This window comes from Solea solea, chromosome 18, assembly GCF_958295425.1.
Source record: "Solea solea chromosome 18, fSolSol10.1, whole genome shotgun sequence".
Lineage (NCBI taxonomy): Eukaryota > Metazoa > Chordata > Actinopteri > Pleuronectiformes > Soleidae > Solea > Solea solea.
In genome coordinates this window covers 13,367,321-13,511,499 of record NC_081151.1, presented here as the reverse complement: position 1 = coordinate 13,511,499, position 144,179 = coordinate 13,367,321, and the positions used below count along the sequence as shown (strand labels likewise).

General features: G+C 40.4%; 2 protein-coding genes across 3 annotated transcripts; one reads left to right on the top strand and one right to left on the bottom strand.

Moving 5' to 3' along the window:
• Positions 1-46,006: 46,006 nt before the first annotated feature.
• vrk1 (VRK serine/threonine kinase 1) lies at positions 46,007-59,627 on the bottom strand. 2 transcript variants are annotated; one of them, XM_058614477.1, is made up of 13 exons: positions 59,403-59,627; positions 57,573-57,732; positions 57,119-57,174; positions 56,945-57,014; positions 56,254-56,341; positions 55,371-55,479; positions 54,372-54,464; positions 53,950-54,082; positions 53,234-53,354; positions 52,927-52,985; positions 49,661-49,830; positions 46,810-46,900; positions 46,007-46,506 (listed from the first exon to the last, which is right to left on the bottom strand). In XM_058614477.1, the coding sequence occupies exons 2-13, from the start codon at positions 57,730-57,732 to the stop codon at positions 46,343-46,345; spliced, it is 1,314 nt and encodes a 437-aa protein (XP_058470460.1). In that variant the 5' UTR covers positions 59,403-59,627; the 3' UTR covers positions 46,007-46,342. The 2 variants fall into 2 exon arrangements, with proteins under 2 accessions (XP_058470460.1, XP_058470459.1); XM_058614476.1 differs by lacking the exon at positions 59,403-59,627 and adding an exon at positions 58,999-59,133.
• A 2,605-nt stretch (positions 59,628-62,232) lies between these two features.
• On the top strand, positions 62,233-131,875 carry si:dkey-288a3.2 (protein phosphatase 1 regulatory subunit 37). Its single transcript, XM_058615576.1, has 11 exons — positions 62,233-62,479; positions 64,237-64,337; positions 82,180-82,222; positions 87,824-87,924; positions 88,127-88,246; positions 88,965-89,112; positions 91,713-91,868; positions 92,251-92,363; positions 95,242-95,383; positions 95,970-96,136; positions 131,147-131,875. The coding sequence occupies exons 1-11, from the start codon at positions 62,314-62,316 to the stop codon at positions 131,297-131,299; spliced, it is 1,410 nt and encodes a 469-aa protein (XP_058471559.1). The 5' UTR covers positions 62,233-62,313; the 3' UTR covers positions 131,300-131,875.
• Positions 131,876-144,179: the final 12,304 nt, after the last annotated feature.

The following is a 144,179-nucleotide window of genomic DNA, read 5'->3' as shown; positions in this document are numbered from 1 at the left end:
CGGTGGATCTGTTAGCCCTGTACGCAAACTGGTGCCGGTCAAGGCTGGGGGGGAGAGAGGCTTTGATGTTTTTTAGCAACAGTCTTTCAAAACACTTCATCACAGTGGAAGTGAGCGCCACAGGTCTGTAGTCATTTAGGCTGCTCATAACTGTTTTCTTGGGGACCGGGACTATGGTGGCAGATTTCAGGCATTTTGGGACAGTGCAGGTGGAAAGGGAGAGGTTAAAGATGGGGGTAAGAGCGTCTGCCAGCTGGTAAGCGCAGTCTCTCAGTACTCTCCCTGGAATCCTGTCCGGGCCAGCTGCTTTCCTGGGATTTACCCTGCAGAACACCTGCCTTACCTCCTCTGTGCTAACAGAGAGTGTTGGGGTGTTTGTGCATGGGGGTGGTGTGGGGTCAGTCTCATTCCCGCTCACCTCATAGCGTGTGAAGAAGTGGTTGAGCTCCTCAGCCAGGTTGCTGCTGGTGCTGATGTCATGATCCCTTGTTCCCCTGTAGTTTGTTATTTGTTGAATGCCCTGCCAGACACGCCGGGGGTCCCCCTCGTTGAAGTGTTCCTCGATCTTCCTCCTGTATGCTGCTTTTGCCTCTTTGATTCCCTTCTTTAGGTTGGATCTGGCAACATTGTATAGCTCCCTGTTGCCAGAGCGGAAGGCAGTATCTCGATCCCTCAGCAGCAGCTTGACATCTCTGTTCATCCACACTTTGTTGTTTTGATAATGCCTGGTCTGCTTCTCAACAGTAACATTATCAATACAGAATGATATATAATGCAGTACAGTGGATGTATAGCCTTCAAGATCCTGCTGTGAGAACAGTGTCCAGTCAGTGAGCTCAAAGCAGTCCTGCAGTTGTAAGATGGCATCAGTAGGCCAGGACTTTATGGTTCTCACTGTAGGCACAGATGTTTTGATGACAGGTCTGTAAGCCGGGGTAAGCAGGAGAGAGAGGTGGTCAGACTGGCCGAGGTGGGGCAGGGCAGAGACTTTATATGCTCCTTTAACATTGCTGTACACATGGTCCAGTGTTTTGCCCTCCCTAGTTGGACATGTAACGTGCTGATGGAAATTGGGGAGGACGGACCGCATGTTTACATGATTAAAGTCTCCTGCCACAATAAAAATCACATCCGGGTGTACAGACTGAAGATCTCCAATAGTTTTTAGCAGAATGCTCAAAGCTGCGCTGGCATTTGCGCTTGGTGGAATATAGACTGCCAAAACAAAAACAACAGTAAACTCACGTGGCAAGTAAAATGGTCGGCATCTCAGGGTAACAAACTCCAGATCTGGTGAGCAGTGTCTTTCAGTCACTGTGGCGTTTGTGCACCATCTGTTGTTAGAGTAGATGCAGACTCCTCCACCCCTGCTTTTACCGGAGTTACGGTTCCTGTCAGCCCGGTGCGCTGTGCGTCCTGCCAGAATAATGGCCTCGTCTGGGATCCCCGCATGTAGCCAGGTCTCTGTGATCACCACCAGCGAACAGTCTGTAGTTGTTCTCCGAGCGTCGATGGTCAGCGCCAACTCGTCCAACTTGTTGCCGAGCGATCTGGCGTTGGTCAGGAAGAGGCTTGGGAGCCCTGGTCTGTGTGGGGCTCTCCGAAGTCGGACCTTAATGCCCCCCCTGCTGCCTCGCTTCTGGCGCCGTTCCCTGCGCCGTCTCCTGCGTCTCCGCCCCGGTAAGGTAATCCACGGGTTCCCCGCTGGTAGAGTGATCTCGTGCGGGAGATCAAAACGATGAGATTTAGCAGCGTCTAGCTCACCGTAGAATGTCCCAATCCGTATAAGGTCAAACCGGTCGTAAATCAAAGTGTTCGTTGTCACAAAAGACACGGAAGGGAAGACGAACAAGACAAACACGAACCACCACGGAGAGAGCAAAGCCGCTGCATGCGTCTGCGCCGCCATCTTGAACGTACGTAGTTGCTCCCCTGAACGGTTTGTGTCACCACAGAAGGATAAGTGCTGTTCGATAACAGTAGCTGTTTGTACATGGTAGCGTTTCTTTGCTGTTTCCATCTGGCATAATAACTGCATCTTGGACTGAGTGGAGGAATGTGGTGGTTTCTTCATCAGTCCACACATTCCTCCTTTCACTTACCATTTCCACAATTTTGCAATTGGAGTAAAGTGTCAGTCACATGACTTCTAAATGTCATCCTTTATTTGCTTCATCTTTTTGCATTGTAATTTGCCTTTTTTCCACCTCCCTCAAGCATAAAACTTGTATGTGATATTTTTAGACTTTTTTTAATCTTCTGTCTATCCATTCAGGGGTTTTTTTATACACACATCGAAAATGTGCAGAAAAACAGACTAATGCAAATCCACCTAGTGTCCACTTTAGCCGTTTGCTTCAATTATTCAATTTTCACACTTTATCCGCATTCCTTTTCTTCGTCTTTGAGAATTGTGATATGCAAACGAGTTGGCAAGCGTAGCTTGTTGAACGTGTACTTCTATCAAGGGGCCCAGAACAAATGCATTTCATTTTACTGAACCACCCTTGTTGTGTTTTTGGCCATGACTCAATCTGTTCTGATTAGGCTAGAGACAGGGACAACACACATATTCAAATGTGCTAGACCTCAAAGGGTCACTGAACAATTTCCTCTGTTCATGGAAAAAGGATATTGCTCAGCCATTGGTATTCCCTTGTGGCTCCCCTTATTTTTCTCCAAGGGTCTTAGAATAAATTCCTAGATGCATTAACATATAAGAAAGTACAAATGACAGAGTACAGCCAGTGTTTTTTTTTCCTCGTTTTTTTTCACCAAATAGCCCTTAGTTAGGGACACCCTTAAGTCGAGGTCAAGCTCACAGCCAGGGACATTATGCATTCTCGCCTGGTCTGTAGTAAGCTGTGAGTTTTCCATGTATTAAAATTAACTGTTTTACAAGTTTTATCCTGCAGAAATGGGACACTGCTGAGATCCAGTGAGCCAATTTCAGTGGAGCTGTCATGGCATGTGAAAAGAGCAGAGCATACATTTCAATATCTCTCTAACAGTACTTTCGAGGAAGGAGGTGAAAGTGGTGTGCTATTGTAACTGTCTCTGCATGATGTTTGGCTAAGGTTTAATGATCTCTTACATATTTTTGCCTGGCTTAAGAACAGTATATAGTAATCTTGGCCAATATTGCAAAAATTGTTCCATTGCATGAAGACTTTACATTCAAATTAAATAAAAACAGATGAATAAATGCAAGTTTTGCATCACTGATACCAGGTCATTTGAATCATGACATGGAATTCTCTTCACTCACTTGAGTTCAAATCTCACGACTCAACTGAAAAGCATGGTGCATTTTAATTTGTAGGCAGAACTCGGATTTTCAACCACCAACATGTGATTCTAAGATGACTGCTACCACACAAACACTGTGACTTTTACTGTTAATAGCACTACTGTCATATTTGTTTCACAGTAAATCAGTTATTTTTCATTTTTAACCATAGACATGTTGCTACACTACAACATTACTATAAACTACCATTGTTATCGACTAGTATTGCTAATATTGTCTGACCTGAGATGTTATTTTTCCAACTTCTGAACTGGAATGCTAAGAACTTGGCCCTAGGGTTAGGGTTAGTAAAATTGGTTAGGGTTAAAATTAGTGATGCATTACCTGATACAAGCTGTTGGTCACATTTTACTCTGGATGCTCTAGCTTTTAGTTTGACAGCAGTCATTTCTGCATGCAGAACACCACAATTCATAAATCTGATTTGACAACATTCTAAGTAATTTTGTGCAATGCCTCAACGTGTGTGTGGACAATGTATAAACAATATAGCTATATACTGAGTTTGTTAAATTGCCATTGAAGAAATTTATGTTGAGATTTTTGGTTTTGAATTATTGCCGATGAAGCTCTAGGTTTTCATGATGCACAAACAAGGCCGTTGCAGAAATTCCTTCTTGACTGCTTAGTTCAGCCCAAACTCCTCCGCGACAGAATTACACTCGTGCCTCATTGTGTAATAATAGGCTACTTCATTGTTTAAGTTGAAATCCTCAACTCACTGAATTTACAAGTGTGTAGTTTGTATAGTGAATTAAATTACTGCATAACGTCTGACAAAAACCCAAAGACAAAATGGTTGACATTTTCAGAACAAATATTTGGAATTTGATGTATAATTGTTTTGCCAGATGAAGAATAAACTGCACAACCAATCTGGTCATTATTTAGATGAGAGGGCACCGCAGATATGTCTGAATGGAAATAGGTGGTCATGATGATAGCTGGAGAGGTGGTAGAGATGGAGGTAGCCTTCCAAGTAGAGAGGAGATGGATGAAGAAGATAGAAGAGATGCAGGGAGGTATAGAGTAGGCAGGTAGATGGGCAGGGATGGAGGGAGGGTGTCAGGTGGAGGGTTTTTAATTCACATTTCATGTGGGCTCACTCAGCAGTCACTGGAGTCTAAAGTGACTCTGGGGAGCCTCACAGTTCTATATGCAAATAGAGCAACGCACCTGGCCAGTGGAGCAGGCCTGCTGAGAGGTTACTTATGCAAATCTGATTGAGTGAGAGCATATTGCCAGAGCACAAGCAGGCAAGCATGTATGCACACACACACACACGCGCGCGCACACACTGGCAGTTATTTTTCACAGAGTCTCTGGTTCCCCTACAATAGTGGTGGCAGACAGAGAGAGGAAGGACAAAGATGAGGACGACCAAAAGGAAGAGGGTAAGGAAGACAGACAGAGGAATATGGAGGGAGTGAACTACAATGACAAGGCAGATAAAGGCTAGAGGTGGGAAGGGGTTGGAAACAGAGAGAGAGAAAATGTCAGTAGAGAGAGATCAAGTGTAGGAACAGGGAACAGCGAGAGAAGCATAACTCTTCTGGACATAATAGCATCTCTCACTCCTACACTTCCCCCAAGAGTATGCCCTGATATCATTAAAGGGCACATGGAGGGCATGGGATGGAACGACCAACACCTGGGCAACAGGAAATGTAATATGTGCACAATTTGTGAATGAGCTGAAACAGCCTGTACCTCTCACTCAGAGGCTGAGCATTTTAACCTGCTGATTAAGTGCTAGAGGTTTGCTGGAGCTCAATGTGATGCACAGTCCCATGATGTTGACAAATGACAGGCTCCCCCATCCCCGCCCCACCACCACCAGCTCAGACCCCTCAGAAAACAACACATTAATAAAGAGGATGATTATTAATAACATTCTGCATAATAGAAAATACCATAATTGATAAAACAGAACCTGTGTGATGTTGTACAGATAGTTTTTGTTTTTTGTTTTTGTAAAAGCAGAGAAGATAAAGGATAACAGAATATAACATTGTTGAAGAGGCTTGATATGCATTTGTAGATATTTGATATGATTTTTTGTCTGGATACAAGAATCTCAATCTTGTTTGAGCACTAAGATAAGATGCCTCTCTTTCTCCCTGGACTATTCAATAAAACAGCCCGATCACCACACAAGAATGCTAATATCTGATGATTCATCAAATACCCTGATTAGATTATTAGATTATATTTCTTTTTTTTTTTTTTTTTTTTTCACTTTCAATGAATGGTTTAAGGAAGTCCACTGCAGCTGGGGTGTTCAGGCCTCTTATACGGATTCATTCTGTGCAGGACCAATCAGCTCCCAGGATCCACCTAGGCTCACTCGCCACATGTCATTCAGTCAAACATGCACACCTGCAACACAAGTATGAATAAGTATAAATCTGGCTTAACGTTCTGGTCCCTGATTGGATAACGTGTTGTGGGATATTGATAAGTTTCTCCTATATTTACTGCCGGACCTTAAGACTGAGAGCAGAGAGATGCACCACCGGAGATGAGGACCAGTCTGAGACACAGATGCTCACTCTTACTGAAAACATGGGTGCCAGTGGGGACACAAAGAAAAAACTGATTGTGTCACTAAAAAAAGGCTCACCTAAAAGATACACTCAGATTACAAGTTCAAATCCTCGCCAGGTCAACGGCTGGGTTAGGGTTAGAAGAAAGGGCCTACCCATTGCTCATTGTTAATTGGACACTCTAAATTGACATCCCTGGTGGCAACCCCTACAGAGGGAGAATACATTTAAAAATATATTATTTTTACTGCTTTTACCACTGTTAGACAACTGGAAATGACCCATGGCATACAACTTTCTACAATGGTGCTACATGTTGGGACTGGCATAAATCACATGTAAATGAATCATCCAAAAGGGATACTTGGTTGACTACTGAACCATTGGGTATTTATAGTGAGGGAAGGTTTTTAATTGTAAAACGTCATTCTGCAATGCTCTTCAACCATAATTTGTGCTCATACAGAGCCATTTTCCATCCATTTAAAAACCCACTGCCATGTCCACTATGTGCAAACCTGTAAGGGAACATGTACAATTCCAGTTCCCTTCTGATTGATGGCCTGGTCTATAAGCATAGAGGACATACCATTTACTTTTACTGCTTTGCCTCAGGTGTTTACTGCACTTTCCTCAATGGCTGTTTATCATTCAGGTTATATTACATGTAACACACAGAGGAATAGCTGGCGTCTGTGTTTGCAAGAAGAATCTAGAAAATCTTCACTGACAGTCGTGAAGATAATGTGAAGTTTATGTGCTATTCACTCTCAGATAGCACATACAATGTAAAACACAGTGGCTAAATGGCATAAATCTTTTCATATGGCTATGAACAGAAATTCAGACGATACAATTTGCTGCTCGGTTATGATGTATTTAGGACGAAAGTACATCCTCTAAACCACAATATACCTCAGATTAATGTGTAATTGTGACACATATTACACACTGATCTAATGAATCTTCATGGCTGAAATTCCTACTATTAATCGTATTTCATTGAATCCTAATGATGAAAAATGGTTTTGTGTTAGTGGTAATAGGATGTTTAACATACTTAACTGAACTGAACCGTTTTACAACTGTAAACATGCTTGGGGAAAATTACCTTTGTGTTCTTAAGTAAAGGCCAAATCAAAATGTGGCTGAAACCTCAACTACAAGAGTGTAGTAGCATACACACTTTAAGTGGCAGCTTAATAAATTGGAGAAGCATAACGTGGAGTGAAATATCTGGCCAGCTCAAACGTCTCTCTCATTGTCACATGCTGCTTTGCTTTCAGTTTTGCTTGAGTTAATTTTTTTTCTGCTGTGTGAACCATCACACCTGGCATCAGACACTCCTTCTGTCATCAGTTGTCTTTTAATTAGTTGGAGGAGATACCTGTCCACGCAGTGTGTGCTAACATATCAATCTGGTCTTTAGCTTGTCTCGCAGAGTGATGAATTGTCCCTGACAAATTTATACGATAAATCATACCATAGATTCAACATGAGGCTGGTGGTGAGGGTGTGATTGAGAGAAGGTGCATTCTATTGATACAAACACGCACTGACTCTTACAAATAAAGCAGCAATGATGTTTGAACCTGCCTCCAATACGTAACAAGAGGACATAATCTGTTATATATGAAGATATAAGATCAGCGAATCACATGAATGGTTGAATCCCTAATGGATACAGTACAGTACTTCAACTAAACTTGTCCACCTAAAATCTGCTTGCTCCTTAGTAACTGAGGGGTGGAAAACCAGCCAATGTAGTCAGTGGAGGGAAAAATAATGTAGCGTCTAGCTTATAATAACACAGCCCCTTTCTCGTTAGTCACTGCCTCTTGCTCCAGTAATGGCCCAATTAAGGGAAACCAACCCTGGTCCTCTTTAGGTGTGCCACAAATTGATTATTTCACCATGAGCAGTCAGCCCAGTGCTCCCAGATCACAGCTAACAAAGATGGTGTTTGGGCACATGGAGTAGGAAGTCTGCCTGGGCCCAAACTGGGCTAATAAGTGATTGGTTTCACACTTGTTTAGGCTTTAGAGTGCTCATGCAAAAGAGAGTATGTGAAAAAAGAGAAGTGATGAGGGGATCAGTGTGAAAGAGTTGAGCATCATGGCTCAGGGACATGGGGCAAAAGGTGGAGTACACCCTGGACAGGTCCACCACGGCCACATTTAGAGACCAACAACCATCCACTAGTAAATACTGAATCCTGTATATAAATATGTTGCACTTAAACATTTGTGAAGACTCCTCATCATAGTCATGGCCTGTTTACTAGCATGTCAATTTGCCATTTCAGGATGTTTGTTGAAAACATGTGTGTCATGATCAAAAATTCCAAATGCAACAATAGACACAAGATGCAAATAACATGCTACTTGGTATTGGTAGGAAGTAGTTCAAAGTGTGGCTATCTGGAATTACTTCCTAAGAAAATCTCTTTCTTTAGCTAAAACAGGCTTTACATTTTTTGAGACACAACAGGGCTCAACAATAAGATAGCTCAAGTATGCTCGAGTATTGCATAATGGAGCTATAATTGTGAACATTGGGTCACATGGTGGATCAGTGGCTAGCATTGTTGCCTTGTTGCCTCACAGCAAGAAGGTCACCAGTGCAGATCCCAATTCAATCAATGGCCTTTCTGTGTGGAGTTTGCTTTTTGTCCTTGTGTTTCTGGGTTCCGTCCGGGTTCTCTGGTTTCTCCTACAGTCCAAAAACATGCAGATTAGGTTAACAGGACACTCTAAATTGACTGTGGGTGTGAATGAGAGAATAAATGGTTGTTGGTGTAAGTTTGCCTGTGATGGACTGGTGTTCTGTCCAGGCCGTACCCCGTCTTTTGCCCTATGTCAGCCGGGATTGGATCCAGCCCCCCATGACCCTCATAAAGAGGATTGCCTCTTGTGAAAATGAAATCTCTGAACATCTAGACCATTTCAAAACTGTTGGGGGTTGGGTACCAAACTTCAATACGTTTATGGGCACATACCAATAATGACTCATTATTCAATACCACAGAAAATCAAAGCACCTAAATGATTACCAAGAAGTATGCCTGAAATTAACATTATGCAAACATATGTTGATGTGAGAAGGAACAATTTTTGAGCCCTTGTTACGTTTGAGCAGGGGCGTTTCAAGGGACTTTGGGAGCTCCAGGCAAGTGGGACCAAGAGGGGCTGTTCTCTTCTGTCGTTTTTGCCTTTCTTTTACATGCTAATGCATGCTTAATGATTCATAAGTAAGTGTGGAGGACCACAGATGTCACAGAAATAGTAATAAAGCTTTTCATTGTAATTAATTGTACAACAAAAATATCCATTAGCACAATTATTTACAAATTGGCAAATTAATCAGTATAAATTGCATTACATAGTAATTTATTATTTTACATTTTAATGGGCAATTAAGCTTGAATAGACAAACCAGTCAAACCAAGCAGAAGCGTACTACACCAACAAAGAAGAACAACTACACCAACATAAACCATATGTACAAAACATCAGTGGGGAAGGAGGGAACAGAACAGAGAGTGGAAGACAGAAGTGTGAAAAAGTATTTACATCCACTAGAAATCCCTGAAATGCTTTGGAAAGTGAGATGGATGAGCCACTCTCACATAGTGGACCTTTTAAAGCTATAGCACATCATTTTTCTTGTAGTTGATATTATTATTCTGCACCTGGTTGGTCTTTTTGAAAAGATACGATGCAACAATATTTGTATGCCGTGTCCTTCATCTGAAAACAGACTCTGTCAAGCAATACTATCAGACCTGTGTATACAGCGGCAGCTCAGGGGCAGGTGGGGATATCAAGTTGTTATCCCCACAAACTGCTGAATGACCATTTTTGATCTGTATATTCACTCCTGAAACTTTTGTGGGCACATTGTGGAAGCTGGTAGGCTCAATTTGTTTGACATTTGAAATTGGTTTATATTTAAAATTGCATGACAAAGATGAATTATAAAAGTAAATTACAACTAAAATGTTAATTCTTAAAAAAAATAGCTTGAATGACAAAGAATTACGGAAAGAACATAGAGCAGTCTCAAGCAGCTGCTCTCAGTAATATAATATAATATCTACACAAACTGTGTTGTTGCTATTTCTTCTTCTTCTTGTGCCTGTGCTTGTTTCTTTTAAGATAAGATAATCCTTTGTTCGTCCCACAACAGGGGACATTTACACTTTTACAGCAGCAAAGACAGTCAAGATAAAGGTAATAAATAATCATTTTCACATCTATGAATGTACAATATCGAACATTATGAAAAAATTCAACAACATATAAAGTATAGACATTTGACATGATATGACATTTCACTCGTCTTAATCTTGCCATCCCTAGCATGTTTTTCTTCTAGCATCTTCTACCAATTTCGTTTTTCACGTCTTCAGTTGACATCAGATTTTTTATCATTATTCATCAAGCCTCAAACCCATCTCTCATACACACTTGGGCGCATCTCCATGCAAAACACCACTGCCTTTGCAAATACCCGATGGAAAGAAACATTTATGCGTTGAGGAGCTGCTCGGTCGGTCAGACCAACAGTCAACCTCTCACTTACCCTTCCGTTATCACCAGTGGCCTCTCCTGCTCTCACCACACCTTCCTCAGTCTCGTCTCTGAACAACAGGGTCCCTGCCTCAGTGACTGACAGCCTCCCTAATTGTATCCACTCACTCATGACAATTTGATTAAAATATTACGCCAAAGTCTCACCCCCTGTTTGTTCCTCCCCTCCAAATTTAATTTTGATTTAAAAGAAGAGAGATTACCTACACGAGCATGACTGAGGATGCCATTAATGTCTACTTAATCTTTATTACTGCTGTGATTTTAACAAATGTATGGCTTTAGTTTTGCTCCCTTTCCCCCCTCCATGTTGTCTGCTTTTTAATCTCTATTATCGTGTTAAAAGTTCAGGACTGGAATACAGAACAGGTGCAACTGTGGTGTCCAGAGGTTTGTGGAGAAGAAAACATCAAAGTATAGATAACTCTCCTTAAGCGTGCTAACATTTTAGTCGCATTATCAGAGACCTGGAACAGAGCAAGGTCACCATGAAGATATTCAGTGGGACAAAAAATATTTTTATGGCCCATCTGTAGTTCAAAGAATGTTTCAAATTAAAGCTGTAGTGCATAATGAACATATTATAAACATACAAACATGCCAAATGCATCACACAAACATCACACAATGCTGATTAACCCTATCAACTTAAACACAGTGCTCAAAAAAGTTTTCAGGAGTGAATTTATTGTTTAAAGAAACCCAGCCTTTCAGCAGTTTGTGGCCACCTCTGAACCTCTGTATACACACAAATGCTCCCTCAGTACAGTCTGACAGTATTGCTGTACATTTACTGTAAATTTATTTTACATTTAATAGAATAGAACACAGAGGGTTCTATTCTATGAGAGGGTTTCCATACACATACGGTATAAAAAATTACTTTAAGTTAATTCAAAGGGTATAAGAATGTGCAACATAGAGTGTCTTATATCCTATTTTTCAGCACAACCTAAGCAAATTGATGAAAACAAAAAATCACCAATTATATAAACACACCTGAGCAAAACGTACAAAAAATACATGTATAAATTGTATTGAATTTGTGAAATTTGGAAATACATCACAGTTCAAAGTTTGCTTGGCTTGTTTTTCTGAAAAAAAGGGAAGAAAAAATGTGTGATTTTGGCACAACTTTGGCTCAACGAGACAAAGAAAACACATTTTTTAAAGCCTGAATATGTGACCTATAAACACAAACCCCAGGATGTCCATATAAGGAGTTGTGTATTATTCCCACGGCAAATTACCATGGGTGCACCTGCGGCAGATCTGTGCCGCGTGTGCACTAAGGGTTAAACATCAATTATTACAAATTTAACAGCCCTGTGTGTGTGTGTTTACATACAGGCATGACTGAATACACACAGAGAACTCCATATACATGTGTACTTTTTTTCTAACCTATAGTTGGCCCCTCCCCTGCTTGCTCTGCCTTTGAAAGAAAAATAAATCCTGTGTAATATGATAGTTGAAAGCATAAGGGAGGGGAGATATGTGTGTGTATGTGTGTGGGGGGGGGGGGGGGGGGGGGGGGGGGGGGGGGGTTCAGTTCAATCACTCACTGAAAAAAATGCCATGTATCATTTACCTGATTTGAATTGTAGCTCCTCTTTTTTCTCTCTTTCTATCTTTTTTTGAACCCCTGCCAATTCATTTTGTACATTAAAAATTGGTCAGGGTTGATAAGATTCCATTTTCATGGTTGGCAATGCAGAACTGGCGAAAGAATACAATTACAGACCCCAGAGTAAACTCTCCGAATGTCAACTTGATGTAAATGATGAGAAGGCAGCGCACCCCACAAAAGAACAGGCTTCAACTTTAACACAGCCCCCACCCTCTACCTCTGCATGTGTCAGTGTCTCTCTACCTCCAGCTGCCTGTCCGTCTGCACTCGACAGCCTCTCACCCTGTCAGTGGCAGCACACAGCAGTGCTGCTCAAGTGCTGTTTGTCCCACTGCAGCAGCACAGACACCACGTTTGATAGCTCACTGACACTCACTGCTACTGTTTGACTGTGTTTGCTACGGTGGCCCACACGCTACACACACACACACACACAGCACCTCACAAGACACATGAAGGGAGAAGACAAGCAAATGACCAAACTGTCTTCATCAGACACAAACACACACTGCAGATACACACAACCACATACACACTGAGAATACACACAACTCCACCACATACACACGACACACTGCAATTACACACAACAGATGAACACAACATAACCATATACATACACACAGACTGAAGATATACACAACACGCTGCAAAAATACACAACAGAAACCCACACACACACTGCAGATACACACAACCACATACACACATACACACTGCGAATACACACAACTCCACCACATACACACGACACACTGCAATTACACACAACAGATGAACTCAACACAACCATATACATACACACAGACTGAAGATATACACAACACGCTGCAAAAATACACAACAGAAACACACACACACACACACACTGCAGATACACACAACCACATACACACATACACACTGAGAATACACACAACTCCACCACATACACCGTCACACTGCAATTACACACAACAGATCAACACAACACAACCATATACATACACACAGACTGAAGATATACACAACAGAAACACAAACACACACACACTGCAGATACACACAACACATACAGTCAGGTACATACAACAGAACCATACATTCATAACACAAATGTTACATACAACTCTACCACATACAGTGTACACATCACACAAACAGAAACACACACAACACAAACTGTGGATACACAACACAGTGTAAACACGACACATAACATACAATCAGGTACACACAACAGAACCACATGTAACACACTGTAATCGCACACAATTCAAGCACATACACACACACACAGAAATGTACCTTATAAACTGAGTCACATGTTTAATGTTCTCCCTTAACATGCTGCTTGTGCAGGAATAATCATGGCTCCTCCTCTTGGTGTGTGTGTGTGTGTGTGTGTGTGTGTGTGTACATGTGTAAGTGTGTGTAAATTCTACCCTGCTGGCCCCGTGTTTGATTCAGTCACTTCCTTTGACTCGGAGGTGTCGGCCTGTTTGACCTGAACCTCTACCCCCTCACACCCGTGTTGTCGCCCAGTGTCGCCCACATTTGGATGCAGCTCTTTGTGATGGCACCAGGATTCTGTGACACCTCACAATTACAAGGGTCGTGTCCCTGCCATCCAATCACACATTGCCAGATGCCAGTGTGGCCGATTCCTCCCCTTCTTCTCCCTTCTCACTGCATCTCTCCGTCTCCTCGCTCCCCTCCATGATTATTCAGAGCTTTACACATTAGTCATTGGCTGTGAATGACAAGGTTATGCATAAATTGTTTGCGATGGCTGAACTTTGACTCTCTGCAAATAGATGGAGAACATGCACAAGCCAAGACATCTAATGAAAGAACCAGGCCGGTATTCACAGAGGTCACTTTGCTTAATAGGAGTGCCACTGTGCCTGCTTGTATACAGCAGAAAGGCAGTGTTTCTACTCCTCTGCATCTGATCCAACAATATGCTGCAGTTTAATCTGTGACATTTCCATGGGCTTTGAGAGCACACGGAGCATGTTGGTAGCAGCAGGGAGGAAGAGAATCTCAGCAGAGATTCAGTGTCTGTGCTTTGAATGGAAACTAATATATCAGAAATAACTAATATGAGGGTGTTGTTTTTTCAATAGTCCCCCGTGTGGTCTACTTCTTACGTCGGTGTTGCAGCACTTGGATGCCCTTGGTAACGAAGCTCTAATCCTTATAGTCAAAAAAGTCCTCAACAGCAGATATTCCCACTGCATGGAATATCTTTTTGTGTCCGGCTCAAAGCGGTGGACCCACATTCAAGAAAAGCAGCTGGATCTGCTTCAAAATCTGTCAAGTTCTCCTGGGACATGATTGGCCTGGTGTGCTTTTGATCAGGGGTCAAAAGCTGTGGCCCCCACTGAGCGGAAACCTTCAACATGCCAAATTTGTTGTGCAGAATGTTCTCTACTCATTTATGGGAGAGTCTTAGCTTAGCTGATTAGCAGTCAAACATCATCAATCACTGTGTGGTGACACGATCAATCTTTTCTTGGGTGGAGGCTGTGTCAGGAAGTCCAGACCTGAAGGAAGTCATCTTTAAGTCTCTCCCTGCCCCTCTTGAATTCACCTGCCCACTACTGCACAGTTGATGGATCTCAAGCGTCATCTCCTACTGTAACAACCATGTCAGCATGAATAACCTTGGGGGCTAACTCCTTTTCCTGCAGCTGTTTGGTGCTATGCTAAGCTAAGACAAACAGAGCACAATACAAGAGCGAGCCAAAGCAAGACAGTGAATAACTTTTTAAACCTGTTTCACACGAGAGGGTCTTCAAAACTGACTTGATTTTAAAAATGGAGACCACACGACACAACAAACTTTGTAACTGATTCTCAATGTTTTAATCCTGAGAAAGCACAGACTACACAACCCAGTCCAGGACCACACACTTGAATGATCTCCCTAGTCTTTGGGAATCACTAGTATAATGTATTTACTCAGCAATGACTTTGCCAAAGAACACACTCTCACTGAAAACATGGCTTCATGAGAAGCTTAGTTACTAAGTTATTTAGTTAAGCTTTACTTCGATTTTTCCTGGTTAAATTGACACGTAGGATGAAACAAAAATAGATTTTTATTAATTAATATGAAAAGAATTTGGCCAAAATTTAATACAGTGATCAGTCATGTGAGCCCTTTGCTCCATGGCTTCCTTTCCAAGTTTCAAAGGTTTGCACTGAACTGGAGGGAAAAGGCCTTTTCTGATCATGGAAATAATGTGGCCTCTCTGGAAAACATCAAATCTGCACCAGCAACAGAAATTAAATTTAAAATAATGTTATTATTACTAGAACTGGTTGTGGTCTCTTTTATGTTTGCTCGTCTGTTATTTTTTATATATTTTGGATTATAAGTGGTGTGCAGTCTCAAACAGGTCTCCTTCATTAAAGATATATGTACTTCCTGGTTAACTAAAGGTAAGAACAAATTAAAAAAATATGTGGTGGAATTAGTGGCATTGTTTCAGTTTGTTTAGTCAGTATTTAAATGCTGTTTAAAGGCCACTCTCTGTTTGAAAATGGTGGCTTATAGAGTCAGACTGTGTGTTTGTGTCAGTGTAGACAGAATTGCTGCAGGGGCCTTTTTTTTTTAAGCGCGTTACCCAGCATGCATCAGGGGCCTCCAGATCATCAATATTCATATTGTCATGACAGTGGCAGTCAGCGTTGTGTGACGCTTAGCACTTAACAAATGCTGCTCTCCCACCACTTAAACATATGTCAGCGCACTGCAAAGATGTTTTCATCAAGGACGAGGACTCTGTGCTCATCATCACAGCATACACACACACACACACACAGGAAGTGAAAGGCAGGTGAGAGGAAGAGTAAAAACATGAAAAGACTAAAGTTGTGCTCGCACCAAGGAAATGCACATTTTTAATTAGAAACTAAAGGTCAAAGGCTAAAGACAAAATTGTAGGTGTAGACCTAAAATGTGTGCTATTCCTACCCCTTCCTGGCTACCTGGTTACTAAATGGGTACAAAGTGGGCATGGGCTTGAAATGGGCAAAATAAGCAGGTGCCATATCATTTCAGTAACACGGGCCCCATGAGAAGCCTGTGTTGGAAAACCACCATGGAAACCACAGACAGACTTGCTTGGGACCCATATCAGCCTGAATATAACCCTTATGGGGCCCACATGGACATGCTGGCTGAGTTCTTAGCTAAGTGTGTTACTCTATCCTCGCTTTTGGTTGGCTTCGACATTAGACACAGGTGAGCACTCAAATGCGAGTAAACACCAATTATCTTGCGTATCTTGTCGTGCACAGAGTGAAATATCACATTTATTTTTTTACACATGAGAGAGGTGGAAAAGTTGTATGTAAAGGAAGTAAATGTGTATCAGTACAATGGAAACAGAGTCAACGAATAACAGGATAATATTAGATTAGCATGTCATATGACTGCACTGGAAAAAAATGTTCAAATGTTGTAAAAGGGGAAGAACATAGTGCAATAAAAGATGGAGGCAACACAAAGTCACCGTGTAGCAACAGCTACTCCTGCTCTGTATTTATGCTGTAAAGCTGTGCCTTCTTATCCCTTCTCTGTGGTGGGAAAGGGAAGGGGGAATTACACGGAAAGGAAAGAGGAGGTGTTGTGCCAGGGCACAGAGAGTCAGTCAGAGCATGAGCACTTGGACATGATGCCATGTTGGTCGATGACTGCTGATCTGCCCTCCCTCGCCCACCACACAGCCTTTAACACCAATGAAACGTGGCTTCTCTGTCCCTAATGACCACATGGCTGAAGGTGGTGGATGTGGAGGGGAGTGGTGGAGGTGACGGTGGAGGGCATGTGATGAGGCCTGAGAGGAAGGATCAGTGACACAGAGAGGAAGGATGGGAAGGAGTTACTTCATTATGCATTAAATAAAAAAAAAAAATCATAATTTATCATTACACCCAGCCCAAAATGCCACCCAACTGAGTCTCACCCATGTGAAAAAAAGACAAGCGAGGAGAGGGGGAGGAAAAAAGGAAAGGGTAAAAAAAAGTGTCAAAGCCCCAGCAGCAGCCGATGGGCAAAATTAACATGCAAATATATGCAAGAAATTAAAAAGCAGAATTACACAGGCAAATGAGGTAGCTACACTTGAATTGTTAGGATTATGAATAATTACTGCGAATTTCCTGCTCCTAATATAACTTGTTTTTTGATAAACAAAGACTTAATTATCGGAGATGCGCTGGAGAATTTCCGCGGCACTCATTAATCTTGCAGAAAAAACAAGTCCCCGGTGGCCGCCGGTAATGAAGAGAGCGTGCCCTGAATCGGTGCGAGGATCAGAGCCACGGGGCGCCAGGCGAGCCAGCAGCAGACGCCGCCCTGCCACTGTCCCTCGCCATACCCAGGAGGGTCATAACTTCTTCCGCTAAGTATCAAAGGGACTTATTTATGCTGGCAACACAGCCATAAGTCCAATTTTATGAGGCCCGAGGCTGGGGAGGGAGGGAGGGAGGGAGGCGACTGGGTGATGCAGAGAGGATGAGGGAGTTAGAGGATAGACGAGGGTATCTGTTGATGCGCTCTGGAAATGCCACTTCTCTTGCTGCAACTTCTCCCCACATCCCAACACACACACACACATCCCTCCCCCCCCCTCCCTTGTTCTCTCGTTTGCTCACTGTTTGCTCTCCTCTGATACAGACACGGAGCCTGAGGTGTTTTGGCAAACTGCTGCCCTCTACAGGGGGCAGGGGGCCACTCAGGGGCAGTGTGTGTGTGTGTGTGTGGGGGGGGAAGTTGCATAAATCTGTTTACACAGTCACATGATGGGGACAGAAATTAATCTATCAAACAAATCAATTTAATAAAAAAAAGTCCACATAATGGAAATGATTACATGTACATGTTGTATGGTAAGGGTTAGGCAAACAGTAGTCATGGCAAATGTTAGAGGAAGTCTCCATAATTAATGGAAATCAATGCAACGTCCTCTGAAGACAATGAAACCATGTGTGTTTGTGTTTGTTACCACTTTAAGGCCTTTTCTGGCATAAACACTGACCTTGTCAGGACCAGTAGTCCTCATGGAGACCAAAACCTGGTCCTAATGAGGCACAACCTAATTTCTGAGAAACTGGGTACATTTGGGGCTAAGATTTGAATTGTGGTTAGGTTAAGATTAGGGTTAATCATTAACTGGTTATGGTTAAGGTTGGGCATAATGCGTTGTTAGGCTGTCCAAATGAATGGAAGTCAATGGGTTAGGGTTAGGGTGCATAAAGCTTTGTGTTGTGCATGTGTGTTCCTGTAACTGTAATCTTCTTTTTACAGTTCCAGTTTACATTTCCGTTTACAGTTCCAGTTCCTTTAACATTTGCAGGCAGAAATTACACATGTATATAAATGTATTTATAGGAGTATAATCACTTTAAAATGAAGTCCAAGAGAGATGTGAGGGGAGGAGACCTTAGTGTGTCACAATCTGCAGGCTCATCATTAGACCATAAATTGGACTTTTAAGAGTTTTTCACAAATGCTTGTCATGTAATAATTTCACGTTTGAAGGTTAAACTGTTAAGTTTCTATCAATAAATCTGGATCTTAAATGTTACACGCTGCACCTTCAAAGACATGTTGAGGCCTAAATGGTAGTTACATACTGCTCGCATATCATTTTTCTGTAAAGAGATAGATTAGGTTTTTGAAGTTGTGGTGTGGAAGGTACTTTGTCAGTGTGTTACATTGTTGCCTCACAGCAAGAAGGTCACCCGTTCAAATTCCAGTTCGACCGAGGGCCTTTCTGTGTGGAGTTTGTATCTTCTCCCCCATGTGTGCGTGTGCTCTCTCTGGGTTCTCCACTTTCCTCCCAAAGTCCAAAAACATGCAGATTAGGTTCATGTGGACACGAAATTGAATGTGAGAGGGAATGGTTTGTTGATCTCCGTGTGTCAGCTGTGTGAATAGGTATGAATGGTTAAATGGCAAAACTGTACTGTATAGTTTTTTTATAAATTATAAATAATAAACCATTTAACATTGCCCTTATTTTTCTCCTTTGTCAGTGTTTATCCAATTTGATTTGTGGCTCATTTTCTTTTCTGGCTCTTTATTACAATTTTTTTTTTCTCCCTCATTCATGATATAATTGATGTTTAATCGCCACTTATGATACAACTTATCTCAACGACACAACTGCGTTCTTTACATTCTGATTCGTAGACAGGTGTCAAATTCATTGATATATTCCTTTACACACTAATTGTGTGAGTGGTAACTTCTAAGTGTGCTGAAAACAAGTTTGTCTTTCATTCAAATGGCCGAATTGCCAAAGATGCTAAATGTTTGTGTTTGTGATGTTCAAATGCAACACAGTCAGTGGGTATATTTAGTGTCAGGGGAAGGAGAGAAGTGAGAGGAGAAGATATACAGTGAAGCTCCAAGGGTCTGAGGTCCAGATGGTAGCAAGTCAAGCCTGGAAGAAGCTCTTACTCTGCAGGGAAATCAGTCATTACACACACACACACACACACACACACACACACACACAATCTGGTTTCAATGATTTCAGAGGACATCATTATCGAGTTACATTCATTTCTTACTCTAACCTTAACCATAACTACCACTGGCCTAACCATAGACCTAACCTCACCCTTACCTTACAACATGTTTTCATTTTAAAATGTATCCATTTGCATTGTGGGGACTTGTTTTGTCCCCATAAGGTAGACCAGTATAAATCTGTGTAAACGGATTTAGGTCCCCACAACATGAGTAATACCTGGAACACACACAACAAACAAACAAACGGACACACACACACACACACAGAAAGTTACACAGAGAGAAAGAAACAAACAAATGCAGTGAATGAGAGAGACAGACAGACAGTTACAGTCAGACTCTTCCACCTAAAACCAGACCTTCAGCATGGACACAATTTTAAACTAGGAGCTATTTTCTGGTAATACAATACAATACAATACAATACAATACAATACAATAAAACAATGATTAGTTATTTTCATCCAGGTCAATATTTTTATTCGATTTAGGTCTAAACACTTGCAGAACTAACTGTATTGATGACAATTTCAATATGTCAAATGTGTGTGTGTGTGTGTGTGTGTGTGTGTGTGTGTGTGTACAGTCAAACACCAGCATTTGCCATTTTCCTGACCCAGACCCTGAAATCGATTGCAAAGCTGAAATAAAAACAGAGCATTATGAGCTGTTGACTCTGCGGCTCAATAAGATCCACGCAATGTAAACCATGAAGTGTCCACACTCCACACAGCAAGTCAACCAGCCGCTTATTACATCACACCACAGCGAGCCTCTGTGATATTCTCCTCATTTATAGAGTTAGGAGCAGTACAAGTGGAGCCGATGCACTGGATCATGTCAATATTTCATGTTGAGAGCAATTTAATATATTACATTCGCTCTGTGTGTTCTTGGAGCCACTGCAGTCGTCAGACTCACCTCGGATTTTCCTCAAACCGTGTTTGAGTGGAATATTTTTGCTTTGTAAGCTCCCACCATGTTGCAGAGCTGCCGTCTCCTCCCTGCTGGCCCTGTTCACCCACACCCGTCAGATGGGGCAGCAGCAAAACACAGTGCATGTCACAACAGTAAAGTGACGTGAGTTCAAGTCAACTGTTTTTGTGGTGATTTATTATAGATGGGCTGACAAAACTGAAGCAACAGAAGTGGAGAGATCTTGATATTCAGTCTCCAGTATCAGTCTGGTCTCTCAGAAAACACCGTACTATTTTACTTTTCTGCACTTTTTCTCCACATGATTGAATGTACATTTTGGCTAAAAATGTCTCCATCTTACTTCTTAATCAAAATGAGTTATTTATAAAGGACTGATCGGGCAATTGAGGAAGTTTAATGTATTTAATGTGTAATTAAAGGTATATTAATGTATTTTATGGCTGCATTGTCCTGCGTCTGATTTTGTCATAAGTCTGTTTAGTGTCACTATCTTAGTTGACAAGTATTTGCATTTTATCACCATGGATTTATCTGGAAGTTTAAAAAATAACTTTACTGTGAAACAAAAATGACGGCCGTGCTATAAAGGGTTAGAGTAGCAGTATTTGTATTTGTGAGGTTGCTCCATGTTAGAAATCCAAATTCAAGGGACATTCCTTTTTTTTGGCATTTTACGATCAAAAATATGCCAAAAGTACAAGAAATAGCATTTTTCAATACAAATAGTATATTTTTCAACTTAAAATGCATTGAAGTTTCAGATGTGTGTGTAGTGATTAACCTGTGGTTAGGTTTTTGGCACAAAAAGCGTCAGAAAAGATCATGGTTAGCATTGAAACAAACCAAAATGTCCCCCTCGCAGGGAACGACGCAGTTCATCCCGTACATGCATTCAGTAGACAGCATCAGGCAATATGTCTCTTTGAAGATGGTTGATAGATGTCGTGCCACGAGATGCCAAAACACTCAGAGACAGGCTAACGGGCTAAACTGAGAATGAGAAACCCTTCGCCCCTTTTTCAGCTAGGATTGGCACCAGCGCCCCCTGTGGCCCTCATGTGGAGGATAAAGTAGTAGAAGATGATTGACTTATCAGACAGATCAAGCATGAAAGGAGTAGAGGACAAACTACAGAAGGCCACAGCCTCAAGGGTCTCAGTTCTACCAGGTGAGCCATCCGGAGCCATTTATAGAGGCATTTAACTCATATTTTAGCTAAAGTAAAGCTTCATAAATAAAGTAAGTAACAAGTCGACATATAATCCACTTTTTTCTTTACAAAATTCTAAGTAGGTAATGTCTTTGTTTATGTTACTAAACAATAACATAATTGAATGTTTGCTTTAGCCTAATGTGATGCTGTTGTTCCACACTGTGCAGTCACTGTGCTTAGGCCCAGTTCCAGTGTCCTACAATCTTGTCATTGTTGTCAGTGGGGAACAAAGACGAGAAAACCTGAGATCCTCAGTGAGTGACGAATAACTTTTTTAGGACACATGCACGCACACGCACGCACACAATTAATTAGACAACATCCTGCCATGGGCTCAAGACGTGTGTTTGAAAAACAAAGAAAGGCTAGAAGAAAGGAACAGGAAGACGGTATGTCTCCTGATGAAGCTCATACCTACAAGCTGACAGACCTGCTTTGATGACCACATCCCTCGCTCTCCCTTCCTTCTCTCTCTCTCTCTCCCTCTCTCTCTCCCTCTCTCTCTCTCTCTGTCCCTCTTATGCCACATTTGCTGACATATCTTGAAAGAGAGACAGAGAGAGGGAGGGAATGAGGAAGGTCTTTGCAACATGAAATGGAAGCATTAAGTGGGTAAAGTCATTCAGTCTACATGACTGACTGAGTTTACAAGTCAGAAAAACTACCTATTTGTCTGATTCTGGGATTCATGTTGAAGTTCTGGGAGTTTACAGAAGTGAGCAAGGCTCTTCAAAATGTGATCACTTCTGTTGCTGTGCTCATAGAGTAATGGCAGAGCAATTAAACTTAGTGTGCATTAAATTCAACCTATTGTGGTACTAACTGCATTGATTCTCCCCAGATAAACTCCCATTTTATAGTGAGTCGAGGACTTTGAAAATGAGTGCTAAAGACATTTTGTGGACAAATTCTGGGTCTGTGGTGTTACTAAACTTCTGCAGAGAAATGACTTCGCCCACAAGGACATTCATGCTGACACGGTCGCTACATTAGGGGATGATGCTCCAGCTTTACCAACTGCACACAAGTGGGCAGGTTAAATTCAAGAGAGGGAAGAAGAGCCTTGAAGATGACCCATGTTCCAGACGTCCTGCCACAGCTACCACGCAAGAAAACATTGACCCCCTTATTTACCACATGGTGATGGATGACATATTTGACCAGTGGCGACAGGTGAAATTCTTTTTTGGGGGGTGCAATCGGCAAGTCAGTTATCCACATGGGCTGTGGTCTGAGCACGCTTCAGTGTGTATGACGCAGTCATGTTGGGACAAGAACCTCCCCGAGCCCATACAAATTAATTCAAAGAAGAATCTCAACATGTAAGTCTATGAGATTGCCTGGGGCGATTTTCAATCTGACTGAAACTGCACCAAGGGGGTGGGGCTACTGAATGTCACAGCGATATTCAGGCTGCTGATTGGACAATAATATTAAGACTTAGACCAGCAAAATAAACTCTTTTTTTCTCTCTTTTTTCGTGTGGCTTAAGGAGGGCGGTGCACTCTCGCCCACTCTGGGTCAGCTGCCCCTGTGTTTGACTGTTCAGCCAACGCTGTAAACATCTCCCATGATAGAGTAGAGAACATTCTGCACAACAAACCTGGGCTGCCCAAGGTTTCTGTTCGCTGGGTGCCACAGCTTTTGACCCCTGATCAAAAGCCCACCAAGGTGGTCATGTTGCAGAAGAACTTCTTTTGAAGCAGATCCTGCTGGTTTTCTTGAATGTTTCCTGACTCCGGAGTGTTGGATCCACCACTTCAAGCCTGAGACAAAAAGGCAGTCCATGCAGTGGAAATACTCTTTCTGCTGTTCAGTACAGGAAGAAAGTATGTGGATTGCAGGGGAGACTATGTTGAAAAGTATACCACATTTGGTCAAACTGGACCTTTGCATCATTTAACTGATCTACAGTTTGGCATTGTTTGGCTTGATTCTTGTGTCAGACGTCTCTTCCTGTGACCACTGGTGTTGAAAGGAAAACTCAGCGTTTCATCAACTGGTTGCTCACCTGCCAGCAAGAACATGAATATGCAATGTGAGCATTTTTAAACATGACACAACAAGCAGCGATGATGACTGAGGCCATGTACGGCAAAGTACTTGGTGACTTTTTTGGTCACGAAGCTTGCAAAGGGAAGGGGAACGCAACCTTTTATACAATAGACAAACAATAAATTACATATTTAAGTACCTTCAGAACCTTCACACCAACAAACATATATACAAAAAAAAAGCTCAGCTCATTTAAGTATTAATCATATATTGAGGTAGTACTGGACAATATCAATACATTTAAACTCTGAAAAACACTACATGGATAAAACTGTAATTCAGGTGCAGTCCAAATCTTTTTCTTTTTTTTCAATTATTACATTACAGTATTAAAAAAGCAAAGATAGGGAAACACCACTGCCTTAACAGCCAGCATGTCCATGTGGGTTATTTTATAAAGGTTATATTTGGGCTGACAACATGGGTCGCACGCAGGTTTGTCTGCAGTTTCCATGGAGTCCCTGTGTGGGCAAACCTGGATGGGCCACCATGGTAATGGACAAATCTGCTTGGGACCCATATTGTTTGCCAAAATATAACCCTTATGGGGCCCACATGGACATGCTGGCTGGAAAGAAAGGATCATCTAAAATCTATATTACACTCATTAGTCTCATTTTACAATGTTGGATAAAGCGGTAGAAGATGGATGGATATATGGTTCAAGTGAAATATGGTCCTTTCCTATGAAAAACAACAGGAAACAGGGTTCACGTTCATAAAACACCTTGTAGAATATTGGAGGAGTCCTGTCCAATGTAAGTTAAGTATGGCTAGCCAACGCCGATATTCATATAACTGGCAAAACGTCTATACTGCTACATTTTTATTGGAAGTGAATGCAGATTTTAACTCAATCCCACTGGTCAAACATACTTTCAAACCAGTTTTTCACCCATTGAGAATGTGGAACTGTATATCTGTCGGTCTGTCAGCAGCAGAGACAGACAGCGTCAGACTAATTCAGACAGCCTGTTGTTCCCCATTGGCAAACACGTCCACATAAAGACAGTCCCGCAGCCATGCCTGGAGGAAGCACCGGCTCAGCCGTACTCTGACTCTCTGACCACAATCCAGGGACCAGTGCCATAATGTGTGTTTAGCTGGGGACTGGGAAGCATGGTGCGAGGCCAGGTTTCACAACACATGTTCCAGGGTTAGTTCTTAATGTGTAATAAATGGGATTTATGGTGCGTTGCTCAAACAGGTCCCCCTGGCAGTTGCAGAGGGAGTGATTTAGGGTGATGCACAGATGTGTGGATGTCTTATTTAGCTGTGAAATTCATAGTGGGGCCACATGATATTTACTGTTCCTTGTTGGGCTCTCTCTCTCTCTCTCTCTCTCTCTCTCTCTCTCTCTCTCTCTCTCCCTCTTTCCCATGGCATTTAGTTGTTTTACAGTTGGAGGGAAAAAAGAGAGATGGTTGAGCTGAAGGTGACAAAGTGGAATCCATGGTGTTGCATGAACATGATAAGTTCTTCCACTTCCATGTACATGCACCTCATGAAGAAAGATAACAATGGCTTGGCTGTACGGAACATGAACATATGGCTGAGAATCAAGTTGTTCTTCATGTCTTCTGCGTTAGTAAAGCAAGAGGCAGAGGCAGAATAGTAACATCGACGTTAACAGCAATACAAATGTACCATTAAGTTGCACACTGCTTTTGCAAGTTGTTTTTATGGAGAGCAAAATGTCTGTTAGACCACTGCAGGACATCTGCCACTAGACCACTGCCCTAACCAGGTGCTTTTATGAACAATCTTGTAATTTAACCCTTACATACACTTTTATTATTTTTTGCCTGATCTAATGTAACATTTTACAACTATAACTCACTAACACAAAATCAGCTCTGCTCAATTATATTTCCTTTCTCCAAGGACAGAAGATAAAACCACCCTTTTGTTTATCATTACATTATAATGAAGTCTTGTTAATTGTCACACTCTTCAGCAGACTGCCCTGCATTCTGTATGACAGTTTGTCCTCTTTGTAAAGATTAAACTCAGAGACTGAACTAAAACTAAAAGAGACAATTTGCTTCTAAAGACTTTGTTTCACAGCAGTGCCTAAACCTAAGCAAATTCATAACCAGGAAACTGTCATCATTTCTCCCAGAGGCACCACAATCGGTGAAAGCAGCAGCACATTGCAGCACATTGATATATCTGTAGACACTGGAGTCTGCAACAACCTGTTTTAGCTTTCATTTGAAGATGTGATTCAAATTGAGTTAGTTAGTCTGATGGTTGGTCTTGGAGGACGTTTAGTTATCAACCCAAGCTGATTATATGACCACAGACATTACTGAAGGAAGGACGGAGGGATATCAGAGATGAGGTAGGCGACTGAAGAGAAGCATGAGAAATGAATGTTTGAATTGTTTCTTTTTTCTATTAAAGCAAGCAGAAAAAGTTACTGGGTTACAGAGTCGGATTATCCAGAGTCATTGAAAAGTGACCATTTCTATAGTTACTAGTAACCAGTTAACAGAACAGATAACACAATAGAGTAAAAGATGTGCCATGTAAATTATGGCAAAACATGGAAATCACAATCGTCGATCTACCTCTGTGGTCAGCGGTCAGCACATCACAGTGCTTCTTCATGAGGATTAGACTCCTGCTGTTTAACCCCCTGACACACAGTCAGCCTGTCATATTCACACGCTCATACAGAGGCTTTAAGAGCATTCATGCTAAATTCATAACCCGCCATTAAAAGTTAATGAGGGAACAAACACTCAACTGTGAAACTGTTGCATGACCAGATAACAACAACCCAGCAGCCAGTGTGTGTGTGTGTGTGTTGTCTTCATTTTTTTTTCTGTTTACCCATCAAAGTCTTTTGTTCATTTCCACTGAGTCACAACAGCAGCAGAGTGAGAGCTCCTCTGTCCCTGAGGACCATCCCTCTTAAGACACGCAATGCTCCTGCAGACACTCGACCTTTTTAAATATTGACATATCCTCTCTTTTCTCATCTTCATCCAGCGGGCTCGTGTCACATTTGCTGAAGTGAATAGATAAATAAATAAATACATAAAAATAAGTGAGGTGCTAGCAGGCAGAGACATCACTGTGCAGCCTGGGTGTGCTGCAAAGTCACAAAGTCAATTCCATCTTAAGATTATGGTCTTTTCCTTCAACATCCTATAATAATCAATATAGTCATCCACAGTGGAAAATCACTACATAAACTTTAGAAACATAACAGCATGGCTCAGCTGACTCATTTATTACATTTAAACATGTACATACAATAACAGTTCCATACAGTAACAAAGATAACTGTTTCACTGGCACGTACAGCGGAGAAGGCACATTGTGATGTACTGTAAACACGTGAACGTGTATTTGCTCTACCATCAGTGATAGTTCAGGTCTTGTAACAGCATTTTCTGACTGAAAGAAAGTTAGTACAGCTTTATAAAACCACTCACTCTCAGCATCCAAACCATAGGAACACATCTGAGATTTAACATACTGGCACACAGGAGTTGTTTCACTACTGCCTTCATTAGTAATTTGAAATGTGTTATTTTGTGACTTCAGTGTTTGAAATTCTTCATTAACATTAATGACACAAAGTATCCAACAGATGCTTCATTCCCACTGGTCAAAAGCATGTTTATACTCACGTCTGACTCAAATGACTGCAAATTAACACGATAAATGTATCATTTCATCATCATTTTTGGGCAGCAGTGAACGATACTGTGTCATTTCTGGTGCAACTTTGTGATGTCTTTTAGCTGTTTGCATAGCTGTTAGCCATGAAGGTGGAATTGTTTACAACTTGGGAAAGCACTCCATTTCATCATCCGCATTAAGTGAAAGTTCGATTGAAAGAGGGACCAAAGTAAAAGATACAAACATTGAGCTGATGGTGGTAGTTCATGCATGGATACAAAGAGCCACAGGTTTGACCAACTATGGCAATGGGAATGGTGTTAATCGCCTTTTTCCTGTAGTGCCTGTCAGAGGGCAGGAGGGTTTATGTACATCCTGGGTGTGTATTGTCTTCCTTTTTTGCAGTTTCATAAATTCCAGGTATATCTACCAAGTTCAGTGTGAACGTGGCTTCATTGAACACCAAAGCAAAACTTATTTCCACCAAATGATGCACTCACCATCCACCCTCATGTAACTTGTGTTTCAACTGTGCGGTGTGTGGTCTGGACATGTGAATCTCCAGACCACAGACCATAGTATGCAGCAGCTATGTTCAAAGCTTAACTTCATACCAGCTCGACACCGTGTTGGTTGACAATAAACTGCACAAATAATAAGAAGGTGACACAGTAAACAAAGAGCAACAGTGGAGGACATTCAGCATTCCTTGTTCTTATCACAACAAGCTTTGTTTGAGAGAATACAAGGAAAATGCAGTTGATTCCAACTGTTGCATGGAAGTGATAATTCTCTGTCAGCAAAATAACAGCCTGCAGTGTGACGAGTTCCTCCCTGTAGTATTAGACAGACCTGTCTAATGTTCAAGAGTTTGATGAGTGTCTTGCATTTTTAAGGAGCTGTGTCTGTGTGTCCTCACAGCGGTTTGTGCAGACCAAACCACTGGCTGTTACATTGAGACATATGCATGTTTATGTATGTGTGTTTATGTGGACTGTATGTGAGCGTATGAGTCCATGTCCCCCGTCCCTTAGGAGGCCCTTCTCCATGCACTTAATGAAGTCCCACAGAAAGCATGGAGGGGGGAGGAAAAACGTGTGTGTGTGTTTATGCTGTTTGTGCATAAGTGTGTGTGTGTGTGTTACCCTTGTTTTCCTCTCCGGGTTGCCTTTTGAGCCATGGCCTTAATTGGGGGCCCGAGTGTCCAATTAACGACAAGCCAGCATGGCTGTTTGGTATGGTGAACATGCGGTGGCCAAATATGATGTTTTTGTCCCAATCCAGATCCTGCTCTCCCTCCACTGACGTCCCCAACCCCCGACCCAGGGGAACACCTCTTAGCTCACGAGACCGCCCCAGTTAACAGCTTTCTGCCTGGCACCTACAGTCCACTCCACTTCACACTTCGCACCTTGAGAGAGGTGAGGTTCTCCTCTAACCTGTGTCAAACGTCCTGCATCTAGGTCACAAACAGAGGCAGGTGGAGGGGAGGGTGGTGGAGGAAAAAGAAAGAGAGGCTGAGAGTAGGGGATGCAAGGGAGTCCCTCAGTCCCTACTTCATTAAATCCAAATAAAAACGGGAGGTCATTTATCTCCTTCCCTGCGAAGCCATAAACACAAATAGGTTCACCATGCTGCTGCCCTCCTCCCCCCTCTCAGCCTGGGAGTATACATCACAACAGATAAAGCCGACCTGTGATGATAGGCTGTATTCAATTGTAATGTAAGTGAAATTTTAGATCACTGATATGACTGGAAGGGCTGTGGAGCCGCTGTGTGTTTGCTGGTTTTGTGTGCGTGAGAGAGAGGGAGAGAGAGAGAGTGAGATTAACCTGCATCTTCCTTTCTTATTTCCTTGTCAGAGACAACATTAAATTACTGCTCCCAGTGTGAATGATGGCTGCTGCTGCTTTTTGTTCTGCATCTAGGTGTACGTGTGGGGGGGTGGGCACTGAGGTGGAAGCCATTAAGATGAGTACTGGAGTTCAGTGTTGTGGATCAATCAATGCTGGGAAGAACTGGGATGTGGACACTTATATTTTCACATCGAGCTTCATTACACAGTCGGAAACCAAGTTACTGCTTTAATAGACTTAAAATATAGTGAGTAAATAAACATAACAAATAAAACATGTGCACCATCTTCCGATGGTAGTGATCACTGTTGTACACTTGATGGGTGTGCTACTAGATGGTGATGATTGAACCCCACATACAGGCCGACAGCCACCCTCAAAGATGCTGGCTGGAGATAGAAACCTATTGCCTCAGATTCATCTGTGTGGTTTACAAAATGAATGGAATACTTTGAGGGCCTTTTCTACATTAATGAATCCATGGAAGAAACTTCAGACCTACATCTACTCCTGTCCTTGAGAAGGTGCTGGTTGTACCCACTCCCACCACAGAGACCGTTCAGACTCACGTTCATTCATTGGACAAGCCCACGTGCAAACAGAGAGAACATGCAAACTACACACAGGAAGGCCTTTGAACCAATTACCTCCTTGCTGTGAGTCAACAGTGCTGACCACTTCACCACCGTGGGGACAATTGTGAACGACCGTTTATGTGTCTATTTTTTTATATTCATTTTGTATGATATGAAGAATAAAGGTGCATGCACCAGTGCTCGATTGTGCAAATGATACATCAGACAGTTCTGCAATGCAAAGCGCATATAAAAGTGCCCACTTCAATTTAAAATAGTTTTAATGATACAATAGCAATAATTAAAACTACTACTAGACCACTTGGAGTCTGTTGAAGTTTCAAAATCAAACAATCTGATCTGAGGAGAGCAGAATTGATACTTTGTGTTTGTCTGTTTGTTTCTGCCCCATATTTCAAGGCACTGGCTCTGCACCAAGACGTACCAGAACACATCCAATCGCAAACACTATTAAATTACAATTTAATAGTGAAATAACATGAAGATGCGACATGTTTCTACTAAATGGAATACATTTAATCTGATTTAACTGTTATCAATGAGAGAGTGGGTTCGCCACCCACTCCCCTGAACCCTCACCTCCACCGCACTCTCCACAGCTCCACCAGCACGTGGACTGAGTGGGAACCAGGAAGGAGGTGACAGTGAAAAATCATCGCTTAACACAGAAGCAGAGAGTGGAAGTACAGAGGGAGTCAAGATCACAAGGAGGAAACAAATGGCATTTGTGCTTCCATCAGCCTCTGGGGAATGCTGCCGTTGATATCCAGGAAAGCTGTTCCACTGCAGAAATGCGCTGGTAATGTGTTGGCACCAAGTCCAGAGAAAGTGTCCAATAAACTTGAAAAAGATCGTACCAGTGTCAATTCTTTGTTTCAGCGCATATCAGAGCTGTATTGGTACAGTGTTGGAGCAGCTCCTGGTGTATTCTCCTCACATGCACTTTCAAAAGTACAAACTTAAACACTATTGTATAACTTAGACGAGATGTGTTTCTGTGACAGTGAAAATGGCAGATGATTTATGTCACATTGTCCTGTCCTTTCTTTCTTCTGTTGTGACCAGACCACAGTCCAGACAACATGTCCATGTGGACCCCATAAGGGTTACATCAATATGGGTCCCAAGTGGGTTTGTTCATGGTTTACATGGTTTGCCCACTTAAAGCCCATGCCCACTTAGTACCCTTTCCAGACTGCCTGGGTACTAATGGGTACTAAGTGGGCATGTGCTGCACATTATGCAAGTCCCATATGGTTTCAGTAACATGTGAAGCCCATGTGGATGAACACAGGTGGGGCAAACATGGAAACCACAGACAAATCTGCTTGGGACCCATATCAGCCCGAACATAACCCGTATCACAGGGCCCATTGCTTATCTTGATGAACTCTGTCCCAAGATTCCATGAGCAGACAGAAAAACACATGAATTCACATTTTCTGTCACTGAGTTATGAACCGTGTTATACATTTTAATGTGAAACAAGGATTATGTCTCAATATGTCAGGGCTCTCAAACTCAAATGACCTGGGGGCCAATGTGTGCCTCGTCTGGTCAAGAGGGAGAAAACTACCGTTCAGTAGCGAGTGGGCAATGTGAGATAAAGATTATATTACAATATTCCATCATGATATCTCAATAGAGCTATTCTTTATTTTCAAAGTGATAGTGTTTGTTTGGATAAGGAATTCACAATAAAAACATATACAGTATATGATGCAAATGTAATCTTTTAATATCAAAAACTGAAAAATAAGTCTAAAATTAAGTGAATAATAATGTTTTTTTTTTTTTTTTATCTGAGTTGGTTTACAGTTATCAATTGCGTTCCTCTCTTGAATTTTCAGTTTTGTACAGGGCTCATTTAAATATTACATGTGTCTGTGTGTGTACATTTGGAGAGAGAGATATTTTGTTTGCTTGTTGAAGCCACATTTATGTTAACATCAAATGAATCTTACCTGCCTTCACCATGGGCACACCTGTGATAATTACACTTTATGTCAATTTAGTTCTGTTATTATATTTGTCAAGTTGTGTGTGCTGTGGTCCTGTTCTTTTCTCCTTTTCTCCAAGCAAAACACCAGACAGACACCTTTAGACACCACACATTATATAAATACTACAGTTCTGTGTGTGTGTGTGTGTTCTTTTGTATTCCCAATGCACTAGCATTAGGTTAACAACAGAGGGGGTTTTAACGCGTCACAGTGTGAAAACAGTACTTACCAGTGGCCATGCTTGGCACTAAATTTACATTTGGACGAGTAGTTGGAGTGTAATTACAGTGTGGAGGGCTGACTTTCCTCTGCTGTGGCTACACGCTGTGATTTTGGCTGATGGGACCGTCTAGATTTTTTACATGCGCCATTATTCCAATCCATCTTTGTCCTTATCTGCTGTCCGGAGCAGGCCTGCCGCTTCCTGTCCTCTGAGAGCTGGGCTTGTACGAGAGTACAGGCTGAACATGAGCACTTGTGAAATGGACTGATGAGTGATAAAGCAGAGACGAAAGAGCAACTTGTGGCTGGTTTTATTGCACGTCCCATACATCACCGTCGGCGCGCCAAATGACAGAGCTGCATTTTATCCAGACAGATTTCAGGGCTCTTCAGTTGCTGTGAAACATTTTACACACGCGCTGTAACTTCGCTTGTAAAGTCTGTGGCGTCGTTTTTGTGTTAAGCGCTCCACATCACTCAGTGGAAGCAGAAGTTATGATGTTTAAAAAGGGATCATGCTCTACCATAACCTCTATTCATCCATTCCATCAAAAGGGTGGAAAGAGACTTGGTACAGATGACATACCTGTGCAGGTATGGAGACGTTTAGGAGAGAGAGCAGATTGTTTAACACCATCTTGGAGTGTGAGGAAATGCCTGACGAATGGACAAGTGCAGTGGAACTGATCTTCAAGAACAAGGCTGATGTGCAGAACTGTAGTAATTACAGAGGTTTAAAGTTGATCAGCAGCAGCGAGCAGCAGTATGGCTTCATGCCAAGACAGAGTACCACAGATGTGATGTTTGCTTTGAGTGCTGATGGAGGAGTATAGAGAAGGACAGAAGGAATTACACTGTGTCTTTGTGGATATATTCTAGAGAAAGCTTATGATCGCGTGCCAAGAGAGGAACTGTGTGCTACTGTATGAGGAAGTCTGGAGTGACTGAGAAGTCTCTGAGGGTGTTGCGGGACATGAATGAGGACAGTGAGACAGTTGCTGTGGATTAAAATGACAGGTTTCAGTCCTTTACAACACCCACAAGGTAATGTGCTTGCATGAAATTATAAAACACAATAAAATAGCACAAATAAAACAATGAATCAATAGAAACATCTGAAAATATACATTAAGAGCAAAAAGAATGTATCACTGCGCTACTGGGTATTAAAAGACAATGTAAATAAATCAATACATTTATTTAAGTTCAAGCAAATCAGGGGTAACCTGTTCCAAAAGAGCAGTCAGTCACCCCACTGTTCTTGATCTTGGGACATCTAATAGATTTTTACCATATCAGCTTTTTATCTACACAGAAGTGGCATTTTGTACGGTGGCCTGGAAGTGCAAACCATTAGTATACGCATCCCAAAAACAAATTTACAACTTACAGAAAGGGAGTGTACCAAATGCTGCAAGTGCCCCGGAAGTGATGAGGAAGTGGTCAATTCTTTTTTCTTTTTTTCTGAGTCCAACAGTCTGACGACGTAGTATCAGCTCATCTCACTTCTCACCTCGCCAGAGCAGGTACTAAAAAGTCCCAGGGATCAAGTACTGTCGCTAATGGAAACGCAAAATAGCCGTACCGTGCTGAGGCGAGGCGTGCTGCGCCAGTTTGTTTGTCGCCACATCAGTTTACTCACATGTAACGTGTCCACACTTCCATCTTAATGTGACTCTCCCTCTGTCCTGTGTTATCTCAGTGCATCAGCATGACCTCATGCTGTGCTTTCAGACAGTACAACATGGAGATCTATGCGACCTGCCCTTTCCTTGACCGTCCAGCTGCTTGTGACCTTGGCTTCATTCTGCAGCCTGGCGATTGAATCGAACCCCCCCCCCCCCCATCTATGCATGCTGCCTCTGCCTATGTAAGTGCTTTAGTGTCAGAACTGAAGCTATACCTGCCTCTCACTTCCTGCAGGCTGTGATGGGTCAGATGTGAGACAACACAGGTTTTTTTTTTTTTTTTTGAATGACATCTAATATTCTCTGGAGCGTGGGAGAGCACACGGGGAAGGGGCGGGATCTCGAGGATCAGGGAGGTTAAAGAAAGGAGAGGAGCAGCACTCTTTTTGGAGTTGAGCTTCACCGTGACCTCTGCCCCCACCGCCCCACCCTCCCATCTCAGATATCAAAACACACAACCATCTGCCCGGTACTGCAGGGCAAGCGAGGAGCATGGGGTTAATATCATACATTTAGGGAGCGGAATACAGACTGCAATTATCTCCTATTCTCAGACTGAATCCTATTATTTTATCCTGGAGTTGCGACAGATGGAAGGGGGGCCATCACATCCTCCCTCTCTCCCTCTCTCTCTCTCCCTCTCTCTCTCTCCTTCACTCTTTCTCTTTGCTGCCATTCCTGTGCAACATGAGTCTGCAGGGCAGGGCAAGTGAGGATGGGGGAATAATGGTGGGAGAGAGAGCGGAAGTGGCAAGGAGAGGGTGAGAGAGGGCACGGGGTGAGGCGAGGTTGCAATGATGAGGCAGAGAAAAAGCAGGAGGAGGAGGAAACCTGAGACTGAGAGGCTCAGGTTTCCTCCTCCCACCTTAATCTATCCATTCATCACAATAGGAAGAGAGGGAGGGAGAGAGCGTTTGAAGGCGATAGATAAAGACACGCAGTTTGTCGGAAAACAGGAGGAGGAGAAAGAGGAGTGAGGAACAGCTGGTGAAGCGGAGAGAGCCACAGTTCAGCTTCTTCACATGATCACCGTCTTTCCCAAAACACATCTCCTCAAATATTCTGCGCTTCACATTTTCACACAGTGTATCAAGTGACTGTGAGTGGGGTCAAGTGTCATGTTTTATGACCAAACCATAGAAAATTATTACCAACTTGCTTCTTGTCGCTCTCTTTCTCACACACACTCACATACACACACAGGTTTGTGCAGCTATTCCTATTAGGACACTGCACTGACGTCCAGTCAAACCAGGGGGGTCAAACTCAAGCGACCTGGGGGCCAATGACTGCCTACTCTGGTCAAGAGGGGCCCAGACTAGAGAAAAAACTGTTCAGTAGCGGGTGGGCAATATAATAAAAAAATATTACACAATATTCCATCACGATATTTCTGATTCCATCATGATAGTCATGATGATATTTCACATTATAGTAACATTGCTTTGGAATGATGTATAATTCACAATGTGAACTAAAATCTAATTGCAAAACAAGCTAATATGTGTGTGTGTGTATCAATATATATATATATATATATATATATATGTATATGTATATATGTATATATACACACACAGTACATGTGTACTCTATTTACAAGGAAGAACGAAAGACAAGGTTGCAGGCCAGGTTTTCAGGCCCCTAATCTTAATCTTAACCCCAACCAGTTAATGAATGTCCTCAGAAATGAGGTTCTGCTTCATTAGGACCAGGTTTTGGTCTCCATGAGGACTACTGGTCCTAAAGAGGCAACAAATACAAGAACACACACACAGGCCCACCTCCTATTTTGTCTGCTTCCAACTCAATATGGAGCCTAAATGGTTTAAACCCTGTGTGCAGCATGAATAGTGAGGAGCGCTCACTCTGCAGAGACTTCAGAGGACCAAAACATCCCTGCATGTCGCTGCACACTGGCCATAATGTTTGGTGCATTTTTTTTTTTTTAATAAAGTTAAACTGTCTGCAAAAGAAATATTCTATACTATATTATAATAAACTATAACTATAAATAATATGCACCTCTTCATCAGTAAATGTGGATTAGTATGTTAAGTGTTAAATGAGCAAACTGCTGTTGATTAACACATTTTCTTTATTATTGTTATCATTAATAACAATAATAATAACAATAATAATAATAATAACTACCACAACCTGACAACTTTCAAAGAAAGGCTGTATTTATTAACTTATTAAAGTATTATAATGAAAAACTTTTACATTTTTAAATATTTGGTAAGTATCCTGAAATAATTGTAACATTAGATATTTTTCCAGCCGCAAGACGTTTTTCAATGTCGTACACAATTCCCATACGGACGTTTGTTTTTTTCCTTCTGGAATAAATAAATCATGAAGATTGGGCCTCTGTCTCCAACATGGATCATACACACTCCCAGATTATGCATACATTTCAGGGAGAAAATATTGAGGTTAAGATTCGTTAAGTGAATTCCTTCACATTCTACAGAGAGAGAGAGAGAGAGAAAGAGAGTGAGGGAGAGAGATGGGGCTGCTGCGAGTTGGTGTGTTTTTCAGACCAGACATCTGAAAGTAGATCCTGAATTTCCATGTAGTATCAGGCCCAGGAGAGCTGGTTTACAGGGCAAAGAACCAGCCTTGCTCATTTAATTACCACCTATCAGTGGCTTCAGAGTGTGTAGCCACCAGTTTAAATGGAAAGTGGGATGAAACAGGCACTGGCATCCAGCCAAGTGAGAGAGAGAGAGAGAGATGTGAAAGTTTGCTCTCTATAAGCATAGTTTATCTCTGGCCCTCCTTGCAAATGTGAAATAAGCCATGACTTAAGAAATCAGGCATGATCCTCTCTGATGTCTCATGATAACAAATAGCTAATGTTTGTTATGCACTTGTATGTATGATATTGATTCATTTGCAATCGATATAAATCAAGAAACTAGATTATATCCCCAGCTTCAGTGATTTTATAAGAAATTATCATTATTAAGAAACACAAACCGGAAGTTTCCAATAAAACAAAACTCATTTGTCAAATGGTTAACCATCTTTTTAACTTTGTTATAATTTATAAATTCAGTTTTAGTCATAATAATTGTGGCTCACACTGACAATGACGACAATGAAAATGTAAGTATATATATTTTATTTATCTAATAACATATTTTCACCAACATTTTACACACTGGACCTTTATCTGGGGTTAAAAAGAGAGAATCCAAGCTGGTGTTCTCAGGCTGCAACTGAAGAAAACACAAAGAAGTGAATTCTGCTGCTCAAATAACTGCTCATTCAGCAGTTTGATTGTTCCCACCCACCTCTGCGCTGCTGCTGTATACATTCAAATGCTCCCTCAGTCAGGTCTCATAGTATTGCTTGACAGAGCCTGTTTTCTGTACTGTTTATTAATAATATCAACAAATACAGTTACACACTGAAGCTTTAAAAATGTGTCACTTGTTTTAATTATTCTATTACCAAGACAAAGGGATTTTGAATTGCTGGATTATAGAGTGTAATAAAATTATAAGAAAAATAAAAAGAAACCTGATCACATAAGTGAACAAGAGATGCTGCTTCTGAGGACAAAGGGAAACTTCTGACAGGATCTTTGCTTCGCTTGACCGCAACCCAGAGCGTTTCACCACAACATTGTTCTGTGGCCCCCGGTGTGAGACATTGCCTCGGGCTCCCCACCGGCCCTCAGTGTTCACTGAGTGAGCACGTCCTCCCTGTGGACCACAGACAAGCTCCTCCAGCTCCAGCAGGAGCCATCCTCCGCTCAGATCCCGGTCAGGGAGAGCACAGCCTGGGGCCAGTCTACCCAGACCCGGTCACCACTTCCAGACACGTGAGGGAACAAAACGGGCTCCCCCAGGACCTACTGCCACACCCTCATCACACACACACACACATAGACTGTCTGTGCAGATGAGAGGTTGGAGGAAAGTGATGAAAAATACAAAATATATAAAGGTTTATCCTTAATTTATACTTAACTTACCTTTGACTTTTACTGTCATTATACTGTAATATATAAAGTTGTCATAAAGTTGTCATAAACTTGCTAAAAACAGAGGTTCCTGAGAAATGGCCTCCGATTTGCTGACCCACTTTTTGTCTTTAATAAAATAAATTTTATACTGTATTTCATGCAGTCAGCTGTTAATATTTGAGCAGCCTGTATCACTGATGTTTGTTATTTTTTAGTAATAAAACACATATTTGTGTAAACATACAGTATGTATTTATAGTCTTACATAGTTCTTTCTGTTTATCGTGTTTTTTAAGGGCCTAAATTTGCAGGAAAATGTACAGTACGTGTTATAGAAGTTTTGTGAATGGAAATAGTACGGTTCATCTATTCTCACTCAGTATATTTTATAACTGTTTTGATTTCTGTGTTGAGCATATCAGCCCAAAAATGAAGCGTATCCATAATACATGCAACATTTGTCCCAAATATGAATCTTACACCAAAAACCACCTTAAACCACCACCAACATATATATCTTTTTAGAATTGGCAAGTACCAAGCCAACGTGACGACCTGTGGTAGTCATACTAATAATACTTTTCTATACTGATTCACATAACCATACATTATTCTTTAGTTCAGTGGTTTCCAAAGACAAGGTTGGGACCCACAGATGGGTCGTGAGTAAGTCTCCAAACTACTTTGATTTTCTGACATTTTAGTTAAGATATATCTTTGAAATATGTATAACATGAAAGTTTTAATTCATTTACCAAACATATCTTTGAAATAATTTATTGGTCGCTATACAACTATACTACACAAATATGCTCTTGTTTGGCATCTCTAAAAGTTTGGGAAACACTTGTGTAGTTCATGTATTCTTACTTTTGATAGCAGCCACCGTTTGACTAATTCACACTTTAGGTAAAACATCTATAGCATATATATATTCCTGTGTTTTCTATACGTAATATAATATAGGAATAAGGCGGTTTATAAATGACTAAGTGAAGCCAGGTCAGATTCCCCGATTAGCCACTAATGGCCGTTCCAAGGTCTTATACGTTCACATAGGTTCATTTCCTCCTAAATGATGTGCCAGCATGACATCCTTAGTCGCTGTGACTCAAATTAAAGTGAGAGCAGAGCAATGTCTTGTCCAGACAGCATGAGACTGAAACAGTGTCATCAGTGTAACGCCCAGAGGCACTCGTGGGCCGCTCCATCTATCCCGTACACATCTTTAAAGCAAAGAAAGCTTACCTTTCTGGCATTAAATTGCTCCTAATAAGCATATGGCACACTAACATGTAAAATAAACCCACCAGGTGTTGAAAGTCATCATTATTTAATTCTCATATAAAAGTCTGACAAATCATTTTATTCAGTCCGAATAAAATGATTTACCGGTGACTCTGAATCAGACTCCATTGACCCTCCATTGGAGGGAGTGTCAGACTTCAGAGGCAGAGGGGAGAGGGTGGGACTTTGAGGGAGGCGGAGTTGTTCATGTTCAAATTTTCACTAAGTGCTGTGAGACGTGCCAGGAAGTTGCTAAAAACAATGCGGTTTAAGAGGAGAACATTTCAGGAAAAGCTCTGAGTGAAAGAACTTGGACCAGACCTGCCCGACATTAAACATCGGCTGTTTCCAACTTCCTAAATTCCTAAATAAGTTTTCATCGTCACATATCAATTATTCCCCACCAACAAGATATTTTGATTGATTTATTTGATTCGATTAGAGAAACTTGATTGATCTCCGAGGGGAAACTTATCTGCCTCCAAACAACACATAATATGTACAACAACAACGCAATTGAATAAATAGATAAATCCATTAGAATGAATAAAAACAAAAATCTGACTGCTGCTGGAACAAAACTGAGCTCTTTTGGCTGTTGAAGACATTATATATGCAGTGGTCAGCAACTGGTGGCCAACTTTTTAATTTTATATTATATATATATATATATATATAGATATATTAAATTATATTATTTTTAAATGTTTTTCAAAGGATTCACTTGTCTTCACAACAATGACAAATTCATGAGGAATTCAGAGCCTTTATTCTGGAAAAAAAAAAAACAGACAGAATTGACAGTTAAGTGACATAAATGACGTTTGGTTTGAAATATATAAAAATAAAACACTGATGTTGTAATGAATGCCAGGTTTAGAGAGTACAAAAATAGCTTTTAGCATATGTTAGGCTCAAAGAAGAAAATTGAAATGATGCATAATAATTATTCACAGTACATAAAAGGGAGAGCGTAGTTTAAGAGCATTTTTATTTACATTGAAAAATAGATTTTAGGCACAAAAGGCTCACCTTATAAAATCTATCAGCTCAATCAGTGACTATGTTCACCACTTTTAGCCTTAGCCTTCTTTTATTACTGATTTTCCCGCACCAAATTCCATACAGAGAATCATACCTCATAGCACACAGGAGTTTTTCATCCACCGCTGCCTCCTCAGTATTTGTGTGTTATTTTGTGACTTCTGTATTTGAAATGCCTAGTTTAGTTAAGTTTAAGTGATGCAACTTTCTCGAACAAGGCGGCCGTAGAGCAGCAGCTTATGTGTCCCCGCACTGAATGTCTCTATGGAATTTGGCATCGTAGACTGAACGGTTCCCAAAGTACCGTTTCCAACTGAGGGAAGGTGTCTCATGGTGAGATAAAGCAGCAAACATACGCTTAAGCTGACATACTGTAGACGTGTTTTACTCACATTACATTACATTGACGATGGCGCACTGGACGGCACACGCACTGTCCTGAGCCACCAGCTCACAAGAGGACATGTCTCCGTAAGTCCCGCATGCTCTTCTTAAAGCTCAGCTTCCAAACTAGTGAAAGTCATCAAGTTGTGGCTGTACTTTCTCTGCCCTTTTTCCCCATGACTCACTGGCTGACTTTTGACTGTCGTCTCTGCAGATACACAAGCAATCACTCCATGAGGTTTGAATGAAATGATTCCCCCGCTTGTTGCACGGTTCCCAAATAAACTCATGCAAGTGTAAAGTTTCTCCAAGTGACAGAACAAGTCTATAAACTTCACTAAACCCATCCAAAAATCTCTTTTTTTTTTGTCACTTTGTTGCCTGTTCTGACACAGAAACGGGCAATAAAAAATTGCTACACAAAGTCATTTCACTTTCCATTGTGTTTTAATCTAAATCATCAGGAGTTCTTTGTCTTGCGGCGGTGAATAATCTGCTGTGTCAGTGGCCTCCCGTGTCTTCTCTCCGTCGTCTCTCTGCATTCCCGGGCTCTTCAATTGTCACAGCTTAGACAGTAAATCTGCATTTCACCCTCCACCTTCACCTGAAAAAAAATAAAAACACCCACATTCCACCCAAGAGATGTATAATATAAGGTCTTCAGCAGTTGCAATCATCCACACCTACCTCCTCCTGAAACTCCAGGATGAAAAGATTTTTTTTTTTTTCACCCCCTCCCCATCACCATCACCATCACCATTGTGTGTCAAAAATCAGATCCCCCTCCTCCAGAAGACAAAAACACACAGAATATGCACAGTTCCAGGTGGAGGGGGTGGAGAGGAATGTGTGGGTGAAGTTATGGTACATTTGCCATTCGGGTTGTGTGTAAATATTAAAAGCAGCGGGTTTTCCCGGCGTGAGGAGAAGTCAGCCAGAGCGGCGGCACTAAGACGGGCGTCCTTATCAGTGTTGTGTTCAGACTGTGGCGTGCTCCTGCTGTTTGTAATCTGCAGCTGCCACTGTGAGCAAAACTGGACAGGCATTTATTGTCCCAGCAGGAGGAAGCTTGACAAGAGAATGTTAAACACTCCTGCTACCTGCAATTCTCCAAAGGTGATGGCAGGCATGATAAAGTGTACACACACACACACACACACACACACACACACACACACATTTAATTTCATCTTCTCTGCTCTTCTTCTTTTTTTTCCCGTAGAAGAAGCAGCAGAGACACGGCGACTGAGACCAAGTGTGAAGAGTTTCTTTTAACTTTCACCGTCTATCCTATGAGCCAGTGTCGGCCCAAGCCTTTATGGGATGTTTGACTATTATTGGTACAAATGTAACACTGGGAAAGGCAATAATTATAGTTGTGTTATTTACACCAAACCAGTCTCCCAAGATTCAAGATTCAAGATTCAAGATTTCTTTATTGTCATACCAACACACATTAGACATGAGGTCAGAACGAAAATCAGTCTCTCCAGAACCCGGTCGGCCCAGCAATAAGAAGAATAAGAAAAGAAGAAATAAGAAATAAGAACCAACAGTTTAACTTAACAAAATATGAATTAAAAGAGATCAAACTTTAAACCTCTGGAGGTAAGGTGCTGTGCAAAAAAAGAATTTGGTGCAAGGGGGTGCAAGGGTGTGTTAGTGTTTTAACCTTAGAGGGCGGTAAAATTCATCTACACTTTCAAGTGTGGTGATACTGAACGTAGATTAAAGTACAAGTACACCTGTTTTTTTTTTTTCTTTTTCTAAAACCAAATAACTATTTAGATTTGGGCCACACCGTTGGTGCAGTGGTTAGTGCTCCTGCCTTTGCAGCAAAAAAACACGGGTTCGAGCCCCGGATGTGTGTGGGTTTCCTCCCACGGTCTAAAAAACATGCAGATTTGGGCCACAAACAACGGGAAAATAACATTAAAATGTAGGTTATTTGTATGTAATGAGGGAATAAACGCACATCGATATAATTTACTATTATTAAGTTATTTATTTCCTGTCACTATAACAAAATGATGTTAAATCACTGTGTTCTTTCTATGGACTTTGGTGCAGTTAAGAACAATTATTTTATTATTATAATAACAATAATAATAAAAAACACTCCTTAAAAAGCTGAAGTGCAGTGAGTGCTAAAGATGATCCACTTTCTTCTCGTGACTTGAATTCTTCTTCTGCTGAGTTTCCCAGCGGACCGGTCGCTCAGTAAAAAAGCATACGGTGTATTTGTGACGAGGGCACATGCTGTCTCAGGTTGTTGTGTTGTGATCTAAGCCCTGAACAGGAGTTACAGTGGAGTGACACAGTGGGAACACATGGACACTCATGACTCTGTACTCCCACACACCACATGCACAAACACAAAAAGCAAGCAAAGAACAGACAAAAGGAGAAGGGAGTACGCTGCTGCTGCTTTGCGAGGCGTAACGCGCCGCAGCAGATGTTCCGGCAAAACATCAACACTCACAAACGACAACAGGAAAAAAGACAACAACAAAAAAAACAACTCTTCACACACACACTGCACTATTGTGGAAGTTTTTATGGATCTGCTTCTCCTTCACACGCCTCCACTGCCTTTAATCAGCAGAGTTTGAATGTAAACATGTGAGTCGCTGCTCGGCACAGGTGTGGTTATCTTATGTCACTGTGGAGACAGTTTCATATTTGATTAAGATGAACTGAAGCGTCTCACCTGTATCTGTACATCGTCGGTCTTTACGCTGCACTGATACCACATGCACTGCAAAAACAACCTGACGAGAAATACTGTACGCCAAATATTATTACACTGATTTTAATTTTGTTTAAAGAAAAATAATCTGCCAATAGGGGAAGCAAAGTTTGCTTGTCTACTTAAATACTTAAGAAAATAGCTTGTAAATATGCAGCCACTTTCAGACTGTAAAGTTAGAACAATCACAGACTAAAACCAATTATTACACACACACAAAATACAGGCTATAGGGGATTTCTCTCAATAAACTGCCACATAAGAAACGAGGACGGCTGCTGGACATGCAGGGAGATGATTATATATGTGAACAGTCAGTTAAATGTCAAACTTCATTGGCTCTTTACATTACACACTCTGTCCATGTGTAGTCAAAGTGTAGTCAAAAAAAAAAAAACAGAAACTAAGAATCCAGCATCACAGGCCAAAAAATCCAATCAGAGCTAATGTATTTGACACAATGGTCTGTACTTAGATAAGACTATTCTACAGTCGTCAGGAGCAACATGGAGTTAAGTGTCTACCCAAGGACACACTGGCATTTAGACTAGCAGAGCACGGAATTTAACGCACAACCTTCCAGTTGAAAGACGACTCGGTCTACCACTAATTTTCTCTCTCTTTGTATCTGTCTGTCTGACTGTCTCTCTCTCTGACTCTTCTGTTTACAGCACATCTGTGACATCAGTGATGCAGGGGGAAAACAAACAGGGAAGAATAACCACTGACGATCGAAATGGTGTCAATCACTTTGTGTGGCTTCACCTGAAGTTTAAATTTCCGGGGATAGTCATTCATTTTAGTTTGTCGTTGTTGTTCATGATCTTATTCTGAATCAGACCTGTGTCGAGTAAATAGTATAAATAATCACCTGTATAACTAATAGGGCTGTCAATAGATTTTTTTTAGAAAACTCATATTTTGAAATGTGTTAATACAGATAAATGCTTTTCTTCTAATGACTGAATTAATGAGTAATCAGACAGTGTGTATTTGAGACACAGACACAGAACTCTGTGGTTTCTATCAAGTGCCAACCAGGTCATCTTAAAATAAAGGCTCAACATGGAAGACAGCCGTCCTGTCCTTAAAAAAAAAGGAAAATGGTACTTGAACACACCGTTCATGCAGAATCTCTTCTTTTCCTTCATGTGTGAACGTTTGGTCCTGCTGTTCCTACATTACACTTTACTTTTCACCACTTTGATCCCCTCCTGCCTCACCTCACCAAAACACTGACAATTGTCACAAACACAGGAAACCCACTGGCCAGGGAGACTGTTATTGGGTTATTGGCGCGTGGTCCCAGGGAGGGGATGGCATCCATATCATGAGCAGCGATTAGGCCACTGCTGTGAGGTTTTCACCCACCGCTGTCTCACCAATCGGAGCCCGATCCACAGCAAACACACGCATTGGCAACGACTGGCAGGCGGCACGGACAGTGGATAACACATCCATGCCGGGGGTGAAGATGTCTACCTTTCTCTACAAGCTGTGGGTAGTGTTGTGTTTAAGTGCTGTCCCTTTTCCCCTCCATCTCTCCAAACCCTCTCCCCCACACATCCATTTTAAGTCATTATGTACTACTGCCCCCTACTGTGGGATACGGGGCTGTGGTGGACCCGAGGTCACTCTCTGTTGGGTGGGGGAGGGAGCAGGGGATTCTTTACACATGAGGCTGGAACAATCGATGGAAAGACTGGTGGAGATGTCTTCCTTCGTGTGGATGGGAGATGGGGCGTGGGTGGGAGTGGCCCATCAGGGATGGTCAACGAGCTTGAGGACAGGGGTGGATAGTAAGAAGGAAGATGGACAGCTCGCCAGCAGCTTCTCATGTGTGAAATGTTCTGCAGTAGACTTCATGGTGTCAGAAATGATGATTGGACATGTTTCATAACAGTTTGACAAATATCTGTCAAAAAGACAAAAAAAATATCGTTTCTAATTATTTTTACTGCCTTTTCTGGAACACCTAATATTATTTTTGAAAGAAAAAAACAAAATGAATCAAAACATTGTTATTTAAAAACACATATGCATAAATCCTAAGTAAAAGCCTGGGGTAAAAATGAGCAAATTGATCTGGCAACCCAAAAACCCATCTGTGGGTCCTGAGCAAGTCAACCTTTGATTTTTCTCTTGATTTTTTTTGAAGTTTTCTGCACTCTACTTCGACCTCCGTGCTTGGTGTGTGTCTTGAGTCCCTCTACAGCTTTGGAGTACATATTTTTACAACACCACCGTAAACATCCATCCATCGTCTAATGCTTTACACCTGAGCAGGTGAACACAAACCGTGGAGCCAAGTCCACGCCTGGTGACATCTGTTTTGCATTCTTCTGTTTTTCAACTCTTATACTGTTTGTGTAGCTGATGTGTACTCATGTGTGGCCCTTTGCTTGGCCTGTCGTTTCCTCTTCGTCCAACAACAGTTTTCTCTGCTTACATTTCACCAGCTCTGCCATGATGAATGTCTAAAATAACGCTATCACTGCCTTGGCATTTCTGTTTCTCACAAGACTTCGCAAGACCTCCTGATTTTGAGGACTCCGGGTCAGAGGCTGACAAGTGAGTCCAAATGTAAGTGGTCATGAGTTGATCTTTGAATATCCATCCATCTTCTGCTGCTTTATCCTCCACCTGAGGGACGGTGGTGATGCTGTGCCAATCGGGGTACACCCTGAACAGACCGCCAGTCCATCACTGGGACATTTGCAAAAACCACCCATGATTGAATATATGAAAGAAAAACACCCTTGTCTTTATTTTGTGTTGTCAGTGGACAATAAAGCAAATCATTCATATTATACTGACTGTGTTCTGAATATACAACACTGACAAAGTGACCTCATAGGTCTTAGAATGACTATAATAACCTGACCTCATGGACAAATACATCAATTTAAAAAAAATAAAACAGAAGAACGATTTTATTTGTTCTTTATTTCAATGATTCTAACTTCAATCACCCAAAATACAACCATATTCATCAGTTGGATTAGGTAAAAAAATCATACCCTAAAATAGTTTTTTAATGATTTTACAGAGGATAGACGGAGTGCACAGAGGTGAATGTTTAATCGTTTCTTTTCTTGGGTCTGCCTCTTGATTTCTGGGCGAGTCCAGGTGTAGTCTGGGTTCCCGTCTCCACCAGTCTGGATTTGGGGTCACCCTGTTTTCCAGTTTTGGCTGCCTTTCTTGGTTTGGGAGTCTTTTTGGGACTTTTCACACCATTCGTATCTGCAGGGGAGAATTAATTTCAGTATCATTATTTTCCACTTACAAGACATGCAGAAAATAATTTGAAACTCCCCCAATACAAGAACTTTCATCAGGAACTAGGAACTTAAAAAGTAAGTATATCATTTCCCACTGAAGGGGAATTTTCCCCCTGATAATGATAGGAACCTTTTTGTTCAGCCATCCCTGGAAGTTACTGGCACTTTTGTTGGAAATGTAGGTTTAAACATTTTTCCCGTAACTGAACATTTACTTCCCGTAAACACTCATTTACATTTCTACATTTACTGTTAGCCATCGTACCTTTTGTCTTCGTAGCTCTCTTTTTCTTTGGGGAACTTTCCTCAGTCTCAGTCTCACTCTCTTCATCTGCTTTTTTTCTCTTGGTCACCTTCTGGAAGAAGGGGAAAATAAAAACATGAACAGTCAACAGGTGACCAACAGTCGTGTTGTGGGGACATGGGCCAAGTGCAGTCTGCTCTGCTATGCCTCTGCTTTTTCAGTCTACACAATTTAATTTCTAGACTTATAACCTAATGAAAGTATAGTACGACCACAAGGCTACAGCTGAAACTGTAGATTGAGAGATTTCAGTATGTTTGACAGACATTTAACGAGTTTAAAGCAGATTTGATCAATTACTGCTATGCTAAATCTAATTATCAAAGCAATTATGTTGGTCAGGATAATCCCATTAATAGTTTCACTGCTTTGACCAAACAACATTCCTGGTCCTCATCTCTCTTTCTGGTTTAATGTTCATCGCACAACCTATACAACAGAAAGTATTAACTATAAGTTATAGTTAATATATATTCTATAACTACAGAAACCAAGGTCATTGTGGTGTCTACTACAGAAGCAGAGAGAAATAGTGGCTCTGCACTCAACATAGACAAGCAAAACCTCTGTAGTACGTACCCGTCACAACAAAGCCTCTAAGATGAAGCTCCGCTCTCAGTCTGATCTATCACTTACCCCCTACCCCCAAATTCATTCTTGCCTCAATTTTGACAATTGCTACCTCATGATTACCATGTGGCACCTGCTGAGGTGAACAGATTGGCGGGATAATTACATACAATAACCAGCACAAGGGCCGGTAACCCTTCGGCTGGCAACACCACGTCCCCAGTGGTATTTCCCATATGCACAGAGAGCAAGAGAGGGGCAAAGACTGGAGGAGAGGTGAAGAGAAACAAGAAGATGGAAGTGGGAAACAAATAAGGTTGTTTTTTATCATCAATTCATTTGTTGAATATTTTCTTAATTAATGAATTGATGTCACAAACCACATCCTTTAATGATATTCAGTATACGTGTGTTTTTAATAGTGCTGTTAACTCCTTAACCCTCACAACAGAGCATTTCGGCTGCTTGTTTTCTATTACCATGTTTAAACATACAGTATATACAGAGGGTATAAGAATGTGCAATATAGATTGTTTTAGATCCTTTTTTTTTTCAGCACAACCAAGGCAATCCCAGGCATTTTCACCAACTATATAAACACACCTGAGCAAAAGGTACTAAAAATGTTTTAAAATCAGAAACAGAAAGAAAAGAAGTCTATTTTGTGACCTATAAACACACACCCTCAGGATGTCCATATAAGGAGTTGTGCATTATTCCCATGGCAAATTACCATGGGTTAATATTTGAGATTATAGGCTTCAAACTGTATTATTTTATTATATTTAAAATATTAAATGCATAAATAAGCAACTCACTGCTCCGCCTGTTGCAAAATTGCAAAATGTGGCTAAATGTAACGTGCCTCACATTTACACAATATAAAAGTACTAAAAGTGTAATAAATGCTTCATGTTGCAGTTCACACGTGACACAGCACAGAGCAGACATTTACTTCACTGGTGTTTCGGAATTGTTCCTCTCCACGTTTACACGCCAGTGCAAGGTTGTTAATGATCTCTTCGTTACTTGGTATAGCAGCTACAAGATTATGGGCTGTCTTTCATTCAATATATCCAAGTTTCATTGCATATATTCAGACTTTCATTCCATATATAATCAAAGTTTCATTCCATATATTCTTTAACAAATTTCCTGAATGGCATGCTATAAATCAAATTGTGAGCTGAAAATCACGGTTACTTGAGTTGGTCAGCAAAGTCATGTGCTGCATTCCATTTGTAGTCAGATCTAGGAATTTCCAAGGTCATGACCTTTTCACAGTAAATCAGTTGTAGACATGGTGCGTCATTCCCAAATCCGATGAAAAGGGAACGCAGTATTCTTACACCACACATCAGACAGTACTAGCTGTCGATCACACAGGTGTGCTACTGTCTATTTCCCTCTAAATGGGAACATAACATACACAAATGACATCATGTTCTATTGGAGAAGAGCTGAAAGTGGTGATTGAGACCATTAACTCCACAGGAAAGTATATACCAACATTATTAATTAACTAAGAAGTAAAAGCTCATTTGCACATTGACTTCAATTCAAACAAAACTTTTTGCAACCAACATCATGGCCCCTGGTGGATAACTGGTAATTTTGCTCCAACCCCTGGATTTCAGTCTACAGTGACAAATAACATGCCAACATTTCTTTAAAAGGAATAGGGCATAGAAAAAGCCTGATCATTTTGGAAATGTCAGCTATTAACCACAAAAACACATATTCCTAGCACTGGTCTGCTATACAGAAATAGCAGTTTTTGGAATGTCATAACAGACCAATTAGAAATGAGTATTCAACCACACTGAGTAATAAAATATAGAGGTAAAAGGACAGGCCATTATGGAGGATGTGCATAAACTGCAGCTTTATGCAGCCAATCTCCTTTTCTACCACATCCCAAAGGTGATCTACTACATCTACATTTGAAAAACATCCCTCACATCATGACTCACATCCCTCACATCATGACTTCACCACCAACATGGCCAGGTGCTGTTTGCTCATTGGCCATTACTCTCGATATAATATTGTAAGATGTAGACCTCAGTATTTTAAGTGCCTTGAGCTGTGTACAAATGAACTGAACTGAAGTTGGTGTGTACAGGTTTGTTTTACTTCAATCATTTTTCAATGCTGTGGTGTTCCTACTTCTGCGCAGTGTGTGTGTGTGTGTGTGTGTGTGTGTGTGTGTGTGTGTGTGTGTGTGTGTGTGTGTGTCTACCTTAGTAGGCGGTGCCACCGTTCCATTGACTGAGGTGAACTCAAGCTTGCCATCATCTTTAGTGTGAATGGTCTTCAGTCCGGTCTGCAGGATGGAGCGCAGCTTCTCGTAGGGCGGCCTGTCTTGGTATCCCAGAGACTTAACCTCCTCCATGAATTTCTGGATTTCATCTGCAGCTCAAACAAAATAACACAATGACCCTCCGGACAGACCTGGTATTAAACTATTAAACGGTCCAAATGCATTCTGAATGCGACCACAGATCTAATCGCAGAAACCCCATTTGGACGTGGTTTAAGGACACAACCTGTCCTGAGCTAATGACCATAGCTCTTTGGGAACCGAAATATGTTAAGAAGAGGGTTATTTTACTCTAATCAGCACTCATATGTTAATTTATTGGTAGCCAATGTCACAGTATTTTTTTTTTTCTAATTATTAATAGTTTAAGTGCAAGGACAGCTGTGATTCACTTAAGCTCCTCTCATATTTTCTCTGTCTCTCTCTCTCATGCACACACATACGACTCGCAAACATGCTGACAGCAGAATTGTCCGTACTATCAGACTTGTTAAAAACATTATTTTAGGCACATTTCAATGCCAGGTGTACACATCACTAAAGATGGATATTAATAACAAGTCTGAATGGGGCCAATTATGCTTATAAAAACAGAGCCTCCAATCGGACTCTCACCATGCAAGTATCTTTCTGTAATTTCTTTTCTCCATGTCCATATTTTGTTCTGTGGTTTTAGGTTGTTTAAGTGTGCTTGTATGGGGTGTAAATACATAATCATTGTCACCTGTATGCCTATAACATGCAGGAGAGAGAGAGAGAGAGGCACAACCTCAATAAAAACATGGATGCAAGTGAAAAAAAGAGTTGATCTACTTAACATAAGGCTCATCTATTAAAATCTATGCCTGCTTAAGTGTATGCTCTTTTTTCTGATGTCACCTACTGACATGTGTTTACTGAGCACTTCTCTCTCTCTCAATTCAGGCACAGGGAGTATATAGGATGCTGACCCAAGTGCTCCCTCATTCGGTTAGTAAAGTGCTTAACTGCAAATTTTTGCAATGGGAGACTTAATAATAATAACAATAACTCTGGATGGACATCAACGTCCTCTCTTCACATTAAAGACTACAGTGCAAACACACTTATTTCACCACAATGCACTACTATAATCTCAGCATCGTCATGCTTAATCTGGTTTCTTTTCCAGACTTGGCATCGTAAGCACAGTTGCAACCAACAGTTCAGTTGCGCTCACCAGAGAAGGAAGGACATGTGACGCTTCATGCTTGACTCCTCTGCCTGAACCGAAACACTGCCAACGCTAAAATAGCAACTCTTACCACAGACACTGAGACGACAAACATCAAAGTCTCCGTTTACAGCTGCTACTCAAATGTAACTTTTCCACTACATGGTCCCGCCATGCCTCGCCTCAACTCGGCGCTGCTTGACTCTACACGGGTTGGTTGGTTTTCCATTACAGTAGTACCTCCTCAACGTGGGTGGGGTCATCACAGCATGGCTGCATAAAACGACACACACAAACTAGTAACTAGTGACTTGTAAGGCAGCTACTTTCAATGTACTGAATCATTAGAATCAGTTAATTAAAAAATGAGTTCAGAACAGACTCAGTCTGACACAGGCACTGAACTGAAATACAGCGGCAGGGGTCGTGATGCGGCTCGTCACTTGCCGGCTTTCAGCAGTGCTGTCGCTATATACACCAGACTCCAGAGGATTTGTAAGTCTTTGTAATTTATCTAGTTTGGCATTGTTCGGTTTGATTCTTGTGTCGGACGTCTTGCTCATGCCTCTTGCAGTGACGGCACTCTGACCAATCAGTGGCCGACGTATCAGCTCAGCTCGCTTGAAACCTCGCCAGAGCAGGTACTAAAAAAAGTACCATCACAAATAGAAAAGCAAAAAAGCCGTGCCGAAGCGAGTTGATCATGTAGTAGAAAAGTGGCATTTGCTACACAGTGAGTTGTTGGCTTATTGTTCTTACAAGAACAAAGTAGGCCTCCCAGTGGAAGATTATTAATAGATAAGGGTAGAGATAAATTTAAGTTGTCATTTACTTTACCAGGACCAAAACATGCGTGTGCACATGTTTGTTGAGTATGTTACTTTGGCCCTAACCTTTTTTTGATTAATGCTGCAGCAGAATGGGTTTGACCTAGTTGTGTGATGAGCTTTCAGCTGAGAAAAGGCACATTAAGACAGTGGGGGTGAAACAACAGTATTGTAATACTGGGCCATTAAGCAGAGGGGGCTTATTGGTGGATTTTTACTGATGTTATTCATGGCCATGACAAGTTTAATTTCAATCTTGAGTTTATCACTCTGTGTATTAGTAGTAGTTTATGATAAGTAATCTAAACAGACCACAACCTATAGCTCTTGAGTCACGTGAACATCACGCATTGATATGTGATTACTGCTGGGCGGTATACCAGTTCATGCTGAAATCCAGTATTTATTGTTTAAATTATGTGAATTTTTCACATACCACTAGAGCTGCAACTAACGATTATTTTCATAATCGATTAATCTGTCCATTATTTTCTCGATTAATCGTTTGGTCCATAAAATATCAGAAAACCTTATCGTTCATCAAACCTGATGATGATGATGTTCTCAAATGTCTTGTTTTGTCCACAAACCAAAATGATTAACTTTTATTGATTTCTGTTATCCAGAGCAAATAAATGAAGAAAATACTCACATTTAAGAACCTTAAACAATCAGAAATCTTGTTTTAATCATCAAAAAAGCTTCAAACCAATTAATCGATTATCAAAATAGTTGTTAATTCATTAAGTAATCGATTAATCAATTAATTGTTTCAGCTCTACGTACCACTTTGTGAAATATGAGATAAGCGTGTTGCTGCATTGCTTGCTAGCAAATGCGCTATTATGTTTTCGTGTGCTTGCTTTATCATAAAAAAGCAAACAGGTCATGTAGAAACAGTTCACACTACTATTGGGGGAGCTCAGTGGCAGAGTTGTCTTTTAACTTGAAGGTTGTGGGTCCGATCCCCAGCATCGCTAGTCTACATACCAAGACACATAACATCATGTTGCTGCCGATGGCAGCTTGTCAATGGGTATGATACAAACGTGCTGCACATGGACAAGCTGTATGAAAGAGTGGGTGAATGGCATAACTGTAGTGTAAAGCAGCATTGAGTGGTCATCAAGACAAAAAAGCGCTATACAAAATTGTGTCTTCCTCACCTGGCTTGTCTTGTGTAGAGAAGCACTTGATCATAAACTGGGAGATGTTTTCTTGACACCTGTAAGGAAGAAACAAGATTGAAACTTGATTACTTTTCCTGCAGATTAATATGAGTGAATGGGACTGCTTTGTGAATATCTACAACAATTTCAATGATAATAAGTACGACAGACTCCAAACTTGTCTTTTGACACTTCAGCAACACAAGACAGATCTACAGTACAGTGGTCCTGCCACTTCAGCATTCATTGGGTGCTGGAGTGCTGGAGGTAAACTAATTGGTAAAAGCAGCTGTTTCTCTCTCACTTGATTTTGGAGTCTCTGACATAGAGGGGGTCCTGCAGCTTGTCCTCCCATGGCAGTTGGCCACACAACCACTGGACCATACAGTACCACAGGATCTCCAGGTCACTCCGTCTAGAAGGAGCTGAAGGTGACAACCACATCAGCAGCAGTGGCAAACACTGTCAATGTCCTTCAATATCCCTAACATTTGTAGATGTTGACCTATGGGTAAGCACTGCCCCTTAAATGACTCATGGAAAAACAGAGCCTGGGTTGGAGTTTGGATGAAAACACAAAGAAGTGACCATAAAAAGTTACAAAAGTGGATTCTTCTGCTCAGAAACACTGGCTGTTCAGCAGTTTAATGGCTACTTGTCCCCAACTGACAGTATTACTTCACAGAGCCTGCTTGCAGATGAGGGACACACCATACAAATGTGTGCAAAGACCAAACAGATGCAGAATGATAACCAACAAAATAACCAAAATGTATGCACTGCAGTTTTAACCAGGGGTAGATTTTATTTGGTGAGCCTTTTGTTAAGTCTCTAAAATCTGTTTAGTAAACATTGGTAGTACTCCGCAGAATCAGGACTGACTATTATACTTCAGCACCTTTCAATTTAATCACAATTTGTCCCTCCCTTTACTAATATACATAAATAAAAATAAAGGCCTACACATACACTACTAATATAATATACAAAAAACTAATATAAACTAGTAAAACTACCTACATGCTCCTTTATGGGCGTCAATGCTTGTGAACTCGATGGTACCATCGTGACATCTCTTGGGGTCTTCCTTGTACTCTTTGTTGACACCGTCGGGTGAGTACCTGTATGCCAGTCCATAATCTACTAAGTAAACCTACAGTTCACAAAAACAATGATTCAGGCATGCATACAGACATGCACAAAAGAAAAGCATGCTTATACATGAATACAGACATGCAGTATGTGTGATGATTCTAGAAATTACAACATACAGCAGTAATTGCAAGCCAGAGATCTAAGAACAAACTTTAAAAGCAGATTATTGCACAGTTTGGAATACAAATTATATTTGTACTTACTGGCTCCAAGGGATGAGTACAGCATTTCCTTTACATTTATCCATTAATGGAAATAACAATCATCAAGCTTTAACCTGGACTGACCTGGTTGGGATCACTGTGGCTCAACATGAGGTTGGATGCTTTAATGTCTGCGTGCACATACTCATGGTCATGGGTGAACTCCAGAATATCCAGCTAAACAATCAAAAAAAAAAACATTTCATTGAATTCTAAATGTGCAATATGCAAACATACCACTAAACAAATATATTGTAAACAGTGACGTTACACTCTTCTGCACTGTTATCGAGCCTACGTTTCCGTAGCTAGTCTGCCCGTGGCATTTGAATACCACAGAAAATTATCATAAACATGTTGTGTTCAAAAGGGAATGCTGACCCTGTTTACAAGACAAACATATGTGAACACCCCACTGTCATATTTATGACCTGCTACCAAAGTTTTCTGACAGCTCAGAGTTCAGGATGTCTTGTATACGATGTGAAAGTCTAATTACAAGTTTACAAGTTCCCTGAATGCAGCGCTTGATACAGCGAGTAACAGAACGGAGTTCAAAGCATACAGCTAAAGGTGACTGCCTGGATTAGTGTCCACAGAGAGCTTGATCTTTGACCAAAAGGCTTCAGACAAGGAGCGAGACAGCATCAGGGTTAATAATGGACAGGCATTTCCAGGAAAGAGAGCTCTACAAGTTGCCAAAATGACTAAGGGGTAGTTCAGCTCCTAGACTCATCCATTATGCTGGATGTCTGTTTTAATTGCTGACCAGCTAGAATACGAAAACACACAGAAGCACAATAGCTTTAAAAGATAAACAAATGTTGCTGTTGTTGGGGATGTCGTGACAACCAGTATTTCAATAAAAAGTAATTAAAGAACTTCACCTCTGTTTTTTCCAGGCAGAGAGCAGGTTTTTTGAATTGTCATTAATAAATGATTAATGATGTAAAAACAAAATTCCTGCATGCACCATCTTGAGGGTTCAACAACCTGTACTTGTACCACAAACTGTGAGTTCACTACCTGTTGTGTGCCACTCCTAAAGGTTCAAGAAAAATAAAAATAAAAATAATGACCAACCAGACGAAGGCCGAGCTGCAGAACCAGTTTTCTGGAGAACCTCTTTCCACATTCTTGAAACTTCTTCTGTAGATCTGTGCCAAGCCTGTCAATAACCATGAACCTGTACCTGAAAGGCACAAAAATCATGAGATCAACATCTTACATCTGAAGGGTCAGACAAGCCCTAGTACTTATACTGTCGCATTTCTAGTCGTACTGATCAGATTATAATCAGCCTTTTCCAGACCACGGAGAAAAATATTCACTAGACAGTTCCCAAAATGTGTGATTGTGTCTGCAAACAAAAAAGGCAGTTAATCTCACATATTACTGTTTTTATAAGGACCTTCAAACATCTTAAAAATCTATTTAAGGAAATCATTAGTGTGATCATTATGTGATCCTCTAACCCAGAAGATAACATGCTAAATCTATGTTACTTAATGTTGTTTCATATAGTATAAATATAAAATATATAATATAAAACTGCATTTCATATTAAGTGCATTTTATATATTTATTTAATTTTAAACCGTGAGCTTATTAAATGTATTTGCATAATTGACAATATAAAAAAAATAAAATGCAAGACAAAAAATGCTTTGTGCCAGATTTATCTACCTTGTGGCTAATTTTCATCTGTATGCCGCTGATACTTCTATGTGCTGTTCACGTAACTATTTTGTCTATAAAGTTGTATAAATTATAAAGCACAGGAAATACATTTGCATTGCAGTGATTCTATAAACTTTTTTTTTATTAGTTGTACATTCCCAGCATGTTGTACTTCTTCTACCTTAAGTAAAACCTAGTCGCACAGTAAGGTCCGTTTATATTGAAACACTGACAAAAAAAAGAGAGTGGAAATGTGAATGAGAGTTTTTTTTGGTCAAAGTTTTACCTTTTCCCTCCTTTCTCATGCAGACCTGAGCCCCAGTACCTGGGAACTCCCAGGTGTTTCAGCTTGTGAGACTTGATCCAGGTTTGAACTGCAAGACAAGAGGACATTTTGAAAATCTGGCTACATTTTCCTATAAGGTCTGTATATACATCTATGAAAAGCAAATTACATAAAGTCACTTTGATTAAAGAAACGTCCTGTGAACATAGTGCTAACTGGTGGTGCTGTGTGTGGGTGATAGCTGTGATACTCAGAGTAATAAAAGTATAATTCTGTGTGTGTGCTGTTGTGGTGAGGGGGGCTGTAAGCTAATCTGCTGCTGGGACAAATATTTACCAACAACGTGAGATTCCAGCATGAATAAAATATGAGCCTTTGGTTCCTTAGTAATATAGCAGCTAATTGTCAGGGGAGATTGACATTTGGATTGTTATTATATAAAATGCAAAGCTGTGGCCTGGGGGCCAACGTCGCCTCTACCAAAAGATTCCATTCCTCTGTATGTGGCCTCCCATGCCTCTGTTACATGACTGTCTTGTTTAATTAAGAAAGTAAGCTTTCTTTATTTGTTTGCCCTGGTGGTGAGAGACTGTTGTGCTATGATCACAGGGCTAACTTTGATTTGGTGTGAATGTGTGTGTTGTGTTATATTGTGTGTTATGTGTGTGCTTGTGCGTGTTCAGTAGCTTACTTAGATCAGGCTTTGCAGCTCGCATGTAAAACTTAAGCTCAGAGAACAGTGGTCCATTTTCACTGGGCTCCTGTTGACAAAAACACAAAGTACATTGGGCAACCCACTTGATTGGCATTGTGATGGATAGTGAAATCACCACGCCCCTCATGTTTTTAGGATGTTTAATCTTACCACTTTGATGACATAGCGAGCATCGGCACCGACGGATTTTGCAGAATCTTCATTAGCTAGAGTACAAGAAAAAGAACAAAGTGCTTTTTAGAAATCACCAAAATGCCTTGTGCAGTAGAATGTTGCAATTACATACACAGGCCCTCTGCGGGTCAGGTTAATTTGGTTAACTTTTAAAGGTTCATTGTGTAAACTTTATGTGGAATTACTTTAATTTGGTAAAAGTTTAAATAAATTAATTATATATGTTTTTATTTGTGTGCAATCACCTGTTTGTATGAATATTTTTGGCTCAACATTGGCCACCATGTTTTTACAGCAGCCCATAATGGATGAACTAAGTTTTTATGCTAAATGAAGGCTATATACATTCAAGGTTGTCCAACACTCTCAAATGTTTATAGAGCTGGTTGGATAGATGTAGCCTTTGTAAAAAGTACCTTCTTTTCCTTACCTAAATAAAGGAGACCAAACCCTCCCTGGCCGATTGGGATCCCCAGTTTCCAGGCCTTCTTCCTGGTGTCAGTGAGGACTTCTCCAGGTGGGAACTCCTCTGCCAGATTCCTTTTAGCTGGTGCTCTGCCCTTGCCTGCTGCCTTGGCCTTAGGGGGCATCTGAAATGTACAGTCACACATGTCTGTTAGTGGTATTCCATCCCCCACAGACCCCCACTACCATGAGTGACCTTAGGATGTTTAAGCTTGATTCCCACTCCATTGATTGACAATCCTGATAATTTCATTTGAAAAAAAACATAATGAGTTGCACATTTTGTTTTTTCTGTCAATGTATGTTGCACCCAGGCTTTAGCCCCCACAAGTTGATTTTTTTTTTTGCTCCAATGCAAAGGAATACAGTACACTGTGCCATGTTAAAGTGACACGTTCACACAACATTCTGATTAAGACAAGACATAACAGGATTTGTGTTCAAATGAACTAATTGTGTCTTAAAACAACACTAAAAGGTAAATATAAAGAATCAAATTGACTGTCCTTGTGTTGTTTTAACAGTGCTAGACTGTTTTGCTATGTACTGTATATGAATCACAAAACAATTTAATGAAACCGTGTCTGTATTTCCCAATTAATGACACATTTAAAATGCATTAAATTGACTCCTTTGGTGTTACTTGTCAGATTTTATTACATTACATTACATGTCATTTAGCAGACACTTTTATCCAAAGCAACTTTGGAAGATTTGGATTTGTATAGTACATTCAGTGTGGGATCAGACCACAGCATTTTAGAGTGTGTGCATTATGAATTACTAACTACTATTTAAATTTCCCCCTTGTTTCAATACACACAAATATGAGAAATGGTTGGGAAGGAAAAGTCATGGGAGAGAGAGAGAGAAAGAGAGACTGTTACACGATCCAACTGTTTCCATTATATGTCTATCACTGTTGATTTCGACTGATATTCGAACAATATGAAGCAACAAACAGGTGTTTAATTCCAGGTGTGGGTACTGTGGTAAACAAATGTATTAAATGTATCCCTAGGATTTTTAGGGCCTGGTCACACACACACTTAAAAGTACAGCTAGCTAAATCATCTAAATGCTGCGATACATGGTTTCATATGTGATGCCCCACTTTACCCCACAGCGTAACGCAATAATAATTGTATTACACAGTCATTACTAGTACAGTTAATCACAGTACATTCACCTGGAGGCAAAATAGGTCTGTAAAACCGCCAAGTTAGCTAGGTAGAGAAGCAAAAGACGTTAGGCTCTTGTAAACGCTGGTTAACTACAAAGCTAACGAAGCTAAGGTTGTCTGTCGTTAGCTGCAGCGTAACGCCCCACTCCACTGAACCACTGCGGTTACAAACGACCGTCACGCGTTTAGTGAATCTGTAAATCCTCACCTTTACTTTGTTGTTTATCAGCAACTGGGGTCTTAACTGCGTCAGGAACGAAATTCCCGCAAAACTACCGGTAAGGAAGTGACGTCACTCAATGTTGCCACTCTATTGGTACCGTCGAGTACGCCCATGTGAAGTCACGTGACTGAGAGCTAGTGACGATGCCTGCATCAGACAGACGATCCTTTCTCGCCTGAGTCATTTATATTTCATATGGCACGGGTCAACATTTAAAAAAAAAAGAATGGTTTGAAATTACATGAAGGATTATAATTATAATAATAACAATAATAATAGTAAATAATAATTTAATTATTATTACTATCCAAATTAAAAACTGTGTTTGGCTGACATAACAGACCATATGAAGTTACTTTCCTCTGATTTATTAGTCTATTATTTCTCACCTTATGTTTTCCTGTATGTGTGTCGATGACTAACTGCTCCAAAAGCTCACTGGAATCCACTGATGTAACTTTCACCTAATAATTTCCATCCAGCTGTATACTAAGGGTTGTAATGCTTCTGTCCACAGTTCAAAGCTCTTAATCAGCAGTTTAGAGTTCCTCTTATACAAATAATAATTTGTGGCAGGCTATATAACACATCCTTCTTCCTCTTCTTCTAATTTCTGCCAGGCTGTACACTGAGAGGTGTAATGTTGCCCTCCACAGTTTGAAGTTCTTATTCACAGTCATCACAGTTCAAAGCCCTGACACACAGTTCAAAGTTCTTTATCACAGTTCAAAGTTCTTCAGTGAAGCTCCATCCTCTCATCTCTTCAGCCTCACCCTCTTCTCATCCTCCCATAAGCATAACCTTTACCCATTTATGTTTTTATTTAACCTTACTTTTGACAGCTTGAGACAGTGCTCAGTCATTTTTATTTCACCTGATTTCATTCTATTAGTGTCTGAGATTGCAGCTGAGTTTGAACATGAATTGAAGATAGGATGAAGGATATACTGTATTCAGTAGTTAGCTATAGGCAAATAGACTAGCTTATTGCCTATAGCCAGAGCTGTTGCAACAGGAATGGCAGACAAGGAAATTGCCTAGGGCCCCAAGTTAGGGGTGGTGGTTAACGGACAACTGATGCTGCTAAATTGAAATTACACGGAAACACACATGGCCACCTGTAATTGCAACAATAGGCAGACATACAGAAATGTATGCCTTAAGAATCTATAAACTCTATAAACTAAAAGTCTGCTATTATTTGCCTTGTGAATTGTAACTCCGTGTTGTTTGTTAATTAAGTGTTCTTTTGATGTATGTAAAACATGTTAAAAGAAGAGGTCAGTATATGAGGTCAATTCATATCGAGGTTCGATACGCCCTGTTCAATACCCAATGGCAAACAACGGTATTTCGGTATGTTTTGGCCCGTCACAAAACTTTGTACAGCCATGCATGCTGTGAGATTAGATCCACTCAGGAGCAGAGACATGAGAGCAGCATTGCACTGTTCAGGCTCAGTGCCACGCTCTGCTCATGCCGCCTTCAGAGCCAATCAGAACGTTGCTGAATTTCCCTGGAGCCAATCAGCGCTCCACATGCAAATGCTGAGTGTTGCCTGAACAGTGCAGAAACAAGATGTTGAGCATGTGTGCAAACCTCTTTTTTATTCAAACAAGTATACATTACAATGTATATAATCACAGAAACAGACATAATGAAGAAAGCCAGGGCGACTAAGGAAATAAAATAAAAGTTTTCATCAATCAAACAGACCAATCCACCTCCAAACACAAGAAGAGGAAAAGACATCGACAAAGATAGTAACAGTGATAGCCTTGCTTGAGTTAGCAAGTGTAACATAGTATGTTATTCCACTTAACTTCCACGTTATTGCCATAATGTAACGTTCATGTTATATATCTGTATATCTATATCTGTATGAAGTATGGTTCTCCGGTGCCATCTAGGTAGCAGGTAAATGCAAGTGCCTTAGGCCATTGCCAGTTCTATGAGAGCTGTGCCCAAGGTAAGTCACATCACTGTGTACAAATATTATGTATTAATATAAACTGTATGAGCATATTAGAACTATTAACCATAGTTTTTATGAGAGAGTTGTTGTACGCTTAAGTATTAAAATGTCCATATATCATCAGCAATATACTAGAGCTGCAACTCTAGTATATTGAGTTATATTTTCTCGATTAATCGTTTGGTCCATAAAATATCAGCCTTAAAAAAAATGTTGATTGGTGTTCGGCAAACCTGGAAATGATGATGTTCTCAAATGTCTTGTTTTGTCCACAAACAAAAATTCACTTTTAATTTTCTTCATTTCTTTGCTCTGGATAACAAAGAAATCTTTGTTATCCAGAGCAAAGAAATGAAGAAAATACTCACATTTAAGAAGCTTAAACAATCAGAAATCTTGTTAGAAAAAAGCTTTGAACCGATTAATCGATTATCAAAATAGTTGTCCAATAATTTAGTAATCGATTAATAATCGATTCATTGATTAATTGTTTCAGCTCTACAAGATACACATTGTCGATAAGTTGGCTAGCTAACTAGCCTTTGTGCTAATAGGCAACATATTGCTGTTGTCATAGTGCTGGATGTCAGAGCCATATTATGGGATTGACCGGTACACAATCTGTTTCTGCCCAGAGAATATACAGCAACACTGAAAGAGAATCTTGTTTCCTGCTCACAACAACACAGAGTCAAGCAATTCCTCAAGCAAGTCCAGTTGCTTATAGCTAACTACTTAATATAGCTGACCTGAATGAATGAGAACACTCACAGAGAAGTTAAAGATACACAATAGTATGACATTATTATTATCAACATGATCATGTTGTGTTGTTGTTTTATTCTTCATACTTGTTTTGCTTTTGAAAAAAGTGGGCCAGAACAACCACTGACAGTAGGAATGGTGTCAATTTGCTTTTTCGCAGGTTTACCCACGAATTTTAGTGTGCAAGTGGCTACAGTGACCCAGCTCACATTAAGCAGAGAGGTTGAAAAAGGTGCACTCAATATACCTGCCCATCTTATTGCCAGTGTACTCCTGAATGTCGCTGTAAATGCTGAATTCAAATACGTATGTTAATGTGCACAGGCCTTACCTACTTTGGATGCATCATTGGACACAAACATATTAGGTTTCACTCACAACACAACTCATGAATAAGATATTGTTTCTTTGGGGGCTGGTCTTTCCATGTGCCACAGAGTGGAGAGAGTAGCACTTTATGTCCAAGAGGGCGCCGCAGATGAGGATCACTTTAGTGCCGCTACGGTGGTCGCTGAAACGTCATGTGTGTCCTTTGACATCCTGAAAGTTTCAGACAGAGGATGACCCACTGCAGTGACAGCGAGATTAATGAGCAGAGCGATGACAGAGCAGGAAAACTGAAGAAGAACCAGAAGAAGAGAAGTACAGGAGGAAAACATGTGTCTTTCCCACCTGATGAACAGATAGTATCTGGCTTTGCTGAGCACAGGGATGCTGATAGAAGGGGTAAGATGCTGTTTAAAGCTATAATCTGTCCTAATAGCCACCAGTTAATAAAGTTGAAAATAAAAAAAAAGAATTTCACAACAATTGAAGTGTCTGTAGCCCTTGCACAATGTTTTGATTGGCTGTCATACCTGTCCCTCACTGTGTGATACTGTGTAGGAACGAGCCGATACTCAGTATCGATATTGGTCTGATACTGGTCGTAAAATCACATGACTGGATATTGGTAAAAGGCAATTGCCAAATCTGATATAATCCATAACTGAGTCAACATATTTTCCGATTTAAAGTACTGTATTGGACTATATTGGTATTGGTGGAGACTCAAGGTTGTGATATTGGTATTGTATCAGCTGGGGCAGATTATGAACAAATTTGTGGGGAAAATAAAGGAAGGATTGAGGAAGTTTTCACTCAATTTTCTCTTTTTTAACTTTGGCATAGCTGCATAACTGCCAATCCATTTTGCATTGACTTAATTGTTAGTGACCTTGTCCAGAAAATAACATATACAATTAGCATAATAAGAATACAAATACAATATAATACAAGAATGAGAGGGTCGGACAAATAGTCAAAAACCCATATAAACAATTGTACCTTTTTTAACTATAGAGGTCCTCAAAAAAAGCAGGAGATAATGCACAAAACTATTGCAGCCAACATTATTAAAGGGATTCTGGCACAGGCTGAGTGAGTGATGGTAGCAGCTGAATTGTAACTGTGCAAAGTGTTTTAAATTGGCAAAATAATCAAAAATAAAACAATGAAATTGCAGCTTTGCAAATTAAGCAGTTTCAATTCAAAAACGATTGTTCCACCTTATACTGAAAGAGCTGAGTATTTATCTCCACTCACATTTGGCTCCAGTGTTTACAGTGCTGTATAGGGTGATCACTATGAGCCCTCACGTGATGAATGTGTGTGTTTAACTGCCATCCATCTTCTACTGCAATAGGTGCATCCCCATTTGAAACAGTTTAGCAATGTTAATTGTGGCAGTGTTGTTATGCCTATATCGTCCAGTGTGATCTAAAGCACCCTGAAGCTCCGCAATGGCCAGAATCAGAGCGCTCACATATATCCAACAAGTTTATCATGATAGGAATCTAAGTCAGTCGATAACGAAAGTTGTTAAATACCTTTATGTGAGTGAAAAACAAAAAAAATACATTTCACATATCTGAGGTAAAACATTCAAAGGGATGTGTTATCGCTCCCAGTGTGTTTATGTGACACAGATATATATTTATTTTTTGCTTTTTGATGACAATCATATTGCCATCATTTTGTGTGAAGTTACTGCTCAGCACGTGCTCAACATGTGTTTTTAAACGTGGATGTGATTTAAGGGGGAAACTAATAGTATGGATATTATGACTGATTTAATAAATGAGGAGAAGAACTTGATTTTCTTTGTCATTTCTAAAATGAATAAAACTAAATTGCAACTCTGCAGCTTTTTATTGATACATAAAAATAAAAATGTTTGCATGTTTCAGTCGTTAAAAAAAAACCTTTGTGGTCGCTTGCATCTGGAATTCATCATCCCCACAAGGCTATGGTTGATAAAGCGAGCTGTCTGATTGGTTGATTTATCATTAGACATTCAAATCCTTCTCACTTCTCACTGACACACACACACAATAATGGAGCACGACTCACCGTATGGCGTTTCCGTGCCTCTTGAGCACTTCTGAATGGTTGCTGGTGGCTCACTGGGATGCAATGAATGATTGCGTTCCTTTCTATTTCAGCTGACAGCTGCCTCACCTTGACAGAGGTAATGGAGGCCTACCAGCAGAGCTGCACCAGACACCAGGTCCAACCACGAGCACACGTGCTGCAACAGCTTCAGGTACACTGCTCTGCTCCACACATCAACACGAGCTTTGTACGTGTCACATTGCATCTGCCGGACGGGGTTGATTGTGTCTGTATTTACCATTGCATTTGACAGGAAAACCAAGTCTGTATCAAGTCTGTGTCACTATGTCACTTTTTGTCTCAGTCTGTTGGGGTGATGAGGAAGTGCACAACTTAACCCTTAGTGCTCACGTGGCACAGATCTGTGTCGCTGGTGGATATCCCGGGGTGGTGTGTTTATGTCACATATTCAGGCTTTAAAAAAAAATCTTTTTTTCGTCTTTTTATGTGTCGTTGAGTCAAAGTTATGAGTCATTTTATATCGCATTTTCAGTAGTGATATAAAGTAGCAATAATTTGGCAGAAGTCACAAAATAGACATAAAAAGACATAAAAATGTATAGCCTCTGTATATACTGTACATTTAAACATAGTAAAGGAAAAAAGAAGCCGAAATGCTTTGTGTTCTAACAGTTAAAGGGATAGTTCAGGTTGTTTGAAGTGTGGTTGTATGAGATCCTGGCGTATGATCAGTGACCGCCAAAGATTCACTCTCACTGATGACATGGTTGTGCAGACAAAAGCAAATATATAGAATTTTGCCCACTTCACAGAGGCCTCAATGAATTAAAAATACGCTTCCTTAACTCTGTGGTTGCAGAGTGGGTTTTCATTTTTTTTTCAGTTTTTTGCGTCATTCGCTTGAAAAAGCTTGGAATAAAGACAGCAAGGAAGTTTGTGACCACAGCATAAGTCTATACAATCTTACTTTATCTTGCTATTACGCAACTTTTTATGACTGGAACCTTAAACAATTAGTATCACTATGAAAATCACTCACTCCCAGCACCAAAGTCCATGGAGAAGATTTTTTTTTTAGGTTTTAATTTACATATACTGTATGAAACAAACTTACTAGATCAGCAGTTCTTCTGACCCTGCAAGCTGGAAATGTACATTCTCTCTATGGAATTTGGTGTAGGAGTGTTTTACAAACTTCAGTTTCCAGTTGCAAAAGGCTGTATATGAGATAAAGACCCAAGCAGATTGTCATGGTTAATCAAATCGGTATTTCTTTGTGTCCATGCTGCCAGCCATGTTTTCACTTTAAAAACCTTGAACTATAACTCAGAGGATGTTGAAAGAGGACTGAGGGAGAGCTGACAAGAGACGGAGAGCTGGGAACAAAAGACATGGGATGGTGCCTGTGAACTGGGGACTGGGGAAGAAGTAGAGGGCTGGGGTTTAAAGAAATTATGCTTAAAACATGAGGCAAAGGGCTGATGAAGATGATGAAGAAATCAACGTGATAAGTTGCTTTTGTGAATGTCAAAAGTAATAGGTGGAAAATGTTGACTGCCCCCAGAGGAAACCAGGTTTTATTTACGTGGTCACAGCTTTGCATGTCATGAGGCCTGTGTATGGTTTTACTCATGAAGCTCCTCTCACTGTGAGTGGGTTAACGTTCTTTGTTTGAAGCAAAGAGTGAAAACAAAGTCCTCAGGTTGAGACTTTAAACTCCACTTTTGAAATATTGCTTTGAAAAGTGTGTGTGCACAGTCCTGTTCTGATATGCAACATCAGCAACTCTGCTCAGAGAACAACTGTACCATGCAATGATATTACGGCACACCAGAGAAAAAAAAAATCAATATCAACACTATAACCTGGTGCAAGGCCAAGAGAAATTAAATACTCACCGCCTGAATCCTGTCTGTGTTTACTGCATCTGACAGTCAACATAAGAGTTTGAAAAAAACCATATATATGTATATATATATATATATATATATATATATATATATATATATATATATACATATATATGTATATATGTGTGTGTGTATATATATACATATATATACCCAGTAACTCTGACACAGTTTGTACACACACATAATAAACCTCCCTGGATAATTAGCATCATTACAATCTACACCCAAACAAACTGCATTCAGACTGACAGCAGCACTGCAGCCTCATCAATCACTGCAAAGAGACCAGCGTGTTTGCATTTCGCTACAACAGCATTGTTTAACACAGGAAGTGAGTTTATTTTAATTCAGTATGCACCATTCATAGAGTCTAATTATGTATAATACTTAAATTTTCCAGGGACTCTTTAACGTTTTCCTCTTGTGTTTTAAAATGTGATTGAATAAAATGCCAACAACCTGACAATTAATAAAAATACATTTACACAACATTTCGCTATTTTTATCATGTGCTGTTGTCCTTCAGACTAAACATTTTATTTCAGAATATAAAATACCTTATGTGCTTTGAAGGATGTTAGGGTGGAATTTAGATATTGGTGAGTTTGTCAGAGTCTGTGCTCATGTTCAGGCCACCCCCCCTTCTTGTTTGCAAGATTTCAAATGAAATAGCAATAGCTCAGCAGAGGCGTATTTGTTGCTTTGGAGAGGCTGGTAGCTGTTTTTCAGTATGAATACACCATTCTTGCATCATTCATGTTTGATAGTTCAATCGTAAAAGAAATGTTTGAATTCATATTTAAGTGACTCCTTACGGACTGATGAAAAAGTAGCCATGTGCGGGATCCATGATAATTGATATTGCACATGATTATTATAATGTGAATTATTGATGGAACTGTGAGACCAGTGAAGATACACAGACACACTGCAATCTTCCTCATAACTTTACACACAAATGCTACTGTACACCACAACTGCATACATTACATACACTTTTTTATTCCATGACACACATATTCCCTCTCTTCAGTAAAAAAAAACCAAAAAACACATATTCTCCCATAGCCACACACACAGCCGCCATTTATAATTCATTTATTGTACACACTTTCTTTATTTGGACCATGTAAAAGCATGCTGCGCACTATCCCACCCCCCTCTGCATAAATTTCACCGGAGATCAAGAGGAATTATTTGTGGAAAATTAGAGACTTAGCAGTGCTTACATTCCGCATACATAGCCAGCGTATTATCTCTGAGGTGCTAATGAACCCAGTTGCATTGGAAACGAATGTAGGTGGTCCTCCTGAAAGAGTAAAATATGTATGGTTAAGCATTAGCTAAGAGGGGCAATATTTAGACCAAAAGGGCCGCATGTGAATGAATTCATAATAAGAGGATGCAAAACGAAGAGATGAACGCCTAAAGAGCAAATTTATTAAATTAGGTCTTTTCAAGCGAGGGGCGATTCCCCCGAGGAGCAGCACTGAAGACTATTTAAAGCTTTTTTTATTGCACCCTCGGGCCCCTTTGCACTGCTTTGAAATGTTGTAAGTGGATAAAACAGTATTGCTGTTGGTGACATTTTCATAGGAGTGGTAAACAATTATAGGCTGGAGCCAGCGGGGTCCGAGGCCACCGTGCTTAAACTCTGTGATTCCACTGTGCAAACTACTGTGAAGTGTGTGTGTGTTTCTGTTCAGCTCACTCTGAGATTATAAAGGTAATTGGGACGATCAAGCTCCGAGTGTACACATCTGCTGTGGCACCAAGGACGATCCTTAACTGCGGGGATTTCTAATCAGATTGAGAAATGACTGCGATGCACATTAGCAGCTAATGCAAGTGATAGTGTTGGATTTGACTTCCCCCAAGGACAGACAGTTATTTCCTGACTGATTGATCAATTATTATTACCTCTGCAAAAGAGGTTATGTTTTCATCTGTTTTTCTGTTTGTGAGCAGAATAACTAAAAAAAATGAAGGACAGATTTGAATGAAATGGTCTGGTTATAGTCCAAGGATGAAATGATTAGGTTTTAGGACTGGAACTTTAAAACAATAATAATACTAATTTAATTATGGACTTTGCAAGATAGAGGTGTATATTGTCACTTTCGGGAACAGAACATTCACAGAATGCCTTATTTAGTTTTAACCTTAACATAAATTATAATAACTGAAAAAAGTTACTCTGCACATATTTAACTATATGTATAGATTTGTTAGTCAAAATATAGTTTTATAAATAGGTAAGGATGGTAATGCAATTACAATAAAAAGAAAGGCACAGTTAATGTTCCTCTTTTTCATTCATAAATAATAATAACTATATTATAATAACAATACTTTCTTTTTAGATAGATATGTCAAGTCATATGTAGTTATACAGCACATTAAATTAACATGACTTGAGTAAGAGTACAATTACAATTATTACATACACACAACAGTGCCACAATCAGACCGAATTAAAATTGAGACTTTAAATTTAATTGAATTATTAACCTAATGGGAAACTATCACATCGAGCATTGTGGCAGCAACAGAGAAAGCTCCGTCACCTTTGGTTTTTAAATAAGAGAAGGGCAAAGACGGGAATCTAGGAGTTAGGACAAGACCACTGAGTGACAAATATTAGAATTTTGAATGTAATTATGTATTAAATTAGGAAGCAATAAAGTGTCCAACAATGTGGGTGATACAGAGTTACATTAACATAAACCTAGGGGAAATGAAGGTGTGAATTACTTTATTTTTGGATAAACATGTCTTGTATTTAACATTTTGGTAAAATCCGCCCTTCACAACACACTGGTTTGTCTTGTTTGAGAGAGGATGACTCCAAAATGTCTGACCACAAAGTGACAGTTATTGGATAGGGGACTAGGTGAATTATTGAAATAAGGCATTGGATGTCATCAAGGGGGATAAGAAGAAGAAGATTTGTTATTGATGGAAAATGTTTGATGTGACTGGTGTCTTAAAAATGTGGGTAAACTGTTCATTATATTTGAATTATAATCAAATCTATCAGGTTGTATGATGGTGACAATACCACCGTCGTTCCATTTTTACATCTTTCACTAAAGTCCCGCTTTTAAACTCACTGGCAGAGGTTTAGATTGATTTAGATTGCTCACGGGGAAATGTCCAGTGTATAGACAGAAGAAAACAGTGGAGTGTGGAAGAAAAAACAAAACAATAAGTGTGAATTGCAGAGTCATTTGACCCAAGAGTGGATGGTAATAATTTCCATTCTTGTTGCAGACACAAGCCAGATGTTAGTTGGGTGTTACAGGGCTTTTTTGACCTGCAAGAAAAGAGGCTTTATTGACTTATTTAATTATTCAGAGGAAGATTACAAAAAAGTGAAGTATTCTCCAACTCTCCAAACACAAAGGGTATTTACTATCCGAGTTTATGTTCCTTCATGATGTTTGAAGAGTAAAGCGCGGAATTAGTTGCATGTTGGCAAATCTTCTAATGAACAGCTTAGTGTTGTTTCCCTTGCAGATTATTCAGTTGAGTGGACTGAAGAGAAATCAATTACCACAACTTAACTTCCGTGATTCATCCTGTACACAGTCAAGGAAGCGGGGGGGAGAAAAAAAAGCGGCCTCATACACAAATACCACTTTTAAATGCATGTGGTCATATTCAATAATATGATTTTCCCTGAGATAAATCCCTGCGAGAAGGAGGACGACGAGGAGGAGGAGGAGGAGTGGGTGAGAAAAAAGAGAATCCCTCCAGAAATGAGAAGACAAGAGAAAATCTGTTTTTACAGACCACCGCTGCTTTCTCAGCTCTTTTGATTAGCATTAATGTTGCACTGCGGAAGTCTGCCGGCACACACACACACACACACACACACACACACACACACAGAGGGAGGGAGAAAGCTATATCTGTCCCTGCCTCTGTAATTGTAAAGGGAACACTTTTTTTTCTCCCCTTTTAAATTAAATGCATGCTGATTGTTATTGCCCCCCCCCCCCCCCCCATCTCCCCCCACCGTCCACCCCTGTGTACGTGGAATAGTTGTCGGCGAGGTAAATGTCACTAAGTAAGTGCCACACTCTTTTCCTTGGTGGCTGTTAGCAGGTTGTGCATGCAAAATAAAAAAGTGAGGAGGAAAAGGGAGGAGGTGGAGGAGTGTTCCTGCACGCTCCTGAATGTGAGGGCTTATCGGGAAACAGCAGGGGAACCGGACATATGTCGCTCCTCTCATTACAGGCTGAGACGCCGTAACGAGGCGCTTAGTGGAGCATTTGAAATGGCGTGCAGCCGCAGCTGTGACGATCACATGCATTGAAAGAAGAAAAAAAAAGAGAGGATCGGGGACTATGTGTCGCGATTATATGTCACCATGGACCTGTTGCTGACATGTACATGTCAGTCATGTACCCCATTCCCACTGGACAGAAACCCAAATCCATATAACCACTTAAAGATGCATTCTTTGACACAAACTCACACTCAAGCAATTTAGATTTGCCAATAAAAGGAAGGGAAGCCAGTCATTTTAAATACAAACATTATAAAAATATCATAAAATCCATCATGTCCACTCGGTTTTGTAGGGTTGAGCTTTGGGTGTGTGTATCATTGTATGTGACGGGGTAGAGCGGTAGCGGTAGCATAGGGTTGCCAACTTCCTGATAAGAAAATAACGGGGGGGGTAAAATTAATACATTTTAAGACACGTCGGCAGATATTACTGTCACAGTTTGGGTTTATGTATATTACACATTTGTTTTCAACAGTGGGGGATGAGAGCAGTGAACTTGCTATTACTTTTATGATCATGGTGTTTTTCTTCTGTGACTTCTGTGGATAGCATTAGCTTGCTAGTCCCCTTTTCTATTGGTAAACTCCGACACAACACAACATTATCTTCCTCCGTGTTGATTATCTAATCAGCAAAGCACCGTCACCATTTCATTTCTGCAAAGCGTGCTATGATGCACACTCACCTCCTGGCAATTGGCATAGCTGTCCATGGCAAATGCTACTTTTTTACAAATCCGGACATTTCTCAATGTTTTCGTTTCATTTTGCTTTATGTTATTAGCAAATTCAACTAATTCATTTTGCAAGTTTGACCGAGGCACCAAAGTAAAAGATGACTTAAAGCCATTGTGTTGCTATGCTGTGCTATCCTATGCTTCTCATTTTGTTGCTGGCTCATTTTTGACATGAAATTTAACACCTGGGAAAAGAAAAAACTACTGACAATGAGAATGGCGTTAAAGACTGTTTTGTTAACCGTTAACATAAATCAAACCTAAATCCAAGTTTAATCCTAACCCTGAAATCAGGTCTCAACCCCCCCCCCAAAGCCCTTTAAAGTTGTGAGGAACACACAAAATGTCCTCACTCCCTACATTTTTGGTCCTCACAATGATACACATACAAGAACACACACAGGTTTATTGCACGTATCCTCTTAAGGACTCCGCATAGACTTCCATTAATTTGGACAGCCTAAACAACGGGTTATCACCAACCTTTCCTGTAACCAGTTAATGTCTAACCTTACATCTGAGTCCTAAACTTAACTTCTTCCTGGTCCTGACAACAGCAGTGTTTATGCCAGAAAAGGTCCTAACAAGGTGACAAATACAAGAACACACACACAAAGACACTCATTAAGAAACACAGCAACTCCACAGCCTTGTAGTTCTTTTTACAGGATCTTGCTTTAATGTTGTTTGGGAAACAGCGGGCATAACTGGAAGGGGAAAAAAAAGGATAAAACCTTGTCTACACGTAAAAGAGTCTATTTTACATTCTCTGCCTCTAATTGAATTGGAGCAGTAGCAGTTAAAGTGAAAGGCATGTGTGATGCACTAGTGGTGGTGCACTATTAGGCTGAATTGAATTTACATGGTCGGCTGGTCGCACAAGTAATATCAGAGCTTTTGTGAGTGGGATATTATTACAGACCTGCACGGACACCAGAGGCTCTGCGACCAAAATTACCATCTGTGAAAAGAAGTTCCTCATCGTAAGCATGTGTAGATCTGTCAGATTCATGCATATGGAAATTGTAAATATGCTAATCGTGTGAAGTTCGCTCCCATTTGGTTTATTTGTGGTTGCTGTAGATTGGTGGCTTTCTCTGTACTGGGTCACTTTTTGCGTGGCGCTCACAATCGTCAGAGCCGTTTCTGGCAATTTAGGGGTTTTTGGTTTGCACCTGACAAACACTGAGCAATCAGAATAGTAATATTATAATTATAATAACTATTATTATTAAATACTAGTGTATTCCCTAAGGGAGAAAAAAAAATCGGAATGTATTTGTCAGGAACTATATCGTGTTGCACCTTGTTCTGTGATGATATAACCAAGTAGTAGTTAATCCTAGAGAAAACCAGGATTGAATAATGTATATAACAACAACAACACAATACAAAAGAGGTACAGACATAAAGTTTACACCAGATATACTGAAATTCTCCTGAGTGTGACGTTGTTTTCTGAGTCGTCCCTGCTGTGTGGCTTTAATAACAACCTTTGAGAGGAGCACTCCAGTAGATCTGTCATCACCAAATGGAAGTTAAAGCGACTTTCATTTTCACATCAGCCACCATGTCCAGCGGGGACATCAAGTTACCAAATGAACATGTTTTTCCCCGTCTCATTCTACACTAAATCACAGTCAAATGTGCAGTGATATTATACACATTAAGTATGAGAAACTGGTATTTTTTTTTATATGTATATGGCATGTAAATATGGTGCGTAAGATGTATACATGTACATGTGAATCTTCACAAGTGATTAACACTTGAATGTGTTTCATGTGATATGATTAGTTGACATGTTTCATATTCTAAAAAAAAAGACTACACTACACTTAATGTAACTGTTTTGCTTGCGCAAAATAGCTCCTTCCACCTCACTTGTACATTTAGCAATTATGGCCATGTGACAAAAAAATAGGTATATTAAGCCCTAAGCCTGTATGTTGGTGGTCATTGTAAAGAACAAGAAAATGTGTAGGTGTCCTCATAGTGTATTCACTTAAAATAAAGTAAAGCAATAAGCAAAAATGTAACAGGAAAAAAAACATAATATCACTCAAATTGTTGCCTATTATCACGGTTGATAATTAAATTAAGACAAGAATAAATACGAAAATAGTTAGACTAATTTGAATTAGGTTCATTCAAATAAAATCAGTATTGAGTTCCATGTCTGCTGTTAACGTTGTGACACGGTCATGTGACAAGGTCATGTGACAAGGTCATGTGACTCATATAACAAGCACAATGGACTTATGTATTAAAAATAATTAATGTAAATGCATGTTGCTTCTATAAAAACTCCTTTTCCAACACCATTAGTGAATTCATGTTTGTCATTGAAAGTCTGTGATTTTATTCAGATTTTCCTTTTTTTAATGTACATATACATTTAACATATATATATATATATATACAGTATTTATATATTTCATTTTTATTTATGTTCACAATAAATCAACAAATTGATTTCAGCATATGTACACTGAAAAAGTCTCTGCATGTGAAGAAATAGGGAAATAAATTCCTGTTAATGCAAGATTCCCAGAATTCCTTAAGAAAACAGCCATGGAAAGATGGCCTATTCAAGAATGTGGGGATTTATCATCACGATCCACTTCCTATGAAATGTAGCTTCACTCTTATTCCTTTATTATTTCTGTTATTGTAAATGTTGCTGTATCCCTGTGTTTATAGTCTCTCGTGTTTGTGCCAACATTCAAGTTCATACTGATCTGAACTCAGATAAATGGTTTGAATGTCTACTTTCTGAACGCTTTAAGGGTGTAATGGACGTAAAGTGGCATTAATGAAGTTGCTATCCTACATTTCAAAAACCACTGTGGATGAACAAAAGCAGCCACACTGTGAGAGTCAATTAGAATTTCATGTATGTGTTTTCAGATCTCTCTCTCTCTCTCTTTTTTTTTTCAAAATGAGAAACAAAGTTACAAATTTTGTCTGTGCTCTTTCACACTGCAGCTTTAATTGCTAATTGTTAAGAGCGAGCGAATACATTTGCATATTAATGAACTCCAAATTTACATTTTTAATTTGCCGCCTTCAAAGGGCGCGAGATAAAAGGTCGTGTTATTTTAAATAATTTATCCTTTATTGCGGAAAAGATGGTGAAGGGAAAACGTGTGTGAAAATGTGTGTGCGTGTGTGTGATGGAACTACACAAACAGTGTGTGTCAGAGCCGCAAATATTCCACATTAAAAATATATATACCACATTTGTGTGTGCTAAATGTATATATTTTAAATACATCATGTCGATGCATCTGGACACGTCCTCAGTGATGTTTCACACGTGTCAAGACGCACTGAGACAAAATAAATGAACTGACAAATATACATTTAGTACACAAATATGGTATATTAAATATTAAATGCTATTTTTGTCATTGAATTAAAGAGACTAAGTAGAGAAATTGGTGCACTCAAAGAGTTTTTAATACAAAGCCGCCCTCAGAGGCAGAGCATCTGTGGACGGCTGAGTGAAGAATAGTGAAAAAGCACCAGAGATGAGTTCTGTGGAAGTCAAGTTTGGAAACCAGATCCTTCTCTCGCTGTCTTTTCCTGCTGCCTGCCTCTGTGTGTGTGTGTGTGTGTGTGTGTGTGTGTGTGTGTGTGTCTGAGAGAGAGAGAGAGAGAGAGAGAGAGGGAATGCTTTTCTTTTTATCACGCCGTTTTGTCTCCTCTCCCTCCTGACACATCAATTGATTTGGCAGCCGGTGCCTTCAGTTTCCGTCTTTCACCACGAGGCAGCAGTGAGCGGAGAGGGAGCGAACAAGTTCAGAAATTCATTAAGATGAAAAACAGCTGCCACTGCAGTGTTTCTTGTGAGGACGAAGAAATGTGTGTGTGTGTGTGTGTGTTTGCACCCATGGAACCCTCATCCAGTTGCTTCCATTTGTACCAGGCATCATTTATTGGCTCGGTGCCACAAACAAACTGGTCCCACAAGCAGTTTCCAGTCAGCCACTGGACGCCATCGCATGCGCGCACACACACACACACACACTCACACTTTTTTTTCCTTGTTGCTGTGACAGAAAGAAAAAAAAAGGTGTGGTGACAGAAAATGCATATACAGCACAAAGACTGTTAAAGATAATAACCAAAACCAAAAATATACTGTACTCCAGCTGCATGATGGGACTGATATGATATATATGTGTGTATATATAGATACATGTACACTTATAGATGTCTCACAGCACAGAAATATTACTTCATGTCATTTATTTCACCATCCATTTCACTTGTGACTTACACGCTTCATTTTCTTTATGAACCAAACATTTAAAAAAATATTTATTACAAAAGCACCTGCTCCAAAAATATCACAAAAGTGCTTCAAATATTACAATGTTTAAATAGAGAATAAATGTCTGGTTACAAGAGTACAATAAACAATAAATTAAAATATACAGACTGTCCCTTTTCATGACTCACAGTAGTGTTTTATTTCCTTTTTTTATATGTCCATTCTTTTCCGGTGTTTTTATCACTGTATACGTTAAGTACTATTTTTTTACTAGTAGTATATACATACATGTTTATACATATGTATTAATGTTCTGTATATGTGTGTCCGTTAAGCTGATTATGGGGAGGAAATTCAACCACCTCTACCAATTATACATCAGCCTCTTGTGCACATAAACAGCGCAATTTATGTCTTATTGATCCGTCTAATTCCCTTCAACAGGAGCACAGTGTGGCCGCCCGCCTTTTTGTCTCCCGCCTTTTTGCTCCTCTCTCTCCTGCTGCACGAGAGAGGAGAAGGCGAGGAAAGCCGGGCAACATTTTTTTTTCTGTGCTCCTGCGTCCTTTTGAACAATGAATCACATTTAGCAACAACAGAGGAGACGAGCAGCAGCAGCAGCAGCAGCAGCAGCAGCAGCAGCTTGCAAATTTGAAGGCAGCAATTCAGCAAAACCTGTCGAGATGAGTTGTCATCGCAAGGAGAGATCATAACTGACGTGATTATGAAGGACATGGCGGCAGCACATGGGCGCCCGACAGCCCATTTCAAATCCAAACTTAAACTAATATCAGCCTGGTCCAGTTATATTCAGTTGTTCATTTTAAAATGATGTTTTGGTATTTGAAATGTAGCTTATGGGATTATAAAACTGTTTACATCTCTAAAAATTCCTTTCAAATACTCACTTATGTGTAATGACACAAAACATTTAATTTAAGGGGAGGGGATAAAATCACTTAAATTCACCATTTGTGAGGAGTCTCAGAACAGAGTCCGGCACAGGTCCATTTTTTAAAACCCGCACCCACCCGTGCCCGTGAAGCTCCGTAAAGGAATGAACTTATTAAACTACATTAGAGTCACTAAATACAAATAATACACAAGTAAAAATTCAAATGAACGCCTCACACACTTTCTAACCCACATTCATTACACATAGCAATTCATTGGAGCCATTCAGTGAGATGATGCCGGTGGCATCGAACTTTTAATGTTGGCTTCATGAGAATGATTTATTTTATATCTTAAAATTTCTTTCATTATAAAAAACAAATGTATTTTTTGTTACCACCCGCTGTCCATCAGTGTTCCGATCATTTTCATTTTTCATTTCATTCACCCATCGATGCAGGACTATTTCTCAAAAATCACTTGATCTGCTTTGATGGGCCTGGCAACAAGGGTGTCGCATCCGGTTTGACGTTTGAAAACAATAGAATATATTTCACCCCAAAATTGTCAAGTGTCAAATTTACAACAGAATAAGAAAAGGAGCTAATAACATTGAAACATGTTCACTCTTATTCTACTCTAATGACGAAGAAGGTGGGTGGATCAAACCATGCTGTAATAATAGGGGAAAAACTCATCAGATAACAACTTAAATCTTACTCAAAGATAATTTTATCCCTCTTGGTTTGGTACATTTACTCTGAGGTGGGTGGAATGTCACTGCATTCCAGAGAGAAGTTGGAAAAAAGCATGGACGCAAACATAGCAATAACAGTCGACAACAACACTGTACATGGTATTTTGTCCACACAAACAGTTTAGCAACATATTTATAGATAAAGGTAAACAGTTTTATGTGTAAGGATGATTTATTGTGAAGCAAATACAACAGCAGTGCTATTAACAGTAAAATAAGCAGTGTTATTCTTGTGTTATTCTTGGAATCATAAGTTCTGACTGTATTTAACCAGGAAGGAGAAACGGACTGCAGCATACATGCTCACGCTAAGACAAAGGGAAATTAATTGATACAACAATGACCATAGGGGTATTCCAGAAAGCAGGTTCAACACACTCTGAGTCTATCCCTGAACTCTGAGTTGACTTACTCTGAGTCGGGAAACTCTGAGTATCCGGTTCCAGAACAGCTGATCTGAGTTAGTTCAATCAACTCTGAGTATGTTAACCTCGAGGTATGCGCGTGCACAACCACTTTAAAAAGCCATCATCAATGGAGCCCCGATACCACGAGTCACCATGACAACCGAGAAAAAAAAAAAATCAACTTATTTCAGTGCGAAGGAGTTGGAGATCCTTTTGCTGGGCTACGGAGAATATGAGCACATATTTCGCCGCACATGCAACACAGCTGCAGCAGCGAAGGAGAGAGAGACCGCATGGGAGAAAATTGCTGCCGAGTCAACGCGTAAGTTTGAATGTACTATTCCATTGACGTAACATTTAACCGTAAGATCGTAGCAAAGCCTATAGTTATGAATATAAGTAGGAATGAAATCTGAGTTTTTCATTTAGGTGCAATCCAACAGGAGAAAGGAGGACTTGGAAGCAGCTCAAAATGAAACATAAAAACATCATTCAAAAAGGTAAGGCATATTTTGCTAGGCTATGATTGCACCTCACTTTGATTTATTTTTTTATTTTTAATTGACTAAGGCTATTAAACGTAACGTAAATATTAATTCAGATTGCAAACATTGAGTTCTGCTCAGCCAACAGAAAGAAGGCAGAGGCCCGAAAAACGGGTGGAGGGCCACCTCCACCACCTCTGACAGAGGTGGTGGAGGTGGCTCTCAGCCAATACAGGGGTCGCCCTGTGGCTGAAGGCATCCCCGGGGGAAGCTCATCTGAGCCTGTCACCCCCCAGGACACAAGTGCCTACATCAGATGCAAGTATACACTTATGTCTTTTTTTTAAATAAAACTTTTTTATATATTTATATAGAGAGAGAACTGCAGGAATTAAATGTCGTCCATATGTTTCCGAGTTGCCGGTAAAAGAGTTGTACAGGGTGCACCTAATGAAAACCATTCAAAAAACCAAGAAAGAAATGGTGTACCTGGACCGGCAAATCAGAAAAACAGACTTGTAAATTCTATTACTTGAACGCCAGTTGAGGTGGGGGCATTGTCATGGTGAAACAGGTGAATATGTGAAATATGTTAATAGTTGGAACTATATTACAAATCCTTACTGTTGCTTTTGTACTTTTAGAGAATAAAGAAGAACCAAATCACATGTGAATTTGTCTTTTATTTTTAATCAAAACGTCTAATCTGGGTCTGAAGATTCTCTCACGACGTAATGCATTTCTAATCAATACGGCTTCGATGTCGATTGGATTTCTAATGAATGGGCAATCCATGTCTAACTGCTTTCTTCGTGTGGGAGGAGACAGGTAGAAACTCTGGGTTTCTTATAGTAAACCTGCCAGCGAGCAGGTTATGTTCACAGAGTAAGTTACCGCAGTAACAGACCCAGAGTTTAAGTTACCTCTCTTTCTGGAACGGATAACTCAGAGTTTCCCTCATCTCAGGGTTAACAAACTCAGAGTTCTCACATAACCCGCTTTCTGGAATACCCCTCTGGTTTCTTTGACAATGTATCACACATTTTAAAAATATTTTCTAAATTTTTGTCAGAGAAAATGCATTTATGTGTATTTTTGCCAAATGAGTTTCCACTGCACTTATTTTCATTTACCTTATTTAATGATGCACAAATGATTCCACTTCCCTCAAGCATAAAAGCTATTGTAATAATAATAATAATAATAATAATAATAATTAGCCAATGTTTTTATTTACACTTTTTCCATTCAGGGTTCTTTTAATGCACAAAAATATGTATAAAATAAACATGCAGAGGGAAAAACCTCTATGCTGTGAACCAAATTGGCACGCTAAATTTAGACTATGGTGTAATGTCAAACGTGATGAAATGACACTTCTGGTGTTGGTTAACTTATGTGACTACAAAAATAAAAAGATAAATAAAAATGTATGAAATTGGTGTGAATGTGACAAAATCATCTGGAGTGTGGTGAAACAGCGTGACTCTGAATATGAACATCAGAGATTCAAATGGTGCTACGTCCTGATTGGTGCTTAGATGTCTGTGATATCACCTTTTTGTCACTGAGGCCGAGAAAATAAGAATACATTTTGTTTCCCTTACATTTTAACATTTTACACTTACATCAACCAGACACTCTCTGCTCTGCCTTTGGTCCATTGCTGTGCGTTAACAGTGCACACAGATGTGCACACAGATGTGCACACAGACGTGCACACAGACGTGCACACAGACGTGCACACAGACGTGCACACAGACGTGCACACAGACGTGCACACAGACGTGCACACGTCCCCCATCTGCACCTTCAAGTTGATAATGTTGAGAAAGTTTCACAACACGGATGAAATGAATGTAAACATACAGTAACATAAACATATGAACATATCCAAACTTCAGTGCACTCTCCTCAAAGACACACAGAACTGCAAACACTGTACTGTTGCATAGATTTCCTCTCCACAATAGTGAATCATTGCACGGTACAGTTAAACTAATTCATATAAAATAATAAGAGAACAAAAATTAAACTGCATCTTTACTCTGACATTTTATTTTTTCTAGTAAGAAGTGGAATTAATCAGTGGACACTCAAGCAACTTCAGTTTTAATTTGCTCACATTTGGGGCCCCCTGCTGGACGTGAGGTCCTCAGTCAAAGAAACAGTTTATAGGCTGATATTCACTGTCTTTTATTTTAAAAAAAAGAAAAGCAAAGGAGTGGTTTGTAGTTATGTGTTTATAGATTAGGCCGAAATTGAAATCAAACTCATTAAATGACTGGAGGTTTAGCAGCTTTTGGTCTCTGCCTCAATTATTTCACAGGTTTTCACTCTAAATGTCACAGTAAATTACACAACTACCATTTTAGACCATTTTAACTGTGGTAACTGTCAATATAGTACCATAACTCTGTGTTTTATTGTGACCATAACATGAGATTTTGCTATTTGAGGAAAATAATAATATAATATAAAGAAAATATTGACAGTCACAATATAATGGCATCACTTTGAAGTAACAGTTAAAAAAAACAAGTATTTGTATAGGAGATACTGTGAGATCACAGTAATATATTGTATGACATTGTTACTCTGAAGTTACATAAAAAATACTGTATTTATATGGGAAATATGAAGCAAAAATCACAGTACATTTACAGCTAAATCAAAGTACTTTCACAACTAAATCACAGTACCTTTACTGCTATATCACAGTATGCTTAAAGCAAAATCACAGTACATTTACTGCTAAATCACAGTACTTTTACAGCTAAATCACAATACTTTACAACTAAATTGCAGTAACTTTACAGCTAAATCACAATACCTTTACAGCTAAATCACAATACTTTTACAGCTAAATCGCAGTACCTGTACAGCTAAATCACAATACCTTTACAGCTAAATCACAGTACCTTTACAGCTAAATCACAGTACATTTACAGCTAAATCACAGTACCTTTACAGCAAAATCACAGTACCTTTACTGCTAAATCACAGTACCTTTACAGCTAAATCACAGTACCTTTACAGCTAAATCACAGTACCTTTACTGCTAAATCACAGTACCTTTACAGCTAAATCACAATACCTTTACAGCTAAATCACAATACCATTACAGTTAAATCACAATACCTTTACTGCTAAATCACAGTACCTTTACAGCTAAATCACAGTGCCTTTACAAATAATTTACAGTACCTTTACTACTAAATCACAGTACCTTTACAGCTAAATCACAATACTTTTACAGCTAAATCAGAGTACCTTTACAGCTAAATCACAGTACCTTTACAGCTAAATCACAGTACCTTTACAGCTAAATCACAGTACCTTTACAGCTAAATCACAGTACGTATGTATGTATGTATGTATGTATAAGTATGTATTTTCAAAACAAACCTCAAGCTATGCTCAAAATCTAGACCAAAAATGCCACCACTGTGTTCAATGAACCTTTTTTGCTCTCTAGTAATTTAAAATTCACTTTGGTGGCTTGTACATGTGTGCATTCCTTATGACATTAGTGTCATTAGTGAAGATGGGCAGTGCAGTATTAGGTTTTACCTGCACATGCATGGACAAGATGCAAATCAGCTGCAAACTATGGTGCAACTATATATTTTTTTTTATTTTTTTAAGTACACGTTGTGCCTGTAAAAAAAAGAAAGAATACTAATAAGTTAAAATAATAATTTGCTATTCAAGAGGAGCCTTGCTTGTCTTGACAAAAATCTGCTCTATATTATTCTTATTCAGAATGATCCCAGCTACTGAAATTCATTTTATAATCTCTCTCTCCTCTGTGTGTGTGTGTGTGTGTGTTTTGCTTGTCAGTAAGAGAAAAAAAAAAAAGGAGTGTTTTCCACCATCCGCACAAATCTGCCACCTCCGGTGATTGATGCAGTCAAATTAGATGTAGTGGCTCTGGCAAATGAACACATCAACTGATGACCAGCTGTTTCTAATTATTATACACTGGTTAATTAGGACGCCGTGTCACCATCCGTGGTGGCGGCGGTAAACTGTGTGAAATTTATAATTCATGCTCTGGTGTCCAATAAGCCTCCCTGATCAAACCGCTCCAGCAGGGCATGGATGGGGAGAGGGCCGTGCGGAAAGAGACCAGGGAGGGAGGATGATGCACTGCTGGTGCCAAATATCTCTGTGTGTGTGTGTGTGTGTGTGTGTGTGTGCGTTTCATGCCTCTCACTCACACCTCCTGCTTCTACCCCCCCTCCCCTCTCTCTTTCAGCAGGGTGCGTGTGTAGGTGGCAGTGTGAAGTGTCTGGATCTCAAAGGTAAGTTGATCGCCTCACTCTGTCATCGTTAAATATGACCGCGGACTTTGTGCGTCACTCATGAAGCACTTCATTCTCTTTCTCGTCCACTGGAGGTGTCATGATGACAGCACGGGATCCAACAAGACATAACTATTTTATATTATGTTGATGTTTTGTGCTGCAAAAAGTGTGAACGTTATCATGAAATATGTTTGAGTCTATGTATGTGTTCATGTCTTTCTCTCTCACACACACAGATACACTATTTTACATACTCTAAGTCTTGACTTGCATGGGTTTATATACAGAAATATATGTTGCTGATCAAAACGTGTGCATAGCCTTTCCTCTTTGGAAGCACCTAATCATTTTGTAATATGGTGATAATATTATGATAATACTGTCATGTCTCTAATGCAATTTTCTAATGCTTGGTAAGTAATAGCAACTCTCCAAGGTGTGGTAATGATAATTACTTTAAGCGGCCATCAGTGTAATACTTTCTCATGAAAACAATACTAAGCTAATGCTAAGTGATTACTGTAGACCATATTTTTGAATGCAGAAGAAGTAACTGTGGTGTGTCTGACTTCCTGTTAATGTGTGGCACGTCCGGTCTGCGTTTCCCTCATGTATCTGTGAATGGAGCGAGTTTGCTTCCTTGACAGTGTCGTGCAAACTCTTGTAAGTATTGATAACAAATGTCAAACGTCAGGTCAGTGTAATGTTACAGAGTGTGAGGACAACATGAGGAAGTGACCTCATATGATGTATGAATGGTAAATGGTCTGTATTTATATAGCACTTTTCTGGTCTTGATGAATGGCTTGAACACTTTGTGCCACAGTGCATTGCCTTATTCTTGGAGGAGGAAAAACGTTTGTATGGCATTTCATATCTATGTTCCCGCCTTATTTGCAGCCAATGATCAAAAACACTACTGTTCCGTTAAAGCCTTTCACTTAAGGCCCTGGTATACTTCCGTGCACAGCATGTATGCAGAAGTATACCCGGGCCTTTAAACCAACCATTATATGAACCCCTGACTGCACACCTGATACCTGTTTCGAAGTTGTTGTCCTGCTGCAGTGCAAAGCTACACACTGACAGGAAATGCCAAACAGGAAGTGAAAATAAGTTTGATAGAAATGTTATGGTATTATAATAATACTTCCTCATTACAAACATTATTAATGCTATAATAGTTTATTTATTTATTTAATTCATTTATTTATCTATTTGTTTATTTATTTCAATCGCGACCCGCCCGCAATTCATCCAAATCTTTTTTTTTTTTCACGCAATCCACGTCTGCGGGTGTAACCGCCAACTGCACATCTCACCATTTTGGCCTAGTTTATGTTCAAGAACACAAGCATTTCCACGTGTTTGGGAAGAAGGCGAGTGCAGAGTCTATTCACTATTAATCCCGCGGCAGAGAAAACTCACCGGTACGGATGTGGCAGGGATGCAGAGGTAGGCTTTCGCCAGACGGCTCAGGTATTTGAACCTGCGCTTCTTAAGTGTCCACCAGAGTGCAGGATCTTGACTGGGTGAGATGCCCCCTTCCTTTGTGTACCGCACGTTATGATGTTTATTTGGATAGGCAATGTAATAACTTGAAAGACAAAATGCAATTCACAAATACACATGAAAATCCAACAAGCCCCGCCCCCCGACATTTCAACTCTCGAAAAAAACTTTCAACTTTGTTGAAAAAAAGTCCCATCTCTAATAATAATACTGTAACTCTGCTGGATTGTTAAGTTGTTGCAACAGTTTTTCATTTGTTTCTGTACTGCAGTAATGCATGGGTCATATTATTGTTGTCAAACCCAGCTCTTGATTCAACTAACATAATCCGCACTGAGTTTGTTGACCTAACTATTGATGAGCCAATTAGATACTCAGTATCAGCATTGGTCTGATACTCCTGATACTCATGGACATGCTTCTAAGGCCTTGTTTAGACTGCAGCCCAAATCCGATTTGTAAGCATATCCGCTCAGTATCAGCTCTTTACTGTTTACATTACATATTGCAAGTGATAAGGTCCGATCTATGTGTCCATACTGACATTGTCTAGTCTAGTCTTCCACATGGATTACTATGGTGTTGTACTTCCTGTCCCACGCACTGAATTCAGCACAAGTGTTGAGTCAGTGAAAGCTGACTAAAGAGGATACATATCACTTCCAATTGCGTGACAGATACGCATTCAGTGGAATCCCGGGGAAGACACTTTGAAATCCTATCTGAGTGACCGAGAAGTTCAGGTTTAAACAGATCTGTAAAAATCCCATCAGAATCACACTCAAAACCACCTCCATATGTGGTTTGAATCATCTTTCAGAAAGTCGGATCTCATGTGTTTTTTATCTGTCCAGACTGCCAAATAATCGAGCTCAATTCAATCTGGATATGCTTGAAAATCTGATTTGGGCTGCAGTCTAAACAAAGCCGAAGTGGGCAAACATGGATGGGGCCACGATGGAAACCATGGACAAACCCACTTGGGACACATAATGTCAGCCCTAATGTAACTCTTATGGGGCCCACGTGGACATGCAGGCTGACTGCAGCCTTTGGACATTCCCACGCTGCAATGAATTGATTTGACAGAGACAACAGCAACATTGAGCTAATAAAGTGAAGCGACTGAAAACACAAAAAAGCACCTATGTTTCATCACAATTTCAAAAAAATCACAATGTTTTGATAATTTAGCAGTTTGACAGGATAAATGCTTCTTGTCTCCGCCTGCGCGTGTGCTGCTGCTGTATACATACAAACGCTCCCTCCGGCAGGTTTGATAGTTGCTTGACAGAGCCTGTTTTCAGATGATGGACACAGCATACATGCAATGTTACATCATTTCTGCAAAAGAGACGCAGAAAATATATAATTTTGAATAGGACATTTTAGTTATTGGTCCTTTTTATCATTTTAGCAATCTGTTTACCTTAAAGGCACCAGATCTCAACACATTTGAACACCTGTTAGAGATTTTGGAACGTTCATTCATTCATCACACTCATTAAAAAGCACCAATATTGTTTGGAGGAGTGATGCCTCCAGTAGAGTTCAGACTTCAGAGAGTCAATGTCAGGCAGCATCTGTTTTTGCTGCCTGTACTGTCCTAACATTTTGTGCAGCTCAAACATTGGATGGCGTTTTTTTTTTCTTTTAATTTGTCACCAAGTATGTCTTACAATCAACACAATTCTCATTTGAACCCTGAATCCAAACTCAGATCCAATTTAGCGTGTTGTAACAGTAAATGCTGAACATGTCCTCACTTAGAAGGTCTTTGCCTACTCTTACAAATACGGAAGTAGCAGAGCAGCATGCAAATGTGCAAACAGCAGCAGGGTAAAGTTGTGTGCAGTGACTTCATGGGTGTCACCACGGTTACGCACTGATGGATGATGTAGGCCATTATCTCACCAAAGCAGGGCGGATTAGGAAAAATGGGATTTCAGATTACGCTCTCTTCGAAACCCCTCACACCCTCTGCTATCACTCAGTTATGTGATTACTGTTAAAACAGAGGGAGAAGATATCGTTTTGGAAATAATCATAATACTAATTATCAATTTAAATGTGACCCTTCATCAGGGCTGAGGAAGACAGTAATCAGACTCTGCCGGGTTACCTGTAATAATGTTCATTCAGTAGCACAAACACGTTAGTCATAAAACTTGACGCATGTTGACGTCTGACATTGATACCTTTATTTATTTATTTTTTTAAATATAACACAAATAATTAGGCTTAAAATCATGTTTAATTAAGTGACTTTTAAAAAAATATTATTGTAACAATTGCATGTATTTTTTAATGAAGAATTCATAAAAGTATACAAATGTATTCAGTATAATAAATATGATTATCAATGCAAGAGCCTTTAAAACCAGCAACAAGTCATATGAGGATGTCCAAACTCTAAGACCATACCTTGTCTTATGTCACCATATAGATATAATATCCATATATTGTCCAGCCTTACATAATCCTACAACACGTTTATGATGATTAGGGGTTTTAAGTCATGTTTTTCTCTTCCTGATATATCAGTATTGTATTGGCTCATCCCTAATATATATTAAATACACACATGGGATATTCCAATACTAATGGAATTGTAACAGTGATATTCATTTGTTAAAACAAAATTATAAGTGGATCATAAAATAGAGTGACGTTAGTAGACAATGAAATAAATAAGACAACTAATAATAATTAGAGTCACTTTATCTCTCGCTCCATCTTAAACTAATTTCACTATACCAGTGTGTGAAGTATATGTGAGGAAGAGGAGGATGATGATCTTATTGGGAATAAATCTGCCTCCTGTTAAAGGTCTGTAGCTGACTTTCCAAACCCTAGACTTTGTCTTGCTCCCCCACCACCCTACTGTAATATTGCAACACTAATGTTTATTCCTGTTCTTCTTCTGTGTGCTTTTTCTTTTAGTTAAATTACCTTTCCACCATTAAAACTACTTATTACAATGCAATGGTTTGAGGTTAGCACGCAGCACCCTCACACCACAATATATACATAAAGTTAATATGACAATATGACAATAACATTTATAGTGTTAAATATATAGAACATGAGAAATAACATGACTCAAATATCAAACGTGAACAATGTAAAATGTGAATGAGATGAGTAACTATAGTATTTAAAGGACGAGTTCAGGTTTTTCAAGTATGGTTTTATGAGGTGCTTAAATATCGCCAGTGGACAGTGTGCATCTGCCTGCATGAGACACACACTAAAAACATGGCTGCCAGTAGGAACACAAGCAGAAGTCTCACCTAATTAAATCTTATGTTTGCCATACTATCTTGCCTCTGATTAGAAACTTCATAAACCTGAAGGATTATTTAAAGGTAAAAGGGTACATTATGCAGACCAGCATATGTCAGTATTTTTCTATATTATGTTGTGCTATTCTTTTTTATTATTGCTGATATTATTAATGTTGTAGGTGGTCAGAGAGAAGTTTTTTTTTTACTTTAAGTACCATAGCTTTATATACATAAAGCTATGGTATATATTATATATATTATATTTGTTTTTCAAAGTTCTTTGATTTTGCAAAACTAGTAATGACAACATCATATATATGTATATACATATATATGTATGTACATACACACATATATATATATATATATATATTCATTGTTATACAGACTATTGTTATTGCAAAGTTGTTGACACCACACTGTGATTTTGGAGATAAGCATCTCAAAATAATCAGACTATGTTTGTGTGTTAGTTTATAGACTACAGTGTTGTGCAGAAATAATCAGTAATCAATGAAGACTCTGCTGTTATGTCTTGGAATCCAATCACAAAAAACCCCACACACATTCTCTTCCTTCAAACTGCAGATGTCATCTTTATTTATCTTGTCTCTGATCTTCATTCAAAGAACACACACACACCTTATGAACTGTGCCTATAAAGGAAGTTGTTTTCCTGTGATTTCTGCTGCAACTATCATTGCAGTAAAAGAATAAAGCACATTTATAGCCGTGCAATTTTGCCTGTTAGCAAACAGCGTCCCAATTATCTCCCATTTGATTGCCTGTCTCTATCAAGGTGAGCGATTAGACCAGCGCTCCTGTGAAGCTCTGGAAGTCGTCCTGAAATCGCTGCACTTTGATTTCATCAATCTGCAGGCGGCCCAACTGGAAGAAAATGTGAGTTTTATGAGCAAAACTTATTTTCCCTCATCTTCGTCTTCCAATTCCAGCACCGTTTCATATTCAGGCCTCGCTGTGTATCAGATTAGAGGCCGTTTCTTTTTTTTTTTCATTCCAAAAAGAACTTCATAACGTTCCTTTTCAAATTTTAAGCCTTGCTTTCTTCATTTCTCTTCTTCACTATATATTCTTTTTCCAGGGAGCATCGTCTTTGCTGGATATGATTTTGTACTATGAATCTACAACCCATCTTGACATTTCTGACAACAACAGTATGGGAACATCCGGTTGGAGGGCCCTCGCTCATTTGATAAAGCAGGTTGGCTGACACAGTGGAATAGTCATCTTTCTTGTAGGCTTTCTCTGGGGAATAATGTATACATCCTAGAAAGTGAGTGTGTTGTACATGACAGGAATGGGAGATGCCGGGCAGAGCAAACAGGGTGTTATTTCAGCCATAACACACACTGCTAGTGACACTTTAAAGACACATATTCAAAAGTCCCGTCTGACATTTTCTGGAATCCTCTCCTGCCAGATCTGTAGTCAAATTGTGAGCGGGAAAAGCTCTGGATAATTCAGTTGGTGAGTGAGTGAATGTCCTGCTTCTAAGCCAGGCTCAACCTCCTGCCCTGGATGTTCTGGACATTGACTCGGACAGTCGCCCAATGTTTTCATTATTCATGAAAAGCAAAACTGTCCAGAGTTTATGTCTGAAAACAAATTACAAATTATTCTGGATGATGCAATCATGTCGATAGTGCTACGTATGAGTGTTCACTGATGTTATGTGTCCATCAGCATGTATGTGGGTGTGCTCAGGGAGACAGCGACAAAAAAAGACAAGAGAAGCTCCAGTGGTACAGCCAGATATGGTCTATGGCGTGAATGTGGTCTTTAACAGTCCTAACCACTTGCCAACAGATGGTGAAGCGCTTTGTGTCCATGCATTCATTCATTCTCTCTCTTTTTCTATCTCTCCATTTTGTTCAGATTACACTTGTCTTTGTCTTTAACTGCATTCCTGTGTGTTTCAGAGTGTGTGTCTGTCCAGACTGGACATTTGTAGCACGCCCATCGTAGACTACCCAGCCATGTCTCTGTCCAAAGCTCTGCTGACCAGCCGGCTCACAGTGCTGCACCTTCACAATGCCCAGCTCAGCGGAATGCCACTATTCACACTGGGTATGACGTACATTACACTCACTCACACACACACAACTGATGACTCCTCAGCTTTGGATACTGAATACTGACCGTGTGTGACTGTGGACTGTGTTTCTACAAGAATGTATGCTTGTTTGTGTGTGCGTGTGTGTGTGTGTGTCTGTGCGTGGGCGGATGAGTTGTGGTGTGTCCTGTGGCCAGCAGGACCAGATTTTGACCTGTGACCATCTCTGCAGGTCTAGACCCAGATTAGAGGGCTAATCTCTAACTTGTCACTTTACACATCACTGCACACATCTTTGACAGCTCTGGCAGCGAGGACACACACACACACACACACACACAGACACACACACAGTCAAGGTTAGGCAATAATACGCCACATAGTGCTTAGCAAGATTTTGAGGTAGCAGCAAAAATAGAACATTTTCCTGTACCGACTAGGCTTTAAATTGACTCCAATGTAAATACACTGGTGGCACATTCAGACCCTCAGAGCAGAGCATGGATATCCATTCACGATGATAAATTATCCAGGTTAGGCGTCACATATATTCACTCTTATTTTATATCAACAGTTCCATGACCAATAATAAATCAGCCATTTATAGTAATTGATGCAAACAGCAATATTAACGTGTGCATTGACACACACAAGGCGACGCTGAGGGATCGTGACAGAACGGGCTATTCTTTTAAAAAACTTTTTATAAAATTATAAAATTAAAATTGTTCCTGATATTCAAGGGAAAATTGCAATAACACATCTATTGTTTATGTGTTGTATATCTATAACCACTGGATGGCATCGGCAGCAGTAGGTGGGGTTTGTGGAGTTCCATGAATGCATCTTGTAGTAATTTGTGGTTTTGAGAGAATTTGAGAGAGTTGTGTCTTAGCCAGAGAGGACAAACCGAACAGTAACTGGCAGTGAGAAACACTGTATGGAAATATGCTGTTCCAACTTTGTATGGAAAAGAGAACCACCCTCTCACCCAATTAAAGGATGCACATTGTCATCTGATATGAGATAGGATCCATTGTGGAAGGCTGGCCTTGAGGTTGCACTGTAGCTGTGATAGACTGATTGATAGCAGGTGAACTTGAGCATGAAAACGAGAGCACAGCAGGAGTCGCCTCCTACTGAAATGACTGCAATAAAGATCACGAGGTACTCCATTCCAACATGAAGAAGAAGTTGTAGAGGCCTTCCCAGGTAAAATATTTCAGGATCTCCAAAAAAAGGTCACTGTTTTTTTTCCCTTTAAATTCCCTCATTATTGTTCAAAATTTAGAGTTATATTGAATTAATGTGTGTTTTGGATATTCCCTGTGCATCTGTGTAATGTGTACTGTACTGCAGTGCACATGTGTCTGTGTTGCCTCTGCCGCCCTCACATCTCGATCAATGCCACAGATTTGATCAAGCCTGTTGGGCTGCATGTGGAATGCCAACATTGTCATTAGGCACAGGGGGGACCAAATGGTGGAATCGGTGGGATTGATCCGGTCGACTCCACTGCGAGCGCCCAATACCGCAATCAGGGGCCCCCCACAATCGAAGGCAATGATCCTCAGCCGGGACCCCCTGTCGAGAGGGAGGGTGGGGGCTTGGTAGAGGCAGGGAGCAGGGTGGAGTGGGGTGAGGGATGAAAATGGAAGAATGAGGGTTGTGTGTGTGTGTTTGGGTTTGAGATGCGGGATGTGGGACAGTTAAACATCAAATCAAACTGATCCAGGTGATTTTTATACTCCCAGCTGAGAGGACGACTGTCTGTGGTCACTGGTCTGATTCAGAAGCAGAACATAATGAAACATTTAACCATGAGCTGTACCATATGTTGTATCATTCACAATAATAAAGAATGAGGATGAGAATGAAGGGCAATTTCGATCTGTGTTGAAGAACTTGAAAATGTGATTGGTAACTTTGTACTGTGGAGCGCAGCATGTAGGGCAGTAGTGTGCAAACTGCCAAAACTTATTTGAAGAAGAAGATATACTCATATTAGTGTATACACGATTAAAAAGTCTACATCATGATGTAAAAGGAATAGCTATGTAAGTGCTGTACTGATATCACAGATTCAGGAGCTGCTGGTCTACTGCAATTTCATGTTGAGATTTAGAGTTCCCCACAAAGTAATAATATTACTGTAAGGCACTCAACAGGCTCAACCTCATAAAATCTACACCTTCTCTTTAACTTACTGTTAGACAGACCTTTTCAAATAAAAATGTAAGTTAACAAATTGCTCACTCTCCAGCACCAAAGTACATATAGACAAAATCTACATTTTAGCATGCAAGGATACAGGAGCTGCTAAACCACTGCTGCCTCATATGGGAAGTTTATGTCACTCAGTTAAATCCAAACTAAGGTTTTGAGACACAGCTTTTGCTAAATATCAGACTTGAATGTGCTGATGGAGGCAGCAGTGGACAGCAGGTCTGGTACCATGAAGTAAAATCATGGATGTTCTTCATGGGTGAGTGAGTGATATACAGAATGGGACAACAATGTAAACGTGTTAATCTATAATATTCCGCTTCAAACTAACAAAGTCCATGATCATTTGATCATGGACTTGAGCATTTGTTTCTGTTGGTGTCCATAGTTGGTGCACTGAAGATAAACAGGGCTTTGCAAGAACTCCATCTCACCAACAACTCGCTGAACAGCTACCAGGATGCACTGCAGCTCGGAGACCTGTTACGCTACAACTCCACTTTAAAGACTCTGGAGCTCAGCAACAATGCTCTGGCAGATGCTGGTAAAAAAAAAACAAAAAACAAAAAACTTAAAAAGTCTAAGTTTCCCCTTAATGACCTCATTCAGTTGCAGTAGCAAATGAATGAGTGAGAAAGTGATTTAAATGCTTTTGTTTGTTGGTACTGGGGACAAATATTTTAATTTTTTTTAAATGTTTTTGTATTTTAGGAGACGTCCATTTGTGCAACTGATAATCTAAGTTTATCTTATTTGTGACATGTATGTATTGGAGGGCTAATATATAATATAATAATTAAATAACAAGGAAATACTCAGAGGAACACTTTCATGATATTGTTAGCTATCTGGACATGACGAGGATGTAAACAGATAAAATAAGGTGTGAAGCGCTTGTCAGTTTCATGTATCCTTTTTGACTGCAGGTCTTGAGGAGCTGTGTGATGGTCTGAGGTGGCAGACAGCAGGTCTGAAGGTCTTACTGCTGAGGAACAACCACATCACTGCACATGGCATGGTCTTTCTCGCCAGTACTCTGGTAAGGAACAAACATTGCCAGCTCTTTATTCGAAACTGTCAACATATTAAATATATGCTGCATTCATGTTAAATTTAGTTTTACAACTCTTTCACTCAATATGTTTATCTTTAACTCTAATCCATGTGTTTATCACATTATTTTTTTTATTTAAGTCTAATTGACCTCTTCTAATGCGTGCACATTGTTATTGGTACCGCTATCAATGGCTAGCCCAGGATACGTTTGTGTCCATGTTTTTTTCCCGACTTCTCTCTGAAGCGCTGTGACTCCGATGTTAACGGAACACTGCATAAAAGTGCTGTGAATAGTAACCAGGATAAGAAAATGATCTGTCCAACAGTTACCCACTCAAATCTATTTCTGGCCATGAAGTGATCAAAACAGCACTCGGCACTAAGCTAAGCTAATCTCTTTCCCTTTATCCAGTATTTAGGAAATGAAAAGCTCAGAGACTCATCCGGAGCACCCCCCCCCCCCCTCCAAAAAAAAAAATGTCCCGCCTCCACGCGTTTCACTGTAGACTTCTAATAACATGCATTCCTTCCACCTGATTGGCAGCATAAACTGCACCTTCCTGTCATGTGAGTGGCGAATGGGGAAGTCAGAAGGCTAGAAATTAAAGGCCTGCAACACACACACACACACACACACACTCACACACATACGTTGCCTGTCTCTTCCAGTGTTACCAAAAGAAGGAACAGTTTAAATAATAGATGTGTGTTAAGCAGGGCTGCTCATGTGGCCTGCCAGTCATGAGGATAAGTAGATGTCCTCACAGGCCGTAATGATGATAATTATATAGCCATCGCTGGTCGTGTTGAATATGATGATGAGGAGAGCTGTTATTAACCTTTCTGCTTGGTGTGTCCTCTCTGTCCTCCTGGTTGTTGTCTTTTGAAGGACCAAGATGAGGGGCGGCATATCTGGGCTTTTACATCCACTTGACTCCAGTTTGTAGAATTTGACTCTTGATCTTAAAATTTCTTCTATCTTTGGTGTAATTTTTTTTATAAAAATGATTTTTATTTTTTGCATGTCGCTCATTCCGTGCTTCCGCTTTTTTCATCTTTTTTAAGCCGGCATGTCGTGAGAAAGCATACTGTGTGTTTGGTGGTTTCACACTCCCGCCTCCCCCTTCCTCTCATACTTCTCACTCCAACCCTCCCGTGGTTTACGTTTGACAGGCTTCAACCATGCTTGACTCTCACACACTCTCAACCACGCAGTCGCCTCTTTAATTGTCTGCTATTATCCCTCGTGCATAGCCATTCAACAAGCTCTTCCTCCCTCTCCTCTTCAGTGGAGAAACGTCTTGCCATGCATGCATTGGATGTGCCAGTGCCTCTGTGTGCCGCAACTCAGCAAGGGAAAATAGAGGTGGCGGTGGGAGGGGAGGGTGCTCTCAAGTGTGTTTGCGGTGCAAATTAACTCTAAAGAAGATGCTCTCTGGGTCTGTTCCTCGCCTTCCTGGCTTTCCTTCCGCCCCCATGCTCAATCTCTTCAGAGCAGTGACCAAAAGAGTTAAACAAGGGTGGCGAGGCGAGGGGCAACCAAGGAGTGGGTGGTGCGTTCCTCTTCAAGCTGTTGGGCAACACGGGCCCCGTGTGCCCCAGACACCCCCAGCTTTATGCACCAGCTAATCATGCTTCCATGCTAATGCGGCTCTGGAGAGCGAAAGCCCAAGAAGTTGTGAGCTTTTAACATGAAAGGAAACAATTTCAAGACGGAATAATAGTCACAGCATAATAATGATGATGATAATTAAAACTTCTCAGCTCTTTCACACTCACAGCACTGCAGAGTCTAAAGGAAAGATTTACTGGAGGGTAAAGTCATTCACACTCATAGACTGATACATATCTAAAGCACTGATGAAAATGCGAAAAAACCTGTGTTTATAAGGTAAATTAGAATGAATAATTGTTCGTCTATGTGTGTTGGCCCTGCAATGGACTGTACTGTCCAGACTGTACCCCGCCATGTCAACTTGGATTGGCTCCAGCCCCCCATGACCTTCATGTGGATGATAGAGCAGTAGCAAATGAATGAGTGAGAAAGTGATTTAAATGCTTTTGTTTGTTGGTACTGGTGACAAAAATCAAGACTGAGCAAGATTTGCCTGGATGAACCCTAGTCTGCGATTTAATTCCACTGTGCAGATACCCTCAGCAAAGATGGCATTTAGGCTTAATTCAGAAACTCCTAAAAAGGGAACTAATCACAAACCCCTGGCACGCTAGAGGCGCACGAAAGAGAAGTCAGCTTTTGTTTACATGCAGCATGGCGGTCACCGAAAAGCAGTTGTCTTTCAATCCAACTGTTGCTTCCATTTTAAGTGACTTGTTCCGCAGAGCTCCCCCAGTCAAAAATTGTTAAACGCCATGAGCCATTGCTCCTAGAAAATTACTACTACTACGAATGAAAATTTCTATTGATACCATGGCCTCAGTTCAACAGGAAGTCAGCCATTTTGAATTTGGCTTCCATCTTGGCAATTTGCACAAGAAATAAATGAATGAACTGGTCTGAATATGATAATCGTTCCAACAATTGAAAAACGCATCAATTTGTACGAAACATATCAAAGCACATTGACTGATCTGCTCGAAACTTCATACATGAGACAAGAAGAACACCAGCTGGCAGCTTGGCGGCTGTGAGGGCCTGCACAATGCAGCTTGCAGCTTTTTTACTATTACTTGTTCTATTAGTCACGCGAGGGTGAACTTCGTATTTTTACAGGCTGCTTGTCAGATGCTGTGTTGTTGTGATTGTCCACTCAGGAGGACAGTTGAGCTTGTGTCACAGCCTGTAGCCTGTGTCTGGTCCCTGTTATCATCATGCCATGACCTAAGTAAAACTTGTTTCACAGCCAATACTGAAGGTCCTGGAGGTCCTGGATCTGGCTGAGAATGTCCTGGAGAACGAGGCGATCCAGGTGATCAGGACATCCCTGATGGTGAACTGCTCATTGAAGCAGCTTGGCCTGTCCCAAACCAGAATCACCTGTGAAGGTACAACAACCCAAACACTGATCCACTTTAAAGGGCTTTCCTGTCTAAGGGAAATATAATTTCATGTCATTAACATGAGACTCATATAAGTGAAAATGTGCTATTGGTTATATATATGTATATATATATATATATATATATATATATATATTAATTAATATTTCATATTAGTATTATTATTATTATTATTATTATTATTATTATTATTATTAATAATAATAATACAAATATCAGTTGAATTTGGGATCAGAATCACTTGAGTATTTTTACCTTGAAGCTGAAAAAGAAATACAGTTTGTGCTGTGTGTGACATAGTCTACAAATACATAACAGAGGTTAAAGATCATATTCACGCAATCTTTGTTGTAAACAGTGTGGGGCTCACAGATAAGATTTATTCTCAAGAACAGCAGCACAGCTCACTTATATGAGATGTGCCCGAGATGTGCATCGTGCGCAGGAAGTGTGGCTGCTCTAATCTGACCCAGAGAATAGCCTGTTAAAAAAGGAGTCCTGACAAAGGAGGATTCTATTTTTCAAGACTAAATTGCTTTGTTCCTTCTAACTGGTGTTTTCCTGGGTCAAGGTGCCGTGGCATTGGCTGAGGTCCTCGCTGAGAACCATCACATTCAGAGTCTGGACCTCCGTCAGAATGAGGTGAAGGTCGGGGGCCTGATGGCCTTGTGTCTGGCCCTGAGAATCAACCGCTCACTTGCTATTCTGGACTTGGACCATGTTCCCCCAGAGGAGCAGGTAGGTGAATTAAGGCTGCACCATTTCATATTGTTTTAAATTTTACAATGATTAAAAAAAGAAAAAAGAAAATGAGAAATAAGCCTCATTTCTGGGAAATTGTTCTAATTGGGTTACTAAATAATACGTAATACTAAAACATGTAATAAAGCTAATCTCGGCAAGCAAGTTTTGGAAATAATTACATTTTAAGAAAAAAAATCACCTTTTGTCTTAATAAGATATTACAGCTTACTTCACAACAGTTTGCATGGAATCCCAACTTCTCCTGGTTTGAGGTGTGTATTAAGGATGTGTAAAATTCTAAAGTATAATTGACTATCACAGATTGGTGTGTGTGTGTGTGTGTCTGTGTGTGCAAATATAAGATATTCTAACATATACATTCTTAAAGTCAGTTTATACAAGTAAAATAAGACTCACTTGAAGTAAACATTTCTTTGTCTGAAAAGTTTGAAAGTGGCTAAAATTTGCTTACCCCCGTTTTTCTTAAAATAAGATCATTTAAATAAACTTAAGAATATTTAGCTTACTTAGTTGTAGTTGTGGTGTTTTTACAGTGCAATGCATTTGTATCCCAGTGAACTAAACATGCTGGTTTTCTCTTTGGGCTCACAGCGCTCGCTCCTCCACTCTGCTTCAGACAGTGTGTGTGTTTCGTTTGTTTTAAGGGCAGAGTTTTGATACGAGAGCAGACATGAGGGAGTGGGATGTTCAGTTGCAGTGCTTTGTTTTCTCTCTGTTTCTATAGACAACTTTATTTTTGATGGCTATGCAAAAGTGAAGAGGTTTTCAGCAATTAACAAATATTTTAGAAACAAATTAAGGACTGTAACGTGAACCTCAAATTGCTCCTGGTGCCTATGGCGGCAGCGTGTGAATGATGTGTGGTCATAGACTGTATCTAAGAAGTACACATAGCCCTTTTTTTTTAATATAAATATAAATATATTTAATAAAATGCCTAGGACAAAAGTAGTATTTAGCCACCGAGGGCAACTCCCCTCTGAAAGGATGTTTTTTCTTTCGGGTTTGGCATTATCTGGGATTGGGCCGAGCACTAGGAGTACACTGGGTGACCCCCACCCTTTTGGCCAGGGTCAATTTAGAGTGTCCCATTCAACCTAATCAATAGGGGGCAATGAGGATTGTTTACTTTGCTCAGAGGTACCCCAGCTCTTGACCTGCCGCCCTTAAATTGAGTGAGCACCAGTGTGATGGTTTCTATTGTCCAATGGGAGCCTGGTGGCCAGTGACCTTGGCGAACTTCCAGTTTCAAAAACAGGTCACATTGCAAATCAATGGGAGAAAACTACCATTTTTATACACAGTTTGTGTATATGTGTAAGCATTGCATAGACGTGCTGAAAGTGAAAGTGTGTGCAAATGAGGGAAATGGTAAAACTATGCGGTATGTGCTGTCATCAAGACTAGAAAAGTGTTATATGCTGTAAATAGAGATCATTTCAGCACAGTGACTTAGTGGTTAGCACTGTTTTTTTGTAGTTTGTACAGCATACATGCCATATGCACATGATCAGTGTCTTTGTTTAGAAATGTTTTTTTTTTGTGTGGATGAAGACATTTCCTGAAATGATGATGAACAAAGAAAAAGAGTGTTTATGTTTGTGTTCTGTTTCTGTGTGGATACAGCCTCAGTTTCCACCTTTCCTGACTAAAATGCAACCCTTCCAACTAAATGGGACACAGTGTTTTCAAACTTCTCTGTTTCAGGCTACAAATGGCCAGGAAAGTGTAGATGTCAAGCCTGTGTGTCAGCTTCGTAGGCAGTCAAATGACTGTCGGTGTCTTCAATTAAAAATATCCCTCTAATTTAGAATTAGATATTAGTAGTTGATTCAGACTCACTCACAGATTTGTCACTTGGAGACACAAGTAAGTCATTTGTGTGTCAGTTCATTAGAGGTTTTTTTTTTCCCCCCTTTCTCTCTCCCTGTCTCTGTCTCTCTCTCTCTCTGTTCCATGGCTGCAGAGGCCTGAGGAAAATGATGCCATAACTTTAATACATGCCCCTGCTGGATTCACAAAATAATTACCCACACTTGCCATCTGTTTGTCATGATTTTATCTCCGCTAACTTATTTGCATATTAAAGCATTAATTAAAATCTCAGAGGAACGGGATGCTTATTTTAAAATTAACTCTGAAGGCGATCCGTACACAGCTTCCAAAGTTGTTTTATTTTTGTTTGCAGTGGTTTTCTGTTTGTCTGCGTGTTGTTTACACGATTAAGTCAGATTTTTATGAAATGTCTCCTCTGGCTAAAGTCAGATGGCAAGATGTGCCAGATTTTGGCGACGCATCTTTTAAGAGTCCTGACGCTTCTGTGATTGTTTGTCATTAAAGCCAGGACATCTTCTTCTTTTTTTCCTCTTCCTTTTCCTCATTTTTTTTCTCCTTGCACCTTCCCCAAAATCCCCCCATATTGGTGCCTCTGTTTTCATGCTACTCTAAGCTACCGAGAGACATGATTAGCATTTTCACCATTGTTGGAAGTTAGTGTGGCTGGGTATTTTAAGCGAATGGTAATAAGGGGAATTTTTAAGCTCTGTCAGGTTTTGGAGTCACACAGCTGGGATTTGTTTCGGTGTGGCAAATCCAGGTGGGAGTAGTGACGATTGTATTAAGAAGCAAATCTTTCCATCAGAAAACAGCGGGTGGCCAGATCAAGTGTTCTCGCTCAGTCTCATTCCCCGGGTCGCCAAGGAATACATGAAAATTTCATTCCAGTGGCAGAAAATAAGTGTGGGTATAAATGTGACTGACTGACAGAGAGGGTTATGGCAGCATGTGTGTGTGTGTGTGTGTGTGTGTTTGACAGTCGCTGATGTGGAGTTTGGGTGTTTATACATGTGTTTCTGTATGTGTGTGGTTTTAGAGCAACGCGGGGGTGCAGCGGCAACTGAAGATGCACATATTTAAAAGGCGAGAAAAAGAAGATGGCGGGATGGGAGGGGTGGAAATCTGGGTCCTCTCGTCTTTGTTTACAAGAGTCAGATTTTTCATGTCTGTTGCCACACTGCTCCATTTGATCAGTGGCCTGCTTGCTGTTAATTATTAATTATTTACCCTGATAAAATATTCATGCAGCCCGGCCCTTGTGGAAAGCAGACTTTTTCCAAGGGGCAAGTTCTAACTGTAGCCACTGTAAGGTGGAGCTGTTTACACATTCTCATCAGGGACTCTGTCAACCCGGCTAATGAACCACACTTCCTCTTGCCCGACACGCTCTTAATTCATCACGGGTCGGATGAGGGAGGCTGTTTACCTGGTTGATGCTCAGATAAATGGACTTGTGTTTTGGCCAGTGTGGGCATATATTGTCAGTACTTCTCCAGCATGCGAATTTGGTGATAAAGCTGAAGAGTGTCCTCCCCTCAATGTCGCTTGTCAGTGAGGTGTAGCTTTTAGACAATGGTTAGCTCGCTGAGTGATAATTACAGCTCTCTGTGTGTGCGTGTGTGTGTGTGTGTGTAAGGAAGGAAAGGCAGTTCAGCTTGTTTCAGTGTTCCTGTGGAGGGAAACAGCATGAAATGCTGTTGGTCTTTGAGAGGAATCCAAAATGCAAGAAATTACTTTAAAATTGTAATCGTATTGTTGTATGTGGAAGTAACTAAAGGTCTGACTTCCACACACATTAACACATGGTATTTGTTTCCCCCACATATCTGTGAGTTAATCTATCTACCAAGTGTATATATTGAAATTACTACTGTAGCTATGTGTCCTCTTGTCTTATTGGACAGCTCATGGCATAGTGGAAAGGGAAAGTTTGAACCCTCTGCTAGTAATCAGAGGATTGCTGGTTTTAATCCCAACGGCTCATAGGCTGGTACCCAAGTACCCAATCCCCATTGCTCCCCATTGATTGGGTTAATTGGAAATTTGAAATTGATCCCTGCCACAGGGGGCCATATCTAGTGTGTACTCATAGTGCCAGTCCCAAAGCCGGGATAAATGAGAGGTTTGTGTCAGTAAGAGCATCCGGTGTAAAAAAAAAAAATCCTTTCCAAATTGTAAGAGGGAGAAGCAGAATGAAAAAAATGTGGTTGTCTTGTCGAAAACGCATAATGGTGATTTCATAATGCTGTTACACTTATTTGACTCTGGTACTGAATGTGTCATAATTAAAAAAAATCCATTGAAGGAGAAGAGGAGGGAGATAGGTCGACAGGATATGGTAGTGACATCTGAGTCTAGTATGTCTGTAGAGAGATTGCTGTGGGAAGTGTAAGGCGCAGAGGCAGCATTTGAAGGGCTCTTATTTTCACAGCAGTGTGAAACACAGAGGTCTGTGGGTGTGTGTTTTTTGGGGGCATCCTCACTGTCATGGTCAGTCCCAGTGGGGTTGGTATAGGTGACAGGATGCCTGACCATGCATGTAGTCAGCACTCAGGTTTCACCTGGCATGATGATGACTCGGCTGCTCAAGGGAATAGAGTCGTACGTAGGCAGACACCAGCAACCAGGCAGAACAAAGCTCCCAGCAAGGCCTCTGAGGGCAGGGAAAGAGGAGCCCAGAGCAGCCCGTGGAGACCAGGCCTCACACTCAGTCACACACTGCAGGAAACACACCTCACTCACACAGCTCAGAGAAAGTAAAGGAAAGACATATTTAACCAAGTGAATCAGAGGAGGACAGTTTATTTCTCCTGACCTAACAAAAGAAAGTCACCTGAAGGAGTTTCCACTGTCACTGTTGAGTGTCTCTTAACCTTGGACCATGATACAGCCAATAATGTATCTGTGGAAAGACACATGCGGGGCGAGTAAAGCATGCATACAAACATGATGAAGGGATCTGTCACTGTTAATTAAACATTGATAACTTTCTCCTAAGTGAAAGCTGACAGCAGTTAATTATTATTTTAAACTTACAATACAATTGTCTATTTTAAACTGTGTCGTAAAAAGTGAGTCAACCAACAAAACTACTATAACACTGGTTATGCATTAGTTCTCTGCTAACAAAAAAAGGAGACAATTCTTTGGCTATATTTATACATTTTGTGTACATCTGTGGACAAAAAGTTCAGTTGAAAGACTTACTTTAAGTTTATTTTTCACTTTAACCTCATTGTTGGTTTAATAATAGAAATCCTTGCTCTTACTTTTCAACATTGTTTTTTCTTGTCATTAATTCTCCCTGAAAGTAGCATGCACATGCTCACGGTAGCAGAATGGTCATGTATTTAGTCTGGACACAGAATGGGTCAGCCCATGGCCTAGACCAAAGGGGACTTGGTTCTTAACTGGATGGTTGCTTGTTCGAATCCCAACAGGTAAAGGGCTGGAGTACCTCTGAGTAATTCCATTTGCTCTGCATTGATTGGGTTAATTGGACACGCTAATGGCATATTTCCACTGCTCTACTCGCCTTGGCACGGCACGGCACGGCACGGCACGACGTGGCACGATTAGGTTGCATCTCCACTACAAAAAAAGTACCTGATCTACAGTTCGGTGCTGTTCAGCTTGATTTCTGTCCACACGTCTCCGGAGTACAGATTCCTACTCCACTACAGCAGCAGGGTCTGTGATGCCGCTCAAGATCAACGGTGTTGTCCCTAAATACACCACTCCACTTTAAAAGACTCCTGCTAAATATAGAGGTTTCCCTGGTAGTTGTTGGAGATTCACCCACTTTTTTAGGATTGTTAAGTAGTTTTAACTGATCTGCAGTTCGGGCGCTGTTCGGCTTGATTTGTGTTTGGGACGTCTCTTCCTGTGACGGCACTCTGGCCAGTCAGTGGCCGGCAGTCTGACCAATCATCGCATAGTACCTACTCAGCACGCTTTTGGAACCTCGCCTGAGCAGGTACTAAAAATAGTAGAGCCGGTGGAAATACACCATAAATTGACCGTATAAATGGGCAGCCACACATCCAGTGTATTCCTAGTGCCAGTCCCAAGCCCTGATAAATGGGAGGGTTTCATCTGGAAGGGCTCTGCCAAATCAAATATGTGGATCATCTACTGTGGCGACACCTAAAGAGGGAGAAGATTAGAAGATTTTTTTTTTTTTTTTTTTTTTTTAATGGATGCACAATGCTCATCTGTTCACGAATCATTTTGTCTGACATGTATGTGCATTTGTTTGAAATGAAAATGCCGTAGCATGGATGCAGCCTGTGCTACCAGCAAAAGTACTTGACTGAACTATCGTCATGTCCTCCACCAAAACACAGCATTGCTCTTTTAGAATCCACTTTTCCCCTGATGCCTCTGAAAGGGACGAAGTTGGATTAGTCTCAGATGAGAAGGGCTGGGGGCGGGGGCTGAGGTTGCTGGGAGGTGGCGATCCCCTGTCTCCCTGCAAACACAACAACAGCAGAAGCAGCAGAAACACACTCCTCGCTGCACTCCTGATGTATTTTCAGGCAAAAACAGGCATATTTGCCAGATGTGTAATTTACTGCTGCTCTCATTTGCATATTAAAGCCTTAATTAGCTCCTCTGAGCGTGTGTGTGTTTGTGTGTGTGAGTGAGTGAGTGGGTGAAGGGCTCGGGGGGTGTGGTGTAATCACTTGGACGTGTAGTGAAGGGGGGTCTGGGTTGGGGCCGGAGGGGAGCACCGTCATTTTCCTGCCCCGGTTCCCCCTTTGGACCAGTGTGTTCTGATACAGAACGAGGTGGAGCTCTTTGAAGAAGAACACTTGACATGTCTGCTTGTCACTGTTAATGTTCGTCAAACCAAGACATTTGGCCTGTGTGATTATAGGAAGCAGAGCTGAGCCTTTCTTCTCATGCTGTGTTCTATTTACATAGGCACTCGTAAGTCACCCTCAAGTTTATCACATTCAAGTTGAGAAGTTAGAAATCCGAGTTCAGTAATTGTACCTGTGTAAGAACCTTAGAACACTGAGTTGGAAATGGAACGTACCATTAGTATTGCATTTCAGTGAGAATGTGTTAAATTAACATTCACTTCTGGGTCAATTCTGGGTTCTCTGGTATATCTGCAAATTTTTAAATTGGGAACAAGTTAAGACTGTCCACGCTATGTTCACACTACACCCTGGCCCTAGGTTTGGACAAAAATCCAGAAACAACTTTGGGCTTGGCTCCCGTTCAATCACCTCAATTGACTTGATAATGTCAAGTTCTATGAGTGAAACATAAAGTAAAATAGGGGGTTTTATAAATTGCTTGCGCATAGCTGGTGTTCATTTTCTTTTTGTAAATAATAAACACAACACAACCATCCCTTTTCCACCACAACAACTCAAAATACACCATGACGTTTGGATTATATAAATACTTATCAGCAGTGACAGTTCAGTTGAGCAAAAGTTGATAAAGAAGAACTGTTGGTCGTTGATGGTTAGTCTGAAATTGTTTAATACTCATAAGTAGTGCTGATCAGTCATAAAGGTGTGAGGCTTGTAGTTGCTTCCTCATGAATGTAATGATAACTTTTGTCATTTGCCACGGCCATAAATAAATACTACAACCACCATGACAGTCAAAGAACGCTTTAGCTTTCTTTAACTGTTTGGCTCGATAAAAAATACAGCATGCCTCATTTCAGGTTCAGACAATATTCTCTCGGGTTCAGTCGAGGCAGTGGGAGTCGCATTCTAGTCCACACTGAATCGTGTTTAGCATGAAAAAAAGACTTCACGTCCACTGGTCAGGTTATTACCAGTGTACACAGTAAGCAGAATGTATGTCTGCTCTGCAGTTTGTTGCTTTGATGCAGAAAACAATTTTTCAAATTCAAACAAGCACTTTTGCACGTGTCCTTCCCTCTTTGCTCCATCATAGGGACTTTTCTTTGCTCCTATTTTGGAGCAATGAGTTCCCACCTCGATGAGTGTTGTAAATGTTGTAAACGTAAAAGAGTTCAGGCAGAAATGTCTGAGACATACAGTGTATATGAATGCATAGAAGCCATCAGACATAAGAAGTTTTGATATTAGAATAAAGTCATCAACTTCTCCAGGAAGTATAATGTCATAATCGGTTACTTTTTTTCCTGCCAGTAATACTTCAAATATAGTTTGACTGCTGAAAGGTGACTTTGTGAAAACTTTAGACACATTTTGCAGCTTTGCTGACACACACCAGACAGTGTGATTCTACATTTTCTGAGGAGCTGCTTGGTCGTTTTAATGCAGAGGAGTCTTTTCTCTGTGGTCATAGCCCAGTAAGTCCACATTCCCCATTCAGACACGCAAGTTGCTCACTCAAACAACTTGGCATAATGACCAAAACACTGAAGGTTCCAAAATTGATATGGGCCTCCTCTGAATAAGAGGGTGGCGTATGTATATTAAGCCCCCGCATAAGTGGGGGTATCGGATCGCATCGCCTTTCAACGGGCATGTCCTGAGGTGCTACGCTCAAACAGTCACCCATCAGCAGCTGGCAGCCTCTCATCTGACTACCATGAAGCCCCATGCGTGTCTATCTCTCCTGCTCCCTTCATCCACAAGCCACATCCCTTTCACTTTTGAATGGCGGGCTGACTGCAGAAATTGCCCCTGTCCACCATGTGCACTGAATATTTAACTATGAATATGAAATATCCTAGTGAGATCTTGGCAACCGCCCTCAAAAGTGAGACTCCCACCAACTCTCTCAGCACACACACACACACACACACACACACACACACACACACTCCCAGTATCCCACTCTTCTTTTTGCACTCATGAATCGATCATCCCACCTCTGTATGGAGAGATGTCAGTAGAGGAAGTGGTGAATGATCTTCTCCAGTTGGGCTCCAAAGTCACCAAGTGTAGGCGAAACTGCCGACACTGAAGCTCTGCAGCTGATAAGGTGAGACTCCTTCGACAGAGTGCAGGGTTTGGTGGAAAGAAGAGACTGACAGAGTGAGAGGAAACATCACGGCTGAGGAGTTCTGAGCTGGCGGTTTGCCTCATTTTGCTTTTCTCTCCATTTAAGGCCCTTCCTCTAGACAAGTTTCCCCCCTGCTTTACTTTTAACCACACAGAGGACAACAGTGTTGTTCACAGGTCTATAGCATGCTACAATGGCTTTGTATGTTCTGTCCCCAACAATCAGCATGGACTTGTTGTCCCCAACAATCAGCATGGACTTGTTGTCCCCAACAATTAGCATGGACTTGTGGTGCCAAAGCTGCTAAAAGGGACACAAGAAAAAACATCAATGTACAGTATCTTAAGAACCCATTCATCTCTCTACTTTGCTATTAGACAGCCTTTTCTGACTGGAAATTAAAGTTTGTAAACCACTCACTATCCTGCAGCAAGGTCCATGGACTATCATTGACTTGAGCAGATTTTATTTATTGAGTGGCTAAAATCTTTAGTTCCCCCACTGGCAGCAAGCAGCACTTCCTTTGCTGTCTTAGGGCAATCACCTCTGGGGCATTGGTAGTTATTTTGTAACATCTGAGGTAACCTCTTCATATTTTATACAACAATGGTTGTAATGGCTTCATAAAATCAGTATCATGACAGAATTATAGGCTCGGGGCCTTGGATTTAATTTTACCTTCTTAGGCCACAATATTAAAAGGCTTTAACCGAGCACGTTTCATCGTCCTGAATATGATTTTATTATCCTTGGTTTTTTGTCCAGTGGACAAAATAAAACCTTTGATGTCAGTCCAGAGTCAGTGTCCTACTGTCCAGTCATGTCCCTCACACTCTCTCCTAGCAACACCCCCTCCACCCCCCCGTCTGCACCAGGCACCATGGAGAGGAGGTAATTGGATTTGTTGTCACCTCCACTGGCTTGTGGGCCCAGCCTGTCTGCTCAGTTTAGGGATGAAGACATCACAGTGACAGGGACCCAGGGACAGGATCAGCTGGTGTCCTGGACACCACTAATAAAGCCGTGGTTATGCCCCGGCCATGCCGCCATGGCTGCAGCCAGCTGTTACCTCTGCCACCTCTCCTCCAGTGCCAGTGCCCAGTCCACAGCTTAGGAAGCATGGTGGGGATGACACAATGAATGAAGAGTGGGCAGCCTTAATAAAGCAGATGTCATTCTGTTGGAGAGGTCAGTGAGAGATCCTGTCCAACCCTCCTCTGAGGTTCCGGGCAAAGCTGGCACCAAACACTGGAGTTCCTGGCTTTCTCTATGGCACACGGTGTCGCAAGGCATCTTATTAAAGCGCTGACAGGAGGGTTAGCCCAAGTCAAGGTCTGTAGTTTAGGCTTCACTGCAGTTGTCCTCTAGTTCACCCCATTGGGGATCAGTTCATCATGTCTTTAGTGTCCTGTAAATATGTTATCTGCAGTCTGTCTGCTCTTGAATGCAAAGGCAAGGAAATCAAGTTGCAGGGGTACATAGTCATTTAAAAATAGCTTTTTCAAACAAAACGATTTGCACTCAGACAAACATTTTAGCTCTGTTTCAGAAGTAATTTGCATTCACATGCCTTAAAAATTCAACAAACAATGAGGGGAAACTGAAACTGAAAGTAAGTGTTTTTTGAAGGCAACATAGAATGCTTGTATCACACATATATGTTAGTTATGGAGGTCTACTTACATATATTAACTTGTTTTCATGGTTAAAAATCTCCTAATCGCTGCAAACGAGCCGATCAAAATATCTCCTCACTGACACTCTCGTCAGCCACGCTGTTTTAGACCAAAACCACACCCCCAGAACGTGGACTGTGTTGTGATTGGTCAGCCAACAAGAGCTTTCCTACTGTCCTTTGATTGGCCAGGTACCTGGAAGTGACGTAATAGATAGGCCAGCTCTCAGATACACAGCTCCCCCTCTGGCACGGTGGATGCTCTGCATCTCAGCAGCTACAACGAGAGTAGTTCTTCTTCTTCTGCGGTTGAATGTACGCAACCGGATGTGCCCGGACTAGTGCCCGCACCAGCAGGCGCTACGGTGGTGAGAGGAGTGGTGAGGATTTCTGATGACGACATCAAATTAAGGAAGTGCCGATCCGCTTCGCAGAGCCCAGGAAAACAATACAACACTATTTTCTCAGCTGTGGCTGAACTGTTGTTCTGAAACTTTAGGGTTTCATAAACAAGGTAATGACGCAGATACACACATAAACGCAGCGTTAATTGGAGCTTCCGGTCTATGTGGGCTTTAACTGGGCTTTTTGTTCACACTTATGATTGATTTGCAGCTGACGAGAACCAGTCAGGAAGTGAATGAGTTTTCATACAAAAACAGAGCCACTAGCGTTTTGGGGTAGCATGGATGACAACGCTGTCTACCTTGTGATCCTTGACAGTGTAAAAAACAGATATCTCAACTAATAAACACTTTAAATCAACTAACAATTGACCTATCCTGTTTTAAGGGCAGCACAGCAGTTCAGTGGTTAACACTGACACCGTAGAACACAAGTGTTCTTGGCTGAAGACTTGGAGTATGCATGTTCTCCCACGACTGACTGTGAAGAAATAACCACACAACCCAGTATATCCAGAGGGTCACTGAACGTTTACAAGAGCCTGGAGGGAAACAAATGGACGTAATCTGGCTTTGTGACAAAAATTCAACTCTGGAGTCTACGGCTAAAGATAGCGTTGTTGTCACTGGAAGGGTAACTGTCACATTAGCATAGCATAACATTAGCATTAGCATTAGCAACAGACTGAAATGCAAATAAATGCAGTCCATTATTTACAGAAAGTTAACCACAAAAACTGTTGCTTGTGTTTGTTCTCACTGCTCCGTCTTCTTCTGTGTGAATCACTGCTATGTTTCATAGCAGTGATTCACCTCCACCATCTATCTGGATCTGTGGGGATCCGGTAAATGTTCTCCCGTTAGCCTGTCTCCAACTGTTTTGGCATCTTCACTTTTACGATGGATAAAGGTTTTCTGACAAATTGTGCGTTGTCTAGTACATCCATACTTCCTGCCAGGGGGCGTGTCGATATAGTAGATGTAGTATGACAACCAATTGAGCCCTAACTCTGTCTGTACTGTCCTGTGATTGGTCAAAGCCTCCAGTGATAGTACAGAAAATGTCTGCATAGTGTAGCATGTGGTTTTCTCTCTCTCAGATCACTTGACTTAGTGTACATTATGCTGAATGTTTTCAAATGGAATCCTTTTATACTGTACTTAATGTGTGTTGGCATAATGTCACTCCAACAAAAGTGTGGCTTTCCTCCTTTCATTACGATAAAAGATTTCATTGTTGTTTTTATTTTCATTGACTTCAACCACTGAGGAAAGTCATTGCTGATTCAACTGCACGTTTACATGTAGTATCCATCAGATTCTCAATGTTGCGCAGCCCATGGCCAAGTGGAAGGCTTGGCGACAGTAGATCAGTGGTGGAGTGGGTTGTCTTTCAACTCAAAGGTTGTGGGTGTGATTCCCAGGTCTGCTAATCTAATGCCGTCCCTGGGCAAGACACTTGATGCTCCTGACAGCTGTGCCAGCAGCGTGGGAATGGGTATGAAATATGAGTGATGGAAAAATGCACTGCACATAGATGCACTGTATGAAAGTGTGAGTGAATAGGTGAATGGCAAAACTGCTGGTTCAAGTCCTTGCCAGGTCAAGGGCTGGGGTTCCCCTAAGTAAGGTACCCAATCCCCATTACTCATTGTTCATTGGACACCAGCCACAGGTGAGGCCACATCCAGTGTACATAAAAGTGTCTGCTAAATGACATCTAATGTAATGTAATGTGTACTCCTAGTGCGGGTCTTAAGACTGGAAAACGGTAGAGTTGCCGAGATGGAGAAGTTTGTTAGATTGTAAAAGGTGCAGGATGAGCTACGTGTTAAAAAGAAGAAGAAAAGCAAGAAGTAGCACTGAAAGGGCCCTCACAAAAAGGTTGGGTCTTGAGTACTTTAAAAAAAAAAGTACTCTTTGGCAAGGCAGAGACATAGTCACTTTAAGCTGCCACTCCGTGAGTTTTAGTTTTATCTATATGATCTTGATGAATGATTTGTTAATAGAGTTTAGTCATTTGGACTTTTTACTCCCCTTGACTGGCAACTCGGCAGGTGAATAGATAGATGGGAGGTGGGGTGAGTGAGTCCCACGTGGACTTCAGTGTCTGCTCTTGGACTTTTACCAAACATAAAATTATAAGTGAGAGCACATAACCTGACAGGTGGCTCTTCAGCTAATAACCGTGATTAAGATCCGTTCTGACAGTTGACCTGGCATGACGAAGATGTAGTTGACCTATTTTCGACGCATCCACACGTGCCTTAATGACACGGTAACCTCAGAGAACATGCCAGTGGTGACTGCTGTCACCTGAAACGTTTCCACACATATGGCAACTCAGCTCAGCTCAGCACAGCTCAGCTCAGCAACTGAGCTCTGCTCAGGTAGACACTGGAGACTGCTTCATGTACACACAAGAGGTAGAAATCTGTAGGTACCTCATGATCCAATAAAAATTCAAAGAGCTACAATTACATTATCAACGCATCACTTTTTTTCGCTTTGAAATCAGTAGTGTATTTAATGATCCATAAACTAAAATTAAAGACAAATAAGAACATATATCTGAGGAAACTAGGAAAAGAAACTAACAACAGTGTTTACTACAGAACTCACATTCATGAGCACAAAACGATATTTGTTTTTACGTTAGTGGATATCTAGCGGAGAATAGCATTGTTTTTAAATTTCTCTGTTTTACACGACTTCATCAACACCATGAAGAGTAAACTGGAACTTGTCTATGTTGTTGGAGAGGAGATAACTACGGTGGCCAAGAAGTGCAAATCACAACGCAATTAAGAGAAATCACAACAATGTAAAGAGGTGGACAAGAAGTGCCAATCACAACACAATTAAGAGAAATCACAACAACATTAAGAGAAATGACAACGATATTAAGAGAAAGCACAACGACATTAAGACAAATAAACAGACATGAACAGTAATCATTACATTAACTTCTACATTAACAACTGAATTGTACATCCAGTCGCACATGTGCGACCAGTAAAAAATGTTTTTATGTTGTTAGCCCTGCGTCTCTTACGCACTGTATCCAGCCCGTTCGTTGCTCCCCCTCCCAGTCTCTGCTACAGTGCACATAAAGTATTTGCACTGCCCCATTGCAACAGAGCCGACACATACCTGCCGACCTCTACACATTTTGAGTAGCAGATACGCATTTTGACATTAAACAGGCTACTATGATGTGTCACTTCAAACTAAACTAAAAGGGAATAGCGGCTTTCAGTTCATCTATTTACGTGCATAAGTGCAGCACAGTCTGTGGGTCTAACTTTAGCAACTTTAGCCTGCTGGGAAAAGACGACTTCAACCAGTCATTGTTCTCATTTCCATCCCAGTGTCAAACACAAGTGGCGAGCCGGAGAGACACCAAATTGCAAGTATCGATTCTATCCCTCTAGGTCCATTTTGAAAGACTTGCTAGTTTTCCATGGGAGGGTGGTGTTGAACGCCATTGCAAGATGGCCCTACTCGGGTCAGATGCCTTTTTGAGCGCTCCGTACAGCCTGTTTGCTTATTCAATTATTTACCTCTACCTGTTTGCCGTTGTTACGCATACGGCTTCAGCTTCCACCACCTACAACAAAGACACTCCTCTGAACATCAGACTTCAGCTCACTCAGCAGTTTTTGGATAGTTTCCCAGCCGATCCATCGTGGCCAGTCGAGATTCTCCACTGCAGCAAAAACAACAACAACAACAATAATGGGCCCCACCAGCGGCGTTAAAAAAAAAAAGCAAACGTTGGGAAACGTGCTGGACCCTGGCTCAGACTGAAGGAGAGACCACATAGACCTCTGCTCCCCAGCATCTTACTTGCCAGTCGCTGGAAAACAAAGTTGACAACCTCATGGCCAGAGTTAAGTTCCAGCGTGACATCAGTGACTGCAACCTTTTTTGTTTCTCCGAAACATGGCTGACCCCTGTGGTCCTGGACCACACTGTGTGGCCGTTGGACCCCTTTCTCCGTGCACCGAGCAGACAGAACTGTGGACAGCGGTAAATCCAAAGGTGGCGGAGTCTGCTTCATGTCCAACAACACTCTGGATCACTGCTACAACCAGTTCAAGCAGGGATACGTTCAGTTCAAGCCAGTCCTGCAGCTGGGATTCGGAAAGAGCGACCACGAAGCCATCTATCTGATCCCGGAATATAAACAAAAGATGGCACGAGAAAGTCCGACTACACGTGAAGTGAATCGCTGGTCTGTCCAATCAGAGGCCGAGCTGCAGGACGTACTCACTGACGTAGACTGGGAAATGCTCCGGCAGAGCTCAGATGATGTCGGTGAGTTTACGGATGTAGCCACCAGCTTCATTAGCGTGTTAGCGGCCTAGATCATCTCCACCATCACCATCAGGACATTTACCAAACCAAAAGCAATGGGTGGATCGATCCTTTCGGGTAGCAGTAAACGCCCAAACAGCAGTGTACAGAGAGAGCCTCCAGAGTGGTGACGCGAGCCTGTACAAGGAGAAACAAGTTTGTCAAGCAGCGAAGGAGGCCAAATGAGTCTCACTTCCATCTTGGAGACTCCCGTCGCCTATGGCATGGACTGCACACCATCACGGACTACAGAGGGAAGAACACCGCCACTCTTAATGCCGACTCTGCATTTGTCGACGAACTGAACACTTTCTATGCCCGGTTTGAGGCCAGGAAGGACTAAAACTCGCTGTCGCATGCAGATGATGTCATTGGAGCGGCAACACAGTCCATGACGGCACAGGAGGTACACAGAGCTCTAAACGGGTGAACATCAGGAAATCAGCTGGCCCTGGCGGAATTTCGGGGCGCGTCCTGTGCTGCGCTAATTAGCTGACCAGTGCCAAAGCACAACAAGCCCTCCAGCCTGAATGACTATCAACCTGTGGTACTTACATCAGTAGTCATGAAGGTGTTTGAGAGGCTTGTAAAGGACTCCATCTGCTCCTCCATCCCCAGCTCCATTGAACCTCTGCAATTTGCCTACCGTACAAATAGATCCACTGAGGATGCCATTTCTCACATTCTGCACACCAACCTCACTCATGGTGACCGTAGGAGTGGGAATTATGTGAGACTGCTGTTCATTGACTATAGTTCAGCTTTCAACACCGTGATTCCCCTCAGACTGATCGACCAAATGAGGGATCTAGATCTGAACACCCAGCTGTGCAGATGGTTGCTGGACTTTCTAACAGACAGACCACAGGTCAGGGTGGGCAGCTGTGTCTCGGACACCATCTCTCTCAGTAATGGACTACCACAAGGCTGTGTCTTGTGCCCCCTGCTGTACACCCTGAAGCTCCAACTCCATTGTCAAGTTTGCTGACGACACAGTAGTGCTGGGTCTCATCTCCAACAATGACGAGACAGCCTACAGGAAGGAGGTGGAGATCCTGGAGAGATGGTGCCAGGATAACTGCCTCCAGCTGAATGTCAGCACAACCAAGGAGATGGTCGTGGATTACAGGAAGCAGCAGCACTCCCACTCTCCTCTCCCCATTGATGGAGCTCCAGTGGATCTGCTACACAACATCAAGTACCTCCGAGTTCAACTCTCTGATGAGCTCACCTGATCCATCCAAACTCACACCCAGGTCAAGATAATCAAGGACACTTCCGACCCTAGCAACTGTCTGTTCAAGCTGCTAAACTCAGGCAAACAGTTCTGCAGCCTGATAAAATGAACTGAAAGACTGAGGAGGAACTTTTATCCCCACATAAGGCTCCTCAACCAGGCCGACCACCGCACACTGCCACTCATCATTACTGCTACACTGCACTTTAATATCACTGTCACTTTTTCACTTTTTTATCATAACGCTCATTACCTTCTGATAGTTACTGTTTAGGAGTCTGTGCTCCGGAGACGTCTGACACAGAAATCAAGCCGAACAGTGCCAAACTGATCAGTTAAAACAATCCTAAAAACAGCACTGCTGATCACGACCGGCGAGCTGCATCACAGGCCCTGCCGCTGTGTTTCAGTTTCAGTCCGTCTAGGTAGCATGTTTAGCAACTCGGACTGGAAACTTGTAGTGGTGGCAAAGAGTGTAAAAAGAGAGTAAAAATGTACACAGTTGGATAGGCCTACAACCAATCAGACCAATGATCTGGATCATGTATGTGCATAGAAAACTACAACAAGCACATTTGTTTGTTGCAGTTTTCTAGGAGCGATGGCTATCTAGTAATAGTGTCCAAAGACTAACCCTTTGCTCTTCAGTGGCCACCATATTGGATGTATACAAAAGCTGCCACCTCTAGAACGCCAGGACGAAAACCTGTTTGTGTTTGGTTCCTATTTTTAGGAGCTCCAGGATTTGGCCGTTAGCACTCTTGTCTTTGTAGCAAGAAGATCCGGGTTCAAGCCCCGGTCGGAATAAGGGCCTTTCAGCCTGGAGTTTGCATGTTTTCCCCCTGTGTGCGCGGGTTTTCACTGGGTGTTCGCCGGGTTCTGCAGCTTCCTCCTATAATCCAAAAACATGCAATATGGGGATTAGGTAAATTGGTCACTCTAAATTGACTGTAGGTGTGAATGTGAGAGTGAATGGTTGTTTGTCACTATATGTGGCCCTGCGATGGACCTAGCAAACGTTCCAGGGTGTACCCTGCCTATCGCCCTATGTCAGTTGAGATTTGCACGCAGCCCTCCTGTGGAGGATAAAGCAGTAGAAAATGGATGGATGGAGTATTTGGCCAAAATGGTGCACTCGCTCAACATGTCTGCGAGTAAAAACCAAATCACTAGTGGATTTGTCTGGGTTCACTCAGACTATGAAGCTTGTATAGCATTAGTAACTTGTAGGAAGTATCTTCTGCTTCCATGACAAAAACTGTGCAAATTGACTTTTACCAGTGTTGTACTTGGGTTAAAAGTGTGGAGATCAGTTAAACAGTATTTACTGCAGCAGCACTACATGGCCAGGAGTGTGTGCACTGGTCTCTCTAGATAATCAGCAGCCCAGGGCCTTTCTTAATCACATGGAGGAGTGTTAGCTTTCACACACTGCTGCTAAAGGGAGGGATTAGAAAATCACACAGCCTGATAAATACAGGGTAGAGGAGGGGAGGAGGTGCACTGTATGGTCAGGGGGCAGCAGACTGTTGTTGAAATCCTTATTTTTGGACAGAAATGAATATTTCCCAGAGCTAAGTTAAAATTAAGTAATTGCAAAATGTAGATGGTAAAAGTTCCTTTTTGTCTACCAGAATTTGATGAAAAAAGTTAAACCATGTTAAATGTGAATCATAGTAGAGCAACAGGACAATGCGCAGCATAACTCCACTCACTGTACCACACCAAAATCCATAGAGAACATTTAAGAGTAAGATCAAACACAGCAAACAAAGCACAACAACTAAAAACTTTTTAACCCTAATATCACATAATGCATGGCTATATTTTGTAATGGCTATGAGATAAAAAAAAAAAAGTGGTTTTGAGTTATGTGAGTTAATGGGACATTTTTATCCTCAAATGACTCAAGGGGGTAGTACATTTTAAATATGATGGTACACAAAAACTAATAATGCATCAAAGTCAATATTTTGGGCTAAACTATGACATAATCAAGACTGATTTGTATCCCCCAGCCACCCAACATTTGTTATATTGAAAATAATATTTTGTGTTTGTTTTTTTTTTTTGTTTTTTTTTATTAATAACAGTGACAGCAAGTAATCAAATTGGCATTTAAAAGGGTTGAATGATGAAAATGATTTAATATTAGGTTGTTTTGAACAGGGCTTGAGTTGTTTCAGAGATTTATGCAGAAAAATATTAATCTTTAATGTTTTTGGAAGTGGATATTTTTGTCTTCTAATGAGTTAAGTGTGTGGTAAGGAAAAAAAACACTCTGTTCTTATACTGTAGATAATAAAAAAAATCCAGAATTTGTAAAGAGGGACACACAAAAATGTCACACTAACACAGCCAAAATGATTGCCAGATCAAGAGGACAAATTTGCTCAAATTGAAAAAAATTCCAAAATAACACCTAGATAGATTCTCACCTCTGCCAGCTCTCTACAGATGTTGGATACTATTCATCATAGAGCATTCGAATTCATGACAGGCTGTAAACCCGTCACTTACTGCTGCATTCTGTACTTATTAGTTAACTGGTCATCATTAACCGTACTGCGCTGGTGTAGGTTCATGTACAAATTAATTATTTCTCCTGCTACATGTCATGCAAACAGTCAAAGCCTGTGCTCCCAGGTCTTCATTATGTTATGTCTAGTGTTCTCTCAGTATGTACTGAGCTTCACAGAAAGGCTATCTACTTCTCCTTTAACCTGGAATATGTTACAGCAGGATCCAGACCTTGATCTCACAGGGTCATTTTAAACTTATTTCAAAAGCATTAGAGACAGAAACTCTTTGGAAACTTGTTTTAGTGTGTAGGGTTTTACCCTGAAAGTTGAATTAAGTCGTCTGTTCAAACCAGGCCTCTCTTGTGAATGAGTTAAAAGACAACTGCTTTACACTGAGCTATCGTCACATTGAGATTACATGTAAAGATGAATTGATTGAGGAGGTAAAAGACAAGTCTTCGTGACTGAATCTTTTTTTCATTAATTAATTAATTTATCTCATTTTACCTAATATTACCAAACTATATGTATACATTTGTAAAATGAGTGGTTGTCATTTACTGACCATTTTGAAAATTCCTTTATCTGAAACCATTAGAGTCAGGTCTTTTGACTTGATCCAAGATTTGCTTTATTCCTCTAATGTGACACATATGTCGGGTCAGGATCTGGTTTGAAAATATAAAACAAATCTGCACGGCTTAATTGAAATATTAGTTAACAAGGACATGAAACCAGATCCTACATGGTTCCCTACCATATACCTACCTACCTACATGTCGAAGGGCAGGGTCACAAATCTTAGAAGGCTTTGTTGTCCTTGAACCCATTTAATAACAGACGTGTTTGATTTAATACATTTGTGATTTGCTAAATTCATTTTTTTAAATTAAAAATAATAAATGGATTAGCCCTGATCTTTCTTTATGTAAAAAACATGATAATATGACATGTTTTGTCATAATCAGAGTCAGTTAACAAACAAAACATGTGTTTTTCATCTGAAGAGCAAGATTTCACCGTAAGGCTGAACTGAAATCCTAATCAAATAACTTATTTAAGTGGCTTTCAATTCTGATATTGCACTTGGTCGTATTGTGATTTTCTTGTTATTAACTGTGCAGCCCTTTGTACTTATAACTCTGCATATATGCATTTTATATTCTCACTTATTATACTGCCCTACCTTTCCACAGTGCACTATTGTTTGTGTGCTCAGTGAATGCACTGTGTATTTCAGCCTGTCAACACTGCCTTACTATCTGTACGAACAGCCACACATTATTCTCAGTTCAGTCTCAATTCAGTCATGAAAGCATTGAGAAGTGAGAATATCCCGTATTGTGTTGTCTTGCCTGATCAGCCATCATTTTATAATTTATCACCAATTATTCCGTGGCCTCTGGATCCCACTTGAGAACTAGATTTCCATTACAATTTCAATATTTCTCAGTTACCTTGCCCTGGTTTATGAATTTCTCTACCTTCTCAAAATGTAAAACCAAGCAGCTGTGGACACATTTAAATCACTGAATAGAACTTATTCCCCGAGCAGATGAAGTGATGAAGTTACTATAAACCCATGGATTAAAGCTCAACAGAGCAATTCAGCAACATACAGCACATGCACATACAGTTACTCTTTGATGGGCAAATCCAGGGTCAGTGCCATCATCTGTTTCCTTACCAGTGTTTTCAGAAACTATGTAAGGTCAGTCTTTCGCTCAAAATAGATGGAGATCAACACCAAGGCTTAAGTTCAGGTGTTTTTTTTAAGTTTGGCTGTGACTCACAGTCAGTTCTGACTTTGTTGAGTGCACCGCTGTTGCAGGGAACTAGACACAGAAACTCGCTCTCACCAAAACCCAGCTGTCAGCAGTGACAGTGAAAAAATATTTTAGCCACCTAATTAAAGGCTCAACTAATGAATATCTTTAGAATCCTCTTAGCTGCTCTAACTTGCTGTCAGACAGCCTTTTATGACTGGAAACAAGTTTGTAAACTACTCACCGTGCTGTGATAAAGTCTTCTTCTTTCGGCTTCTCTCTTTATGGGTTGCCACAGCGGATAATCTGCCTCCATCTTGCCCCACCCCTCGTGTCCTTTTCTGTAACACCAAAGTCCGTTGAGAAAATTAACAATTTTAGGTCATGGAGAAACAGGAGCTGCCGGTCAGCTGCTGCCTCATTTGGTAAATTTGGATTAGGGATTTCAAACACTGCAGTCACAGAATAACTAATGTGAAGTTACTGATGGAGGCAGCAGTGCTTTGTGATGTTAAAATCACAGGTTTTCTCTATGGAGTTTGATGGAGTGGTTTATGAATGACACAAACTGAGTAGCTATGCCTTTAACTCTTGTTTAGCTATTTCTTCTACCATTACTAAAGCCTGTGACATGTGACAAATGTGTGTGTGTGTGTTTAGTGTCACTTTTTTGTCATTTTTGTTTCTGCTCCTGTGATCTTAGTAGTGGCTCTCTTTATTCCAGTCGTCATCAATATAATTGCCGAATCATAACTTCACATAAATATTTTGATCTTGTAATTACGAAAGAAAAAGCGTGTGTATCTTAAAACAGAGCATGGCACCACCTCCTGCCTTTGAAACACCAGGCATCGCTGCTATAATTGCTGTAATAAATACTTCCACTCTTGAATATAATGGTTTGCCATTATTACTGTATGAAAATACAAAAGCAATAGGTCAAATTAGTTTTAAGTTAATGTGAGTCTACTCTAAATTAGGGGTTATAACAAGAAAATAATGGAAAAAAAGTGAGAGACATTTTACATACCTTAAAAATTTAACTTTATTTTCTCAACAAGAAAATTAAAAGAAACTGTAGTTTAGCCACATATTTACATGTATGTGTTTATCTTTGATTTAAAGATCACCCAGCTGGATTCATTCGGTTGGATTTCTTTCTTTGTGTGTGTGTGCGTGCGTGTGTGTGTGTGTCTGTCTGTTTTGTCAGAACGCCACAGTCAGATGCCTCAAACAACAAACAACATAGCTTTGTTTCTTACTGATGAACATGGAAACATAGCCTCATCTCACGCGCACACACACACACACACACAGGAGTTTAGAGTGCAGATATTTGGTATACAACAGTGACATCTTCAGTTGGAGTGATGGAAGGCTGAGCACTGCGGAGCAGGAACAATAGAAGCAGCTCACAGTGTTTGTCGATGGAGCAAACACATGGTAATTAGTGCCGTTTATAAAGAAGAGGAGGGGAAAAAAAAGCTCTGTGAATATGCTCCGAGTGCGTTCATTAAGATTTAGTCGGCACTGCACCATGTTTGCCGGATGACAGTAAAGTGATGTTCAAGCGTCCTAAAAAAAGAGGGAAGTGATCTGATGCTGTTCTGTGTTCTCTCCTGTTGCAACTATAAAGCACATTTAAACAGACGGATATTTGTATTTAAGCTATTTGTATTACTGATAAAATTACTATATGCTACTACTGCTATTTGTAAAAATCAATTTTAATCCCAATCAGTAATTATTTAATTGTAGTATACATATATACTTGTGTAAATCTGACCAGACCAGTTTTTACAAGCACCGATTCAAATAATTTAAACAACAGTGACTGAATTTGGTGAAGAACAAACTGCTGCGACAGTACATGTCTGCAAAATGTACCTTCCTTCCTGTTAAATCAATTTATAACTCTTTAAAAATTGTGCCTAATAGCATTTTTCTTGAATCAAACAAGAGACTCACACTCTCCAATTCTGCTCCCTGACTCCAACAACATATATATGTATATATATATATATATATATATGTATATATATATATATATACCACCCCACTTTTTTAGCATTCTGTTCAACATATATATATATATATATATAATATAGTACAATATAAACATCATTTGTATACTGCCTGTAGTAAATTTATATTATATTGTTCCTGTTTGTGTGTATTAAGACAATTTTAAAATTAATTTAGCAACACTTTCTTCATTCATTGTATGAGTGAAAATTTTAATCTGGAGATGATTTGTAAAAAAAAATATGATAATATAAAAGCCATTGAATATTTTTTCTTGAGCTTCCTGCACCGTGGTGTGTGATTTGCAAGTGTTTTGACTTCACTGATTAAGGACTCGGTGAGAGAGATTTCGTGTGACAAATGGTGTCGCTCTGGAAGAGAGAGAGAGAGTGTGTCACAGCAACAATTTGGGGGATTTGGATCTGATTAGAAAGCAGAATATGTTCATATCTGAGCGACGTGTTTGCATTTGTTTGTACGCCGCGCCGTAGCTTGTCTCTCTTTCCATGCAGAAATCTAAATATACGGGCATAGAGAATCACAGCCGTATAGATCCACAGTGTCAGTGCGTAATTAGAAAAGCGACTACACAGAGAAGGAGAGAGGGAAATAAGCTCTTTACTAGTTTGGACAGTATCTATCTATTTCAAATGTCATGTTGCTCAGCTGCACTGTCAGGGAATTGAACCCTTGCGCATGGCACTTCATTTTAACCATCCATATTCCCCATTTACAATACAAATGACGAGAACTTATATTGATGTTATTTTCTGATTAACGTCTGATGTCTGTGGATGTCTTTACTGTTATTTCAGTGGCACTGACTAAAGGTATCATTTCTTTAATTGTTTTTAAAAAGCACACAAAAATCATACGATCAGAAAAATACTGCCGTGCAAAAACCTGTCAAAATATTTCCTGCTCGTTTTTTCTTTCCAATATGTTAATGAGTATTTCATGTTTCCTTTTTTTTTTCCACACTCTGACAAAAGTCAAAATCAGACAAACCACAAAGAGCCAGGGTTTTTTTTTTTCTCTGAAGAGTATCGTATTGTAGGTAAATGGTGTAAATTCCTAAAAACTTAACGTTAGCTTCAACAATATGACTTTAAAAAAAAAAATAATAAAAAAAAAAAAAAAACGACACAACACACCACTAGCATGATACTTGAAACTGGCATCTGAGATGTCATTTACATATATTAGCATATAAAGTAATTGGCACAGATGCCAAGGAAGCAGCCACAAACAGATTAATTGTCATCGAGCAGTCGTGGTGACATAGTTAAAAAATGAGCTCCTTTTAAGGCACCAATTATCAGAGAATTTCCAAAGTAACCTTTTTTTTTCATCAGCAATTCTTCTCACCACTGCTGTCGTGTCACACACTCACACACACACACACAGAGGAGAAGATGGACAAGTTATATGCACGGTATTAGCATCCTAAATGTATAAATATTGTAAATAGCTGTCTGTCGTCTTTCAAGTTGTGCCTTTGAAATCAGGCCGCGCCGCATCCCGCTCTGAAAATGAGCACATGTGCCTTTGTTTAGCCCAGGATCAGAACAAACGGAAGACATTCTCACACACACACGCAGACACACACACACACACGCACACACACACTCACACGGTGTCATTGTGAGAATGCGTAATGAATTTTCACAGATAGAAATAAGAATGCGTCTGCTGGGGCGTCCATATGCTGTTTTCTTCCTCCTTTCTCTCTTTTTTATTATAAACACATTTTAATGCTCTCTGAGCCCCCGATTTCAGCACAGGTGTGTGTGTGTGTGTGTGTGTGTGTGTGTGTGTGTGTGTGTGTGTGTGGCAGATTTTGAAGTTGATCTGCCTCTAAACGTGTGCATGTTGATGTTTGACAAAGGACAGTCTTCGTCCCATTCCCATGCATGGCCTTGAGGAAAGGAATTGTGCTTGTAACCGGTGGGTTGCCCGTTTAAATCCCGGGGACTGGTAAAGGGCTGGGGTGCCCCTGAGCAAGGCACCCATTTCCCATTGTGCTGCCCACTGTTCCTGTGTGTGTTCCACTACTGATGTGTAAAAAAAAAAAATAACACTCAGCAATGACCATGAAGAAGTGGGATATGAAAATCTCATGTCAATTTCATTTTGATTACATTAAGCAAAATAAATGTGATTCCCAATATTATACTGTGGTCACTGAAAAATAACTGTTTATAACTGATTTTAGTACAAATATAGTATTCATCCATCTTCTGAAAGCTTACAGACCTCACGATTATATATGACGCGTTCTGCAAGTCAGAGCTTTTGCTGACTTGCTGTGAAGTGTTTTATAACTTACTGCTTCTCCCTGCTCTCTGGTTTGGGCTGTGGCAGACACACACATTGAGTGGAAGTGGGTAAGAACAAGTATGAGGAAGGGTGAGGGAGGCTCTTGCAGAAACGGTCTATTGTATAACATTAGCAGGAATCTAAAAATAACCACCCATGAGTATATTTGTATCAGTGCATAGTTGTTTTAAAATAAATGTAGTTTGGTTTTTATAGTTGGAATAAGCCTTTTATTTGTACTTTAGGTAAAAGTCTGACGTGTGTTCTCTGTGGACTCTGGTGTGAGCAAGTGAGTGTTTTACAAACTGACACAAACTTCAGGTTCTTGTTGGAAAAGTTAGTCTTACTAACAGTCAGATTAAAGTGTCAACATTTTGTAGCTCTGCATGCATGCGTGCGCCCTGGAAATCTAACCACCTGCAACCAGGAATACACTCCACCAATGCAAAGGCTGCTGCTGCTGCTGCTGCCACCTTGTGGCAATGGATGGATGATTTTTTTTTTGCAGTAATAAATGCTGCTGGCTGCAATTTATGATGAAACATTGTTTTGTATTACATTGTATTTTAATGTCTTTAAATTGTCATAGAGGCTTGATTTATGTGTTTTATATATAAATTATACTTATTTGCTATGTGTTTACAATTAGCTGTAAGCTATAATCAGGTCAGTGGGAAGCACTTCTGCACCCAGGGGGCAATGGGTGTTTGGATACCTTCCTCAGGGGCATTGTCCCAGGATTTGAACCAGCGACCCTCTGGTTACAAGCCCGGTTCTTTTCCACTTGACCATGGGCTGTCCAAATTAAATATACACTGTCATACAGCTCCACTGTGTAACTTTTGCCACAAAACACTGCTAGCGTCGCTTTCTCACTATGATGAGAAACTTCAGTTGTGTTCCAGAGAACAGGGATTAAATCCATCCCTTTCTTCCTTTCAAGGCAGATGCTGCACATCTTTGAGTCTGGTTCTCTCAGAGATTTATTCCTGTTCTAAGGGAGGTTTTTTTTCTCTCCACTGATGCCTGTTGTTTGCTCCTTGTCTGAATTGTTGGGTTCCTCTGCTCTCTATTGTAAATGTCATTTGCCTTGAGATAATACAGGTTGTGATTTGAACTGAACTATACCACCTATCATGACAAAGTGTTCTTCCAAAGATTTTAAATGTAAATGGTCACAAATATCTGGGCGTCATTCAGGATCCAAATCTTACATTTAAAAAGTATATGAAACGGTGCCACACACTGGCCTGTAGACTAGTGGAGCTGGGAATTGAACCCACAACTTTTCAAGTTGCAAGACATGGCTCGCTCTACCAGTGAGCTACCGTCACCACTCGTGCAGTATATAAAATATAATAATATCCCACAACGCGGCACCTCCACCTGTGAAGAGTGTTGTTCAGCTCTGCTCTGAGCAAATGAGCAGAGAGGAGGAGGAGGAGTGAAGAATCCCTGAACACAGCTCTGTCTAATCTGTCAGGGCCATTAAGGAATGGAATAAGCTTCCTGTTAATCTGAAAACCTTGGTGAATGGAGGCCAATGTGTTGTCCTGATAAGAATAGCTCTGTGTGTATGTGTGTGTGTGCGTGTGTGTGTGTGTGTGTGTGTGTGTACTTATCTTTGTGAGGACCAATACACTTTTTGTGGGTTTTGTTAGTTTTAGGGTTAGAATTAGTTCAGGTTAGGGTTAACGTTAGGGTTAGGCCAGTAGTAGTTATGGTTAAGGTTAGAGTAAGTCTCCAGGAAATGGAATGCATGTAAGTCAGTGTAAAGTCCTCTGAGTCACAGAAACCAGACGGTGTGTGTCTGTGTGTTGCATGACTACAGATGGAAATTAGCAAGTCCCTAATGTGGTACACAGCATCTTTTTTTTGCTTGCTGAGCTTAATGTATTTGTACACTTTACCTGCTTCAAATGCATTTATTAAACTAAACTGAACTAAAATAAACCAAACCATCCTCTTATTCTCCCCCAGCCAGCCAGCATGTCCTTGTTGGCCCCATGATGGTTCTATTCAGGCTGGCAATATGGGTCCCAAGCTTAATTTGTCCACTTCAAGCACAGGCCCACTTACTACCCAGGTATCATGGAAAGAGGCATGGTCTTGAGGTGGGCAAATGTGGGCGGGGCCATCATGGACATGATGAGAGAGAATATGAGAAATCCATTTATAATTTTAGAAAGACGATCTGACGCTCTTCCCAAACAGTCACATGAGTGAAGACTTTGCAAAGCTGGCACGTCGGTGTGTTTTGTTTAATATGACATAGAGTGACAGGATGGAGATCTCAGTACTTGCTTTTCCATCACTGCTACTTCCCATGAACCACTGAGCCCCACACTGTTGTACGGAAACCAATCAAAAGTCATCATTGAGCCACACTGAACACACTGTGACTCAAACCCTCACAGTACAACATCCTGTGCTAAATGGGGATTAATCAGCCGTCTAAAATAGCAGCTAACGCACTCTTTCCTAACATTTGACAAAAAGCACAAATGAGCAGCTGTTTTAGGAAATAAATGAGCATTAGTTATTCATGTGGAGTTTATATAGAGATAAACAAGAGAGAGACTCCATCACATGGTGGTATGAGGTATCATCGGTGCCCCAGCACGTCCATCGTCAGACACAAATCTGAGGGAATGGATGCCAGCAGGGAAATGAGGAAAAACATTATTTTAGTCACTTTAAAAAAAAAGGTTCACCTAATAAAAATAATAACCTAATTAGGATCATGCAATTTTATGAATAGGTTTGCCACTTTTTCTCACCATTAGACCACCTTTTCCAGCTAGGAATATGAGTTTGTGTCGCCTTGTGAACCACTACACCAAAGTCCATAGAGAAAATCAGTGATTTTACACTACAGCACATTTCAAATGTGATCATTTGGTAATTTCTCCAAATGATGGATTTAATGGTGGTTTAAGCATTTAAGCATAACCTTCTCTTTATTTTATTCACTGGTTGATACACTAGTCAGATTACATGTTTTACACTTGCACGGTACTTTCCTTCATAGATATCTGACATGGATGGAATATGATACATCGACACACACACACACACACACACATGCATGAGCCTACCAACAACAACAACCTGTCAAATGGAGGCCTTGACACAGCCATTAGAATATGGACACAACAGCAAATGGAGGAGAATGGTGACAAAGTCACCAAGGCTCAGGGAGGAGTGTGTGTGTGTGTGTGTGTGTAGGTGTGTGCGTAGGTGTGCGTGTGTACTTCTGTCCCCGAGGCAGACCCTAATAACATTTGTTTTTCTGAGGATACAGCGTCAAATATTTGTGATAATATACTCTTTTTTTAAGTAAAACTTCAATTCAATATTCACTGTGTAGATTTGACAAGTGATGAAGAATAACTGCTGTATCTGTACTCTAATGGAAGGATTACAACTTAAAGATATGAACTGTGTTTAACATTTAAGTATTATTGGAATTAAACGTAGAAGAGTTCAAAAGTGGCTTTTTTGAAATCGCAGTATTGATTTTCGAACAGTTATTGTTGTTCAGTCTTACCTGACAGTGCTCAAACTTGCAGTATGTCTTGCGCATTTCTACATGTGTGTTTGTTTGTCCCCGTGTGCGCACGTACATACACACACACACACACACTCACACACACACACGCCTGCTCCCATGTGTGTTCATATTTCTTAACGACTTTCTAATTCGGGGCCAGCAGGAACCTGCCTTTATCTCTATTAGTTTAGTAGTCTGGCAAACAAAGAGAGTCTGTGGCCGTGGCAGCGAGCCAGAGGAAGACTCAGCCGTAAAAAGCACTTGTCCATCTGCGTCTCCTCCTCCGCCTCGTCCTCCATCGACTCCCCCTCTCTTATTCCTCCTCTCTGGGTGTGAAACACTCCTCCTCCCTTTTAGTGAAAGAAAAAAAAAAACAGTCTTGATTCCAGGCTCATGAGTCCGCTTACTCAATCTAGGTATTGATTGTTCCAGTCGCTGATCAAGTGCAAAAAAATGTGTAGTGTGGTTTGGGGGAAGGAGAGTGTATTTGGTGTGTGTGTGTGTGTGTGTGTGTTTGAGGAATCACTAAATTAGTTTTGCTGTGCTGAAAGTCTGGCACCTCGATTCCATGTATTATTAAAAGAAAGATATCACGGCATGACATTCCCATGAGATGTGAGCTGATTTTACACATCAACATGTACAAGAGGGGACCAACCACTAAAATATGATTATTAGCAAGTACTATTATTATTATTATTATTATTAGAGGAAGCAAAGCAAGACGGAGCCCCTGCACGTTTACATGAAAAATAGGTTGTTTTTTTTTATGTGCTTTAAAAATATGTGAGATTATATAGACTCACAATGTCACATCATTAAGAGTTTTTATGATCGGATTTATCAAACATGTGCACAGATTTACAATCCACAGCCAGAGATGTATCAACTGTGTGAGCAGTGAAAATAACAATGCACCATTTAATGCAACACATAAGCTGTGTTGCATTAAATGGAACCCTAAAGAGCCTTTAAACTACATTTTAGCAACTCCTTTTACACAAAAATGTTGAAATAAATACAAATCTACACATATACATATAGTATATTTTCCACTTTTTTAAATTGTCATTTATTTGATAGGGACAATGCAAATTAACATTGTACAACTGCAGCCTGCCACAGTATATGCATACAAAAGGCCCCAACAATGAGTACGTACTGTATAGCCTGAAAAGAATGAATTCATAATTTATAATTCATATTTGCTAATCAAAACTTTAAAGTTATCTTGTAGTGGGTCCTTGACTGAGAAAAAAAAACTATAGATCGTTTTTTAGTTAGTCAGGTATAGGTCAAAGCCAATATGTGGGCACACAATAATAAACAATGTACACACACAGAGAAAGACTTTAAAAAAAACCCTTAGTAAATGTAAGTATATACTTACACTGACAGTCCCAGCTCATACTGAAGGTGCCGAACATGAAAAGTGAAGACTTTTCATTTTATTTTTTTAAACAGTGTCATTGCTTCTCTTGAGCTTATCAGACCACAGACTGTAACACATGTGTTTTCATACCTCAAACATGGCTACAACAGAAATACAGACGTGTGGTGTCTCACATCAGACATGGGTCATTTCATCCTTCAACACCTGGTCTAGTACATGCATATGTATTTACCATAGTGCATAATACACTTCATGTAAAGATCCAATATGCAAGTCTTTGCAGTTGAGCACGTATCAGACAAAAGCAAAAGCAACTGTGGCTGCTAATACCAGTCACCTCTCTGCGTCTAATTAAAAAGTGTCCTATTAAAACTGTGATAAAAACTAAAGACAGACATGTAAAAGCAATTCTTTCCTCCCATTAGAACGTGAAGGATTCATTAAAATGATGATGTTGTGTGACTGTAAACATTTTCAGTGCTAATGAAAATTTATTTCAATTAGATCTTAATGGATGAAGTTGTGTTTTTCCATCAGACGAATACACACACAGCACTTACTGACTGTTTAAAGGTACACAATATAAATAAATAAATAAATAAAACATCTTTATTTATCATCAACAAATGTACATCAAAATGCATCGTCACAGTGAATCTAAGAGGCAATTAACACTCTTACTATAGATTTAACACTGTAGAGCAAAGAGTAAAATATAGAGAAAGGTTTAATAAGTGACACAAAGGTTTGATCAGGCAAAGTTGTCACAAGGAGAGGAGACGGGAGGCTTTGAGCTGTCAGAAATTTAGAATGTCAACCTTTATTTTCACGGTGTCTGGACCTTGTAGAACGTTCACATATGCTGCTTTTTACTATCATGGCCTTGTAGGTAAACTTCCTGTGTGTATTTCTAGCCTTTTATCATACAGCATCAGCAACTACAGCACCAGCTGTCTACCACGTGACTTTTTTTAAATGTTCCTGCAGAATTAACTCAGAATTTGGTGAAACTGCTTTCTCCTTCTATGCACCATGGACATGGACTGAGCTGCAAAACAAAATTTCACTACAGACACTGCCTTGTGTTTTCTGGACCGTCCTGAAAGAGACATGTTGTTGTTTTACATAACCTCTTTTACCTCTGCACTTGTATTATGTCTCTCTTTTTTTACTTGTTTAATTACCTCCTTTTTATATTCTATCTGAAATTGTCTCTGTAACTATTTTTGCTATCTATAGCTCCTTTTCCACTAGCGCTACTCAACTCGCCTCGGCATGGCACGGTTATTTTAAGGTGGTACAATAATGTAATGGAAACACAACCAAACAGTGTAGTCGTGCCGTGCCGAGGCGAGCTGGGACCATGTAGTGGAGACAAGGCAATGTCTATCTACTATCTTAGCCAGGACTCCCGAGACCTCGTATCTTAATGTGACTATGGCTAAATAAAGGATAAATAAGACAATTCAATTTAATAAAAACTGACTAAACACCTGGAACACGAACAGCTCAAGGCAAAGTTAGCAACACAAGGGCAAAATGGTCTGTTGGCCTTGTCATGTAGGCAATAACATTTGATTTTTCATCTGCATTCAACATGAAAATAACAACTGGGCTCTTTCAGAAAAAAAATGTAAAACAGTGTTCAAAAGTGGATTCACTGATTTAATCCAAAGCTTCAGTTTTGAAGTCAAGGTCAACGTGGGTATCGGCCTGGATGACTGATACAATCCTCCTGGCAGACGGACAGCACGTGCCACTGTGTGAGCGGTACCAACGATGTGATTTGTAGATATGAACTGACCCTCGCCAGTAAAGGACACATGTAGTGCAACTATTTTAAGGAACACCCAGTTTCTGGAAGACTGCATCTGTTTTTAAACTTGACACAAATGGACCAGGGCCACACGGTGGTGTAGTGGTTAGCACTCTCGGTTGGAACAAGGGCCTTTCTGCATGGAGTTTGCATGTTCTCCCCGTGTGTGCGTGTGGGTTCTCTCCAGGTTCTCCGGCTTCCCACAGTCCAAAAACATGCAATGTGGGGATTAGGTAAATTGGACACTCTAAATTGACCATAGGAGTGAGAGTGAGAGTGAATGGTTGTTTGTCTCTATCTGTGTGTGTGGCCCTGCGATGGACTGACCCCGCCTATCACCCGATGGAGCTGAGATTGGCACAGCACCCCCCGCGACACTCTGGTGGAGGATAAAGCGGTAGATGATGACTGACTGACAAACAGACCAAACAAGGCAGCAGTGGCCCAGCAGCTTCTGTGTCTCCATGAGCTTAAAATCATTGGTTTTCTCTCTGGACTTTGGTGTGGGATGAGAGTTTTTCTGAGACTTTGTCTGATTTTAAGTAATGCTGGATATATAACCTTCTAACAAACGAGGCCCAATCTTTGGTTTATTAGGCAGGAGAAATGCCCTCTGCTCCACACGTGGATGCTCTCTCTGCAAAAGGTTCTGGTTGAATTACGTAAGGAATTTAGCTTATATTGAAAGGAATTCATTCACTGCTAATTTCACTATTAAAATTAAATGTTGACCAACAATTTGCATCAGTATTTGAGGTTTTTCTATCTTAACTAAACTGTTACAAAATGTAAATGTAAAATATAATGTTTTATATTAGTTTCCCTCTTCCTCACACACTTGTCCAGCACTGACTCTCCTCTGAACGTCTGCTAACTGCAGACTGTATGTTCGCCGTGTTGTAAAACTGCAGACCTGCTCCGAGGTGTCAAGGAGGCTGCAGGCGAGCGAGAGCGAGAGAGTCGCTGAGAACTCACTGTGGCTTTGAGACAGTGCTGTCATTTTAATACAGAAATATTCTTCCTCTCACTCACTCACACACACACACACACAGAGATGAACCTCTTCCACCAGCAGAAGGTTGCTTTGCTGTTCTCCACATGCTCATGTCTCCACTATCCAGCCCCCCCCCCCCCCCACACACACACACACATCCTCCTCCACCTCACCTACCCCCGGTGCTGGCAAAGGCACCCGTGTGTGTGTGTGTGTGTGTGTGTGTGTCAGGCTGGCTGCTGCGTGGTGAGCATGCCCTCTGTCATTCATGCAGAGCAGCCCTGTCCAACTGTCACTTCCTGACAGGCCGATAATCAATCTCTTTATTAACTGCTCTGCTGCAGACCACCACCACCACTGAGGGAGGGAGGGAGGGAGGGAGGGAGGAACAGGGAGGAGGTGAAGAGGAAAGAGGGAAGGAAGAGAGGAGAGTACAACTGCTGCCGTAGCTTGGACACATTTTTAGTTTTGTTTTCTGCTGTTGGTAAAGTTTTGAAAAAAAAAAACTTTAATGTATTTATGTAATGTAGTTATATGGCACAACATTTTACAACAATCAACGACATGTTGCAGTCAAGTGTGGGTGGGACTTGTTATTTGTATTGCTAATGATGAATATAGGGGATGGGATAGGGGAGTGGTTTCCAACATGACTGAAATATCATCCCTATACAATTGATATACACATAGACAGGTTTGTGTCCATCTGATGTGTGAAGGTCCAACAGAGCGACCTTTCCCGAACTTTCAAATGTTAGGGTCCAAAATCTTCTGACATAAAAAAATACAGCTGTATTTTCAGCAATTTACTAAAACTCTGCACCTTGTTGCTGTGAATGCACAGTATATGCCTTTAGACTGCCTTTTCTAACTGGAAACTTGAGTTTGTAAACCACACTCTCTCCTCCACCAAAGTCTATAGAGAAATGCTGCTATGTTGATCCACTGCTGCCTCATTAGTAAGTTCAAATGTGTTATTTCTGTGTTTTTTTTATTCCTCTGTTCAAATTTACCTCAGCTCCTGTGTCTCCATGAGCTTAACATTTTCTCTATGAACATTAGTGTGGGATAAGGATGTCTTTGTCTGTGAACTTTGTTCTTTTAATAGATGCTGCAAATGTCATTTAACCCCATTTTTCAACCTCCAAACACATAGAGCAGGTGAAGAGGTCTGAACTATCATTGAATTCACCCACAATTCTCAGCATTCTTGAGGGTTTTTTCTTTACTTTTGGACACAAATCTTTGGATTATGTGATCAGTACCTGAATTGGAATTAAGAATTCAAAGTTTGAAACCAAATTGGATCCATTCCTGATTGAGAAAATACCTATTACGCGGTGTTTGTCAACAGCAGTCCATCACACCTAGGGTGCACTCAGGCCGCTCTCCTCAATTATGCAAAGCCAACATGTGGATGTTTTCAGAAGCGCTGGTCTCAGCATCATGATGTTTGAAAAGACAAACATAGAGCGAGGACAGTTGGGTTCGGAGACGAGGGCTGGAGCTGCTGCCCTGACCTGCTGCTGCTGCTGCTGCTGCTGCTCTTGGTTGGTGAGATGCTGGTCCTTCCTGACAGCATCTCACGTGGCGACGCCGCGATAATTTATGAGGCGGGAAAGTGCATCAGTGATTCTGGCAGCCAGCAGCCAGCCATGCAGGAGGCAGCATACTGCTATAGTCCAGTTCTTCACTCTCGAGCCGTTTTTCAAGAGATTTCTCCCCTAGTGCCACAATGAGATGAATATTTCCACAATGAGACTTATTTAATCCTTTCATACTGTTTAGATTGTATGCTTTATATACAGTATGGGCTGGATCAAGTTTGACCTGAGCCAAGAATTCCTTCATAACAAGTGTTGGGGGCATCTACTATGATCTCATACTCATTTATAACCAACATGATGTAACTGTATTTCATTGGCTGTGAAAATTGTGAGAATTTGTGGCAGCACACACAAAGTACTATGGTAATTCTAGATGTATAATAAATGACATTTCTTTGGCACAAGGCCATGATATCAGCCTTTGAACCTCTGAACTAAACGATCAAAGACACATTATTTAACATATGTTAAGATAATGTAATGTGTGTGTGTGTGTGTGTGTGATCAACAGGATGAGTTCCTGATGGAGACTCAGAAGAGGCTACAGTCAGAGATCACCCAGTGTTGCCTGACCAACGCCAGGCGCTGCGGCCTTGACGTGGACACGTCAGACATGTTGTCGACTGAGGCCGACGGAGCTGCCGAGAGCATGGCCACAGTCTGAGATCTCACACACACACACACACACACACACAGCGAGAGAGGAGGCAAAATGGCAAACCTTGTTCTCATCACCTCAGACACACTCACAGATTCAGTCACAGAGACGGCAGGTCCCACCGTCCCCAGCCCAAATGGCTGACGAGCAGATATATGCGAATAATGATTCTATTGCAAATAATGATAATCATAAAACTCCAAATCTGGGTAATAAAGGCGGAGTAGAGCTCCCTAATGAAACACCGGCGTCCCCTCTGCCTCCGCCTAATGTTCCCGTCGAGCCGCTCGCCATTTTTCCATAAAGCAATTTTGCAAGCCCTCTTCAAACATGAATCACCTAGAAATGAAGAAACCCCCCCACCACCACCACCACCACCACACACCCACACCACCACTGTCACCTCCACCCTCCCCTTTGTACAACACTGGCACCAGACTGGTATGTCTGTGTGCGAGAGGAGAGTCTCATAATTAATCTCAGTCCTTGACTCGCTTCACAAACTCTACCCGGTTAATGAAGAGTGTTTTACGAGTCCTAACCTTTTCACATGCAACAGTTATTGACTCTTTTATTCCTGTTTTTTTTCAACTCTCACCAAAATAAATCCTTCTTCACCTGAGAGCCTGTATGTGTGTATTTTGTGTGTGTGTGTGTGTGTAATTGGAGAGTCTAAATCCAAGTTCACATGACAGTTGTAGCATCGCTGTGTCCCACGCTACATGACACGCTGTCTCGTGTTGTGTCTTAACCGTCATCGTGAGTTAACATTACATGATCTTTCACGAGGAGGAAAACCATGGAGTGCGTCTCATCTCAAAAACATACGTGGTCACATGGTTGCATTTCCCTTTGTTTCGTGTCTATACGTCGACCGCCGAACTTCGATCTCTGTCGAGTTTTAAGATGTTATGTTTTTCCTTTTTTCTTGTCGCTGTGATGAAACACTGTTGTTAGTGTTCAGACTGAGGACTGAATACTGTGTAATGTATTTATACTGATGTGACTGTAAGTTACCAACTTGTTAAAATAACCCTTCAGTAGTGGAAATTGATCATAAGCATAAGTCAGTAGATTTATATTCTTTTTAGTGATTTGCAGAACTTCAACTGGCGGCATGGTGGTACAGTGGTTACTAGTGGTTAACACTGTTGCCTCACAGCAAGAATGTGCTGGGTTCAATTCCTGATCTGGGACCTTTTCTGTGTGGAGTTTGCATGTTCTCCTCCCGCCATCAAAACATGTTAGAATGTTGGACGCATTCGGTCTGGTTGGTCCCTTGTTGCAGTGGCTCTGATCAACCCTCCATCTGACCTTGACATTTCGTTGTGCAATAACCAGTTGTATAATGACAATAAAGATCCTTTCCTTTCCTTAAAGTCTGCTATAAGTGACTGTGAGCCAGTGTAAAGACTTCAGAAGTGAAGTAATGTGCTGATTGTTTTGTCCTGTGCAGTTTTGCTTACTTTCAGTACTTTGCTGGATTCATGTATAGCATGTCAATTGAAAAAAACTCTGACAATAATAGTATTTGCTATAAATACATAGGACTCCCATGACTGACACATCCACAAACAGTTTACCCTCCAAACCCAGCAGCACATCTTTGCTGACAGATCCAGTGATTGACAGATGAGATCAGACAAATAGATTTAGCAGGGGAGATCTCTGCCTCCCTCCATGGGACCTGAGATTCACACCCACACACACACACACAGCCTGCCCTGATGTTCCAGGCTCCTGCATCTTCATCCTCCACAACCTCCTTCATCATAACCCATGAGGGCATGGCTCACTCCCAATCTCCGCTCTCCTTCAGCCAAAGTGGCCCAGGACTTCATGCTTTCAAGCCCAAACCCGAGCCCAATCGTTGGACACACCCTCCTCCCACCCAGCCTCCCTGAACCCAGTCCAGTCCTGATGGCAGCAGCAACAGAGGCAGATGCCTGGGCAGTGGGAGCAAGGCAGCGTCCAGGGAACGGCTGCAGCTACTTTATCATAGTTAGGAAGGAGTGAGGGCAAGGCATGAATATCAGCACACACACATGCAGTGTAAAACTACTTTTGCATTTTATAATTTAGTCACCAGATACAGACAATTTGAGTCAAGGTCCTGTGTGTCTCTCTCATCACCCGCCACCTACAAAAACTATTAAACTGACTTCAAATGATTACTTTTAGGGCACCACAAGGCCTTTGACCTTGTTATTTATGTGACCTTTCAGCAGCTTATACACATCAGCTCATACTTTGAGATCCTCAAGTCTTTTAAACGTCTTCTACAAAGTTGACTTTGCCACCTGGAACCTGAGGAGATGAGCTGACTCATAAACATCACAGTTTTCCATCAGTGAGGCTTTCCTGATCCTCATTCAAATGATGTCATTTTATTTAACTAAACGTACTAAACGTATTGTTCCTAAATTATTAATAATAATTTGAAACTGAGTTTTCATGATTTTATTTGAATGTTAACCCTTTTTTTTAACCCTGTGCTGTTAGAAAAATTCCAACAGTTTCTTATACTCTTCAAATTTAAAATCAAATGCAAAATGTGTTGTTTGTGTGCAACTGCAGTGTTTTCTCTACATAAACCGTTTTGTTTTTCTTCATTTTTATTGTGAAAACCGTATTTTAATGTGCTGTAACTTATTTATTCTGGAAAAATGGGTAAAAACACTTAGGTCACTCGGTCCTTTCATGGTTAAAATATGCATGTTAAAGGGACTTTAAAGGGTGTTAAAGGGTTTTCCTGACCTCATTTATAATGATATTATAATGTTTATACTTTAGAATGAATTCATTCATTCATCTTCTACTGCTTCACCCTCCACATGTTGCCAATCCATTGCAGAGCCACACAGACGAACAACCACTCACTCTCACACCTATGGTCAATTTAGAGTGTCCAATTAACCTCTGCATGTTTTTAGACTGTGGGAGGAAACTGGAGAACCTGGAGAACCTGGAGAACCTGGAGAACCTGGAGAACCCACACACATGAGGAGAACATGCAAACTCCATGCTAAAGGGCACTTGTTCTGACCAGCCTGATCATTTTGTTCTGATTAAAGTGTTTCATCATTTTCATCAAAAAATAACACAAATATTTGTATTGAGTTTAGCCAATGGCAATTTAAGGGAAGTATAAATGAATATTGTTTTAAAACTATTTTAGTCTATGTTAAGATTGAACGGGGGGATTATACAGTAAAGAAGCACTGATAGAAACAAATAAAATAGGTTACAGAAAGATTTTCAATGAAAGCACCAGACTTATGTGTGTACTCCTTCTGTTGTGACACAATGAAGTTTGTACTCATTACTTGCTTTTTTGTACACAGTTATTCCTCTTCCTTCTCTTTTTAACTAGCTCATAATCTGATTTGATTTGGGTTAGCGTGTCTCTGTAAGAGGTGTTTCCTCCATTTTACGAATGATTAGTGAAATGAGTAAAAACCATTAGATGACAAAAAGAGCACGAATAAAGATTGAGATCACAATAAAAAGAAGTTTCGCATCACATGATGAAGTATACACGCAATTTGTTGTCTCCACCTTTGCTCTTCTGCGCATGATTAGGTGAAGTTTTCATGAGTGCTGATGCAAAGAATAGGTCAGCGCTGGTTGTAATCACTCATCACAGTCTGACATTATGGCTGAGCAATTAAGCAGGACAGTTGTGTACTTTACTAATGAACAATGGTTGAACGAAGCCCCTTCCATTGCTCCCATCCATCACCCACAAACATTCCCAACTCTTCCAAGCGTGCGTGCACACACACACACACACACACACACACACACACACACGTCCTGCTGTTGCTGGGCTGCTGGAGGTGTTTCCATTGGTTTGATGAGTTTCTGGCCGGCACTCTCAGCCTCCCTGCTGAATATGTGGCTGCCTCTCCCCCTCCTCCTCATCATCATCTTTCCCTCTTGTCAACACAATCCCTCCATCCATCCGTCCTGAGGCCCGAGCCCAGCGGTGGCCGATCCGCCCCTCGCAGCGTCCTCTGGGTGCTCTCTGCATCTCCTCCGGTCCCCCTGCCACTGTGCACACTCACATTTGTCTTTGGATGGCAGTGAGGAGCCTTTTTTTTTTTTTTTTTATCATCAACAGTGTTTCTGTAAAACTCATGCTCAGTCCTTGGTTCAACCCGAAAACCAAAGATGTTTTTTTTTTTGTTCAAGGTGACAACAGTCCTGGTTTGAGTGAATCAGGCTGGAAACACGGACCGAGCACTTCTCTGTATTCACATCACTACATCTTTCATATTCTGCTGCAAAGACAATGCGATTTTATAAGGAGTTGATAATGTGATATAAACCGTCCCACTCCAGCTTGAGTATATGCTACATTAAGAATGTCTGCTCCTTTGTCTCACACTTATTTGGTAAGTTTGTGTCACTAAGGTGAATCTGAATCTGAGATGTTTTCAAACACCAAAGTTACAAAAGAACACAACTCCTGTGTTCTGTGCTGTTAAATTGCTTGTTTTCTTTATGGATTTTGGTATAGGAGCGTGAGAAGTTTACAAAGTGGCATTAGATTTTATTTTGTGACGTTACCTTTTTAGATCTGTCCTTCTGTGTCCCTGCTGTTCCATGTTTTGTTTTGTTTTTTCACTGAGCGTGTTCTTGCTTGACTCCTCTTAGTTGTAGGCACACAGAACACGTATAAACATATATGTGTATATATAATATACATTGGAATTGCATATATTATATGCGGTTCCACAGTTTGTGTGTACTGTACATCACAGCTGAATACAAGCAGAGATGACTGACAGATAACTGCAAACACTCTCCTTTGATAAAAAAAAAAAAAAAAAAACTAAGAAGCTTCTAGTTCTCATTAGTGGAGAGGAGAAAGCAGACTTCCTTCTCTCCTCACTTGGCCTTGCCTCTTGGAATGACACATGCTCGTTCATTACTGGGGAAGTATAGGAAGTGAAAGGGTGGAGGTGGAGTTGGGGGTGGGGGTGGGGATTCCTGTGCAGCTCTTGTGGCTGTGCCAGCTTCTGGAGGAACAGACGACAGGTGAGTTAAAGCTCCACGTATAGTCCCGATGAAATCCAAATTTGGCTCGTTCGCCGCTTTAAACGTAAAGCGGTGGGAACATGTCAGCGAAGGCAGACGCCACGTCTGCTCACTTAACAATGCTGCTCCCACGTCTTAATACGAGGTGATGGAGTGAGAGGAAGTGATTAGACATGAAATGTAAGAAATAGCAAGTGATTAAGTATTTTGGGACATACTAATGATTATAGAAAGGATATCTCAATATAGCAGCGATCTGATTGGTTGTTAGGTGTGATATAATTGTCATATCTCATGGAAAAGTGTCTCTCTCTTTTACACAGTTCCATATCACTCTGCATATAAGCTCTGGCAATAAGGTAAAAAAACATTACAGCTACAGGTAGTAACATGAGAATATTTTACCATTTTTTAAACTATTTTATTATTTTACTATTTTTACAGTTTTATTGTTTTATGTTCGACACCTTGTTATTTTTCCTTTGTAAAGCAAACTTTGTTTTTTTTGGTTGTTTTAAACAATGACGTGCTTTAGAAACTTTAAGTATAACCTCTTGAGATATGTGTCTGTGTTTACATCTTTCTTTCTGTGTGTGAATATTTTTAAAGAAGGAAGAGAGAGAGGGAGAGAGTATTGTCTTCTGACAGTCGTACTGTTCAGCACCATGGACAGTGCTGATGCTCTGTGTTCTTCAGCGGCTGTGCTGAACACGAGGCCCTATATGAAAATGTAGATTTAATTTGGTTGGTTTGGGACCGGGTAGTGCTCAAGCCAAGATGCTGTGTTGTTGCCCCTTCAAAATCATTTCAGTCTGGTGCAATATTTACATGAGGGGAGTGTTGGAATGACCCTTAAGAGGCTGAAAAATGACAGACAGCGAGATATTTATTCACAAAAAAATCACAGCAGTTCAAAACACACACAGGAGCACTGATCCCGCGTTCTGACCAGTAACTCGAACACTCTGCTGCAAACAGAGTATTTTGCCCAACATGTGTTAACTGCAGCACAAGCACACATAACGACACGTTCCCAGAACATCAAACTTCCATCATTCATTTAGTCAAAAATGTGCACACACACATTGTTATTTCTGTTCTAATAACCCTTTCTTTTTTGAGGAGGAGGACACAACAGCAGCTGCCAGAGAACACACAGTTATGTTCAAATAAAGGTTTTCAATCAATACAAACATTTTTCAATAAATAACAATTATTTTAAAAAATATATAGAAAATGTGCAAATGTTCTGTGCAAATTTGAAATAATAAAATTTAAATAAAATAATACAAATACAGCGCAACATGGTATTAAATTGTCTAGTATTTTTTTCATTAGAAATAACAGATTTCAAACATTTAACAGAAGGTCCAGGCCTGCTTGGGTGTATATTACTTAAAGACTACCTCACTGCTGGTCTACTGCTGCCTCGTGTGGTCAGTTTGTGTCACTGAGGTAAATCTGAATGAAGGATTTCCACCAAAGTCCCAAAATAACACATGTGAACTTACTGATGGTGATGTAAAATCACTGATTTTCTCTAAGGACTTTGGTGTGGGAGTGAGTGGTTTACACAGTGACACAAACTTCAATCAGACAACATTGTCTGAAAGCAAGATAATGAACCTATTCTTGAAATACTGTAGACTTCATTTTTTTCAGATTACAACGTTTTTTATATGCCTGAAATCTGTTTTCTGTTTGTTTGTTTTTTCCTTTTGTTCTTGAAGAAGAAGCAGATTTAAGACTTTATTTTATTTGTTTGCTACAGTATGATCGATACTGTATGTTCCCTGTGTTGTATGCTGAGCTGTCTTAATGCATGATTTTCCTCTCCCCTTTATTTGACTGTTTTCTCCTTTAATAGCTGTTCACGTATTTAGCAAAGAGACATAAGCACTATATAGACCATCTACCAAGGTTAGAATGGTCATGCTCACACTGGTTATAACTTCTGGCATCACAGAGGTTAGAAGTTACACTTCTCTGAAAATGCCACTGACGGCTGTGTGTGCAAATCCCAGTAGATCCGTTCTTAACTCACACCAACAACCACACAGGTTCAAAGTCGTTCAATGCAGTTGAGCAAGTGTCCCAAAAGAAGTGGTAACCGAGTGGCATTTTGCTCCTTTCCACTTCTTTATTGTAGCAGCAGTGCATTTACAGGTGACGCCCTCAAACAATCACACATTCATTTCATCCTAACAACCCCCCTCTTTCCTCTCTCCTCTGGTTCCTGCCTGAAGTTCCTGCCGCTGTGTTGTCACCTGCCACAGCTCCGGGCAGCCATGTTGATACATTTACATTGAAAGAGGTGAGGTAACTGCCGGTGGAGTCTGCCTTTAATCAATGAAAACGTTTTTGTGGGCCTCTGGAGAACGAGTATAGAGCCCAAGATAAATATTGGCAGAAAAGAAAAATGTGTGTCGTCCTCCCCAACGGAGGGGGACATAATGATATTCAGAAGGAGACCCCCTGCTGAGACGCCAGGCAAACTGTTCCTTAGCAACAAAACACATTTTCTCTCTCAGAACGAGGCTGTGGCAGGGTGTTTTTAGGGTGTGTGTGTGTGTGTGTGTGTGTGTCTCCCCTCGGTGAGTGACTAAAGGAGTGTCAGCACACACATCGGCCAGTCACATCAATGCAAGTACAAAATAAGTTTTAAATCACAACTTAACATTGCATGTATGTATATATAGTACATTATGTATGTGTGTACATAAAACTCAAAATATTCCTAAAAATACTCAAATCAGCCAACTTGGTTTTGACTTTTGTTCCAGTTCTAGATTTTAAGCTGTGCATTAAATGAAACCCATTAGAAAAACTACAGTTTATTTTTTGGTCAACAAAACAATGAGAGCGCACGATTCCCCATCAGCGTTATTGGCAGGAACAATAATCCTGATGCTCTAAGAGATGATCTAAGAGTGACACCTAGTGGTATAAAACTGGTAGTGAACACATCCCATGTTAAGTCTGGCGTGTGGTGATGATGTGATGGTCAGCAGTGATCTGGAGAAATCACATGTGTACACATTAAACGTGTAGAGTTACAATTGGCTGTTAGATATTAGATATCCTTGTCCTAGACAAACTGGAAACTGAAGTTTAAAAACAAATTTGAGCTAACAGTGACACAGGAGCTGCTGGTCTACTGCTGGCTTTGGTACATTTTTGTCACTAAGGTTAATCCAAATGAAAGATTTCATAAGCTGAAGTCACAAAGTAATACATTCAAGTTTAGTGATGGAGACAGCAGTGGATTAACAATTCCTGTGTGCTGTAATGTAAAAATCATTGATTTTGTCTATGGACTTTTGCACAGCGGCACGTCTGAAAGGATTGTCTAACAGCAAGATAAAGCAACAAACATGTTTTTAAAATATTGTAGGCATTAGCAGGCATATACTGTATGTACAAAAAGTACATAAGGAAATAGTGAATATGTATACAATGTCACAAGCACACAAATGTCACACAAAAAAGGCCCTTAGGTTCAAACAGGATCAAACTAGAAGCCTTATTCCTTGACTTGACCTCTATTTACTATACATTTATGCTTTGCTAGAATAATTTTTCTTACTGGTGCTTCACTTGTAAAATAATGTTAGTATTGTTACAAGCATAGCATTCATTGCAGTTTTCTGTTGTTGTTTTTTTTACAATGTGAAGTCACTGAACTCCTGTTTTGAAGCCTCGATATTTGCAATTTCCAGGTTCCTATTGGATAAAACCAGCTGTCAATCACTCTGATGTCCACATACATGCTGTGTTTTATCATATATTTCCCTCTAAACGATTGATATCATGTTCTATTGAAGAATATTTGAAACTTGTGATGGAGACCATTAACTACTTGTTTACAGATGTAAATTAATAGGGAAGTATGGGCTCATGTTTCCTTTCAAAGTTAATTCTTTCTGCAATCAGAGTGGCGGTTCAATGTAATTTTACTTCCTGAATATCTTCACCAACGAATCAGATCAACACCCAGTTAGTGAAAACAGACACTCAGTGAACTAAACCTCAGCTTATATCTGTGCAATGTTAAGTTCATTCTCAGCGACACATATTCTGCGAAACACTGAACACACTTACACACTCACTCACTGGGAAGTAAAGAATCGAGGATACTCTATCGTGGAGCTGCAAGGGAACCCACTGGAGACTTATGGAGAAATATTTTTAAAAAAGGAGGTTAAAATAAGGTTAAAAAAATCCACCCATGTTCATCTCTCTGGAAATGGATGTTTGAGACTGAAGCAGCGTCAGGGGTCAGAGGCAGGGTCAGCATATGGGACACTGGAGAGAGTTCCATTGCTGAAAGAAAAGAAAAACAATATATATATATATATATATATATATAAACAACTGTATAGCTATATATATGTATATATATATATATATATATATACATAGGAAAGAAAAACAATATATATACATATATTGTTTTTCTTTCCTTTCCTTTCCTTTTTCCTCTGAAGCATTTTTATGTCAAAATAAATTTGGTGAATTTTTAGTTAGTTAGTTAGTTTAGTTTAGCGGCATTTACCAACAAAATGTCTCACAAAATCTATAAAAAAAAATATAAGTACCTCAAAAGTCAACTTAAGTACAGTACTGGGGGAAATGTATGATTGACTTTCTATCACTGCCATGCAAGTGCCATTACAGATTAAAGAATGCTTAGGTTTCCCCCTACTGGACATACAGAGCAACACAACACCAATCAGCAATAGTAACTATAAACTTTTTTGCATGATTGAAATATTTCATTGGTATTCACTAATGTAATGTTTTAATGATCTACAGTTGTGTGTGTGCTCCAGTGTTAAACTGTAGTCTTATATTTATTATTATGGTCCAAGTGAACCCAACATCTCCCATGTCAAATCTATGAATGGCTCATCACAAAGGGAAAATACAATAACTGTTATCACTGTCGCACTCAAAAGTCACATACTCGATGTGTCCCATAATAATACCTCGTAATGGCTGTTTTTATATGGATCCAATATAATAGTTATTAAAATACAAACTATGACTGATGAACTGCACAGTCTGGCAACATTTATTGCAACTGGTGGTCTGAATAGTATACTGAATGTAACTGTGTAACTTTGAATGTAACAACTACTGATGTATATCAATCTATGAGTCAGGACTTGCTGTACCTGTGTTTCCTGACGGCAGCGTGTCTGTGGAAGGTTCTCAGCCGTCTTTGTCATGAATGTATGTGTTCATCAGTGAAAACACACTGAGAACTCAACCTGAAAACATGAAACCTGCAACTGTACATATACAAAGCTACATATTCAACATTTATGGAAGTCAAAAATGAAAAATGAACAATTTACTTTACAAAAAACTCAGTTAGTCAGTATAGCAGTTCAGACCTTGCATTGCCCAGTAAAATTCCCACGCTGCACACAGGAAGTGATTTATTTTATATAAAGACAGACAGAGGCAACAGCATTACTGAGATATTAAAGTGAGGCGACTGCAAACAGGTTAGAGTAGTTTTAGAAAAAGTTAATTCTACTGCACAAATAACCTGGTTCTTCAGTTCAACAGCTGGTGAATGCTTCTTGCCCCCGTCCACCTGTGAGCTGCTGCTGTATACACACAAACGCTCCCTCAGTCTGGTCTGATAGTATTGCTTGACAGAGCCTGTTTTCAGACAAAGGATGCAGTATATTTAGCTGTGATATTTGTATTTTCATTGTTTTTAATGTGTTTTTCTGTTTTTTAATCATGTACTGTAAGGTGACCTCGAGTGCTTTGAAAGTGACCCTTTAAATTAAATGTATTATTATTATTATTATTATTATTATTATATAAGCAATTGCAGCTTTGAGTAGTCATTAAGACTAGAAAAGCGCTATATAAATGCAAACCATATACACTAAATGTGTCTTACTTTGAATATAGCTTTTTGTTTTTTCAAAGGTTAATATCAAGTTTAATGTTTTACTTTTCATTTTATTTTCAATCATAAATAAAACTATTGTTCCTGATTTGGATCCAGATTTTTTTTTACAGCTCAGCTGCTTGTTTCAGTTCAGATGAATTGTCATATGTCTGACAGCTCTGTCAGTGGAACTCTGGTGCTTAACAACTTAACAACAACACTGAGAGACCACTGGAAGTGGAAACTCTCACAGATCAAGCACGTGGGTTGATGTTGGAACACATGTCTCCAAAGATAAACTGATGTATGCAACATTCTGTTTTACGGTATGTCAGGAAAGAAATCTCAAAGTAAATACAGTGGTAGCTGGTCTGTCTGTTGCATTTGAGTCTACAGTGAGAAGCCATTTCCAAAACATAATATTCCAGCTGTGTAACAACGATTCTACTCTCATAAATGAGGAAATAAATAGTGTGTGTGCACTTTATATTCTTACATCGGCCAGTTGCAATTTAGAAATGCTAAAACTGCCTTAATGGAAAGGAAATGATTCTTCTCAATATTGAAAATGGATTTTAAGGAAGATCATGAAAGCCTCAGCTCTTGCAAAGAGGGATGCAAAGGATGAGGATTCACAGATATCAACTGCAACCAGCACCTAGTGGTTGTCAATCTCAATGGTGTCCACTCAAAGAAACCTCTACAGTGAACATTTTCTTCATCAATTATTCTGTGGCTTAGGTAAAACCAGCTGACCATTACTGACTTACCACCGGCAGTATTTCTTTAAAAACAATAAAAAATGACCTGCCACAATGCATGGTAATGTTTTTTACATCAAATTCCCATTTTCACCCAGAAATGTTGATTTTGTGTAGAGCAATCAAACAGCCTGCAGTGTGTCTAGATCCACTATTAAGCTACAGGACTATGGTGCTACATTTAACTGTATATAAAAAGTGAACGTATTCTTCCAGTTTGCAAAATGGGCCTCACCAGGAAATCACACTATATTTCATAGCCACCAGAGGGCGATTCCACTGGTTGCAAAAAGAACTGTGAGAATGGGAATGAGACGGAACGATAATGCCGACCTCTCAGATAATAGCTGTGTTCCATTTGTAGTCTCAGGGTTTTTAACTAGGAAATTCAGAGTAACTTCAACATATTCCAACTTCAAACTTCAAGAACTTTTCTTCAGTCATGTCAAATTTCCATTACATATCGGCTGAGTAGAGTCGAGTCGATCCAGGTTGTGTTATGGAAGAGCAGCAATACATTGACAGCTGTTTGCAGGTTACGACTGAGAATGTCCAGTTTCAATAGTGACAAATATAATAAAATAAAATCCCAAACCTAGATACTTCAGAAGAGTTCAGTTCATTTTGCAAGACTATGTCCACTTGTTGTTCATGGTTTACGTACGGACCCCAAGAGGTTACCAAAAAGTGTGTGTTACTTTTGTACACTTTGAAACTTTTGACAATCGAAATGCAAATATTGCGTAATGTACCAATCAGACTAAAAGTGCTCACATTGGGGCAAACAGTACAAGTTCCCATGATCCCATGAGAGCACAACAACATTATTATGACATTTACTGGAATCCCTGCATGTTGTCTTTGTACCTTGGACTCACATACAGTTCCGTCAAATTGCAGCAGCTTGCCTCACAATGTTTCCCAAACAAACTCAACTAATTTCCCCGCGTGGTGATTAAGTATGTACAATAAAATAATTTGGTGCAGTGTCACAACTAATTATGTACACTTTGGAGTGGCAACATGAGAGAGGCGCACAAATTAGCTGCGATTTGTTGCATTTATCCTTCCTGCATACGGGAAGCTAAATCAAAGCAATTATGACCTGAGCGTGTCTACTTTGGAGTTTACCATTACACAAATTAACTTCCTAATTAGCTTTTGGCTT

Excerpts from the sequence above, each read along its gene's own strand:
- vrk1 (XM_058614477.1), bottom strand. The coding sequence starts at position 57,732 with ATGCCCCCTAAGGCCAAGGCAGCAGGCAAGGGCAGAGCACCAGCTAAA. Across the intron at positions 57,175-57,572 it reads GTTTGGTCTCCTTTATTTAG|CTAATGAAGATTCTGCAAAA; the intron begins GTAAGGAAAAGA and ends CTTGTACTCTAG. Across the intron at positions 57,015-57,118 it reads CTCGCTATGTCATCAAAGTG|GAGCCCAGTGAAAATGGACC; the intron begins GTAAGATTAAAC and ends TTTTGTCAACAG.
- si:dkey-288a3.2 (XM_058615576.1), top strand. The coding sequence starts at position 62,314 with ATGACCCACTGCAGTGACAGCGAGATTAATGAGCAGAGCGATGACAGA. Across the intron at positions 87,925-88,126 it reads CGGCCCAACTGGAAGAAAAT|GGAGCATCGTCTTTGCTGGA; the intron begins GTGAGTTTTATG and ends TTCTTTTTCCAG. Across the intron at positions 91,869-92,250 it reads CAATGCTCTGGCAGATGCTG|GTCTTGAGGAGCTGTGTGAT; the intron begins GTAAAAAAAAAA and ends TTTTGACTGCAG.